This window comes from Empidonax traillii, unplaced genomic scaffold (assembly GCF_003031625.1).
Source record: "Empidonax traillii isolate 1590-97213 ecotype Southwest subspecies unplaced genomic scaffold, ASM303162v1 scaffold192:size804837, whole genome shotgun sequence".
Lineage (NCBI taxonomy): Eukaryota > Metazoa > Chordata > Aves > Passeriformes > Tyrannidae > Empidonax > Empidonax traillii.
In genome coordinates, this window is record NW_020955385.1 from 569,271 (window position 1) to 712,524 (window position 143,254).

The following is a 143,254-nucleotide window of genomic DNA, read 5'->3' on the forward strand; positions in this document are numbered from 1 at the left end:
TCTTGTCTGACTAAGCAGGCATAATTTACACCCATCAGTTGCAAATGGCTTCTCCCACCAATCCTAAAGATAGAGGGCTTTTTTTTAAAAGGGGAAAAAAAAAAAAAAAGAGAAAACACATGATTTCCTACCACTGCAGAAAGAGGATGAAAAACACATGCAAAGGCTGTCTGACACAGATATATATTTTTCACTCAGCCTAGTTCAAAGAGATCATCTTGTAGCCCAGAAACAGGAGACCTCGGTGGAGCCAAATGGCCAAAACAGCTTCTCCTGTCAGGGATGAACAGAAGAGGTGATAAAGATAATAATTTTAACTGGTCTTACTTAGTCATTTGCTCCCTGTTGCCCTTTTCAGCCCACATGACACGTTGCAATTGTACAAATGTGGCTGTTGTACGAGGCTGACGAGCAGCAGGAGCTCTCGGGGCTCTGCTCCACATGCCCTGCAGAATCTGCCACTCCCTGGGATGCTGTCACCCACCCTCCAGGTGCCAGGCTCTATCCCTGGTCACCGCCACCACGTCACATCCTAAAAGGCCTCGCAGGTCTCCACGTTCTCCCAAGTTCCTGCTGCCTGGGGTGACTCTGCTGGTTTGGAAAGGGGGCAGAGGAAGAAATCGGTGATGCAAATCTCACCGGGGGAAGGAAGAGCCAATTCCCATCTCCTGCCCGCCTGGGGACATTGGGACAAGACCTTGTAGGTGCTCCCAGCGGCTCTGTTGGCAGTGCCCAACCCACAGCAGGACCTGCCCGGTCCCACCCCAGGCGTTCCGCTGCTGCAGGGGGGGCTGCACGGGGTGGGAGATGCCAACAGCTTCAGAGAGCAGTGACGGTGCCTTTTGATCTGCTCAGGCACACGGGCCCCACGCAGGCTCCAACCCGAGCTTCCCTGCAGCCCTGGCTCCCACAGCCAGCCTGGCCACGCAGGGAGAGCAGGATTGGTCCCAGCCCCGTTCCCACTCACATGGGGCATCGCCGGTCTCGCTTTGACAGGAGCTCGTGTTCTCCCCGTGCCTTCACCTGACTTTCACAATAATATATTCAGCAGAACTGGATACATTTCAAACCAGCTATTACACCACAGGATGTTCCAACACAAATATATGCAGTGTAGTGCAGCAACAATTCTTCTGGATCACACAGACCCCACGTCTCCCTGCCCTCCCCACCTGTCCCGGCCAGAGCAGCAGCACCAACAGCAGGAATTACTTAGAGAGAATAAACCCGACAAAAATTTAAGTGGGAAACATCCACACGTTCAAATCACCTGCCTGGCACCAAAACAAACAGGCAGATCCCAGCGCTTTCCTCGGCCCTGGAACCGCCGGTGCCTCCATCGCCACCCACACCCCACCCAGAGCCCCACATCGCCTGCTGCAGCCACAGAAACCTGCCCAGCCTGCAAGGGGAGCACAGGCAAACACAGCACTAACCCCCATCCAGATGGAATGTGAGTAGGAAGTGGAAATTTTTCCTCTTTCTCCCCACAACAAGCAAAATGTAACACAAATTACAGAGAGTTTGCGGGGGCAAATGTGGTTTCTTGCTGTTTGCTTTTGCAGGAGCTGGAGTGCTGGAGTGTGGGTGGCAGTGTCACCTCATCCTGGATGCTGGCACAGAGTTAGTGCCTCTCCCAGAAAAAGGCACTGAGCAGACCCAAGCTCCTTGGGCAAAGCCAACATCTCTCTGCAGCACTGCCATGCCCAGCCCAGCGCAGGCCTCAGCACTCATCAGTGCCATCACAGCTCCCATACGATCATGGCCAAAGGAATCTTCCTTACAGTGCTTCAAACTGCCATTTAAACCAGAAAAATCTGCTGTGGCAGGGCTGCAGGAGGAGCCAGAATCAACCAGAGTGCTGGAGAGGCAGAAGCAAGTGCAGGATCAGACTGGGGAGGAAGGAGAGGAGGGATCCTTCATAATGGATCTGTGAACCACAGGCTTCAGTTTAATTTAGCAACCCGTCAATCAAGCTGTGGGTGTCGCAGCAAAGAGCCGGGGCCGGGACGGTTTCAGTAGAGGGCACTCCAGTCCCAGGAATCTGCATTTCCCAGGTATATTCACTCTGGTATTTTAGGAGACGTGAATCTCGGTAATGCGAGCACTGAGCCTCATAACTCACATTGATTGTGGTTCTGTTACACCTGATGCATATAAATCTAAACAAAACACATGTGGATGGAGCTAATTCCAAATGAACCAGTTTAGACACCATTGAAAAAAAATAGAGAGAAGCCTCTTTTTCTTCATTAGTATTGAAAAATGCCGTAGCTGTAGAAATGCTCACGTTCCTTTCTGCCAGGTTTGTACTTCTGCTGATGCTCTACAGCATCAGTCTGATTTGAAAATGCCTTTTGTCAATCAGCGTTTTCCTCTACCAATTAATAATCTCAAAATTTTTTCAGTTTTTGCAAGTGGCTCCCTCTCATACTCAAACATAAGAATTCTTACATCCCAAGTCTTGAGGACATCCATAAATCTACAGCTTCATTTGCAGATGAGAGGACTGAGATTTTTATGTATATAAAAAAACCTTAAGACGTACACAATTACAAGTCTGACCTGTCTGATACCTGGAGCTCCAAATAGCACTTGTATTCACTGTAAAAAGGCAGCAGTAAAACTAACACATCCAAATACCCTCACAACAAACTCAGAATATCCAACTGACTTCTCCTCACTGGTACACCATGTTCACAAGTTATAAATACAGCAGAGAGCTTGCACTAATTGATACACTCTGAAATGATGAATTACCACATTAAAGCTATTTTCACAGCACTTATGAACTGGGCAAATATCTTGTATTTTTAGCATCACTGTAATACATTGTCCAATGCCAAAACCCTTCCACAACCTTTGATCCTCCTTCAGCAAGGCCCATCTACAGATTCCTGAACGAAGTCCTAAGTGAGCCCAGTAAGAACCCCACTCCTGAGGCCCCCACGCTCAGCCCAGCAGCCCCCCAGAGCAGGGTGGGCAGCACTCACCGTGCAGCAGCGCTGAGCCACAGCTCTGGCAGCTTCCCAGCCACGTTCTGCTCCTGCCCAGCCACGTTGTCTGTGCTGTAATTACCAATAACGACCTGGCTCTGGCTCCAGAGGGGAGTCTGGGCTGGTGGCTGAAGGTCATTGCTCACAGATGTGGGCCTGGAGCTGTGTCCATGAGCAAACAGGTAAAGTCAAATAGTCTTTGTGTGAGGAGGAGATACCTAAGGCATTATGGAGTAGTTTCAAAACTGCCCTCTTTGCAGTCCCACCACAGAACAGCCTTGGGATCCCCAGGATGCTGCTGGGAGAGAGAGAGGAACATCAGCATCACACATGAGGGACAGGCTGGGTGACAGTGTGGGGACTTTGGAACACAAAGGAAGGGAGACACAGCCACGATGGGCTGTTCTGCTGGATGCCCTCGGATTGCTTTGGGAAGGAAAGGCTGAGTGAGGGGATGTGCAGCCACAGAGTGCTCCTTTGCCAACTGCTTTGGGAACTCCTGGGGCAGGACTGCTCCTGTCCCACTCTCTCTGACCTACATGCACAAGATTAGGGTTATCCATGACCTCCATACACCCATCAGACATTAATCAAATAAGATAATACAGAATAAATAATGCTGGATCCTGCAGCAGGATCCAGTGGCTGAAGTACAGACTGGAGCCTTACCAGTGCCTGGTGCCAGCAGAAAGGTTAGTAGCAGCATCCAAAGTAACAGAATATTTCATCCCAGCTACAGTTCAGTTTAAACACTCCACAGAATCAAACCTTTTCTCTGTGTGCTGGAGTCTGCAAAGAACAGCCACAGGTGAAACAGCCCTTTCTATCTGCTCCCTACCCATAGGTTTGTGGGACTTTTTTTATCTCCAGGTGCACAGCCTCACCAGGTTGTGACATTTACATTTGTAACAAATTCACAGAAACAGCTGTCCTTTGCCTAAGCAGTAAGTAAAGAAATTTTTCTTCTATGCCCTTTGTTAAATCTTATCCATTTTGGTGTTAGGAGGGATAAAAATACCCCTTAACACAAGCCATCCTTTTCTGTATCCATCTTTGGCACTGGCAGGAAGGTTCCTGCTGGGGGCTGGGGTTCAGCCCTGCCCTCAGTCAACACCAACAACCATTTCTGAGACCGAGCTTGTGCCTGGTGCTGGAGGAGGCTGAGCAGCGCCTCTGGCTCGATGCTTAGGTAGGACTAAGAAGTCCCCTCCACCGTGACACAGTGCTGAGCCCCCAGGCCACCCTCAGAGGCACCTTCCCATCGCCTCAGGTGAGGCACCAGCTACACCACGGCAGCATCTGCGGGCGGGGCTGGTCCTGCCCTGGGCGTGCAGATCCCCCAGAGACTCTTCCCGCTTTTCCTTACGGTTCCGTGTTGGTGAAGCTGTGGGACCCCCTGGCCAATCCCCCACTGTACAAACAGCCAGAGCAGACAGCACGCAGCGCTGCGATGGATGGGCACGCAGGGGATCCCCCGTCTGCCTCGCTGCAGCAGGCACTGTGCGCGCTGCCTGCTGGCAGAGGCAACACCCAGGAACTTCTCTTTGAGTTTCAGACCAATAATGATTTGCAGTCCCCTCCTCCGGTCCGAGCACCCGGGCTAGCGGAGCTCGCTCCGCGATGGGTTTCTGGAGCGGAGCGCAGGACGGCGACTGGCGTCTCTGCCAGCACGGAGCGCGCCGAGCTTGCTGCTGGGGAAAGCGATGGGCAGGGAAAATTAAAATGATGAGCCGACACAGAATAATATAGTATGTTTGTAAGAAAATTAAAGATTTGCTCTTCAGCTGTTCCAGGCTGGAGTTAGCAGACAGCTGGCAAATGGGAGCGATTGGAAATGATGGAATAGATCAAATTATTTAAATCAGAAAAAAAGAAATTCGCCCTAGCCTAGCACGTTGACGGAGCAGCTCCCGGTCCGCGGCATGAGCAGCCCTTTGTCTCTGTCACTGAGGTCATTAAACTCCCAGCTGCGGAGCCCGGCCCGGCGCCCGCCGCGGTCCCGCCGCTCCATCGCCCCGGCCCCGCCCGGCCCCGGGGCGCCGGGCCCGGCCCCAGCCTCGCTGCCCCGCCTCGCCCCGCGCCCGCCGGCGGAGACACCCGGGGTCAGCAGGGACCCCCGAGAGCTCGGGGGACACCGGGCACCCCGCCATCTGCGGGACAGGGGCCCGTCGGGGGCAGAGGAAACCGAACACCCTGGGCTGCCGGGATCCCCGGGACTCCTGCGCCACCTCCCCGTGGTCCCTGCTGAGGGTCCCCGCCGAGGGTCCCCGCCGAGGGTCCCCGCCGCCTCCCGCCCCGCGCCCGCCGCCGGCGCTGCCCTCGCCCCGGGGGAGCGGGCGGGTGCCGGTGCGTGTCGGTGCCGGGCTGTGTGTCGGGGTGTCAGTGGAGTGTCAGCGTGTCGGGGGTGTGTGTGTCAGGGGGTGTGAGTGTGTCGGTGTGTGCACGCTCCACTCCGGGGCTTTGCGCGAGCCGCGCATCAGCGGTAGGAGGGGACAGAGCCGCTCCTGGGGCGCACCGGCAGCCCCGGCTCCGCAGGTGCCGCCCGACCGGCACCGGCAGCGGCACCGGCACCGCACGGCTCGGCTCGGCCCGGCCCGGAGCGGAAGGGAACGGCCGGAGCCGAGGGCTCGGCGCGGGACGGGCCGGCGCGGCCGCTCTAAGATGTGCCATGAGCCCCCCGGCCCCCGCGCCGAGCGGCCGCTCCGCCTGAGCCCCGGGCAGCAGCAGCAGCAGCCGCCCGAGTCCCCGCTGCCCCTGGGGCCGTAGGGCCGCGCCGGCCCGCGCCCTCCCCAACGATGCCCCATCTCTGGCCGGCGCTCCGCCGCGTCCTCTGGGAATACTGGGCAGCGCTCCTGGTCGGCGGCTTCTGGGGACAGAGCTCGCACGGGATGCCGCATGTCATCCGGATCGGTAAGCGCCGGCGGCAGAACTTCGGGGCGCGGCGGGGGCTGCGGGGTGCGGTACCCGGGGCTGCGGGATGCGCTGCCCGGGGCCGGGGCGGACGGGGCCGGGGCGGACGATGCCGGGGCGGACGATGCCGGGGCGGACGATGCCGGGGCGGACGATGCCGGGGCGGACGGTGCCGGCGGCGCGGCGAGGCCGGGGCTGTGTCCCGGCACGGAGCGGGCGGCGCGCCCGGTGCGAGCGGCCGCCCTGGGCACGGTGCGATGGGGGTGCTGGGCACCGTGTGAAGAGGAGAGGGGGATGCGGTGCCCCCGGAGAGGGAGGCACTGATTCCCCGCAGAAGGGGAATGCTTTGCCCCTGAAGAGGGGGGATGCTGAGCCTCGGCGAGGAGGCTGCAGTAGCCGGTGCGAGGAGGGGTGTTGAGCCTGCTGCAATAGGGGTGCTGTGCAGAGGGGATTTGACCCCGGGCTGGATGTGCCCACAGCAAGGGACAGCCAGCGCGGGGGTCCCGCGGCACCGAGTTGCACTGCCTGGAGGATGCCAGTGGGCTGGTTACACCGCAGCTGCTGCCGAGGACCAGGCGTGTTTCATTAAATTGCTGAGGTTCTGGGGAAAATTAATTTTTAATAATGTTACATAAAGTAATCGCACAGATAACAGCCTGGGAACGAGTCTGCGATCTTTCTTTTTCTAATTAAACGAGATACTTGTTTTAAGCATGTCATGTAAGGAACGGTGCTGATTTTCTGTTACATCCCATACCCTCTGCCATCGGTACATATTCCCAGGGATTTGCTGTGTGCCCAGTAAAAATTACAAGGACAGGTTTACCTGCCTTTTCAGGGTTCAAATTCTAACCCAGAGAAACCAGTGAAAATTGAGTAGATTTGTGAAAATTTTGAAGTGGAAAAAAATGGGTCTTACTTATCCCAGTGCAACTGCACAGCAGCAATGTGAAAGCCAGAAAGAGAAAAATGCTGGTCCTGAGGGACAGGTGCTTTCTGAAGTGAAACACTGTCACCTCCAGCATGGTTTGGAGCCACTGCATGGCCCAGATCATCTCATGGACAAGGGCTTCATACCTGCAGGGTGAACATCTGCTCTGCCCTCGAGTTTTGTGAACGGGGTGCTCCAGGCAGATGTGGTCCTGTGCACATTATAGTGCCAGAAATACTGAGGTAACAGATCTGCCTCTGGGGCCTGGGCCCTGGTGGCTGATGAACTTTCACTAGAGCCAAGCTGCCTGCTATGCTCAGCCTCCGCCTGGAACAGCTGGAAATGTTTTGTGCCATACAAACCCACTCCCAGGAAGGCTCTGCTGCTGCTGCCAGGGCACGCTGGGCTTTGCCAGCCCCAGCGCAGGAGTGGGGAGGAGGTGTCCTGCTGTGTGAGCCCCCCCTCGCCTGTCCCCAGCCTGTCCCCCCCGGGAGCACCGCAGTGCCACGCTGGAGTTCCCCTGCCCGGCGGGTCCCAGGGCACAGATCCCGTGGGCACCCTGGGCCGTGTGCCGGGGGGGCTGTCACAGCTGGGCTCTGGGCTGGCAGCTCCTCCTGCTTTCGGCTTGGCAGCGCTGGACCTGATTCTTGGTGGCCAGAGCCGATGCTGCCAGGCTGACGCTCCGAGGAGGGCGAGGGGCAGCTGTGGCAGGTGCTCGAGGGGAATGGGCTGAGGCTGCCAGGGCACACGGGAGCTGAGACTCCCGGGAATGCCAGCGTGGCTCAGGGGGGATGCTCAGCCCCGGGAGTATCCCTGGGGCTCTGGGGAGATGTTTAATCTCAGGTCTCAGTGCCTCAGTTGTCCTGAAAATGGGTTTTCTAGCCAAGGCTCAAAGCAACTGCACAAAAGGACAGAGGAGCTTTCAACGCAGAGACTGCTGCCAGCCCTCCACGAAAGCACCTGGGTCTGCTGCAGCTCTGCTCCCCTGCACTGGGCAGGGAGGCAGGCAGGGATGGAGGGAGCTGGGCAGGGAGGCAGGCAGGTGGGCAGGGAGGAAGGCAGGGATGCAGACAGGCAGGAGGGCAGGCAGGGATGGAGGCAGGCAGGCAGGGATGGAGCAGGGAGGCAGGCAGGGCTGCCTGGTGCAGGAGTACCACTGTGCCACTGCCAGCACCACTGTGCCTTCCACAGGAACAGCCTGGCTTTACCTGCTGAGAAATGCCCCAACAGCCAGCCCCTCATCGAGACACCTTCTTGATCAGTAAAATAAGAAACCCAAAAGATCAGAAAAAGGCTTTAATCGGGGCTGCAGGGAGATCAGTGTTTACCTTCTCTCTCAGCTAAAACTGGCATCATTTTGACCTCTTTTTCAGCCCACTGGAAAACTGCAGTTTCTTCCCCTGCATTAATTTGTGCAAAGCTACTCTGGCTTTCAAGTAATTATTTTAATTATTAGGTTATGCCAAGAAGTGGAGAACACTTAAGTAACTATTGTTTTAGCACTGAAAATCAAACCAGGGAGAAAGCAGGTAACTTCTCAAAGCTCTCTTTTTTTCCCTGTGAAGCTGAGTATTAAAATAAATACAGGGAGAGATATCTAAGAAAGGGAAGGAAAAGCCAAAAGCGCTCTTTCTCTCATGAGTAAAATATAAATATTTAATATACACATCTAAACATAATCTATACATGTACCCCTACAAAGAAAATCTGTGCCTCCTTGCTGGATGGCTTCTTTTTAAGCAGGAGTTTGTGTCTGAAGCTTATTCAACAGCTGCTCGGTTATTACGCAATCTGCTAAATATTTGAGAACGCCGTATCAGAAAACACCAGCCTGAGCTACTCCAAGTGCTCAATTCAGCTCAGAGTATCTCTGGAGCAGAGATGGATGACTGTAGTGGTGTGAGAGGGGTGCTTACACCCCGGGAGGGAGCCCTGCCCTGGCCTGCAGGGCTGCAGGAGCAGCCGAGGCTGTGCAGGACCGTTCCCTCGGACGTACAAGCAGAGACTGCGAGGTGATTCAGGTGCCGTAGTGAGCCCATTTATCTAGTCTTTCCCTTGGACTAAAAAGCAGTGGTAACACCCTCCACCGCGACAGACGAGAGCCTGGTGCCATTTTGTACAGCTGATGGCACCGTCCCTAACAAAGCAGGGCGGCAGAGCTGGAATCGGTGGCGCAGGTGGAGCCGGAAGGACCCATTCCAGCCACCTGCCCTGCTGAAGCATCGTCAGAAATTACTGAGGGTGATTATTCTGATGGATGGTGTGTCAGCGAGGCACAGGGCGCGGATCAGGTGCCAGCGGACAGAGACGGGTAAATTGCAAAGAGCAAACCCCGGCTCCGGCAGGACAGCGGCAGCGCTGGATTTGGGGACTCGTGGGAGGGCTTGTGCTCAGGGGCTGCTGAGGAGGCGACCTCAAAGCCACACTGCCCTTGGCCACCCTGCTCCTGCAGGGAGTGCAGCTGGTGTGGCACCTGCCACCCCTCTGTGGGCAGCGGGACAGGCCAGGTCCCAGCCCACCCTGCCCTTGGGTCATCCCAGCCCGCCCTGCCCTTGGGTCATCCCAGCCCTGTCTGTGGGCTCTCCTTGCCCTTCTGCAGGAGGACTGTGCTGGGCCAGGCTTCATTTGTCCTTCTGCATTTTAAAAGGAATCACCTTCACCTCCGGGTCCGTGCTTTTGTGCCGGGTTTTTTACTATTTCTGCTGATATTTGTGGCAATAATCCCACCTCAAGCATGTCTGCCAGTCCCACACTTGTCGCTGAAGGAGCTGTAAGCATGATCAGTCTCCAGCAAAGCTTTTAAACAAACAGCCCTGCATGAGGAATTTATCGGATTTTATTTCTTGTAGTGTCTTTCTAAGCTCTGCTTGCATAGAGAAGGGGTCAGGGCATTGATTGTTTGTATGATTTGCAAGTAACACAGAAAATACAATCAAATTGGTGTCTGTGTGGGAAAAATAGCATTGATTATTTTATATAAATACATAGAAAACAAATCCTCTGGATAATTATCCTGCTCTGAGTGATTGGTTTTTCTGAGGCTTATTATGCCTGTCAGGAATTTTATTTTGAAACCACCTTCCCACACTCTGCAAACGAAGTTGTATTTTTAAAAATAAAGGCAAAAGCAGGCTTTTCCAGGATGAAAAGGCAGTGCCCGAGGGCTGGGAGCTGCATGGCCATGGGAGATGTGGATACTGAAGTGGTAATCCTTGGAAAGGCAGCTTGAGGACTTTTCTGCTCAGCTTGTACCTGGTGATCAGAGTGAGGGGAGGGTGGCAGGATAGCCCAGGGTTGGACAGCACCAGAGTGTTTTTAAATCACTCTACTGCCTTTGTAGCTTCTCCTGCACTCCCATGGGCATTTCTGTGGCCACACATTCACTGCTTAAGCATTTAATGGTTGATAAAGTTATTTCAGGTCATGAAATACTTTGTGTGTCAGATACATTCTGGTGATTTCAGCAGGATAGGAGGGCGCAGTGTAAATTGTTTGGTGGTAAATTAATTCTGAATACATTTGAATAACAATGTTAACTCTTTATCGCAGAATAGTCCAATTATTTGATCTTGGCATCCTCTTGAGAACTTCATACAGGAAATTAAGATCAAACCACAAACCAGAGAAGAATAGACTCTCATTCATCAATCACAGGAGAGACGCCAAACCAGACAGATCTGCTCAGTGCTGGGCTGCTGTCAGGGTGGGCACAACCCCAGAGACTGCCCAGCACACGGACAGCCCCTGTGCTGGAGTGTGCACAGCTCGAGGGGGAAGGAGCCTTGTGAGGGCTTCACGTGCATGGAGAGAGGTGGATGCACATGTGCTGATACCAGGACACACTGGCACACACCAGGACACACACTGGCACACACCAGGACATGCTGGCACACTCTGGGACACACTGACACACACCAGGACACAGTGACACACTCTGGGACACACCGACACAAACACGTGCCTTTGGTGTGGGAGCTGTCTCTTGTGCTGCTGTGCCACGTCTGGTTTTATCACCAGCATGTGGAAATCGACCTCTGTCAAGTTAATTTCTCCAGCTCTGGGTGTTTTTATTGAGGAAACCGAGCAGAGGTTGGTGTTATGAAAAGGTTGCTGCAAAGCCAGGCACAGAGCGACACTCATTCAGTCTCCAGCAAAGCTGGCTCCCTCCTGCCCTTGGCTACAGAGCGGCAGTTTCCCTGAATTAGCATTCCTAAGCGAAGTGCAGCCCTGCTGCTGTCGCCTGTCGCGATATGCGGTGGCGCAGGGCTGGCGCCCGGCAGGGCCCCGCATCGGCAGAGGGCACTGCCCGGCCGCGGCTCCCGCCGCCCTCCCCGCACCAGCAGCGTTATCCTCACGGATTTCCCGGCGCTTGCTCGGGGTCGCTGTGCCAGGAGGGCTGCGATGCTGGAGCGTGTCGTGGAGACACGATACCGAATAACCCGGCACAGCCCGGTGTTTGTGGCCAGCGTGAGCCCTCCTGATCCAGCGCACTGCGCGTCTCCACCAGCTTCGCTGTGCCAGCTCCTTCCCCTCCTTTTGGCTGCAGCTTTACCGCGGTGCTGCCGAGACGGCTTTTCCCTCTGCACATCGGAAGATGGGCGGTGGAAGTCTCTGGGAAAGGCAGATAGCGAGTTGAAAGCACCGGAACCATGGGCGAGGGGGGAGAGAGGCAAATGTTGAGAGGAGCTGAAGGTGAGGATAAGAACTGCCATACACCGCTGCTACCAGGGGGAATAGATGTGGAACAGGAGTGCTGTGCCCCTTAGAGCCTCCAGCTTGCTTTGCCAGGCAGGGCTTGTTGTGGTTTGGGCTCACGCAGAGGGGATTCAGATGGGATGGGAATTCGTGCAATGATCTTGGTATTCATTAACAGTGAAAACAGGGATAATGTGCCGGTATTTAACACTCCTAATGAAGACTAAAATAGAGGCGGGTCCTTAGCACGAGTAAGAGCTCTTAAAGCAGAGGGCTCAGCTCAATGCTTTGTTTTTGCTCCTGCACCAGCTTTTCTCGTAGCTGCCTCTGTTAACCCCTTGTGCCTCCTCCTGCCCCCCTGGCTGTGCTGCCCCAGGGAACCCACAGCTTCACTGCTCAGGTTTGCACCACGAGACTTTCGCCATGCCGAGTGTTACCTGGGTCCTTGGGCTTTAAATCTGCAGCGAGATCTTGTGCAGGAATACAGAAATACGGATGTGACTGCTCCGTTATTGCTGGGAGGGAAGATCGTCAGGAAAACGTTCAGTGCAAAGGCGGCTGAGGAGAGCGTGGGGTACCCCTGCGTCAGAGGCAACCCCAGGCTGCTCGGAGCTTCCCCCACACTGCTCAGCCTCTGCAGCGCTGGCAGGAGGGGAGGGAAGCAAACACGGGCCATCAGCGAGAGAGGTCACCCCGCTGGATCTGTATTATTTAATACTTTAGCCCAGGCACCCAAAACCCAGACTTCGGGTTTTGTTGCTGTGCCCCAGCCAACAACCAGCACCCTTCTGCGTGGGGACAGATTCACAGAATCAAAATCAGAATTGGGAAGTAGTAAGGGAGGAACTGCCACGTTCCTATCAGCCCAGGACATTCAGGACAGCAGAGTGACCTGGAAAGCAGCAGGAAGGACTGGGATTCAAACACCCACACTGTGTGGGTGCCTTCAGGGAGGACTTTAGCAGACACATAAACCAGCTAATATAAAAGACACAAAGACTCTAAATTACACAAGTGTTCAGCTGAATTCCTGAGTTTGGGCCTGGCACATTGCTCTGGAAACTGGGCACAGTGGTTCCCATGTCCAGTAAGGAGTGGGATGAGGCCACCGACTCCTCTGGCAGAGGCTGCTGGACACTCCTTAGCTGCTCATGACATCTGATTGCTGCAGCATATCCTTTCAGACTGGGGACTTGGAGGTGAACAGAGCAGCTCTCTGAACTCACAGCCCCCAGGTGAGTAGGAATGTACGTCACTGTTACAATAACAAAGCTGGTGCTGCAAAATCCAACCTCGATTAGAGACGTGGAAGTGTGCGGTGAGAGCACCGGCGTCACTGTGGGCGGCTTCCCCCACTCTAATGAATAGACGGCTGTCAGCTCGTACTTTTCTCTCAGGATGAAACAGTAAATAAAATCTGGTATAACCCACAAATTTAGCTGAGTTACGGCTGTCTATTGGGACTGAAGTGTTAGACTTGTTGGTTAGTTTTGCAGTAAATTCAGAGCACTCAGAGGGAAGTCACAGCAGTGATTTGAAATTCCACCCCCTGTGAGAGACTGTGCCTGCCTGGGCACACGGTCTGAGGGGGCTTTTCCCTGGCTGCAGCAGAAGGTGTGTGTTAGGAACAGGGTGGATTTTGTTTTGAGTGGAGCAAACAGCCACAGCACCTGCTCAGCAGAGGAAACGAGACTGGATGTCATAGAAACCCCGAATGGTTCAAGTTGGAAGGGACATTAAAGCTCATTTTGTTCCACCCCCTGCCATGAGCAAGGACACCTTCCACTAGGCCAGGGTGCTCCAAGACCCATCCAACCTGGCCTTGAAACCTTGCAGGGATGGGGCTCTGCCAGGTCACCCTGCCTGCTGCCAGCACCCCACACTCCACAGGGACAGCCCCACGGCCACGCCAGGGGCGTTCCCTTCCTGGGGACCTTTGGGAAGGACACCGGGCCCTTAGAACCGCGGGACTCTGGGACGATGTTCTTCCATCTCATGTGCAGCAAGAGGTATATCATGATTAACCTTAAAAGCCTAAGCTTTTTCCTTGCCTGTACGAAACAGTTTTATAATATTTTCTCTTTTTTTTTTGTTTTTGAACACTGGATTCTTAGTGCCGACAGTGATATATTGAATAATCAATTTCCTTATCTACGTAATACATTCAAGTGATCCATCAATGCCAGATAATCAATCCAGCTCGGGATTTTAAGTGTATGTATGTGCACTTGTATATATATTTTCCTCCTGTACCGTCGTCAGGCCAAATAACATCTCCCTTTCTGCGCTCCTTCTGCAGTCCCTTTTGTTTATGGTGTGTAAGAGAAACCCCCGCCGTTCTATTACACCTTGTAAGTTTTACGGTACTTGAGAGGTTTATGTGCGACGAGTGGAAAGGGCAATGCAATAACGCAAAGGGCACCGAGACATTTTTAAGCGCGGGAGGAAATACGCGGAGCTGAGGAGATAAATCTGGGCGCGTAATCGTCCCACTGTGTCTCTCCTATTTATGAGAAAGACATTCACTGCAAATCATGCTCCAGGTCACTTGTGCCCCGGTCCCTGCTCCGCGTTATGGGCTGATTTAACTGCTCTTAATCTGCTCTGGGATCTCTGCCCCGGCACGGAGCTGTGCCTGGGCCTGGCAGAGGGGGCTCAGCCCAGGTGTGGAGCAATTCCCCCTCCCTTGAGTGGTACATTGGTCTTGAGCAGCTCAAGGACCCGGGTAAGTGGAAGATAGTGTGTGTGTCCTGTGTGAGCAGGGAAAGGGCTGAGTAAGAATGCACCGTGGCAGGAAGGCAGAGGAAGCACGGCTGTCCAGCCTGAGGCTTAGGGATGGTTTAGCTGAGGAAGAGGAGCCTGGGTTCAGCTCCCACAGTCTGGGTGTTTGCTGCCTCTCTTTGGGCTGGGCAGGAAACTGCTCCAAGAACAGGTCTGGGAACTTCAGCAAACACTGTCCCTACAAGGAGAGGAACTTCACGGCACCTTGCTCTTGTCAGACTTCTGAAACAGTCAAACCACGAGTCCTTCTCAACTGTGAATATTCAGAATTCAGCATTTGCAATTAGCAGTAGAATTGGAGACAAATGCCATTACTTTCTGAGGTCAAGATAAGTTGTATCCAGAGGTCACTGTTCCATGTGCTTCATTCAGAATCCAGTTTGTTTAGCGGGCTTACGATGGCAGGAGCACTGATGATTTTGCCACTGCCACGTGTTTGGGACTTTCTGTGCAGGAAAAGATTTTCCCTTAATTACTCACAGTTTTAACAGTCTGGCAGAGGGACAGGATTTTCCTGATTTGAACCCTCTCATAAAAAGTTCAGAGCTTAACTGGAGACTGAAATCCAGCGATGTGGCAGAGCCCCAGAGAGTTCTCAGGAGCCGATGGCCAGGGTCCTCCTTCCCATCAGGATGGCACTTCATGCCTGCACCCACAGCTCCCTGGGGAGCCCAGGGACAGGGCACAACGTCCTGGCTGGGAGGAGGGCAGAGGAAACTGCAGGAGCATCCTGGAAATCCACATCCCCCTCATCTCGAGATGCAGAACCGGCACCTCCTGCAGCTCCAGGAGCCATCACTGTGTCATTTGTTTTTGCAGTAACACCATTACCATTTTAAGCTGAAACAGGGACCTGTAAAAAGGAGGCTCTTGGTTTAAATCTCTGGTCTATAAAATCTTAAAGATCTGCTCTTCCTTTATAGGGAAAGAAAACCCTTTTCTCCCTCATTTTATGCACTTTTCTTCTTACAAATTTTTATTTCTGCAAACTCAGGTTTTGTCATCTTTGCTGAAACGAAATTCAGAACGAGTCCTTGGATGTTTTGCTTCGTGGTGGCTTCTCAGCTTGGCTCATAATATTTGATTGGAAATAGGACCTGTAGTTTCCTTTCCCATTCATCTACATCACGGGGAAAGGGTTGTCCAGAAATGATGTTGCGAAATCTTAGGGCTTGTCCCTGCACAAATTACCAAATTCACTCGATATTAAAGTCTCAAATCCTAGGATTGAACTGGGCAGGTGTAACTGAGTCCAGCCTAAACAGCAGGCCCAGGCCCCTGGCAGAGCCACCCCCTCCTGTGAAGCTCCTCTGGGATGCTGAACTCCCCTCTGCACGCTCAGGGCTCCCGAGTGGAGGGACGGGATGAACCCAGCTGAAATCTGAACAAGCTGCACTTCCTGCTGTTCTAAGAAAAAGCTGCATTCAGAGATTTCCTCAGCAGCTGGGTGGGACTTGTGCTGATTGGCAGTGCTTGGAAACAAACCCCTCAGGATGGTCCTGGTTTCCCAAAGATCCTGTGAAGTGCCAGCAGCCCAGGTGACAGCGGGGCACGCAGCTGACACCACCACACCACTGGTTCCACACAGATCACTTTAGTGGGAGTTTGCCCTGAGCCCGGTGCCCACTGATATTTACTGCTGGCCCAGGCACCTGACTCTGCTTTTTGACTGCTTTATTAAGGTCACTCATTGTGGTTACACGACTCCTGGTGCTTTGTGAGTATTCGTGGGGAAACCAATTTCCATATGAATTATGGAAGTTGATACCAACACGGCTGTAATTTGTAAATTGTTCTGACAGCAACATTTTGTAAGAGAACACAGAGAAACCAGGGTAATAAAACTTGCCATTAAGGGAGTGGACTTGTGAGTCCTGGAAAGAATTCTTGTCCAAGGATTATTTATGATCATTGCACACCAAAATGTGTTTTTGCATTTTTATTGCTGGCAAATTACTTGTAAACCCACCAGGGAGCTAATGATTTTTCCTCTGAGGCCATGTGGCTTCATTTGGGTTTATATATATCTCCATTTCTGTGTCTGGTTAAGCCGTCGCTTTTGATTTATAATAACAATGATTATTTCAAAATAGCCTGGGTGTTAAAGGGTTAACTGTCCTGACAAAGGACATGGGACAGTGATGGATTCCAGGGCAGAATGGCTGATGGTGCCTGGGCAGGTTTTCCCTGGATGCCTGTAATGGTGCTAACTACCTCTAATGGGGAGCACGGATTATTTATGTTCTTCTGCAGCTTCTCATTAATTTTGCAGAGCACTTGGTTGAAGAGTTCCGACTTCTTGGCTTCTTCATTAGTGTTACCTGTTCAGCAGTGCGGACCACTGGAGGGGCCTCAGCTCAGAAAGGAGCAGTTTAGTTCAGGATGTTTTCCAGGAGGAGAACAGGAGGTGAAGCTCTGGGCGAGAAGGTGGGAGCAGGGGCAAGATTTTAGCGATGTTTTAGTCTCCCTGCTGGGGCTGGCACAGGTCCAGGGGCTCAGCACATCCCATGTGCCTGTGTGCTCCGTCACTCAGGGCTGGTTGCTGGTGCTGAGCTGTGCTGGACACAGTCCAGGGCAGTACCAGCTGTCCCAGCCCCGCTGGCTTGTTCAGCCCTGCATCCTCTGTACCAGAGCCCCCAGTGCAGCCGTCACTGCTCCTGCTCTCAGCAGCACTACCAGGCTCAGCTCGGCAGTGCCACCTCTTTTGTCCTGTCCCCCAAATGCCAGGGGTGCCACCCCCTCTGTTCCCTGCCCCCCAAATGCCAGGGGTGCCACCCCCTCTGTTCCCTGTCCCCCAAATGCCAGGGGTGCCACCCCCTCTGTTCCCTGTCCCCCAAATGCCAGGGGTGCCACCCCCTCTGTTCCCTGTCCCCCAAATGCCAGGGGTGCCTCTGTGCCCCTTTTCAGAAGGGCAGTTTTTACCCGGCTGCTGCTCGGGGTGCTCCGATCATTCCCTGCAGGAACACCTGGCTGCAGGGAGCTGCAGGGAGCTCCAGATCGACCTTACAGAGGTGAGGGGAGCCCCAGACTGATCCCTGCCAGGGTCCCCAGGGTGATGACACCTCTTGTTTCTCATGTGCTGTCTCAGACAGACCCCCCCAAGGGTCACAGCTCCGTGGTGCCCACCCGCTCTGTCCCTCCCACACCCAGCTGGCACTCCCTGGGCTAAAGGAGCCAAGGGATGGAGATGGGGGTTAGGTGGGACACTCCTACATTCATTACCAAAGTCAGTCAGGACTAATTGCATTTTTGATCGTAACAGAACAGTTTGTTAGAGCTGCATTTCCTTTATGGATTTTCAAAGCCCTGTTTTTAGAGAAGCATTTTTTGATCTGTCGCTGCTTCCTGTTCTGCTCCGTTACAGACTCCCTGCATGGCTTTGAACAAATGACTTTGCTCTTCTGTGCCTTAATTCTGTACTTGTAAAATGGGGCTGAGCACACTCCCAGCTCCTCTGGGCTGTGGGAATGGGGAGGGTTTAAAGCTTCTGGATGTCAGGAGCTGAGCTTGCTGCACCACGGCAGGGTCTTTGAGGCAGAGCAAATAGATATGAGCGAGCACAGCCCTATTACCAGCGAAATACTGAGACTACAACCCGGGGCTCTCTGACTGGAGCAGTTCTGGGGGAAGAAAGAGTATCCTAAATACACTTAACTGCTTGTTTAATGTATATTTTAGAAGTTATTTATCGAAATTTAACAACTGTTTACTCAATCCAGGACTGTAAAGCCTTTAAAACACGCTCCTAATAATCCCTCCCTATTTAACTGATGTACAACGCGTGCTATTACATCCCAATTACATCCTATTGGAGACACTTAATTAAAGGGAGGCTGCAATAAGCTGCTGGTGGTTTGGCTGCTCAGCCAGACCCACTCGGGAGGGTTCTGTGCATCAGCACATCCCAGAGCGGCGGCTCCGTGTCACGGGGGGCTCCGTGGAAGAGCCCTCAGACATCCATCTGCAGCCAGCAGCCCCCAAAGTGACTGCTCTGCCTCTCTCAAATAAAAAACAATACTCTAAGCTCCCTTTAACTCAAGCCTTTTTTAAATCAGAAGTGACAACAGCTTTGTGCTTGCTCCACGGCGGGATGTAAAGTTAATTTTTATAAGTGATTTTTTTTGCTTTTAATTATCAGCCTGGGATTCAAAACTGAGGAACGTGGGGACCCCACGAGGCATCTTGTCTCTTTCAGGAGTAGAGTTTGTTTATTCAAGTGATTAAATATAGCTCTTAATTGTGTGGCTGATCCTGCAGTACAGTGCAACAAAAAGGGCAGAATAAGAGATGATTTTGCTCCCCAGGGTCACTGTCCAGGCCCTCACTGTGGCACCTGGTGCAGCCACTCAGGGGTGGGGAACCCCAGAGCACACCAAACACTTCTAGAGAGAGCTGACACCCTTGGTTCCTTTGGTAGATGGATAAAACAAGTGCACAGGGATCTGTGTGCAGGAGCTCTTTGGGTTTTGCAGGGGATTTCGAGGCAAGCCCGTGTTTATGAGCTGCCCATGAACCCAGGGCACAGTGTCTCATAAAAATCCCATTTTCCCCTCTCAGCTATGCAGTTGTATTTTGTTTTCAGTCTAATAAGCGGATCAGCAGAGGTTTTGGCAGGGAAATGTGCTGGTCCTGGGAGTGGTGGCTGATGCAGCCACATCCTGTGGGAGGGAAATCCGGGATAACGGCCCTTTCCTGCCCGGCAGGGGCTGGAGGAGGCTGTTACCTGGGACCTCGGTTAGGAGAGGAAGGATGCTTAAGTGAAAAGGAAACAGGAGCCTCCTGCTTGTTTTTGCTGTTCCAGCTCCTTTAAAATGATGTTTGGATGTCATGTATCGGTAATTACACACACTCGGGCGGTGTTTAACGCCAGCCACTGATGGATGCTCTATAATCCTGTATAAGAGAGAGCACATTTGTTTTCTGAGGCCAACTGCACACAATCTGTTATTGTGTGATGCTGAATACTTTGAGGGTTGGTGCCTTTCAGTGTGGAGCATAAAAGCCAGGCCTCCCTGACAATAACCTGCATTAATCAGGCTTCCCCAGCCTGCAAGGCTTGGGGACCACCATGTCCCTGCACGTCAAAGCCTGCCAGGATTCCACAGTGAAAAACCTCCCACCGATCTCCCGCTCTTTCATTTACTTCTTTATTTGGTTTAAACGGGGAAATATCCTCCCAGCACAGCTCCCACGGCTTGAGCTGCATCTCCATACGTTTTAAACTAACCAGCAGCTTATGGGGGAGAAAAAAAGCAGCTGCAACTTGCTGGGAGCAGGGAACTTCACTTCCAGAGGATTCAGCTCCTTTTGTTTTCCACAAGAGCTGTTGAGTGCTCAGAGCTTTAAAAAATATGGCCACTTATTCAGGCTCCTGGAACATGGATTTAGGGGAGAGGTGTTCTGCAGGCTCCCCAGAGAGCTGCGAGCAGCAGGAAGGTGTCCCAGAGCCCTGCTGGCTGCTGTGCTTGGCCGCCCTTCCACAGGCTCCTGCAGCAACTGGAATTTTGGTGCTTCAGCTCAAGTTTTTGTCACTGCTGGAGTTCCCAGCTGTGCTGCTTGATGCATCCCAAGCTCCCTGACTCCTCTGAGCAGATGGGAATGACAAGATGCAGGATCACTCCAAAGTGAGCCTGCTTTTATTTAAACATTCTGGGGCTTTCAGAGCCGCATCCCAAGAGGAATCCCAGCAGTGGCAGGGCAGGGCGAGGCCGAGCAGGGTACCAGCTGTGCTGAAGGGCAAGAGGGAGTGTAACCACGGGGCTGGGGAAGGAGGTGTTTGAGAAATGGGATTTGAGGAGAGCAGACTGTCCCAGGGACACAGCCCCTGTCCTTGGGCAGCTCTGGCATCCAGGCCTGGCCTGGCAGCACAGCCGTGGTCAGCCAGCTGGCCAGAGTCCCTCGGGGCAGGGAGGCCAAGTGTTCCCTGGGGAGAAGGGCCCTCCACATGATTTAAAGCACTTTGGGAAAAGCCAAAGCAAACAAGAAAAGCCAACCAAACTTGGAATGCAGAGGGCACTTTGGCCTTGAGCAGTGTGTAACCTTGACCCCATCCAAGCTGTATTTTCCTCCTGAAGTCAGTCCCTGTCTGTCCTTGAGAGGCAGTTTCTCAGTGGAGAAAGTGTTCCCCTGAGCTGCCAGCCAAAATAAACCAAACTGTCGGATTGTATCTGAGCAACTCTCAAAGTTGCCAGTAAAAGCTATCCCAAGTCATCACAATCAATATAATTTTAGCCTTAATTGCTAAATATTGCTGTAGAAAGACCAGTTGTCTTCCTGCTCTGCGTCCTCACAGTTGCTCTCCCGGGTTTCAAGATGCAGCGAAAGTTTTTGGGTTGGTGGGTGTTTTTTTTGCACACTACGTTTCAAATGCTTCATTGTCAAACCAGTTAAAAGCCCTTATTTATAAAACGTGTGCGTCTCTTTCAGCTTAACTGAAAAGGCATTAAAATAACTGCAGCTGTGGAAAGAATAATTACAGCGAGATTTTGTCAAGGACTCTCTTGTCTGATGTTGCCATCTGTGACATGGTGAATGCAAAGATCATTTTAAACATGGACGGTTAATGTAGAGAATAATTTCAGAGTTTTCTATATTTATGGTAAATTATTTAACTTTATTGTTTGGTTTTATGGCCTCATTATTCCTGTGTGGTAAGGATCTCTGCTTTTTGTGTTGTTCTGCACCTCGATTTTCACTTTGTGACGGAAAAGTACCCTGCAGTAAAAGTAACACTTCACACGTTTCAGAAATGTTTCAAGGAGACATCATACTAATCAGATTATTTTCACGCTCCTCAATATCATCCTTGATGCCTTTTAAAAAAATCCGTAGAGAAGGATCATCTTATTGACCAGGTGTTAATAGTCAGTCCTTCAGGCATGGGCAGTGACAGGGGCTGGTAAACACCACGCTGCTGCATTAATTTTCTCCAGCCTCTTAGAATATTGTTTCTGAGACTCCCTCTGAGAGGACATTGCTGCATCATTTCCTTCAACAACCCCTGAACGGCTGAATTAGGAGCAGACTGTGGCACTGGAGATGAGGAATTGGCTGCCAGAGACACGGCAAAGGGGCCTTGGCTCCCGAGCGGGGCTGCTCTGGACTCGGGGCTTGAGCTGCAGCCACGTCCTCGGTGGCTCCTTCCTGGGAACTCCCCACAGCTTCAATGGGCAGCCCAGGGGATGGTGCTGCTCACAGAGGATGAGCTTTGCTCCTTCTGGGGAACTTGATGTGGCTCCATCTGAAAAGCATCTGCCAGCACTTCCCTCAGAGGCACTGCCCAGCATGTCCTTCACAGCACCACCAAGAGCAGCAAGTGCCTCCACCAACCTTCCCTGCTCCTGCAGCGCTTCCACAAGCCCCAGGATACCTGAGACAGCCCAGCAAAGTATTTTGTCAGGTGTGAACTTTCCAGTGGAAATGGGATCATCTTTCTGCCAGCTGAGTCCTGGGCAGGAAAACACAGAGCAGAGCTCGGCAGGGACCAGGAGCTGCCCGCCTGTCCCTGCACAGTCTCTTCCCACCAGCCTGCCCTGCGCCAGCTGTGTGTGCCCTCTGCAGCTGCTCAGCATCTGGATCTCTGTCTGGCTCTGTCCGTGCTAAGGAGGAGGTGGCACCGCAGCCTGAATGGCTCCACCTTCTCCATGGACTGCCCCGAAGGGGAACCACTCCAGTGGGAAGAGGCCCAGCTGCTCCAGCCAGGAGCACTGCCCTGCAGATCCAGTTTGTACCTGAGGGAGCTGAAATGCTGCCAGAGGTGGGAGGGGAGGGGCAGGAGCTCGGGGTGCACAGACATGCTGCAGCTGGTGGGCAGCGGTGGGTGCAGTGCAGAGGTGACAGATCCACTCACTGTGGCCTTACTGCAAGGGGAACTAAACTGTGACCAAATGTGTGGGTCAGATCAGGGAACACTGATTTATGTATCTGCAATCCAGCCCGAGGCAATTCCCTGTTTGCCCTCAGCCACCCAGGGGACACGGGAGCCCCTCGGGAGGTTCTGCCGAGCCTCAATTCCCACCGCAGGCTGTGCAGGAGACTTTGTCACATCTGGCTGAATCTTTCCCATTTCAGTACCTAAAATTAGACACTGAGCTCTATCCCTGCACTCCTGGAGTTCCCAGCCCCAGGGAGACCGATGTGCAAACGTCTGCAGGCACCTGAAGAAATACTGAGAGAACAGCATTTGCAGACCCTTGAAAGCCAGACACTGTCAGGTGTTCCTCTGTTTACAGGAGAAGTGAGTTTGTGTACACAGGTGGTTTACACTATTTAGTAAATTTGGGTAATTTGTCTATCCCTGGTAACTTTCATTGCAAAACAACACAGCTCATTTTGGAACCAACTGAAGCAAATGGATTCAGGAGAACTGTGCAGCTGATGAAACAAGGGGAAATGGGATAGGATGGTGGGCTCAGACAGCTCTCAAACAGGCACTGAAATATCACCAAAGTGAAACTCTACACCAGATACATCTGCCACAGGTCAGTGGGAACAAAGAGGTGCAGGAGAACGTTTGTGCCACTCATGGGCTCACACTCTGCCCATGGACATTTACAGCAGGAGCAACACTTCACGTGGACACAACACATGGACACGGGGCTGTCAAAGCCTGTGCCACCTCTCTCCCCCCTCACATCTTCTGCACAGCTTCCCCCCCAGACACACAATTCCCAACACTGCACCAAAGTCATGGAATCCACTCCAGCCAAAACTGGGGCTCCTGGCCCAGTTACTACCAAAAACGGGCAGGAAAAGACCCTGACCTCACTCAGCAGCAGTCCTCATGCTTTTTGGTTTCTTTTCCTCTGGCTCTCATCCTTGTTAAGTCAAATTAACATTCATAATGCAGAATCTGTTGGAACATGCCTTCCAGACTCACAGACATTCCTGCTATGGTCAGGATTAATCACAAGGGATAATTAGAGAATTAAATGAAATAATTATAACATTATGACTCTAATAACCAAATTCATGGATATTAGCTTCTGAGAAAAGACAAACAGAGGAACCAGAGAAGTTTTGATGGGTGCCTCTAGCTGCATTTTTTTGCTTTGCATTTTTGATTTAGATTTCCCAACCATCTGCCACACTGAGACAATTCCCCTTCATCTGAAAGGGTGAGGAGGGGTAGGAGCCACGGGGCTGATGGCGAGAGGGGCCCTGCAGAACATCCCTGACTGCTGGGTGCTGCAGGGAGGATGAGGGTCTGGCTGCACCCTGATCATCCCTGGAGCAGGGACCGGAGGGGAGGCAGGGCTGCTGGAATGCTGGAGCTGGTACCCACAGACAGGTTTGCTTCTGTGGCAGTGCCAGTGCCCCTGCTCTGCTCCATGCCCACCTCCTGCCAGCTGGGAATGCTTGGCAGGTCCGGCTGGGGGCCAGCTCCGTGCTCAGCCAGCTCTGCTCCACGGGACACCAGGCTCTGGCAGCATTTCCTGGCCCCAGGCGGTACCTCCTGGAGAAAATGGAGATCTCCTCTGCCTCGAGGATGTGATTATCATCTCTGACAGAGCCCTGAGTGCAGCCAGGCTTGGCCTGTCCTCCAGGGATCCAGAGCCTGCTGGGCAGGGCCCCTCGGAGCCCAGACGGTTCTGCAGCCCCCATGTCTGCACAGTCCCCACAACCCTGTCGTGCTACAGAGGAATAAATGAATTCATTACACTATTATGCAATTGCAAAGGTTTAAAAATACCAAGTATGTACATTTCTGGGAGCCTACACAGCACAGCCCTGCGAGGGGCTGGGTGGGGACTGGCACATGTTCTCAGAGAAGGGAACAGAAAGTGCTGCTGGGAAGGCAAACTTGGGTGCTCGCTGCTCTGCTCACGCTCAGCACAGGCAGGGCACTAAAAATGCAATGAAATCTAAAACACACAGACTAAGCAATTTCATCTTTCCAACAAGAGATAGTAATTCCAGATAATAAATTGGGATTTTTATCATATCATCCCTGGGTGATTTAGAGGGCAGCCAAATTTATATTAATATTGAATATTTCCTCTATCAGGCAACAAAAGAGAGTTCCTTTCAGTACCTGGAAGCAGCTCCCATAGTCTTGGGAAGGAATCATCTCAGTGTGAACTACTAATATGCCAAACTCAGGACACAACCCGGTATCTCCATCCAGTCTACATATGCAAGGGGAAGTTTTAGGATCACTCAGCACCAAAAAGAGTGAGACTTGAGGAGCAGTTCCACATCAGAGCATGCTGCACCTCTGGGCTCCCACGGCCCCCACACCCTGTGCCACACACCTCGTGTCCCTGCTCAGAGCACACCCCTGACACGGCTCTCTCTGTGCTGATGGGCCATTCTTCAGCCCCCTGCCTGGAGAATACATTACACCACTTCAATTCCAGAATTTCTTCATAATATTAAATGATAAGAATTTTTTTGCAGAGTTCTGACAAAGCAGTCAAAATCCAGTTGCAAATGCTCTGCTGTTTATTGATAGCTGCATAATACAGGCGAGGTAGGATGCCAGACAGCTGCATTTCCTGGCATTTAAAAAGAATTCACTGTAATGTATTGTAATGCATTAGCATAATAATTGGTAAGCATTCGCAGATGAATAGTTTACTGACTGATAGATTTTGTACAGAAACTGTGAAGGTTACGTGGAGGGTGAAAACATTTCACTGTGTCAATGAACATACTTAATTTTTCTGGAAGTGCTATTTAAATTGTGCGGCGCTGGGACATTTGCATAACAAAGACACGGCGGGCCGTGCGGTGATGGGGACCCTGCCCCGCCGGGCTCCGGCAGGTGACCCGTGCAGGATGGGGCCCCCACGGGCAGGGCAGAGCGGGCTGGCTGGTGAGGAGGGGGCTCAGGAGCCGGGGGGGAGCGGCTGGGGGGGCCGGGGGGCTCTGCCCGCTCTGTCCGGGCTGCTCCTGCCGGGGCACGGGGACCTGCTGATGGACAAACCTCATCTGGGACCGGCACATCGTGACAGGCTTGCACCCGCTCCCGAGTTTTCTCGGGGTCTTCTGAGGTCTCGGGCACGAACAGACATCACCTGGCTCCCCTGGAGAAATGCACATCTCTGAATAATTCACTTCCTTTGGCTGCTGCCTCAGTCTCCTCCCTGTTGTACCACAGATTGTCACACTGACAACTCTGCAATTAACTCTGACAAAACCAAAAAGCTAATTGGAAGGGACAGAGCAGAGTCTTTTCGACAGGAAGTTTATGGAAAGCATTTTAAATCAGATTTTCACTTGCCATTATATATGTTAATCCCATTGTCATTTGGAATAAACTGGGGAAAACAGATGTGAGCAGGAACGAGCTATTCCAGCATGGGAGAAGACAAAGCTTTCATCTCCACTGGCACCAAGTGGTGGGAGATCAGACACGCACACAGACCTCGCCTGCCGAGGGATCCCGAACGGTTCCACCACACAGTTACTGCTCATCCCCGCAGCACGAGGATGGGCCTTTCCAAAAATCAAAGGAGCTTTTTGCCCAGGTGGCAAAATACCTTTTGCAGCACAACCATCTGACCTGCAGTTTCTATCAGAAACAAACAGATTTTAAGTGTTTCAAGATTTCCTCTGAAAGCCTCACGGACAGCAAACTATGGTACAGTTCAATACATTTTTCCAGGAATGATGGGAGGATGAATCAAACAGCATTTACGGGGATCTTTTAATCTTAACATTTGTGGCTCTTGCTTTTCCCCCTCGGAAAGTTCCTATGGCATAAAGAGGGAAGCTGCAAACAGAATTCGTAGCTGACTTCAACATTTGTCATCAACAAGATTTTTGAACCCACTCTAAGGCATGAAAAACGTGAGATATAAATTATGAACTAAGAACATTTTCCTAAAGGTGAGAATATTTAACTGCTGGAAGAGGTTCCCTGTTAAGGAACAGGGATATTTAGGATTTGGGGGGAAAGAAAGCCACTGCTGAGGAACCCACAGACAGACAGACACCTCCATCCCAACCAGACCTTTCCCACTTGCCATGCCTTCCCTCGAGAAAGGCAGAATAAACAATCAAACAGCTCTTCCTCTTGGTATTTTAACTTCTTAACAAGCCACACACAAACACGACCCGTTCAGCTCCCTGAGTCTGATCGGAAACAGGGAAATAGAAACACAGTTTATTGTAACAGATTTCTTACGACTTTACAGCTGCAACGTGTTTCATTAACACTTCTGCAGCAATTTGCACTATTAGGGACACATTTGCTTCCAGCAGGAAGAGAGAAAATGTACCAGTGTGGAGTGTCAGGATGGGGTGTGTGGGATGAAGGTCTCCCATCAGAGATGTCATTACCACAGCCCCTGGGAATCACCAAGCAGGGCAGGGACCCCACGGACCAGAGGAGCAGGTTTGATGTGCCCAGGATTGGTGTGGGTCCCACGGGCACGGTCCCTGCACAGGGTGATTTCAGCTGTGAAATGGTGTTTGTTTGGGGGCTCTGGGAAAGCACGGAGGTGGTCTGTGGTCCCTGGCTGCAGACAGACCCCCTGGATGGCACCACCCTGTTCCCAATTCAGTTGGCAAGCCTGCCCAGTGCACGCCAGTGCCACACACCAGTGCTACACACCAGTGCCACACACCAGTGCCACCTGCTAGCTGGGGATGAGTTGGTGCCCTCAGCTCTGAGAACGTCCTAGAAAGGCATCGTGGACGCTGGGAAGTCGTGTCCATGTCGGATGCTCCACACAACACACTTGGCTGCCCCCCCATATATTGGGTAATAAATGCCCCACTGGTAGGAGGGGACGGTATTTCACTGCAAAAGTAAAAAATAATAACGAGGGAAAGTGCTATCTCAGCTTGCTGCATAAACAGCTCAAATAAGCAATATGCAGGCATATCATTTGGAACCCAGATTAATAATTTCTGCTCTGAGTGGTGGTAGCTGGCCTGATTTATTGCGGTGATGGTGTTACGGCGTCAGACTTTATTGTCCTTTAAATTATACTGCAGTCTATACAGGAGGCAGACAGGGATCTAAATCAAGTGTTATTGCCTGTAAATTTGGAAACAAATAGTAGTTTTCCCCCCTTTAAATCACTGAGTTTGTGTGTTTTATAAGGTGAATGTTACGACTTTTTATGGGACCGAGGTTTTTGTTTCCCTGCCTTTCCCAGCACTGGAGCCCATCCCCACTCCCCGGCCCCGGGGGTTTTGCAGCTGCTGAGGATCTGCAGAATCTCCACTTCCCTGCACTGCCAGAGGGGCTGAGTTCTGCTCCTTTGGGATTTCTGCATAAGGAGGTGCTTTTTATCCAGCTCAAAGCCACACAGGGTGCTCAGTGCAGCTCCCTCCTGCACGCACAAGACCAACCTCAGCACCCATTAATATTCATATTAACGTTAGTATTGATTTGGCATCAAGCAGATGCAACCTCCTGGAAGAGAAACAACTGCTCCTTCAACATGTAAAGTTCCTGAGCCTTCTCCTAGCACTCACTACTCCTCCCATTCTTTGGGGAGATCAGCAGCTTCTCCCCGGGCTGTGCTTTAGCCAAGGGCAGCCCCCTGAGCTGAACAGTCCCCTGAACTGAGCAACCCCCTGAGCTGAGCAGCCCCCCCTGAGCTGAGCAGCCCCCTGAGCTGAGCAACCCCCCTGAACTGAGCAGCCCCCTGAGCTGAGCAGCCCCAGCCAGCTGAGCCACACGCAGAGGCAGCACAGGCAGTCAGGCTGCTGTTCCCTGAGCGCTGATGAGATCTGTACTTAAGAGATGCAGAAAGGGTGCAAGATGCTGCCTTTCCAAGGTATAAGTGTCCTTTGCTGTCTTTGCACAGGTAAAAACAACATTAAGAGGCCCCAGGCCTTGGATGAGGCTGCTTGTGCCTCACCTCCCTCGTCTGCCTCTTTGTTCAGGCTCTCAGAGCAATGACACAGACACTAGAAAGGCTGAACTTCAGATGACTGAGCTGAGTTTTGAGGCCCTGCTTTTTGAGTGGGTTCATAAATTCAGCATCACATGATTTAGTTTTTCTTTTGAGATCTATAAAAAGCAGCGTGCACCGTGCCCCAGCGGGGCTTCGGCACCAGAATGGTGCCATTGTGAGAGCAATCTCCCCTGGCTCCTATTTTTAAACAATCTCCTGGAGTCCCTCTGCCCACGTTCTGGTGAAAGCACTCCACAGCTTAACAGGTTTGACATTCTCATTTCTGTTTTCCTTGAAATCCTTAACATCATCTGATTGAGCATTACAGCTTGTTTGTGTCCTGTTGCCTGCGAATATCTATCACAAGCCCTCACGCTGGAAGCACGAGGCAGTGAGGCTGTGAGAGACGTCCTGATGAAGTGAATGATGGCAGATGAGCTGCTGCTCCCTCCTCTCTGAGCTGTGCTCTCCTCACAGATGGTTCTGTAGATCACTTGCTCTCTGGCTAATGGCTCCTGGCATGTAGCACAAGAGCCTGTTTTTATTTCATGAGCGCGGCCGAGGCTGATGCCTGGACTCCTGGGCTCTGTTCTGCCAGGAACACAACTTTGCACTTCCTTTGCATCAGCTGCTGCTGCAAGTGCATTACAGGCCCTGTGCTGTTCTGTGTTACCCCTCAGCATCCCACTCAGGGGCACCCATCGAGTCAGCACTGCAGTGTCAGGAGACAGAGCTCATCCCAGGCAGCCTCGCTGCTGGGAGCTCCTGACTAAAGAGCTGCTGTTGGAGCACTGTTCTGTTATTAATACCCCACACATATACATATTCAGACATTAGCAACCTGCTCCTCACAGCTCTTCTCACATCTCGTCCCACAAGTCTGAAACATCCTCTTCCACCACCCTGAGTCTGCGGGGGGAGGCAGAGTGGCAGGGCGGGAGCTCAGCTGCCTCGTGCCACTGGAGACCCACAGGGCAGCCACAGCACTGCTCCTGAGCCCTCCTGACCCAACCCCTGTCCAAAGGGGCTGCCAGAACCAGGGGGAGAATCAGCCTTCAGAGTTGCACCTCACATGCCAGCCCTCATCTCCTCCATAAAGCCTGGTCTGCTCCCCCTCCGCCCTCGGCTCCGGCAAATCCATCCCAGACAAAGCCAGTGCTGCAGAGTCGCCCCCAAGCAGGAGCTTTTCCAAGGCCCATTATGTGTTCAAAGGCACTGGACATCAGAGGACTGCGTGTCCCCTTCACTGCATAGCAACTAAGCCAGCTGAAATGATGATGAGCACTGCCATCCTTTCAGAGCTGTGGGTCTGTCCCCTGGAGCAGCAGCACAGCAGAGGAGCAAACAGACCGTGGGGTGTCACCAGGGACGTGTCGGTGTCCCCTTCACGGGATGTCTGCTCTGTGTGCCGGCACTTCTGAGGGATCCAGTCACCTCTGATCTCTTTTTTAACTTCTCCCTTTGTGAGCAGGGATTCAAATCTGGGTGTTGTGCCAGCCTTTGCCTTGGTGACGCGCTGTGCCCTCGGCGTGGGGTTTGTACGTGGGCAGCCCCAGCAGGGATGGGACTTCTATGGCTGTGCTCCCTTTTCCTTTCCTTTTCCTGAGGGTCCAAAGCATGGCAGGGTTCAAAGAACCCCCAGTGCTATCATCTGGGAGTGTGATTACAGCTAGTACTGAAAATTGCACAAAATACCTCCCCAATGATGAAGATTGCAGGGAGGCTGGAAAATTACCTTTTTCATTATGTCTTAAAAACACTGCAATCTCAGCCTGTGTCTGAGATTCCAGGAACTGGCGTGTTGTTCAGAACAGCACTGCTGGAGTGGGCTTGCAGAGAGCAAAGCAAATGGAGCCTGTTCTCAGCCAGGTACGCCAGGACCCCGCGCCCGCTGCCTTTAAATCCCGACACTGAATTTACCGTGGCTGTTGAAAGCTTTCTGCAGCTCCCACTAAGAAATGCTGGAGGCATCCTGGAGGAGGTTTAAAAGAGGAGAAATTGGACCACAACAGATGCTTTTGCAGGCTCTCAGAGCTGCTTTGCTGCCCTCCACTAACGCTGGGGCTGGAGGGGCCCTGGGAGACAGGACTGCCCTGGAGAAAGCACAGGGAAGAGTCTCTGCCAGTAGCTCCTCGCTGGGTCCGTGTCCCCTCCAGGGTGTGGAGTGGTGGGACTGTGGAGCAGTTCCACCAGCAGCACAGATGAAAGCACTGATAATTGCCATCAGCAAAAACAGGCCTGTGCCAAGTGGCAGGAGGGCACACGCTGGGGTGGGAGCGCCAGGGATGGTCTGTGCACCACCCCCTGAGCCAGGAGCTGGCAGCAGCTCTGCCAGCTGCCTCCTCCCCTCCACAGGGCTGCCTGCTGCCTTGGCACACGGCAAACACTCTGGGGGCTTCAGCCAGGCACAGGCAGAGCGTGGACAGGGCTGGTCACACACCCACAGGGGACTAAAGGGGCAGTTTGGCATTTCTTGCTTTCTTGTCTAAGTTTAGAGAAAAAAGAGATCACTGTAAGAATAACTGTGAGGCCTTCCTAGAAATGACATAACCTGGGAGGGTTCTGTGGTATGAGTGGAGAGTTCACACAGTTCTGAGAGCGAGGGATGTCTCTGGTTTTTACAGTGGAAAGAAAGTGTCAGAACCCCCATGGGTCTGGACACCAACATGAGAAATGGGATTCTGGAACAAAAGGGACTCAAGGGCTATTTCTTCTCTGCTCTATTTGGTTTAATCACTCTTGTCCCCTCCCCAGCCCTTCCCATCACTGGGAACTAGCACGTCCTCCGTGTTCCTGCACCAAGAGCTCCAAACAATGCCCATCTTTAGCTGCCTGGGAACAAAAAAGAGCAGCACATTTGTGGAGCAGTTACTGCTGCTGCTATAAAAAGAAGTTCCCATGAAGTGTGCTAGTGTGGCACAGCTGCTCGGGTCACCACTGGTGCCCCAGACACACTTCCTCTGCCTGAATCAATTTTTGGTGTCATTTTTAGCATCCAGTGAATCTTATTTCTTGCAGCAGTATAATAGTAGGGCACTAAATAATTGCATTAGGGGAGGTGAGAACAGATGCATCTTGTTTTTGAAAACATTATTTCCAATTGAATCAGCCCAGTGAATTCACTCTGGGATATTCTGTGCTATAGGGACACTTAATAAGAAAAGGTACTCTTTACTTGCTTTTCTAGGACACAAATCTAATACATGACTATCAAACTCTGGTCACTATTGAATTTGCACTGACTTTTTTCCTGGCTATCAAAACAACTAAAGTGGCCCAGCTTGGGTGATCTGTGGCTCTTGGGAGAGGCTGGAGTTCCCCTCTCAACCAGACACTAAAGGAACACCAGCCATGCAGATCTGCACATCATTTAGAAGACTTCAATTTGATTTAGAGAAGTCAAAGTCTTTCAGGCCAAGGGAAATAACCAAGTAGATGGTTGCTGCCTGACCTTCCAAGGGCTGAGGGAATGATCAGACAGCAGCTGCTGCTTGACTTCTGCTGCCTGGGACCAGTCCCAGCCCCTGCAGGGCAAAGAGGTTTCTTCTTCCCTCACAACTAACCAGACACTGTCCCCTGGTGACTGCACAGCTGGAAGGTCCATCACAGACTAAGGTGCACACAAAGGCGTTTTTAGCCAGTTTTCTGAAGGCACAGCTATTTGCAGGCAGCGTCTCTGAGCAGCCCCGTGGCAGTCAGGCACCTGTGATCACGTGCTCTCATTAGAGCTCGTGTTAATTGGAAATGCTCTTGAAAGCCAGGCAGTGTTGTTGTGCCAGAGCCTCGGTGACCTCAGCGAGGTCTGAAGAAAAGGAGCTTTCTCCTTTGAAGCACCCAGGGAAGAGAAGTCTGGCACCAAGATCTTTAGAAAAGTTGTTGTGTTATAATTTTGGAAGCAGAACAAACCTAGATTTGGCAGCAGCAGCACAGAGCTGTCCTGGGTCGGTGTTCCTTGCCTGGGCTCTTTCCATTCCCACAGGCTCCTGCACAGGCATCTCCTGGCCAAACGGGGGGAGCTGCAGGGATCTGGAGAGGCACCACAGCCACCTCAGCTCAGGACAAGCTCTGACTGCAGCTGAGAGGAGCTCAGGAAGGACGTGTCCTCCATCTCCTCTGGCTGGAGAGCTGGACTGAGCCAACCTCGCCAAGAGTGATTCAAAGCTGGATTTTGCCCCTGCATTTCCTTCCTATTTAGTGGGATCCATCCAAAAAGTACTCAACAAAGACACGGGGTTTGATGCAGAAATCAAATAGAAGCTATCATACAATTTCACTCTGATGGGAGGCAAATACAGAGTCATTTGTGCTAAATTTTCCTTCAAGTTTCTTTGGAAATGAAACCTGAAATGACAAGGAACATCAGGGAAATTGCTGCTCTGTATCCCTGGGAGCTGCAATTGCTGAGTGCTGCAGAACTTCACCAAATCCCCTTATTCAGGACACACTCCTGCAGTATTGGTAGATGGGACAGGGCTGAGCTTTGAGAATGTCACAAGCAGCATGATGAGCAGACAGGGACTCTGTTCTGTCTCCTGTGTGCACAACAACCCTGGCAGGCACAACATTTCCAAATATTCCCTATGTAAAACTCACTGTTGTGATGAATCTGCTTGCCATGCACATGCAGTGGCTGCAGACAGACGAGGGACAGAATGTTTGACACAAGTTAATTCTGTCATTGTGTGAACTGCAGTCACAGAAACCTGCAGCTGAGCAAATGCACACAGGCACGATCCACACTGGTCATTAAAAGGGCAGAGAACACGCACTGGTTCAGCCTTCTGTAGGTTGTGAGATGACACAGCCAGGGATCACTGACCATCCCTGCAGCCATTTCCACACTGGCTGGCAGAAAACTGCCAGACTCTGGGTCAGCACAGCAAAGTTTGCCCTTCCTTGAGAAGAACCCCTGAGCACCAGGTGGGAAGGCCGTGACAGACACCGACACGCTTTGCCTCCATCGAGGTCGAGGGTTGGGAAACAAAGCTCTTCTGGCACTGCCTGGGGAGAGGGTGACGGTAACAGAGCACACACTGGGCATTTTAAAGGGTGCACTTTAAAAAGGAAAACACAAGAGTGCCTGTAAATCTAAAATACCCGTACCCCATACGTGTCAGTGGAGTTAGAGAACAGGCTCAATAAATAATGGAGCATCTGTTTGCAAAAAGCAGACAAAGGGAACAATCAGGCCTGTGCTTATTTTTATATCATAATTCACTGCTGGAATTCACTGTGAGTGTCTGTGGCTGGACTCCTGATAAGCAGCAGACAGGCAGGAGGTGGTGACCAGCTGGTGCTGCTGGCAAGGCCACTTGCACTGCAGCAGGGCTGGAGCTGGGCAGGACAGAGCAGGACAGGAGGGACAATGACAGCACTGTCCCTCACACTGGGTACCCCACACTGGGATGGGCTGCAGGGCTCTGCCCTGAGCTGTGCACGGCCCCTCCACACCGAGGGCTGGTGGGGAAGGACGTGAGAAACTCAAGAGCCTGAAAAACAAAGTCCTGGCAGAGAGAAGAAAAACGACCCAAATATAAGTGACAAGTGGTGTTTGAATAGGAAACAGTGTCTCGCTGAACTCTGCACATAAAATGAGTGGAGAGAGTGGAAAATGTCTGAAGCAATTTGCAGGAGTTTATTGAATCCCCACAGGGAGCTCCAGATGGTTTGTGTGGCCACTGTGGCTTTCGCTGCTCATGCAAAAGCTGTGCTGAGTTTCCAGGAGTGTTTGTGATGGTAACAGTGTTTGCTTCCCTCTCTCCCTCCCTGCATGGACATGGGGATTCTGTCCCCTCTGAAGGTCTGCCAGGACCCCTGTGTGCTCCCCAGTGCCAACACAGCCCTGCAGGAGAGGGACGTGCCCTCCCTGGGCAGCATTGATGCTTCTCCCCCTTTTCCGTGTTCTTGGGTTTTTTAGAGGTTCATCCTCAGATCTGCACTTCTGCTTTTTATGATGCATGAAGATGTCTTCATGGGCTCTATAATGAGACAATCTGTTGTCACTGGGCTGTTCTGTTGGATTTGTAGCCACATAAATGCTGTGGCACAGCATTTCCTTACGAGAGCATCAGGGCTGCTCCTGACCCTGTTACAGCCTCCTGTGCTGGCACCCCTACAGCTGCAATCCCCTAGCCTGTCCCCAGGCTCCCCTGGCATCTCCCAATGGTTTTAAAGCATCAGGTTTACACCCCCAAGATTCCCCCCCTGTCCTGTCACGTCATAGAGGCGTCCCCTGCACACCTGAGCCCAGCACAGGCCAGCCCATCTCCTCCTGGGCTCCATCTCCTCGCTCGAGGCCAAAGTCTGTGACTTTGCAAACCTTCTCAGAGGCACCCAGCAGTCCTGAATTGCTTCTGCATTCAGCCTGTTCTGTTCCTGCTGTCTCCAATAGTCCCCTGCCCCTGCCATATGCTGTGTTCTCACTGCATTCTACCTAAATCAGAAAAAAAGTATCTGAGGTTTGGGTTTTTTTCAGTCGTGCATTTTTAATTGGACTATAAATTCCACTTTGTTGTGTTCTAGAATGTTATTTTTATTTTCCAATAGAACTGTCTCTTCTTTGATGAGGGCAGAGATTTATTACCCAATTTCCAGCTTTATGTCTCCCTTTTGGTCTGTTGTTTTAGCTCTTTCCTAGTTATAGGGACAATCCCTTTTCCCCGTCTTTTTATGGTTGAATTTCCTCAAGTCCTTATTTCTGTGCTACTCATTAATACCCACTTCTTTTACCCAGTCTCCTCAGGATTCATCCTGGATCCATCCCCAGACCTACATTTCCACTTTATCTCTTCTGCAGGGTGTCTCTGAGCTTTCCATAATTAGACAACATGTTGTCACTGAGCTGTGTGATGTTATGATGCTTTTATGGCCACGTTTATGCTCTGCCCCCCTGCCCAAAGCCTGCCCAGAAGCACTGAGTGGACACTGGAAGTGTTTATTTTTCCAGACCCATGGAGGATGTCCCAGCAGCCCGTGGTGTTTGCAGGTGCAGCCACAGCCTCTCACCCACGGCCTGTCGGGGCTGCACCCTCACCTGCAGCTTTAACCGAGCTTGCGTCAGGGCAGGGACACGGAGCCAAAGTTAATTTAAGCCCAAATACCTTGTAACCTGCTAATTAAAGCAGGTCCCTGGTGCTCTGCCCTAAAATGCCTCCTCATTAAGTGGCACAGGCAGCACGTGGCACAGGGGACACAAGTAGGACACAGCTGTGCCACGGCTGAGGGGGGGCCTGGCTTGGACAATCCCACCCAGTGCAGGGTGGGCGTGTGGGGACACCTGGAGAACCTGCCCCACTCACCTGGAGAGCTGAGCTCAGTCCCAAAGAGCTGGGCTGAGACCCACCCTGAGGGCAAAGCCCAGGAGATGGGGGGTGCTGGCCTGGCCAGCTGGGCTGGGGGCTCTGAGAGGTCAGTTCAGGTTTAATTCCAACCCCTGCTCTGCCTCCAGAGCTCACTTTCTGACCTTTCTGCACGTGCTTGCTGTGTTTGTCTAAGCAAAGCCTTTTTTGCTTCTAAACTAAAGAACCAACCCTCATCCTTCACTATTATTTTAGTCTGTTTATACAAAGTGTAGCTCAGTGCAGACTGGAAAGGTCACAGGAAAACCTGGGGAGTGAATTGGCCCCCTTGGTTTTAATACTGCTTTGACATTGGAGGACTCCTTGTTATTAAGCCAGGAAAAGGCACAGTTATTAGTATCTGATTCCACTTTAAAAATGAAAATTTGCAGAAAGATTCAGAACAGTGAAAAGCCTCCTCCCCTCCTTCCAGAAAAGCGTTTCCAGTGGGAGTGGGTGAGCAGCAAGAGGAGAAGTTCAGAAAGGCCTTTGTGTTTATCCCTTTAGCTCCACAGACAACCCTCATGTTCTCCCTGTGACCTTTCACTTTCGTTCCTCCTGCAGAGCCAGACCTTTGTGTACCTTTGTTTCAGCACTTCAAAGCAAGGATTATTTGAAGAACTCTCAAGGAAAAAATAAGTTTCTTATATTCATGCCATTTACTCTGTAAGAATATGTTTCAGGTTTGCCAGCAAGATGTACTTGAGATCAGCAATCCCTTCTTGGATGAGTTCTGGGAGGGGAAGCTAAAAATAGCGTTATTAGCAGCAAAATCTGTTGAGAAGACAAAGCAACACCTGAGCACACACATGGCTGCACACACTGCTGTGGGACTGCCCACCCCTCTGAGCGGGACCCCCAGGCACGGGGACACGGCCTGGGGAAGGACACGGATTGGGGAAGGACACGGCCTGGGGAAGGACACGGCCTGGGGAAGGACACGGACTGGGGAAAGACATGGACTGAGGAAGGACACGGCCTGGGGAAGGACACGGATTGGGGAAGGACATGGTTTGGGGAAGGACATGGACTGGGGAAGGACATGGACTGAGGAAGGACACGGATTGGGGAAGGACATGGTTTGGGGAAGGACATGGACTGGGGAAGGACATGGACTGAGGAAGGACATGGATTGGGGAAGGACATGGACTGGGGAAGGACATGGACTGAGGAAGGACATGGATTGGGGAAGGACACGGCCTGGGGAAGGACACGGATTGGGGAAGGACACGGATTGGGGAAGGACACGGCCTGGTGGAACTCCTCTCCCAGACCATTCACTTGCTGTAACAGCACGGTCATGAATGAAGTCAGAGCAGCTCCTGCAGCAGAAAGCCCAGCTGCAGTAAACAGTTCCACGTGCTAATCCAGTCAGGGTTTGCCTTCATCTCCAGGGGGACTGTGGGATCATTTACTGCATTAAGGCTCAGCTACACCAAGCAGGAGGAGCAAAGGTTGAAGCTGTGGGATTTTTGGCTTCATCAAGCCTGACAGCTCTGAGATAACACATCATTTTCATCTCCATTTGAAAGCATTAATAAAAATTTGTTAGTTCAACATGAATGCTTCCAGAAGACTCCCAAATCCACAGAACTGAACACAGAGCTCGAATGCACCCAAATTAACTCCTGTTTACCAGGGAAGAAGCATTTTATTACTGCAAGATGGGAAAGGATCATGCCTGGACCTCTAGCTAGCATCTCCTTCCCACCTGCCAGGAGGGAGAGGATCCCTGCTGAGCCAGGGCACCCAGGACCCAAACTCAGTGCTGATCTTGAGTAAAGAACCATCTTCCTAAAGGGTCTTAATCCTTCTGCCTGCAAGCTCTAACAGTCCCATCCCTTCTCCCTTCCTAGCTGGTGTCTGCTTTTTCTCTCTACATTATAAAGCTGTAGGATTCTCTTTCTACTACAAAGGCAAGTGGTTGGGTTATCCCAACTGCTTGTCTGGTGAGGCGTGACTTAGGTCAGGCCTTGAGGTATTTCCATAAACAGTATTTAAGAAGTAAAATAATTCACACTGCATTTCTTGCAAGTATTTGCCCAGGAGAGACCTGAGCAAAGCCTGGAGATCCATCCCCACTGCTCCCTGCTCTGGAGAAGGCAAGGTCACCTCCACAGCTGGGACACCCCAGCAGCTGCCACTCTCCTGCCCCAAAGGCTCTGCTGGGGCAGCAGTGAGGGGGCAAGGTCAGACCCCATCTCACTTTGCTTTAGTTCCAGATCTTTTCTGCACTCGTCCTACATTTCAGCAGCAAGGATCACAGCAGGAGCAGAAACACTGCCATTGATTTCTGTGCTGCCTCGTGTATCCTCATTACAGCCAGTGCTTACCAGTTGATTGGAATTAAGGGAACACCCCAAAGCCTGCACACACTCCCCCTGGCACAACAGCCCAGCTCAGTGCCAGCTGTAGGAGAGCACAGCTCAGGGCAGGACCTGCAGTGCTGGACTCCAGTGCCCCCAGTCCAGCCCCCTTGCTGGGATGTTACTGGGACTGACGTGTTTGCATTTTCAGTTTGGCAGTGACCCGACTTTGGCTCATCAGATTCTCGTGCTGCTGCCCAGCACAGTCCCACCTACTGCTGGGCCAGAAGATGCCAGAAGCACTTTTTCCAAACAGCCTTTCAATATCTTACATGTCTCAGCCCCCTGGACACCAGTGGCTCGGGCTGCAGGGGTGTCTGCAGATCCTCTCCCTGTTTGCATTCACATGGACTGTTCTACTTATTAACCTCAGTTTCTCTCCCTTAACTCTGACACTGAAGACATTACTCAGGTTCTGCACCAGGTACGTGTCAGTGAGAGGATAGATCAGGGGCTGATCCCTGGCAGTGGCCCCTGGGGCTCTCCCCAGCTGCTCGTCCCGAGCGCGGGAGGAAGAGGAGGAGGATTGTTTTGCCCAACTTATGTGGTTTCCCCCCAGACAATCTGCTTACTGTAGAGCCCTTGTGAGAGGAGGATGCCAGCTCGTGTTCACTGGTTTATAAATAGAGTGGGAAATAGGAACCCTTCATTCCTCAGATTTCCTGTCAGAAATCTCTTCCTTCAATATGCTTTTTAATTAAAATCAAATTCAGCTCAGCTCCATGTTAAGCTCCTTTTGCATCTCCCGCTCACCAGTATTCCTTTTTCCCAAGGTTCTTCAAACTATTTTTCCATTGAATTTATACTACTCTCAGTTTATACCACACCACCATTGCACAGGAGATACCAACACACCCAAAATGTAAGGAATGGCAGAAAAAGCCCTATTGCAGAAAAAATAAAGAAGTTTCACTTCAGTCAGTAGATCCTCCCCCATTAACCCTTGCCCAGACCTGCCTGCTCCTGGAGCAGTTTGCTGCTCGGTGCTAACGAGGCATGAGTTATTGCTCATGTTTATGATAGGGTGATGTATCCCATTAATTAGCTCTGCATGAATCAATGGGAGCCACTGAACACATAATCCTTGGTAATTCATAACACTGGAGGAGAGGAAACAGTGTCCTCAGTGTTAAATAAACAGTGATCATGATGATGAATCTCCAAATTACCAAAAGCCATCAGAGCAGTGTGAGCAGTTCTGGGGTCAGGTCAGTGCCAAGCCAACAGCAGCACAGTGACATCCACCGTCCCAGGTGACAGAGGTGTGTGTGGAGTCACTGCACAGTGACTAACAGGCAGTTTTAATGGAATTTGGATCTACTATTAAAGTTTTCCTCTTCCACCTCCTCTGGAATTGGAACGGTTTTCAAATTCCCGCTTTTCTGAGCTACCAATTAATAATTTCCCCACTTTAATTTGTGACTGACTGTGTACAGTCATAATAATGAATACTCAGCTTCATTAGCACACACTTGATTCAGTTCCTGCCCAGACACTGAGCTCTGTCAGCGTGGCAGTGGATCCTTCTGCCTGGGGGATCCCCCTGGCAGTGGGGTCAGCCTTGGCAGTGGGGGAGGCAGAGAGGGGAATAATAACCATTCATAAAAAATATTGAACATGCCCCCCCCAGGCAGACCTTCCCCACCACAAAAGACTGCAGTTGAGGTAGATTGTGAAGGAATTTCTAAAAAATCCTGAGTTTTTTCCCCTCACAGGTCCCAGTGCAGCCCCCCCATGCTCCCCCTCACCTCCTGTGCCCAGCAGGCACCACATCCTGGCAAAGTCTGGTTTTCCCTCTGCTTAACAACATTAAAATAAGAAGATAACAGGCTAAAAAGCATCTCTGGATCTCCCAATTGCACCTTGGGTTGCCCTGGGTGCCAGCAGCACAGGCAGGTCAGTCCCTTGCTCCCGATGCTCCCTCTGCATCCCACAGCTCTGGAGACCTGTTGAAATCTATCACAGACCTTTGATCTCTTCCTACAAAAAGGTTTTTCTGTAGAGAGTGGATGGGATTATGCAGAAACAATTTTCCCAGAGTGCTCTGTGGGCTTTTCCCCCCTCTCTGCTTTCTTTTAATCAGAGGATGCCAACAGCAAAGACCCTGACAAGGCTTTGGGACTCTCAGCTTCTGAACAGAAGCCATCCCATCAGTCAAATTCAAATTTATCAGGACCAAATACTCAGCATGTGGCACCAAAACCTTGTAAAACTGAACTGTTAAATATTTAGGGCAGATGACAAACAATATGTCATAATATTTGCAGAACTGTGTTTGCCATTCAATGCATCATCTTAATCAAGGCCCTGGTTTTTGGAGGCATCAATGCAAGAGTGAGAAACAAGTGGCTGACTGCTGGTGTTTGGTTACACTGTGGATGGAGAATGAGATTTAATGTAGATTTCTTAAGTCTAATATTATATGCTACATGCCAGGTGGGCATTAACATTTATTAGCTGGGGCTTGGCAGTGAATATTTGAGAAGAATTTAACTAACATGCAATAATTGGCATTTGAATTCAGTTTGGTGGGTTTGTGCACGGCCAGTGGGCTCTCCCAGTGCAGAGCTCAGAGATTTACAAATTCCACTTGAACTGGGAAGGTAATTTTTTTTCCCCAAGGAAGTGGCTTTGGTTTCCAACACTCAGCAGCACCAGCCCAGAGCTCCACCATAAAAATGGCTCATCCTACCCCTGGGGATTCCAGGACACACCTGCTGAGTTTAGACTGTCTCAGGGAGGTTTTGGGAGCAGGAGGGCAGGGCTGGCATCGAGGTGACCAGTGCCAGTGGCACCGTCCAGCCCAGCTGCCCCTCCCTGGCACTGAATCAGTTCCTGGTTTAATCCTGTGCCCACACACCAATCTGAACAGGCAGTTCATCCCAGGGAGCCCAGGGGAGGGGGCCCAGAGTGAGACGAGTCAAGCTGCCAGATCTGCCTTTGGCAGAGAAATAAACCACTCTGAGCCTGTGGAAGCCTTTCCCAGCACTGAGGGGATGGTGGGACTGGTGTCACTGGGAGATCAGCCCCTCAGGGAGTTCTCAGGCTGCAAGTCCCAGGTCACTTGGGGAGATTTGCATTTACTGTGTAGCTTTGTGGCATTTTCCTTGCCTTTATCGTGATGGGGATCTGTTCCTATGAGATTATGATGCTGCTTTCTCTTTTTTTTTTTTTTAATTAATTGAGCCAGCTTAAAAAAAAAAAAAAAAAAAAAAAAGCCCATTTCATTTTAATCATGTATTATGCAAATTACAAATTTAAATATCATTAAGAAATCTGTTGCTAACTTAATTTATTTCTGCTGTAGCACCACTGAAGGCTTTTGATCTCAGATTAGCGCTTTGATCCGCTCCCTTGGTCGGGGTTACGCTCTGCCGCTGCGCTAAACGCTCCCCCTCAGATGTCAAACGGGCAACACCACAACAGCTTGTTCGAGGCATGGCAGGGGAAACGCTGCCAATTAGGCCACACGAGGAGGGTTTGCAGCGAGGAGAAGTTTGTCTCCAGAAGCCACAGCCCGCTCTGCCGTGCCCTGGCCCCCCGGGGCCGAGCGGTGCCGCGGCCGAGGATGCAGAGGGTCACCCTTGAGAGCAGTGACAAACCCTTCCAGACCCAAGAGGGTCACCCCTGTGAGCAGTGACAAACCCTTCCAGACCCAAGAGGGTCACCCCTGAGAGCAGTGACAAACCCTTCCAGACCATCCTATCTGCTGTTCATTAAAAACACAGCCCGCCATGTTCCATTAATTCCTCATTTAGTGCCAGTAAAGTGCTGATATGTACATTTTAGCTCCAGTGTTTTTAATCAGTTAATTTAACCAGAAGCTTTAATAATGTATTTCTTTGCCACTTGACTACTCATCTGTTAAGCAGCTTACACACAGGAGAAGAATGTCACCCCCTGTGACATGAAGTGCCTAATTCAGAGCAAAGGAAATAGGATTTTGCATATTCAATAACAAAACGAGGAAAGAGGGAGACACCGTCTCCTGGGAATGGCTCGACCTGCTGGGCTGGGATTTCTGTCCTGGCAGGCAGGAAATCCCTCCCTGTGGGACACGCTCACGCTTTGCGCATCTGATTTTCTGGTTGAATTCATTTTCTTGGCATTACTCAGCAAGTACCTGGCTCTTCCTCCTGCTGCACCATGTGGTGGAATCAGAGGCCCCGGGAATGTGGCTCAGTCCATTGGCTCCTCCACCAGCCACTGGGGGGTCCCCAGGACACCCCCAGAGTGAACAGGGTGGGGCTGTGGGCAGGGAGGCGACAGCAGGACCATCCCCACTCATGTTGAACCCTGTGCTGCAGGTTCAGCTGGGATTGAAATGCTCCTGTTCATCTTTGGGGTGTTGGGGGGACAGAGAACTCCCGACCACCTCAGGGACAGGTCACCCCCTGCGCCTGGCCCTCCTCTGAGCTCAGGGGGGATTCAAGCAGGGCGAGAGCTGCCCTGCCCCTCATCCTGCCTCTTCCAAAGGGTGCTGGGGGTGAATCCAGTCAGGTACCCCAGGGAGTTCAGGAGCCTCCAGAGCCTGAGCCCAGAAGGGCTGCACTGGGTGCCCACTCGGCTCCATCACGGACGTGGGGGAAGCTCCTGGGTGGGCTTTGTCAGCCCGTGGGGGCAGCATGAAAAACCATCTCCAAATGCCTTGGAGCCGAGAGCCAGGGAAGCTGCCAGGGTGGGAGCAGGATCTGAGCGCTCAGGGCCAGGCCAGTGCCCCTCCAGTTCACACACCAGAGCCGTGCAGTGAGCACGGGCAGTGTCTGAGCACGAGCGATCCGGACACACCGGCTCCAGGTTAATCCTCTCCCTGCATCCAGGCACATCCTGCTCCTGGGTTTTTAGCAATCAGCATCCAGAGCAAGCAGCCCCCGTGGGCAGGGCCAGCTCGTCCCCCGGGCCCCACGCAGGGGCTCTCTTGCGTGATGCGTGTTGATGAAGCCTGAAATTGCTTTGGATCCGTGGCTGTGCTGCATCACATTAAGCAGTGCCACGCTGAAGTGACAGGGCCAGTGCACGATCAGCAGCACTTGAAGGGGACAGGGACTCAAATCCTACCACTCTGTCAAAACCAGGAACGCGCTGACAGACCTCAGGAATTATTTTCAGCTCCTTCCCAGAAGGTTTGTTTCAATCAGTTTGCAAGTTGTGCTCGCTGCCTTGGCAGGGAGCAGCTCCGTGGTCCTGCCACAGGGCACGTCCCAGACTGCTGCCATCTGACACCAACAGCTCCGTGAAGCCTGTGGAGGGCCAGGATGGGGGATCTGCTGTGCCTCTTCGGCTGCAAGGGCTCCCCACGAGTGACAAGGGCTCCCCACGAGTGACAAGGGCTCCGGAAGGGTGGGAGCACCCACCTTCCTGGCACTGCAGCCTTCTCTCATCAGTTTAGAGGATGGTTTTGTTTCTGTTTGGGAAGCACCAGCTGACACCAGACCTGGGGGCTCCCCTCCCCACTGAGCACAGGACCAGCTCCAGCTCCAGCTCCAGCAGCTCATGGAGCATTTCCCAGCAGCAGCTCCTTGGGGGAAGGTGCAGGGGAGATTTTGTGTGAATAAATCTGTCATTGCTCTCCCCCTTTCTTCTGTGATATTTATTGCCTTCTGGGTTTTGCTGCTCTCAGTGCATCCTTATTATTGCACCTGAGACTGCCCCAGTCCCACAGGACAGCCAGGCCCTGTGCAGCCCCAATCACAGCCTCCTGCTCCAGGGAACCTTCCTTCCCTTCCCTTCCCTTCCCATCAGAGTTCTCTTTATTGGCATTAACACCAGCCCTGGGGGGAGCTGGGCCAGGACACTGAGATTGTCCTCACTGGCCTGGCCAGCCAAGCAGCAGTGTCAGCTCTCCAAGCCCTCCTGGGGAGGCAGGTCTGTGAGGAAGGACTCTCCATCCTCTGCTCAGGGACCTGCCAAGTGGCATCCTGCAGGAACAGGCTCTAAATTCTGTGTACCTGTCCTGATGGCCCATTTGCTGATACTGTCCCCAAAACAGAGCAATTTGTCCTCAGAAGGTGACAAATCCATGGCCCAACTGGCAACCCCTGATGCTCAACAGGAAAAACATTTTATAATCTCAGAGAAAAAAAGAAAAACCCGCCCCAAAATACATCTCTGGGCACAGGAGGGCTGTGAGGGGGAGCAGGGGTGTCCCAGAGGAGCTCTGCTGGCTCCATCCTCGGCAGGAGCTGTCTCAAACCAGGTAATTCTTCCCGGATGTCACAAGGAAAGAGGCTGTCAGAGCTGTCTAAATGTGTGAACAACACTGTCAGCGGGGGAGAGAAAAGTGTTATCAGAAATAGTTGTTCTTCAAAGCTAAATGACTCCGTGATTTTATAAGGAGTAGAAGATAAGAGATCACACCACACGCTGAGGGCTGTTGGAATTTTCTTTCTGAGAATGAAGCTGTTTGTTTTGGTAAAAAGGGGAAGAGGGAGAAAGTGAAAACCTAAAATACTTTGACTTTCTTGACTTAGCTCTTGACAAAGCTAAAAATAACTGCGCTGGCACTCAGCCACAGCCCAGGATTAGCTGGAGTAGTGGGAAAGGGTTCCCAGCCCTCCTTCTGGCTCCCTCCTGGGGCTTTTCCCAAGGTGTTCCAGCCCCATCCCTGGGGATGGAGGAGCGTGGTGAGCTCTGCTGGGTGCAGGCAGACTTGGGTTTATCCTGATTGGCATCAGTGGGATTTTGGGTGTTCCCTGGGATCCAGTTCTACCCTGAAGAGAGGCTCAAGCTCTGGCACTCTGAGTGAGACCCTCTGTGCTTTGTGACCAAACCTGTCCTCACACCAGGCCAGGCTCCTTCCCCAGCCCAGCCCTGCTATTGCTCTCTGCTCTAGACCCAAAGGGGAGCTTCAGGCATTTGCTCTGGAATCTCATTTTGAGCTCTGAAAACTCCCCACCTCAGAAGCAACATTGGGGTCATCAAATAAAATAACATCAAATAGTCTGACATCAGTTGATTCTAATTAGTGTGTTTTCTGTTTTCCCATACGCTGGCTGACATTCTCTGGAGAGCAATTAGTCTGCTTTAAGACTAAAAGACAACTGAATAATTATTTAACCTGCCTGGGATTGATTTTAAAATCCAAGAAGTCAGATATAATAATGGATGACTCCATCAAAAAGTATATAAAAGTAAGTGATAAGGGTCGAAAGCCTTTGAGCCTGTCATCAGCAGCTTGTGTGAGGCATCTCCTACGAGACTGATTTCCAGTCTCAGATGCCTCTGCACCAAATGCCCTACAAACAAGGCATGAAAAGAGGGTTTCCAGGGAAAAACATCTATGCAAACAAATTCAACCTGAATTCTGAAACCTCAGCATGTGCTGAACACCACATGGCGCTGCAGTGGGGAGTCCATGGGCTGCACTGCCTGGTCAAGGAACAGCACGGCCCCTTCCTGGATCAATCAGGCAGCAAATCCTCTCATGAACCTCAGGGAATGTCACCAAGCGTGACAGACCTCGTCACGGCCGCCTTCATCTGCCTGCCAAGCCACAGGAGGGAAGGAAAGAAGGACTGGGGAGCTGGGACCTGCCCAGCCAGGTAGTGCTGGGAAAGGCCATCAGCACCAGGGAGCACCATCCAGGCATCTCCAGGACACTGGAATCAGCTTCCAAAACAGGGCAGAGGCAGAAACGGTTTAGAGAGAGACAACATCAGTAAAGGGCCTTTAGTTTTACTCTCTTGGGTGGAATTTGTTGTTAGGTAGTGTGTAAAAGTTTTGTTGTGGACTTTCTACACCCACTGACTCGTCCGTGAGTGAAGCCGGGTGAGGCTCCTGCCCAGGGCCTGCCTGGCATCACTCCCTGAGGAGTTGCCCACGGCTGTGTCCAGCCCTAAGCAGCAAATTGCCCAGCCCTGCAGGGCTCCATCTCTGCTGCTGAGGGTTGCAGAGGACCCCTGGGGTCCCCTTGCCCAGCCCTCAGCCAGCTGATGTCACACCCCTCGTGCTCTCAATGGCACGAGCCGATAGGCTCCATTTTGCTCAAATGGAAGAACTGCAACAATTATTTTCATAATTAGCTGGCTTTGCAAATTAATGCCAGTAATGCTGTGTAATCATGATGAAGATTATGCATTAATCAGCTGTTTCAAGGCAGTTATTAGGCTCTTTAAATAACGATGGGAAGGAATGTCTCTGAAGGAGCGGCGCAGCCAGGAGGGACGGCAGGGTGGGATCTGGGGATCCAACGGGACCAGGGTCTGACAACAACACTCCTGGTGTCCCCCCAGGTCCTGAGCAAAGAGCAGGCTGTGCCACATGGGGCCTGTGCTCAGCACCTCAGGAACTGAGAAACTTAAGGAACTTAAACTGAGCTTCCAGCACGTCCAGACTTTGCTGTAGATGAATAATTCTCTTTGCATGAGTGAAAACTCCAATGTTTTGTCATGATCCAGTGAGACTGAGGTGTGTGGACAATTTTGCTATGCTCTTGCCTACACTGCTTGGCATTCTAGATGAAAACCTGGTCAGGAGTGATGGGCTGAAAATCACATGGGACTGAATGAGTCTCCAGAATGAACACTCAGCCTCTTTTTCTTTATTCTTTCCCCCATTACCAAAATTAGCACAGAGTTCAGTATTTTTTTCTAGCAGACACATGCAGGGAACAGCTCAAACTTTTCTGGACGTTTATGAATGTAAATTAATTCCCACACTCACTTCACACCTGGGGACAGGGACACACAAAGTCTGCAGAGGAAGAGGAGAGAAGGGACCTGTCACAATCAAGGGGAGCAGAAAGTCAGAGGCCTTTTGCAACTCTTCTGCTCCCTGGCTGTGAAATCTGCAGTCACTGCTCTGGGGCTCCAGGAGGACGCCCAGGGCACGGCTGTCAGCAGAGGTGTCAGCCTGGCTCTGGCCAAACTGGCACTCCTGGCCAACACCAAACTGCCACAGAACCACAGAGAACATGCTCCAGCTCCTGAAGAAGGATTAGTGCTGTTGCCTGAAAGCCAGGAGGGCTGAGCAGACATCTGTTGTCTACCACAAAACATTTGAGGACTACCTTAAATTGAAGAGGAAGATTTTCCTTCTGCTAATGAACCCCGAGACCATCTGTTACCAATTGTACTTGCTTATCTCGCTCAGCCATTACATACTTTGGTTTACTTTCAGTAAGGCAGAACAAGGTTTGTGTCCTCCCGAGGTTTTGAGGGGGTGCAGGATGGATCCTGTCTCAGTGACAGGGACACGCCGTTACACGACCCACGCCCGCACCCCGTCACTCCAGTTAGAGTGGCTGTCAGTGGGAACAAGGACGAGACTCACAGACACAGAGCCAAGAGAGCCAGCCATGCTGTGACATGAGCTTGCTGCCCTTGGGGAGGTGTAATGGCATTACCAACCTCTGAGCACGGGGAAGCCGTGGCTGAGACGAGCGGCACTGAGCGCAGGGGCCGTGGGGCAGCACAGCCAGGAGTCTCTGCTGCTCAGAATCAGGAGCCTGGAGAACTAAACACGCGAAGCAATAAAAGAGGAGAAGGGCACTGAAAACAGCACAAAAATGCCCCCCAGCAGCACTGCCCTGCCTGCCTCCCGCACGAGGATGAGAGGTGGGTGAGGAGGCAGGAGGAGCCCAAGGGGAGGGCAGTGCCAGCTTCATACCCAGGCACTCCTCACAGCACAGACCTGCAGCTGGGCAGCCAGCCTGCCTGCACCTCCCAAAGTCTGCTCCTAAAGCTCTGTGGGAAGCCACTCACCTGCCTCACAAAGATATTCCAAGAGTTTAAAGGGCCTCCTGTTGCCCCACAAAGCTGCCACCCTGAGCACTGTCCCAGAGCAGCACATAACAAACCCTGGTGTTTCCATGGCTCCAGTCCAGTCCAGGGCAGGACGTGGAGCGAGCCCTGCTCCGCCTGCAAACCTTCCAAGAGTATTCTCGCCCTTGCTGCTTAAGATAATGAACCAAACGTTGTGTGGCTCAAATGGGGTTTTTGTCTTGCAGGAGGAATCTTTGAGTACGCAGATGGCCCCAACACCCAGGTGATGAGTGCTGAGGAACAAGCCTTCCGATTCTCCGCCAACATTATTAACAGGAACAGAACTTTGTTGCCTAACACAACCCTCACCTATGACATCCAGAGGATACACTTCCACGACAGCTTTGAAGCAACTAAGAAAGGTAAGAGCAGAGCAAACTTCTGAGCAGCTTTGTGGCCATTTATTCAGCACAATAAAGGTCTGGTTTCACTGGAGACCCAGCAGTTCATTCTGCCTTGCTCTCACCAGTGATCTGGACGAGAACTCCTCCCGGAGCTGACCTTCCACAGGCCTTTTAATACAAGGGGAACAAGTCCTTTTTCTTCCCTCTGCAAACCTCACAAAACTCCTTTCACAGTGTTTGCTCTAATCCTGAGCGAAGGTCTGGAGGCCATGCCTGTGTTTGTGTCACTGTGTCCCTGCCAGTGAGCACATCCAGCACCTGGATATTCTGTTCTCTTACTAATGGTCAGTTTTGACTACTGGCTAAAACCAGCCCAACTGAATTACTGAATTACTGAGGGGGAGGGAAGAAATGGTACTGCACAGCAAAGGCTGGGGGGCCTGTGACCTGAGGCTTCATGGAGTTTGATTCTGGTTTGGGAGAAAAGAAACCTGCTGCCTGAGCCTGAGGCTATCAGAGGGACATCACTGGGATGCTCCCAGCCACCCCAGTGACCCCTTTTCAGATGGATTTGTGGTGGGTGTTCCCTCAGAGCTGTGCCTGGCACTGCTCTGTGACTCCATCCACCAGTCCAGACCCCACCTGCCATAACCCTCCTCTCTCTGACTCATCACTGCTGTGATTATCCAATGTCAGAGCTGTGTTAGAGCCCAGAAGTGCCTGTTCACGCTGTCCCCCGGCCCAGGGCAGGCACAGCTGTCTGTGCCCAGTGCTGCCCATGCCCTGACACCATCCCTCCCTTCCTCTGCCAGCCTGTGACCAGCTCGCTCTGGGGGTCGTCGCAATATTCGGGCCCTCCCAAGGCTCCTGCACCAACGCCGTCCAGTCCATCTGCAATGCCCTGGAAGTGCCCCACATACAGCTCCGATGGAAGCACCACCCTCTGGATAACAAGGACACTTTCTATGTTAACCTGTACCCCGACTATGCCTCCCTGAGCCACGCCATTCTGGACCTCGTGCAGTACCTGAAGTGGAGGTCAGCCACGGTGGTGTATGACGACAGCACAGGTAGGGAAAGGAGGGGCTGAGGGGACGAATCCTGGAGAGTTTCTGTCGTGGACCTCTTTGGGAACCTTTCCAATGAGCCTTTCCAGGAGCCAAATGACCCCCCGTGCAGTGACGGGCTCCCAGGAGGTCAGGCTGGCGTTGTGGGAGGCCCTGGGATCTTTCTGAGCATTGAATTCACAAAGCTCTCATGAGTGGGGGACTCCCAGCCCCACGAGCTGCCAGAGGGCTGTGGGGGGGTCACTGGCACTGGGGTGCCCAGCTCAGCCCGGCTCTTTGGGCACCACAGTTCCCCCCTGCACCCCCGTCCATGGCTGCCACGGAGGATGCAGTTCCCAGCTAAAGCAAAAGCAGGTCTGGAAAGTTTTTTTGTTTTCTGGCTAGTTCTGTACACAGAGCTGACAAAGTTTTTTCATGTAAGGAAAGCTGTTGATGGTTAAACAAAGCCAAGTGCTGCCCAGCGCCGCAGATAGACTCCCAAAAACAAAAGCCACATTGGATAGCCTGTCCAACCTAATTCCACTAAACCAAATGGTTTCTTTAGGGGAGGGCTGATGAGAACACAGTTTGACATTCCTGTTTTGCAAATGTGGGTCACAGTATGTTCCCTTCGTGGCATATTCTAATGTGTTTCTTGTGCGATGCAGAGGGACACGCTGCTCTCTTCCCCCTTGCAATAGGCATCTGCTGAAATTCTCCTTGCAACACCAGATTCCAACAATTCCTGCTCAGCTCATGCATCCAGCATGCCTTTGTGCCTTGTGCAGGAAGCAGCAATGGATTCTGAGGGCAGTAGGAAGTTACGAGTTGTGATTAAGTGACCGTTGCGATCTACACGACTCATAAATCCAAGCCCATGCCTGTTTCCCCCTTTTGCTGCTGTGCATGGTAAATATGCAGATTTTAATTTGTTGTGTAGCTGATTATCACATCCTGTCCTTTCTCAAGGGCACATTTGCTTGAGACAATTTGTCATGATCCCAGAGGTGTCAAAGGTCAGGACTGACCTGCTACTCTCTTCCTACCTAATGCAGGGACCCCGTCCAGCCCTGCTGGCTGCAGGGCAGCAGGGAACCACCAGAAAAAGCCATTCTGCCGTAGAACAGCTGCTCTGGAGATGTCTGGGGGTCAAGGACTGGCACCCTGGCTTTGACAGCCTCTATCAACAGCCACTGAGGGGGGCAGGGAGGGAGCGCCGAGGGCAGGGAAGCGGGAGCTGCTGTGGCCCAGCCTGAGGCAGGGCAGGCCTGTAACGCTGTGGGTTTGTCTCTGTGGTGCCAAAGGCCTCATCCGGCTGCAGGAGCTCATCATGGCCCCGTCCCGCTACAACATCCGCCTGAAGATCCGGCAGCTGCCGCTGGACAGCGACGACGCGCGGCCGCTGCTCAAGGAGATGAAGCGGGGCCGGGAATTCCGCATCATCTTCGACTGCAGCCACCTCATGGCAGCACAGATCCTCAAGCAGGTGAGGGGGCCACGGGCAGAAGCAGAAGGGGCCACGGGGGAGCCCATGGGTGTGGGGTGGTGGCACTGCAGGGTGACCCACCCCGGGCTGCAGCTTTCCCCAGGCACAGCCACACTGAAGCGTTGTGTGTCCATCCTGCAAGGATACTGTCGGGTGTCTACAGAACACGGAGTTCCCACTGACTTAAGTGGAAGTACCAAAAGTGACTGTGGATAAGAATGAACAAACGCTGCAGGAGGAGAAAGGGCTGTGCTGACCACAGTGCTGAGCCCAGGCTGGTGCCAGACAATTTTGTGACTCCCTCTGCAGCTGCACAGCCCCAGCCCCAGCCCTCTGCCTCCTCCATCCAGAGCAGCACTCGTGGCTCTCCCAGCTTGGAGGGACAGAATCCTCTGTCCCTTCCCCCTGACTTTAAGCCAGATGTCTGATTTTCCATTCCTTTGGGCTCTCTCCTTTCTTTCTCCATGAGATCCTCCACTGGCATTCTTGCTGCTCACCTCAGCTCCTCTTCATTCCCAAGGGCCCTTGGATTTTGGGGTCAATATGAGGCAAAGACTCTCACAAAGATACTAAAAACCAGCCACTGGAAGTGTTGCTCCTCTCAGCCCAGCACGACACCACCACACAGATTAAATAAACCCCCTGAAGGGCTGAGAAAGAGAGCACAAGGCAAGTGCCTTCTCCTGCAGCCTGGCTGATGCAAAATGAAGGGAAGTGCTCAGAGGACTCGGAAAGCCTGGGAGGGATTATTACAGAAAGCAATAGAAGGGGTTCATTGTCTACTGCCTGTTATTTTCCCGTGCTGGCTGTGTTTGGTGCTGCTCACTTGTTATGCAGTTTATTATAGTTTATTGTGCCATCTGCTCTGCTCATCACTGTGAGTGCAGAGTGAGGAAGATGGAGGAGAGGGGGGACGAGGGGGAGACGAGTCTCTCTAAGTCCTTCTGGCTGGCTTTGTGTGTGTGTTGGGTTTTTGTCAGGACCCGAAGCCATGCATTTCAGCTTAACAACATTATACAGTGTTATTTTTACTGGGGGAAATACTGTGAAGTGTTTTCGGAGCCTGGGAATGTGCTCAGACCCAAACCACAGCCTGACCAGTCTCTGCTGCTCTGCTCTGGTGTGCAGCACCAGGCAGGCTCACAGCAGTGCACCATGATCTGCAGGTCACTCACATCTGCTGAAGATTAGAAAGATTATAAACCTCATATTTTCCTCACTTTCCTACCTGTATCAAGAAATGCACATCCAGAGGTGCCACATTCACTCGTGAAACAGCACTTTTACACCGAAAGTACAGACTGGGCAAAGACAAAGCCATCTATCTCCTGGAGAGTGAGTCCTTCCCATCCTACCCCAGGTTCTCCAGCCTCCCTTGGTTCTGGTCCCTTGTTATCGCTCCACATCCACTGTGAGGCTTCCCCACAGCCCTGCTGTCCCCTCTCTGTGCTGAGCAGCCCCCATGCTCCACAGGGCACTCCAGAGGAGCTGCTGCTCCCAGCCTGCCACTGCCTCTGGCTTATCCACCAGCACGATCATTTATTCATTTCCCCACAAACCCAGGTGCATCCTGCCCTGGGCTGACAGTGCTGGGAAGCCAGAGCTGCTCTGGGCTCCTCGCCTATGCCCAAAATGATGCAAAACGGACCTGAACTGGAACTTCATGCTTCTTTTCCATCCTGATTGCTTTCCCATCACTAACTGATGCTTCCCATACTGAGGTCCCATTCCCTGCTCCAGCTCTTTGCAGCAGGGAGTACAGCAAGGAGGGAGCTACAATGCAGCTCACCAGATGCACCAACCAGGCAGGGATGGGGGGAACAGGACAGGACAGTGCGTGGCCACACAGCAACAGCCTCCAGACTTTCTAAAAGCTAGTCCCCGAGCAGAAACCTGGGTGAAATCACACTGTGGAGTCACGATATGTAGGCTCACAATCCGGATCCTTTCCTTTTCCCCTGTTTTTTGATGTCTCACTTCTTCTCAGACTGTCACTTCCTTCCTCGGAGCTAAATTCCGCCCTAGTAATTTTAGCAAAATCCAAGGGAAGCAAACGTTACCGGGGGAGACTTGAAGTTGCTTTCCCATGAGTGGGATTTTAAAGTGCTCTTGCATGTGTTTTCTCCAGAAAACATGCTCACAGAGTCACATCCCAGGCAAAGCCATGGGAATCTCTTCCCAGTCACCAGCCACCAGCTTCAAGGTGACCTTTTTCATAGACTCAACATGCTCGCCCTGTGCTGTGCAGGGGCCCCCTCAGCCCACGATTGTCCTCTGGCAGAGCTCACAGGACAGCCTGTTCTCTCCAGTGCTCAGCTATGCAAATCCCAGCAATCTGCAGGAGCCATCCTCTGTGGCAGGGCTGGCCAGGAACCTGGAGCTGGGCTGGCCAGGGGCCCTCGGGTCTGGACCACGATTTCAGAGGGCTGAGGGATGGGGGATGTTCCCACTGCTCATCCCTGTGCCTGCACCTTCCCAGACCCACTTCTAAAGCAGGCACTGTAGGATCTGACTGTCCTGCACATGAGGGAGGGACAGGCAGACTCATCACTCATTCCTTTACTGAAGGAAGGGATGCAGCCCCTGGGATTCTGTGTCTGTCTCCTGCCCCAGTTACTGATCAGCTCAGAGGTTGATGTTGCATGGCTGTGGTTAAATTCTTGTTTCTCCTTTACTAACCTCCTTTCCCTGCTCTCCTCAAGGCCATGGCAATGGGAATGATGACAGAATACTACCACTTCATCTTCACCACTCTGGTAAAGTACCTGTCTGTGCACAGCCCTTGCACGCTCACTGCTGGGGGTGGTGGAGGGGAGGGAGGGTGGGGTGGGTGCCCAATCCAGGTGGGACCCTGTTTCGGCAGGAGCTGAGGATCAGCACTGGGTGCCCATCCAGGTCTCCCTGCAGAGCCCTGCTGTGGTGCAGAGTTCATTCCTGCAGGTTTATTTTGCAGAGGATGAACTCAGCCTGACATTAGCTCCCCTCTGTTAAACACGGGCCAGTTCCTCTCTGGCTCCAGGAGGCATTTGGCTTTCCTAGCAGGGCCACTTGTGTCTCCATTTAAGATGCTATTGTCTAGTCTACTGTTGAATTTTGTGTGATTTTGAAAATCCAATTTATCTTTTTGCCTTTAGGAAAGAAACAGACTAAACTAACCCTTAAAAACTGCAAAATTTATTTTTCAAATGCAAAAGACATTTTAATTACCCCTGCTGCCATTATCTATTCCAGGCAGCTTTAAGCATTTCCCAGATAACCTCCTATTAATCAGCCCCAGCTGAGCCTGGAGTACATTTCATGTGTAGGTACAGCCTGGAGGTGGGAAAAGAGGAATTATAATAAATTAATAGATAAGCAATCACAATTAATGCCACTTTCCTGAAATAACAGTTATATCATGGGAAAGATATTTTAATCTGTCATTCCTTAAGGCAATGTTTTCCTAGCTTGCAATGCCTGTGCTTCAGCTTCCCCAGTACGAGACCCATGGGGTGCTAATGAATTAGTCTATTATGTTATACTGAATGTTTCTAAAAGGTCCCCAGTCAATACTGAGCACAGTGTATCAACACTTGGCATGAAATGCTTCAACACTTTGCTCGGCAGCACGACTACAGTTCACTGACTCCGGCGTGAGGAGCCCCATCAGCCTCTTCCACCGGAGGGGGAGGAGAGGGAGGAGAGGGAGGAGGCACTGGGAGTGCTGAGCCCTCATCTCCAGCACACGTAGCTGTGACATCCAAGGCCCTGCAGGGAGAACCCCTGAGCTCCAGAATTCTGGCAAAGCTGTGCCTGCCCAGGGCTCCCAACGAGCCGTGGGGGAACCTCACCCGTGGGGGAACCTCACCCGTGGGGGAACCTCACCCGTGGGCTCCACACTGGGATGCCCTTCCCGGACACCCCTATTTCCACTGCTGGCTGTGGGTGCAGGATGTGGTGGGGATCAGTCCCCAGCACTGCCACCACCACCGAGAGCCCCAACTGGGGAGGGGGAGAGCATCCCAGGAACACCGAGAATGAAAGGGTGGAGGGGAGAATTAATCTGCAGTACAGAAAATAATGAGTGAAAGGGAATGTAGATGAGGTGGAAAATAGAACCAGATGTTTCAATTTGTGGCTGTGCAGGAGCAGAAAATCCAGAAGAAACTGATGTGGTGATTCTCCTCCACACCTCCCCACATCCTGACACTCAGGTGGTGTTCTGAATTATCCTGATTCCAGGAGTGATAAATCAGGCTGCAGCTGGGACTTGAACCCAGAAGTGATCTGATGGGAGCTTGGTTTCTACAGGAACTTGGTGAAAGGAAGGGTCAGTGGGGAGCAGCAGGGCAGGGAGAGCACCCAAAATACTGGCAGAATCTAAGAGATGGCCAGAGCTGGTGCTGTGACAGCTGGGTGAGGGAGACCACGGCATCTGGAGCTTGGGGGATCAGATTTGTCACATACAATCACGTTCTGAGAGGGAAATGATGGGCTTTCACAACAGAAAATTATTTCCCCAGAACAGTTTCCAGAATACAAACTGAAGTGTCTGTTAGAAGCTATGAACCTTGAAAGAACAGGGCTATTCCAGTGGGTCAGGCACAGGAATGTTGCCCTCCCTCACAGCCAGCTGACATGAGCACCTGTCTGAGGTCAAATCCCTGTATTTGCCCTTAGCTACCCTAAGTCATTTAAAAGTCACCATCATGGCCTGGATTCCACAGTGCCCTTTAACAGAACGTGCAGGTTTGAACTGCAATTTTTCAAGGGTGAAAAAAACCACAAACACCCAGCCCTGACCTCTGTTGTGGGGTGATTAATGACTCGGTCCCCGCTGCACCTGCAGACTCAGGCACTGCATCCATCAGCAGCGAGGCCGGGCCAGGCTCACGGAGAAGATCAAACCCCCAAAGCTTATTAAAGCAAAACAGCCCTAAGAACCCTCGCTCCCCCGCAGAGAATGAACTCCCACCTGCTGCCAAGGGCTGCTGCTGTTCTGCTTTGCTCAGGGCAGTGTGTGGGGGACTTCTCCAGCCCCCGTGGGCACAGCAGAGCTCCCTGCTGATGGATGATCCCCCAGCGTGGCTGTGTCCACCAGCACAGCCCAGCACAGGAACAGCCCAGCACTCGCTCAGCCCCTCGGGTGAGCTGCCTGGGTTTGGGGAGCAGAGCAGCTGTACGTGCTCCTGCCACACTGTCCAACCCCAGGCTACTCGGACTAGTTCCTGAGCACTGCAGTTAATCCCTGAACTGAAGCTGATACTCAGAAGTGTGGAGAGCCCAGAGCTGCACCGGAGCGGTGTCCCCTCAGTGTCCCCTCAGTGTCCCCTCAGTGTCCCCTCGGTGTCCCCTTGGTGTCCCCTCGGTGTCCCCTCAGTGTCCCCTCGGTGTCCCCTCAGTGCCCCCTCAGTGTCCCCTCAGTGTCCCCCCAGTGTCCCCCAGTGCCCCCCCAGTGCCCCTCACTGCCTGCCAAGCGATGCTGGTGGGCCAGCAGCCAGCAGAGCCGAGCACTGCCTGGCTCTGGGCTTTTTACCTCGTATAAAGGGCACCCTCATTCATCTGCAGACTGTGTAGGCTGGTCGGAATGTCAAGAAATGCGTCTTAGTTCCTCTTTGATAGTCTGCAAATTGGTATTCTGCATTCAGAGTGACTCTGTCATCCGCAGCACCCCGTGGGCTTCAGCACTCCCAGCAAATCCTTCGAGGAAAGGCCCCTGGGAGCTTCAGATACAGGAGCTCTGCCTTGTCCTCCCTCCCTGGGTCGCAAGTCTCTTTTTTCAGGGTCACAGGCAGTGATTCTGGTTTTCTCCCCACAGTTTATTTGCCTCTTTGATGCAGAGAGTGAGTTCTTTGGCTCTTGGGTAGGAGTTCCCTTACACTGTGTGTGTGGGAACCTGCACATACGGCACCCAAATCCCAGCAACACCTCCAAGCCTCTGCAGGCAGAGACTGATGGCAACAGACGGCACAATCCTCTGAATTCCTGAGGGATATGTCCTCCCTCCCACCTTCTGAGGGCTCTGCTGTCTCGCTCCAAACACAGACACGAACCAAGACAAAGCTAAACAAAATGTTTAAACCAGTTTCTCTCTTTTAAGGATCTTTATGCATTAGACCTAGAACCATATCGCTACTCTGGGGTGAATCTGACCGGCTTCCGGATCCTCAACGTGGAGAACCCTCACGTGTCCTCCATCATCGAGAAGTGGTCCATGGAGCGGCTGCAGTCGGCGCCCAAGGCGGAGCTGGGGCTGCTCGATGGAGTGATGATGGTACGGGAAGTTCCAACAGGGCACGGGGGGCCGGGTGGCAGGAAAGGCAGGGACAGTTGTTATGACCTAAATGTTCCTTTTATTGGCTCTTGTACCAGGACGACCCATCCCAGGTATCTGCCCCGAGGTAGTTTGTTGCCTGCTGTAATAACTGTCCCTCAAAGCAGCGAGTTTGGCAGTGAAGCCCAAACCCCACTGCTGTGTTAACGCTCCTGCTCAGCCCCAGCTGCCAACAGATCTGCCACTGGAAGAGGCAGGTAGCCAGGGCCTGTCCCAGGAGCTCCAGCTGCCATCCCCTCCCCACGGCCCTGCGGTGGGAGCACAGCACACGGCTGGGCTGGGCCAGGCAGCTCGTCCAGCTTGATGCAGGGCCAAAGCGCCAAAGCAGTGCCCAGAGATGGGCTGTGCTGCAGCTTTGATGACTCCTTTTAGGGTCTGATGGCAGCTCTGCTCCGCTGAGTTACTGCTCGCAAGGTACAGCACCTGCTCGCCCATCTGTCTTCCCTGCCAGGCCATCTCCGACCCCGGAACTGCTGACTGGCTCCCTCCTTCCCTCTCTAGATCTGCCAGAGCCAGCCCTGCAAGTGGCAAAGCCTCCCAGATTTCACCTTGAAATGGCTCCTCGGATCCCTCCTGTTCCTTTTGCTGTTAGAGGAGAGTCCCCCGTTCTGCCACAGCTCCTGCCTCCCATGCCCACAGCTGAGCCCCCCCTGCCAGCTTTGTGTCCTCAGAGGAGCCTGCCTGTCATTTGTGTTTACCAGGGGTCCAGCCGGTGGGGGCTCGGACTCAGCTGGGCATTACAGTTTGTAATTCACCATGAAATTGCCTGGACGTGTCCTTGCCCCGCTCTTCCCCAGCCCCAAATTCACCAAACCTGTGCCTGCTGTGGCCCACACCCCCCCACAGGGGCAGGGCAGGCTCCTGCTCTTCATGCTCGGCTGCTGAGGGAGGGGAAGGTCACAGGGATGGCTGCCAGTGCTGGAGGATTTTCTCCATGGCTACGTCCTGTTAGATGTTTGCCAGTTCTTTGCTATATTATTTTGTTTATTGTGGTTTATTACGATGCTGCTACACTGGCATCTGTTTTGTGGCTCTGTGAAGCCAGCAAATAATGCCTTTTCACTGGGAGGCCTTACCACACTGGAGTGAAAAATAAATCCAATTCTCTTGATCAGTGTTTGGAGGTGAGATGGGGCATCTCAAATTGAATCTAAAACCATCATATTATATAGAAGAAAAAAAAAATTTCTCCCTAGTTCAAATCACTGAAATGCTGAAATATGTTACAAATTCACAAGGTCCTGATTTTGGTGACAGTTTGGGTCATTTCTGAAAAATTCTGTGCCCATGAACAAGCCATTTAACATCCCTGTTTCTTACTTTCCCATGTAGAAAATAGTGTGGAAAATACTTTCTCATGTAGGTTTTTTTTTTTTGCACTCAGACAAAACAGACTCAATAGGAAAACTCTGTTACTATCTCCTACATTTAGAAATCGCTGCCTCCCTGTTTGACACCACAGCAGGAAATGTGCAAGAAACAACCAGAATAGCTGCTCACAGACAAATGACACTTCTGAAATCACTGATTTTAGACAGAACTACAGGTTTTTGGTCTAAAGAGCCACGGGATGGTCGGTGGGACACGGACAGAGAGACCCTGGGGTGTGTGGGTGTTGGCAGGAGGTACCTCAGGGAGGGTTCCACCTCCTCCTGCGATGGCTCACGGGCCCCCCAGTGCCCCCTGGCCCGGGGGCCACTATGGCCACCCATACTGTTCCCTTCCTTTAGACAGACGCTGCCCTGCTGTACGACGCGGTGCACGTGGTGTCCGTGTGCTACCAGCGCGCCCCGCAGATGACCGTCAACTCCCTGCAGTGCCACCGCCACAAGGCGTGGAGGTTCGGCGGCCGCTTCATGAACTTCATAAAGGAGGTGAGAGCGTCACTGCTGAGCGTGGCTCTTCCCACCCAGGCAGAGCCTCCCCAGCAGCAGGGGCATGGCTGGGCACAGGTGCTGGAGGCTCGGCGGGTCCGGGGTCAGGACACATCCCCTGCCCGGGCAGGGACAGCTGGATGGAAGCACAGACACACCAGGCTGCCGAGTGCACCCCAAAAGGAAACATCTTTGCCTTCAAAATAGCACCCATGCAGCCACACCGAAACATCCCCCAGGAGCTGAAACCTGCCACGTGTCACTGGGACTGGCCCTGGCACCCACAGCTGGGGGCACACTCTGTCTGCAAAAACAAGCACTCACCTAAGGAAAAACAAAGGCAGAAGCTGCAGGGAGACACTGCAAGCCTTGGAGAGCCTCTTTGTGACAAACCCCTTATCTACCCCAAGTGCTTTTCAAACTTCTGTGCCTCTCTCCATGGTGAGTCAAGGGACTGGCTGCTGTCAGGTGTGTGACTGGGCCATGTTTATAGGCTGGGTGTAAAACCCTCTGAAGTTTTCAAACAGAAGAGCAGAGGACATTGTTAGTCATTGCTGTGGTCTGTGCTGCTGTGTCACCTTCCGACCCCAGCAGAGCCATCGGTGCCATGAGGCTGTGCCCACCCCAGCACTGCCAGAGCTGTACAGGAGAACAGGAGAACAATTCCCATTGCAGACAGAATGAACTTTTAATAGGCAGTGAGGATGGAATCTCTCCTCTCTCTGCCTCTCTCTCCTTTTCCATGTTTTGTTCCCTCTGCAGAGCATCACTCCAGCTGGCTGCCAGAACAGAGTGTAAATAATTTGTTTGGTTGGCTCCTTTTGCAAATCACCCTGCGCCTCACACTCCGGTGCCTGCCTGTTGTTTTCCTCTCTGGCACCGTGTCAGCCCGTTGCAGGGATCAGCTTCCTCCCCGGTGCAGCCCAAACACTCCGGACTGGCTCTGCCCGAGCTCCTGCGCAGCCCCGCGGAGGTTCCACAGCCCCGCGGAGGTTCCACAGCCCCGCGGGAGCTGCAGGGCTCAGCAGGCAGCTGCGTGCGCTCCAGCGGGGCACGTCAGACATTCCGTGTTTTCCCTGGCTCCCGGGGGGCTCCAGGCTGCTCGTCCCACAGGCAAACCACCTGCACGCCCAAGTGAGCAAACACGAGCCTTCCCAGGGCTGCAGGGTGGCTGCGAGCGGGCTGTCACTGCTCCTCAGGAATTAATGAGCCACAGGACACATGCCAGTCATTCCCCCGAGAACGCGTGGTGCCACCTGGATCACACGGGGGTATTTCAAGCTCCCCCACCCATAAAGGGAACACGTTTCCCAGCCAGGAGAGCACCCAGAGCTGCTCAGCTGGGGATGAGGCTGCAGAGCAGCAAGCTGTGGCAGCAGCCTGGCATTCCTGCGGGAACATCCTCCTCAGGATGGTGCTGCAGCACATCCAGCAGCGTCCCGGGCAGCACAGGCACTGGACACCTCGCTGTCCCTCGGCTCCTGCCCTGCTGACACAGAGCACCTGCTACGGGGCTCTCTCACCTCCTGAATCAGAGAGGTGAATTCTGGGGGTGCTGCAAAGTCTATAGTGGGAAAGAAACAATCCCAGAATAATTTTGTGTAAACCCAATTTAGGCATCTCAACCCCAAGGTCCTGCTCAGAGCAGGACGAGCTCCCCAGTCAGGCAGGATGTGCAGGAACAGGATGTCTCCAGCCCCACTGGGCACCTGCCTCGTCCTTGTGCTGCCAAAAACTGAACCAGGGACTCTGGCAGCACCCGCCCCCAGACTCCTGTGCCTGTTTCCAACCCACAGAGCCTGCCTGCACGGACAAGCTCCCGGCCTCTTCTGCTCCACTTTCCATCTGGAAGGACAGAGGGAAGTGTTCAGGCCATTGGAGCTTCCACAGCCCTTGGAAGCAGCAGTAGGCTCGTGCACAAAGGGATGGTTTCTGAACTCACTGAGTTCTGAACTCCCTGCAGCCGGCGTTTATCAGCACCACAAGGATAAACACAGCTACAAGGATGCCCTGATAAACGCAAGTGGTTTTCTACTGAGTCATCACATCCTGCAACAGCTGGTGAACACAAAAGGTGCGAACAGAAATTGTAGCAAGGACTGCAAGAGAGTTAAGAAAATCTCAGCTCCGTCTGCAGTCTGAGCAGTGACGGGGGGATTATTAATTAATCAGGCTCTTTAGGGAGAAAGATCCAGCATAAGGACTAATTAAAAGAACATACAGTGGAGGGCAAAAGATTATTTATGATACCAAGTAACAGCCCTGCTACTTTTTCTCCCCTCCACAGGCCCAGTGGGAAGGATTAACGGGACGAATCGTCTTTAATAAAACCAGTGGTTTACGGACAGATTTTGATTTGGATATCATCAGCCTCAAAGAAGACGGACTCGAAAAGGTAGGCAGGGCTTGTCTTATCTGCATGTGGCTGAGGCTAAACCCTGGTGCTCAAGCGACAGAGAAATGGTTGGTGCTGTATTGATTCCAGGTTTCTGGGGTTTATATAAAGGATATTCACTTTGTGGGATTTCTCAGATCCTTTTCCACGCCTCAACCATGACTCACTCGCCCTGAAGCCAGAGCGTGGGATTACAGATTGCAGAAGTGCTTGTGGCACTTTCCTGGGATAATGGAGGCAGAAGAAAGTTTCTGAGCATCCAGTAACCCTTCCCTGCCCAGGCCAGCAGCAGCAGCTCCTGTCCCATCCTCTCCCGCTGGCCTGGCTCACAAACCCTCGGTTCCTGCCTGAGGAGGCCACAGCTCTGGGGAGCATCATCTGCTGTGATTTCCCACCATGAAACTGCCCGAGGCTGATTGCAGCCTGGATTTCACAGCAGCATGCAGTGGGTATTTCAGTTTATTACCGAAGGGACAAGAAGGAAAACAGCAAAGTGTGGTTTTGCCCGGCTGCCTGGGGGGGTCACGAGGGCCGAGGGCACAAAGGCTGCAGCCTTGGATCCTCCAAATCAGTGCAAATCTCCTCTGGGCTCAGAAATACAATGTGCAAATCTGATCCCAGGTGTTCCTGAGGATTTAATTTCCTTTTCTTCAATTACTTAAAAAAAAAAAAAAAAGAAAAAAGAAAAGAAAAGGGAAAAAGGCAACATGCAAAGCCTTAAAGCCCTTAAAATGTGGGTTTCAAGGTGAGGTCAGCTGGTTGCAGACAGAGAGAGCAGTGAGTGGCCAGGACTGTGATTTCCAAGGAATCCTCTGGTTCTGACCCCTCTGTGAGTGACTCTGTGTCCCCGTTCTGCCACAGGTGTCTTGCACCTGGACAGGAGGAAGTTGGCAGGGCAGCAAGGCCCCTTCCAGAGCAGAGTCTGCTTTCCAACAGGTACCAGGTGCCTCTGGCAGCCGGGGCCGGTGCTGGGCTTGTCACCTGTGGGCAGTGACAGGTTCTGTGTCCACGGGACAAGCGGCTGGAGCAGGGAGGGATTTCAATTAACTGTGCAGCACGTGGGCCATGAGCACAGGTGACTTTTCCAGGGAATTAATCACTCTGCACAGGGAGGCAGCCCCGGGGCTGGAGGCAGCCGTGGATCAACCCTGCATTTGGAGGGGACGGACCCTGCACCACGAGGCTCCCGGGGACCGCCAGCCTGTGCCCAACCCCTTCCTGCTGTTTGTTTTCCTGGCTTTGACAGGAATGGCTGCCACCCTTTCCCACCACACAGCAGCTCCCTGCCTCACCTCACACGCTCAAGGGCACCACAGCCCTCTCCGGGTGGGGAGGTTTTGGTGTCAAATGCAGAACAAAGAAAACATTTCAAATCAACCCAGTGACCTTCAGTTCACTGCAACCAAGGAAGGAGGAGGGGAAGACTCCCTGTCTCACAGGAGCTGATCTCTGTGGCCTTGTTGCAGGAGTCTAAACCAAAAATAAACCATGCCTTTCCAAAGTCCAGCACACTGGAGAGCTCTGTTGGTCGAGGAATAGAAAACGTGCCAGTGTTTGATATGATGTGAGTCCAGAGCCGCAAAATCACCTGTCACACCCCCAGCCCTCTGACTGCCGGGGCCCAGCTGGCACCAGCTGGACTGATGGCACTCCTGTGTCACATCCAGCCCACTGGAAGCCGCCAAACCTCGGCACGGCCCCTGCACACCCCGTCAGCTTCTGTCTCCAATAATTCAGAGATTTCACAGGTCCCACTATTGTTTCTCTGAAAGCCTCCTGTCAGCTCCAGAGGGGCTTTAAAGTATCGATGTCAAATCTCTGTGGAAGCTGGGATTCCGTCAGTAGTTAATCTGAACTAACAAAACACCGAACCACAAACAAATCCCCCCCGGATTGTGCATTATGTATCACAGCTTATGTTTGTTGAGCTTTAGGATTGAACCCCTGATTCTCATACCTCCTGGATGTTCCAGGGATTACAGGAGTATTAACAAAACCTAATTACGTGTAGTTTGACTATCTGACTCGCACAGTTCTCTTAATGCACTTTTTTCCTTTTTCTTCCCTTTTTTAATATTTTAAACTGATTAATTCAGTCTTAAGTGCCACGTATTTAATTTTCTTAAAGAAAACATAGCAAGGCAGAGGTGACTGGAGCTGCAGTGCAGCAGTCTGGGGCCTCTTGGACTTGCTTCTCCTTTCCTATTCACAATAATAATAATTTTTTGACATTGCAGCTGTTGTGTGATCCAAGGCAGAGATGGGGGATTGCTTCAGTTTTACCTGAAATATTTAAAACCTTTCACAAAGTTCATGGAAACTCTTCCAGAATTTATGACACTTTTTTTTGCCAGGCAGCATTGCTCATTACAAAGTCTCTTTCTGGGGATGCAGTAAAACCAAGTTCTCCCCTTGGACTGCTGAAGAGGCTGAAGAATCTTAAAAACAGCAATAAATAAAAGATGGGAAGCTGCTGGCTCCCTGGTGGTTTGAGCTGGCTGCCTTTGGCTTCCCTCCGAGTCCCACCTCGCAGTTTGACCCTACAGATGGATCGTTCTGTTCCCATTTCCAGGTGGGGTTTGGTTTTTCCTCGCTGTCAGTTCGGCTCCGTGGCCACCCTGCTCTGTTTGCTGGCAGCAATCCCACATCTCTGCAGCTCTCCTGACATTTTATCTCCCCGTCACAGTCCTTTAGCCACTCCTGCCTTCAAAGTTTGTCCCAAAGCCTCCCCTGCACTGCAGAGATCAGGTTAACAGGCTTAGCATTGCCCAGATCACTTCTGGTAAATAGAGACACGTTTTGCCATTTCTGGATCAATAGACTCCTTCAAAGTCTAATAATTTATTAAATTTGACAGGAAGTGAGGAGGGGGTTCCTGCATTGGTTTGTGTTGTTCCAGGTCGGAGCATGGAGCCCTTCTGATGGTTTGAACATCACAGAAATCTCCAGAGGACGAGGGCCCAACGTCACAGACTCGCTGAGCAACAGATCTCTAATTGTCACCACAGTCCTGGTAGGAGATGGCACACCTGTCCTTGTCCTGCCCCCTCAGGGACACCCAACACCTTTGGGACCTCACAGCACCCCAGCACAGACTGGGGAGAGGCCCCGCACAGGGCTGGGCTCAGCGGGGTACCAGTGACCTGTCCCTGTTCCAGAGTGACCTGTCCCTGCTCCAGGGTGACCTGTCCCTGTTCCAGAGTGTCCTGTCCCTGCTCCAGAGTGACCTGTCCCTGCTCCAGGGTGCCCTGTCCCTGTTCCAGAGTGTCCTGTCCCTGCTCCAGGGTGCCCTGTCCCTGTTCCAGAGTGTCCTGTCCCTGCTCCAGAGTGCCCTGTCCCTGCTCCAGGGTGCCCTGTCCCTGCTCCAGGGTGCCCTGTCCCTGCTCCAGGGTGCCCTGTCCCTGCTCCAGAGTGTCCTGTCCCTGTTCCAGAGTGTCCTGTCCCTGCTCCAGGGTGCCCTGTCCCTGCTCCAGAGTGCCCTGTCCCTGCTCCAGGGTGCCCTGTCCCTGTTCCAGGGTGACCTGTCCCTGCTCCAGGGTGACCTGTCCCTGTTCCAGGGTGACCTGTCCCTGCTCCAGGGTGACTGCTGCTCCTGAGCAGGTTCCCAGCCCACACGTGGCCAGCAGGGCCAGCACAGGCCAGCAGGAACCACAGGTGCTGGTCCTGGCCAAGCTCCTCTATTTCAGATGCCCACCCATGTCCCCCATCCCCTGGGTGCTCCCCGAGCCCAGGAAGCTGCTGCTTGTCTCAGCTGAGCTCCTCCACTTCCACTGCCTGGCCAGGTGCCCGTCCCACCCGTGTCCCTGCAGGGCAGAGGGTGCTGAGCCCCAGGACAGCCCCGTGTTCCTGTGTGCAGCCCCGGGCAGGCAGGGGCACAGCAGTGGGTACAGCAGTGGGCACAGCAGTGGGTACAGCAGCAGGCACAGCAGTGGGCACAGCAGCCAGCAGTGCCCACCTCAGGCAGGACGTTTAGGAGTGATCTTGGGACACAAAACAGCAAAGCCAGCAGAGCCCTGGCTCAGCCTGTCCCCCCCTGAGCACGCAGGGAGCAGGGAGCAGGGATACCCAGCTCAGCAGCCGTCACATGCACTTTGTTCTCCCCCTCACTATCGGATCTGACAGCAGGCAGCAGATCACAATGAGGTTTTATTGACTAGCTAATGAATTATGACTGGTGGCAGTGGTTCCTGCACGGCTCGTGCTCTGTCACTGGGAAGCACCAAAACACATCAGCCCTTGGCCAACCTGCCCAGAACTGGGGCTGGGTTACAGGCTTGCCTTGGGAAATGTTCTTTTATGTTCCTCCTAACGAACTTCCCATCCACCACATGGCATTTGTTGCAGTGAAACATTTCCCTGGCTGTGGAAATGTCTGGGCCTGGGCTGTGGTACTCGCTCCCCTCAAAGGCCAGGACACGATGCACATGGCTGGAGCCAGGAGGGGCCTGTCAGCCATCTGCCTTTGATGTGCTTTTTTCGGGCAGCATTTCCATCCCGTGCTCTGTGAGCATGTACAAATTACACAAGGCACAGGGTGGTATCAGTTCCCATTAACTGTGCACTCGGTGGGCCTGGGCGTGTGCCATGGGGCATCCATGGAGCCCCAGCCATCCTGTGAGCCCTGTGCCTGCAGGAGGAGGGAACGTGCCCAGACCCGAGTTCTGCAGTGACTGCACTTCGTATACTGGAGTTTAAATATGAAGTACAACCCTAAATGTTATTTGCATTTGCAACACCCCTTTGTGCTTCTGCACCGCTCTAAGTGACGGGAGAGAAGCCAGAGGAGGAGCCTTTAAAAGGAAAAGCATGAAAGGTTATTTTTTCCCCTTTTGTTCATATTGCAGTGACTTGTTGGAAGAGAAATATTACCCCAGCAGCCAGCACTGCTCTCCCCAAGCAATATGGGAACTGTGAAGTTATGAAATTGAGGGCACCTTCACTGAGAAATCGATTAGCAAACCGAGAGAGCTTGTGAATTGGATGTCTGGCCATTTTCAGTAATAAATTGTGAAATAGTCCGTGAATAAGTGGTTCACAGAGTTCAGAATTACCCCCTAGGAAATGTTTGAGACCTGGAGATACATTACTGAAGCGAGTGGCGTCCTAATGTTCAGTGCTTCGGCTGTTAAATATGTATGTAATCCCTACAGCGCTTCCCAAAATTAATCGTGCTTTATGGCAGCTCTGGAGCCGGTGTATTTATATCAGGATCCATAGATTCAGCTGATTCCCAAACAAAGCACTAATTCCAGAGCAGAGAGCCGAGGAGGCGGCGGGGGAGAGCGGGGCTGAGCCGAGCGGCGCGTGCCAAGCTGAACTCCACGGGCGTGATGAGATCAGTTGGGCTCTAGAACTCTGCAAATGGGGCTCCACGTGCTCCCACATCCCCTCCTGACCCTGCTGCGAGGCCAGACAGGCCCCCCTGTCCCCTCCAGGGGCACACAGGTCCCAGGGCAGCTGACCAGAACCAGCAGCCTCCAGGCTGGCACAGTCCCACTCTGGGTCCTGAGCCCCCCGGTTGGAACACCCCCTGGGCAGGATGCCCATGCCCCACCAAACCCAGTCTAACCAGGGCTCCAGACCTCCCCTCCCACCTCTCCAGGCCCCCCATCCCCGAGCCACACCACAGGGGCCGGTCAGCAGAGCAGAGCATGAGCCCTCCCCTCGCTGGCCACCCCCCAGCAAGGACAGGAGCCTGCAGACACCCCTGAGTTCAGCCAGACTCGCTGCTGTAGATGCCTCACCCTGCACTTGCCTTCCAGCCCTTGCCTGCTGCCCACCACCTTTTCCCATTTCCATCTGTCCTCCACACGATTTTCCCTCGGGCTCCCCCGTGTCCCTCGTCCTCAGTGGCTGCCCAAGCCTGAGAGTCACCAAAGGGCTCTGGACCCACTGTGTGACTTCACGTGCCCCTGCTAGAGGGGAGAGGCCCCTGGGTCACTGCATTTCTTCTGTCTCCCCTGAGCTGGTGCTCAGCTCTGCTGTGGTTCAGGCACCCCCAGCCCTCCCAGGGCAGCTGTAGCTGCAGCAGAGGGCACAAAGTTTCCCTGGGCAGCAGCAGGGCCCCATGTCCATCAGGAAGTACCGGCACAGAGGAACACGAGCTGAATGGGGGATGTTTTGGGGTGGCCCCATCCATGCACAGCTCCCTCACCCCCAATTTCACGCACCAGCCCCCTGTTCACTGCAGCTCCTGAGTGCAGGACTCAGGGGTGAGTTTGTCCTCCCCCTCTTTTACTGTTTCTAACACCTCATTTTCAGAGCATGAAATGGTTATTTTTCTCCCTGAAATCCTACCAAATGGAAAACAGTTGGCTGCTCAGAGAGACAAAATTAAATTTTGTGGGGTAAACAAGGTTGCTAATTAGCTGATATGCTGTGCAAAGTTAATTTATTCCCAACATGTCACGGTGCCAGCCCTGCCTGGAGAGCCGGTGCCTGGTGTGGCTCGGGCTGACCCTCAGGGACGGCCCTGCCTCCAGCTGCCCCTTCCCTCGTGCAGGAGGAGCCCTTTGTCATGTTCCGTAAGTCCGACACGGCCCTGTTCGGGAACGACCGCTTCGAGGGCTACTGCATCGACCTCCTGAAGGAGCTGGCCATCATCCTGGGCTTCTCCTACGAGATCCGGCTGGTGGAGGACGGCAAGTACGGGGCGCAGGATGAGAAGGGGCAGTGGAACGGCATGATCAAGGAGCTCATCGACCACGTGAGTGGGGCCCGGGGGCAGCACGAGGGGTGGCTGTGCCCGGGACTGTCCCAGGGCTGGCTGGGGTGGGACAGAGACCACTGGCTCGCTGGCTCGGGATACCCGCAGCGAGCTCCTGGTTCCTGTGACATCAGCTGTCAGGAAAGCATCTTTGTGTCTGGCTCTTCCAAACATTCCCTTGGAATTCCTGGAAATAGCCATTCTCACAGCACAGAAACGGGCCAGAGCACAGCACTGAGGAGGCTTGGGGCCCCCAGGCATGTCCTAGGCACAGCCCAGCCCAGTCCAGACTGCAGGAGCAGGTGGGCACTGGACAGTTTAATTTTTTATTTTCTATAAAAACAACTTATTTTCGAAAGTCTCCTGGGACACAAAGCTCCCTCTGCCACACAGCAGCTGTGCTTCTCCTGCAGCCACCTCCAAAACCCCATTAAACACCAGGAACCTGCAGGGGCAGCTTTGCTCCCGCAGCCGCCAAAACGTCACCGAGGCTGAAACCGCCACTCGCGGCCAGAGGTTGCTCAGTCCCCTAATTAGGTATCTTGCCTCCAGCACATCCTGTGATCCCAGGAGTCCAGTTAGGGAGGTGAGGAAAGCTGGTGTTTTTATGAATATCTGATTCCCAGAGAAGGTCTCTGGAAGAAAAGCTGAGGCCAGAATTCCTCTCTACTCTCCCCCGTACAGGCAGCAGCACAGGCAGGGCAAGAGCTGTCCCACCATGCTCTCCTCCTCAATGCCAATATTCTGCTCAGGTGGGGCAGCCCTTGGACCACCTCTCCAGTCCTGGCTACATTCTGAGCCCAGGGCCCAGGCAGCAAAGACACCAAAATAATCCCCCATCCATAGCAGCTGTGATGCTCTTACAGTTCACGGGGGAGGAAAGTGTTTGCTGGGTGAGTCACTGCGTGGAGAGCCGAGCGCTGGCTGGGGCTGGCTCAGGAGCTGGGATGGGCTTCAGATCTGCCTCATCTGCCCTAAATGACATTGGACAAGTTGCTTCTGTGCAATGCTTCCTCCATCTGTAAAATGCAGCTGATAGTGATTATGTCCCTTATAGGGACAAAGTGACGCTTAATCAGTTTGCAGCGGGCAGGGCAGCGCTCGGCCCGGGGAGCAGGAGCAGCAAGGGCATGCAAGGACAGCCCTGGGGAGCAGGGCACACAGGGGAACACACCACAGGCTGTGCAACCTGCCCTGGGGGGTTTGCTTCTGGAAAGCTCCGTGCAGCTGAAAACACAGATTTTATAGCTCTTACACAACAGCCTTGCCGAGTCAGACGAGCGACGCTGTCCCCGTGGAGGGGCTGGTGCTCTCCTGCTCCGAGTGCCGTGTGTGACACAGATCCGAACCCACGCCGAGCGCTGGCCGTGCCCCCCAGCACAGCCCCTGGGGACACGGCTCCTGCCACCCCACACTCACACCGGCAGCAGGGCCTGCAGTGCGGGGCTTGGAAGGAGCAAAGTGCTCCAAAGCAGGAAATGAGAGAGAGGGAATAGCAGCCAGACGGTCATTCAGCCCAAACTGTGTCACTTCCACTGTCCTGCAAGATGCCACAGGGCCCTAGCGGGGCTGCAGCCATTCCCAGAGCTGTGGTCAGCTAAATAAAGCAGACAGGAAGAACGTTTGGGGAACAACCTTGTTAACTAACACAAAATTCACGGTCAACCTGCACTGAGATGTTCCTTGGATAACTATTTAAAAAGCAAATTAACACACAGCAGCCGGAAAGAACCAAATCCCCTCTTCTTGTAAGCTGTCCTCTGCCACTGAGGTGTCCCAGGAGGTGAATCACAGCCGTGCCAGGACAGGTGTTTACACAGGGAGCGCTCACGGCTGATGCAGTCACGCACCCCCCTCCCCTCTCCTCTCTGATCCAGACATGCCTGGCCACAGGCAGGGATGCCTTGGGCTATGATCCTTTGTAAAATCCCTGCGTTTCTAGTCTGGCCTTAAGCATAAACAGGAAAAGCAACAGCAATCAGAGCAGGCACAGCACGACCCTGTCTGCCAGGTGCCTCGTGTAGCTGAATGCAACAGCCCTGCCCCGCTGCCTTTCATCTGCTGCTCGTCCTCAGCATACAAAAAATTCCTGTTTTGAGGGAGTTCAGCCCATTCCCTGGAGAACTAACCTCTCTCCTCACCAGTCTGCTGCTTACTGTCGCCTCTCTGGCCATTCCTGCAGAGAAGCCCTCATCAGAAGGGCCGTGAGAGCTGGACTCGGGTATTCAGGGAGGTCTGGGGCACCCAGGTGATGCAGAGCAGCTCCTGAGCCCTTTATCCATAACTAACAGGGAACGTGATGACTGCCAAACCTCCTCCTTTCAGCAGCAGTGAACTGCTATTGATGTTTATTCATAGAAATTATTACTGATACAAGCACAGCTCCACCGCGCACCGTGGCCCATCCGTTCTGATTTATAAATTCCAGTTGTCTGGCAAAGCAACGCCTGCAAATCTTCCCTATTGTTTGTTGGCAGGATCCCATAAAACCAGCAGAATGAGTTGTTCTGGACATTTTGCACAAACTTGTTCACAAATAAAACTTGTCTTCTGCTGAAGCAGTGCACATCAAATTGCCATTCAATCTGGAACTTCAGGTGGGAATAAAACAGGTATGGAAAATACTGGGGTTTCTAATGGAAATCCCTGCCAATGGGAACTGTGGAGGAGATGTAATATCCGTCCTCTAGGGACGATTCCTGATGGTTGATTTAACACTTTCACAAGAAGTGGACGTTTACTGACAGCAGATTCTGGCAGAAATGCACATTGCACCGCACTGCCAGCTCCCCATTAACGCTCCTGGGGGGACAGGGAGCAGGAGTAGGGTATGGCAGCCAAGCAAGCAGAGCAGGCAGGGGACAGAGATGGAACCCAGTACAGAAGCCCCAGCAGCGGCAGTGGCAAGAGAGACCAAGAGAGGATGGTGTCGATGCTGCCAGACACCGGGATAACAATTAAATCAGTAAAACACACACTATTTCTGTCTCTCAGGCAACACACACATGATTAGTTTATGTAAATACCTAACGCAGATTGGCAAAATAAGCACAGAGGCAGCTTATTTTCTTGAATAAATATTTGTCTTGGTGCTTCTGCTGTTGGGCTCTGCCATGACCAGCCACCACCCACGGCTTGGCTCCGGCCGAGGTCGGGCACTGCAGGACTCCCTCAGTGACCCTGGCTGTGCAAGAGCTCTTCTGACCCACAGGCCACATCCCCCTGATAACCGAGAGCTTGGAGATAAGACGTGGCATTTTCTGATAAAAGCCAAATATCTCTGCAGCCAACACGACCGTCCCTGTGCTGACCGCCCGGTGAACCCGCAGCCGTTCCAGCCAAGTGAAAATGCTCTAACTGGGTGAATGAGGAGATCCAAACCCTTTGAGGTGTGCTGGAGAAGTGTCTGCATTTGGTGTGTAGCTGCCTTGGCAAAATTCATCTTTTTGGCCTCAGTTCAGCAGAACACTTAAGAACACACAAGCCTGGAAGGCGTGTGAGCTCCAGTGAAACAGAGGCACGGGCTTAAGTGGTTTTGCTGGACAAGGGCCTTTAAGCCACTGGCACGTGCTCTAATTCCTCATTTTCAATGAAATCCACCTGACTGTGCAACAGCACAGGAGTCAGGGCTGAGTGAAGGAAGCAGCCAGAGTCCGGTAATTGACTGCCCGGTTTGGAATGTCAGAGCACGACAAATCAAAGCTTCATCCTTGGCGGGTTTGATTTAGATCCTCTCCATCAGCAAACCTTTAATTAGAGGCCACCTTCAGAAAGATCTGCATTGATAAAGAGGATGTGGAACTGCAGCCCTGCACTGCCTCTAATTGCTCAGGACACACCCCATCCCGGGCCCCCAAATCCGTGCTCCGTCCTGCCTGCGTGTGACATTCCCTGCAAGGGTACGGGCTGGGAGCAGATCCCAGCAGCTGATGGAATGACACGGTAACATTTTCTTTCTGCACTAAAAGCAGCTGGATCCCTGGCTGTCCATGCAGATTTTTCTCTCTTCCTTTTCCATGGCAAAGCACAAACTGGGCTGCTCTTTCGCTCTCTGTATCATTGTGATGAATTTGGCTGAGGATCCTTCAGCCCCTCCCTCGGCCAGTGCGCTCTGACCACAGAACTGCTCGTTTGTTCCCTCCTTCAGAGCAACCCGGAGCCAAATCCTTCAACATCTCCTTCGCTCTTCCCTGGTGAGTCAGGACACCCACACAGCAGTGATGGAGGAGGGAAAATGCTGCATTTCTTTTGCACTTCTGCCTTGTGACTGTGGGGAGCACTGAGCCAAAATTCCCAGGTGTGCTGTGAGGCTGGGGGAGCAGCCGAGCTCCAAACCTGCCAGGACGGTCCCAACGATGCAGAACGTTCCCACCTCAGGCTGAGCAGCCACCACTGCCTGTCCACTTGCAAACCCCTGTCCTTCAGCTTCCATCCCCGTCACCACAACCACAGGTGGCACAGCAGGTCACTGGGAAAATACTGTTCCCACTGTCCCCAAGTTTTGCCAAGTGCCAGTGACTGGAATGGGCTGTGTCTGCACCAAGCTGGTTTAAAAACATATTTCCATTTGGAAAGTGAGAAGGACGCAGCTGGAGAACCACGTTAGAACAAAATACATCCCTTTTACCCTTGTTCCAGAATTCCTGAAGCTCTGCTGTTCAGGACCTCTGAGGCTGCACTTGTTGGAGAGGGGATCCCTTTCTCACACACACACACACGTAATGGACAAAAGCTCTTGGAGAGACTCTTCTTAGAGTAAAAGGCCCAGATTCCTCTATTTAAAAACATTCCACTGACTTTCATCACAGATTTGCAAGGTCAAACGAGACCATTAACCTGACCTTCCCCCCCAGCACGGCCCAGGGATCTGCTCCAGTTCCTACAGTGAACCCCTGGTTCCTGCTGGAGCAAAGCGTGTTCCAGCTAATGTTGATTTAAAGTTTGCAAGTAATGACAAATCCACTACATCTCTAGGTAATTATCACTCATGGGTAATGTGGAATTTTAATTTTCAGAACCAGATGTTAAATAAATCTCGCACGAGCTGCTGGCACGGGGGGAGGTTCTGCTCACCTTCAGAGCTATAATTTATGTGCCTGCATTTCGTCGCAAGTCCACAACCCCAAAGAGTGATTTGCAAAGCCCAAGCAGGGCGGGTGACATTGAGGAAGCCTTGGATGTATTTTCTTGTGGCTTTTTTAAGAACCTGGGTGAATATTTAGGGAGAGGCATGAACACAGCTCTTAACCAATGGGGTGTTTGGGGTCACCCGCTGAATTAGCACAGAAATTAGTACAGCACGGAAATAATGGAAGGAAACAAAATTCATACAAGGGGTCAGGAGGAAGAATATGGTCCGTGGAGTTCAGGATGATGGGCTGGGGAGTCCATTGTGAAGCAGCATTTGTCTGGAGGGGCTCACAGCCAGGAGGGAGGGAGGAAGGGGACCGTGTCAGGCTGCATTTCACAGTGAACATGTCCCCCACGTGCAACAGGAGGGGGGACCCCAAGGCTGCACTTCGGGCTCTCTTTGTCCCATTCCTGCTGCGTGAGGGCTGTAGGTGTCTCTCAGGAGATGGGAACACCTCAGTTTCTAACTCCTCCTTTCTTTCTCGCGCTGTCCCCTCCCTCTGTGCCCCTCACAGAAAGCTGACCTGGCTGTGGCTCCTCTCACCATCACCCACGTCCGGGAGAAAGCCATCGACTTCTCCAAGCCCTTCATGACCCTGGGGGTCAGCATCCTGTACCGGAAGCCCAACGGGACCAACCCCAGCGTGTTCTCCTTCCTCAACCCCCTCTCTCCCGACATCTGGATGTACATCCTCCTGGCCTACCTGGGGGTCAGCTGTGTGCTCTTTGTCATAGCCAGGTAAGGGCACGCAGGTCCCTTGGTCCCACAGCACCAGACCCGTGTCAGCACCGAGCTCCCCTCGGGGGCTGCTTGCTCCCACACACTGCCAGCAGGAGAGAATTCTAAAATGCACCATCTTTCATGATTTTGGAAATTTCGCTGCCTTGCCATCTCGTCGGCACCTCCCCGGTATGTGAAGGGTAATTTTCCTGCTCTGCGTGGTTCTCCATTCACCCCCTGTGCCATCACTCCTCCCCAGCCCCCTCTGTGTCCTGGACACACAGCTCCCATCTCCCGTTTGCCGCTCCTGTCCCTGATCCCTCCACCAGCAAAGCTCCCGCAAACCCTCCCCATATCAAAGGAGTGGAGCAGCCACAGATCTGACAATCTGTCTGTTTACAGCATTAATATGCACCTAATTAGCATGTTTAAATCCTCTATATTTAAAATCAGAATTTGCATATATTTGCATGTGTTGTTAATGCCACAGAGCCTTTGATGAGGCCCAGTCCAGGGACGTTCTCGAGCCATGAGCCCACCTTTTCAAACCAAAAGCAGCCACTGTTCTCGCCTGGGAAAAGAGACCCCTGGTGATTAGGAGGAGGAGAAGTGCTGGGATGAGCGGTGGAAAGCCCTTGGCTGCCTGTCCCTGTGCAGGACACAGCTGGGTGGGCTCTGCTCCCACAGCACTACTGGTTTAACGCCACCAAGCACCAGGCTGCTTGTGCAGCCTGCAGTGGCAATTCAAACACAATTTTATATTTATGAGCTTGTTTTCCCCAACTCATAATGGCCAGATCCAGCCCAAATTGTCCAGACCCCACTGTCAAAGCATGTGAAATGTGCAGATTGTATCTGCACATAAAATACTGCAGCAAATGCTGAGGAAAGGCTGAAGGAAATGCTGGGGCAGGCCCTGATGAGACACCACTTTGCACAAACAGGGGCATCCAGATGCTCTGTCCAAGCACAGTGGCTCTGCCCAGCCTTGGCTCTCTGCCGATGTGCAGGGGTGAAAACCTGGAGAACTATATTTTTTCCTCTGGTTTTGTTCTGAAATGAGCTTCAGCATCTCCCTGCATCACATCAATTGCCATATAATACTACAATTTTTCTCTATCAGGCCATTTTTGGCTGAAGTTCAACACATAAAATATTGCAATTACTGTTTATTTTTTACATGTTTTGTTCCTGACGTTTCCTCTGTCATCCCATTCTTTCAAAGAACACCAAGTATTCAGGGTAATTAAGGTTCTGCAGGAATAATCTTTTAACACACAGAGATGGAAAGTGAGAGATTTCACAGGGAAAATATTTACTGCCTTCAGAAGTAATGGAAACAATATCTGCTTTTGACCCCAGCAAGGCCTCTGGAATTCAATTCTCAGAAGAAAACCTCAGTCAAAATAGCAAAGCCTTAATTCAAAGCCATGAGTCTCCTGAACCAGGCACCAGAGTCCTCTGCTCGTGCCACAGCCATCGGTCAGTGCCACTTGAACTGATTCGGGGCCTATTCAGAGGCAGGCAAAGGATGCATTTGATCCAGTTCTCCTTTTAATCAGTCCTTCAATCCCTTATTGATGGAGCCCTTGCTCCTTACCCCCAGCCCCCAAGACCATCAGCACTCCCAAGGCTGGGGAGGGTGGTGTGTCTGGTGACTCTGAGTGGGCTGTGCCCTGTGGGCTCACACAGCCCTTGAATGACACCAACCCCTCTGGGTGCAGAGCAGGGTGGGTGGGTTTATTGTCCATCCTGATCACACCGAGGGCTGGGTCACCCGTGGGAAATTTCTCTGGAGATGCAATTTAGACTCAGAAGTATTTTGCATTAGAACCTTTAAAACTTCTTTGAAAGGCTTCCATTTCCCTGCCAAAAAAGGCCAAAAGAGGCAGGGGACTGATCCCAGTTTTGGATGGAATGTGTCTCTGAGCCATCTGTGGAGCATCCTGAGCTCCCCCCGGTTGTGGCTCTGGCTGCACGGGGTCAATGAGCTCCTCTCCCTCCTGCCTTCGTTACCTCTTGCTTCCACTAATGGTTTCACTGCTCAGGCACCGCAGACTGTCGCTGCTTTGCAGATTTCTGAATATTTCCCTGTCATTTGAGCAGCACTGGTAGGTTTTTGCTCAGAGACCTTGAAGTTCTCCAGCATGTGATCCTGCCAGGCTCATTGATCTTACCCATTCCCTTTCTGTTTCATAGTGTTTCATTGGCAGCCCGAGGAAGTTTTAATCTAATTCCTGACCTCGGCTTTATCCGACAGAAGGGGTTGAGGTGCCATCCTTTATCCACCTCTGGCGTGATTTATAGCCAGTTACAAGGAACAGGCAGCATGTAAAGCTGGGTCTGAGTTCAGCCTGTTTCCTGGCTGGTTTCCTCTGCTTTACAAAGCAGAGGTGGGTGGGCAGCAAGGACAGCCCAGCCATTGCCTGACAGAACGAGCAGGACTGTCTGGGTGAGCAAAACCTCTGGTTCCACAACCCCCAGCCAGCGCAGGGAACGGCCTTGCTCAGGGAGGTGACACAACCAGAGAGGAAAGGGGAGGCTGCTGAACTGCACATTGCACGTGGAAAACAGAGGCAAAAAGTGGGAGAGCTGAGCCCAGGGTGAACCTTTCCAAAGGCACAAGCAGAGCCTGGTCCATCCCCTGGGATGGTCCATCCCACGGACCCCTCCTGTGCTTGGCCCTGCTCCGGTTACATGAGGGGACAGCAGCTCCACATTCACGTGTGCCAGGGGCAGGTTTTAGTGCCAGCAGGGACCTGGCAGAGAGCTGGGGCCCTTCTCTCCAAACACATCCAACTGTCTGAGCGAGGCCACCCCTGGAATTGAGCCACAAGCTGTCTCCTTGGGTGGTGGCGCATCTGGCAGAGAATTACAGAGGGAAACATCTCCTGATCCAGGCTGTGGGCTGGGCTCTGAGAAGGGGCTGTTGTGAATCTCCAGGGATTCCAGAAGGAAGCGGAGATGATAATTAATGCCTGGTTCAAAAGCAATTATACCAATTATGTTTTTAATTTAATCTCTGCAAAATTTGGGACTCTCAGAAAATGTAAATAAACAGCTCTAAAAATATTAACGTCTCTCCTGTTGAGCATCCTCCCCAGATCCTGGCTAAACAAGCTCATTCCCAGCAGTGCTTTCCTGCCAATCCTGGGCAGGATTTGCAGAGATGTTCATAGGAAATGATCTCGTTTTCGCTCAAGAGCTGCAGGGCCATCCATGGAAATACGTCCCTGCAGGGAATAAGTTTCTCTCACCACCTGCCCCAAATTCCACTGTTGAGCTGGTGCCCTGACTGGGCAGAATTCCTGCCTGTTAGGACAGTGGACAGTTCTGCTTCTCCCTAACTTGAATCCCACTCCAGTTCCCATATGCAGTGCTGGGAGGATCCCTGGAGCACCATGGTTTGTCCCAGACACCACTGCAGAACCAGCATCTCTCACGGGCCTCCTGCCAGGGGGGCACAGCCCCTGCAGGGCAGCAGCAGAGGCAGCACAGCCCCTTCTCTCCTGACCTGTTGGATCCTGTCCCATCCCGACTGACGCTCTCCCTGTGCCACGGCAGGTTCAGCCCCTACGAGTGGTACGACGCTCACCCCTGTAACCCGGGATCAGACATCGTGGAGAACAACTTCACCCTCCTGAACAGCTTCTGGTTTGGGATGGGAGCGCTGATGCAACAAGGTAGGGCAGCCCCCACCTGCTGTTGGAGCTTTTTTAGTTTGAGAGTTGTTTTGTTTGCACCCCCCCTGCCTTCGTGTCCCCCAGCTGCTGCATCCACCCAGCTCAGCCACACCCCACAGATTCTGTAAGTCCCCCCTGCTGTTCATTCAGACCGTTTGATCAGCTGCAGGAGCTCTGCCCTGGCTCGCTCTGCTCTAAATCACCTTTCCCAGCAGAAGGGCTGTCTTACCCTCTACTCTGTCCCCATTTTTCCCTCCCCTGGTGGCTCTGAGCAGTGGGCAATGGCCTGAAGCTCCTGGTGAGGAGCTCCCTGGGAGCCCCTGCCCGGCAGCCACTGCGTGAGGGGCTGTTTTCAGTGTCACTGGGGTGAGACACCACAGCAGGGCCTTGGAAACGGGCTGTGGATGGGATTACATTCATGTGCACGCACGGACCAGAGCAAACCGAATACAGAGAGCTGGAATGAATAGAGTAAATCTGTTCAGAAGGCAGCGGGGGGGGAGCTGGGGAGCAGCTCTGAATAAGGAACAAAATTCAGCTGTGATCTAATTGCAGAAAATCCAGGAATAGAAATAAGTGGAAATGTCAAACATTTGTCACACTTTAATTTACCGTGTACCAGGAGTTACACCCAGAGAGCAAAAGCAGCTCAGCACCCGCTCGGTGGCAGGCACAGAGCTCCTGCCTGTAATAGAGATTCCTCCTGGATCTCGGCTGCCCTCATGGACTGTGACAGTTCCCAGCAAGATGGTTCAGCAGGATGAATCATCCTCTTATCAGATGCTGATAAATGAAAAGAGCTGTATTCTTTTTAACTCAATTCTGCATCTAAGAAGAAAAATATTTCAAAGCCAGACTGATGTCACAGCATCCAATGCATCAAAGGGCAGGAGATGGAAGAGGGAAGAAGCAGGATCTTGAGGAGAACCAAAGCATCCTCAATACCCAGGGCTCCTCCTCTTCCTGGTGCCTCCTTGCTGCACTCAGATGGGAGCAAAGCTACACCCCAAGCTCTGCTTTGATGCCACACTGCCTAAAATTGCTTTGCAAAGCCCAATCTTTGTTGCACATTCCAGGCTGATAAATCCTCTGAGTGCAGCTGTTTCAAACCCAAAGCTCTTGCCTGGCTTTAAAAGGTGTTTTGGGCGATTACAAAAATAGCACAACCCATTTAGCCCTTCATGTCTGCTCAATAAAAGTCATTCCAGACCCACTACACCTTTTATGCTGTAACATCTCCTGCTTTTCCCACTTCTAACTGGCATTCAAAGCCCTGGACCCTGATAGTTCCTTTCTCTGGCTGTTTGATTTTTTTTCTAAACCTTGTGTATTTGAACACACTCCCCAGAGTGAGCCCTTTGAAAATAATCCATATAAAAGCAAAGCACTTTTTTAAATGGCAGAACAAAACACTCATAAAAGTTCATAAATAGCTTGCTATTTAAATCTCATAAAAGCAGCCCAGTTAATTACTTCAGTTTGGATGTTTCCTGTAAATTGGGCACTGTACCCAAGGTCAGCAATCAAGGGAGAGGGTTTTTCTGCAAATGCTACAACAACCCCACTGATGTCCTCGCATGCAAGATGTCTGGATAATCTGCCTCAAAACCAGTTGGCTTTAATTGCATAGCTGTTACAGTTTTGACAGTGAAACTCAATCCTACATATATATATATATATATATACATATATCTATGTATGTGTATGATGCACATATGTACACAAAATGGGTCCTTTCCCTATCTTTCCTCCCCCCTTCCCCTCTCCCACCCTAGGCTCAGAGCTGATGCCCAAAGCACTGTCTACACGGATCATTGGTGGCATATGGTGGTTCTTCACCCTCATTATCATCTCGTCCTACACGGCCAACCTCGCCGCCTTCCTGACGGTGGAGAGGATGGAGTCCCCCATCGACTCGGCAGATGACTTGGCAAAGCAGACAAAAATAGAGTACGGAGCAGTGAAGGATGGAGCTACCATGACCTTCTTCAAGGTGAGACCAGGCAGAGGCTTTCTACCTTCCAGGCAGAGCTGCAACACGCTGAGGCCAACGGCAGTGAGAGCAAAGCTCCAAAGACAAAAAGCCTCCCACGCCGCCACTGCTGCTCCTTGCACGCAGGTTCCTTCAGTGGAGACGGACAGTGGAGCCTCCCTGAGTCCCAGCAAGGCTAAACCCTCCCTCCCCATCGCTCACTGAAGTCCCAGATAGAAACAACACTGATTTTACAGCTCTGGAGGCTGTGTCCAAGATTGGCTCAGACACCCCAGAACGAAGCAGTACCAGGCACAACGGGACAAGTGTAGTTTGTGTTAAAGCCCTGCATTCCCTAAAGCATCTCCCCAGTTTCCACACCTGATGCATCCAGCTCCTTCCCTGCCCTCCCAGCCCCAGGGAGCCCCGAGGCTGATCCAGCAGCCTCCAGGGACAGAGGAGCACAAACCAACTGCAGCTGGACAGATGCTGCAGAGTGCCCTCCCTCAACAGTGTTTTTTACAACTGAAATATCTTTCTTGTCCTTCAGTTATTCCTATCAATGCAGTCCAGTTTTATTAACCTCTGAGATCCAGGGCAAGGTAACACCACCAGTGCATCACCATCAAATTGCATTAACTTCTTCTATTTAAAGCCTAATTAAATTCAGAAGTCAGTCAGATTCCACTGTTGCCTCAAAAATGGAAAGAAACTGAGAGATGTAAAAAGACCTTTAAAACCACTGCTGGCCTGTAAAAAGCCACTTTAAAACAAGAGAGAGAATAAAGGGATAGAAACGAGGGGTGATTAAGGAATTATCACCCTGGCAAGGCAAGAGGAGCATGGGCAGATTCCAGCCCTTGGCTCAGGAATGAGACTGGCTCTGCCACACCTCCACTGGGAAACACTCCTCTCCCTCCATCACCCTGATGCAGAAGGAAATACATGTGACACCCCCAGCTCAGGCTGAACCTGGTGCTGCAATATTTGAGCAGGCACAGGGTGCTGCAGCTGGAGGAGGCCTCAGCAGTTTCATTGCCAAGGCTCATTAGCCAATGTGCTGGGTTTAATAACAAAGAACCTCGTTCTCCCACAACTTCTCTTGGCTCTGACCCGGCTGAGGAGCCACTGCCCTTCCTGGATCTCCATCCTTGCTTTGACAGGCAGCAGCAGAGGTTGGTGAAGAACCAGGGGGAGTTTGGTTTGACCTTTAATGAATTCTGGGAATGCCCAGTTGCTCCTGTGGGCCCATCTGCCCCCTGCCATGGAGCTGGTCCGTGGGTTCTGCCTGTGGCACGGGCCAGATGCCCAGTGGTGCCTTCCAGAGCCATATAAACCTGGAACAGTCAGCAGGGAAAGACAGGCTGGAACTGTGAGCTTTAACTGCGCTTTCCAAGATGAGTTGTATATGGGAATAAAAGGAAACTGTCTCTTTTAACAATCATCAGGACATAGTCTATTTATTGCTTCATATCATTATCCATCAGAATCGTACTTCAGGCTTCTAACGGCTCTGGCAGGGTTTATTGATGCAGTGTGTTATCCTTTTCCTGTTTTATTATCATTGTTGTATGGAGATGAATTCTCAGGGATGTCCCCACCCGTGGGGGATGCTCTGCTCACTGGTCCTTCCTGTGCAGAGGGGCACAGGAGAGCCAGGGTTTCTCCCACCCCCAGGACGGTCTCTGTCAGTGCTTGGGTGATTCCCACGGCCATTTCAGTCCAGCTCTGGCAGTGCCACCTCCTCGGGACAGCTGTCACACAGCACAGAGCTCCGGGGGACGAGCACCAGGCTGTGGGATTGGACTGAGGCTCCACGTTCCCTCGGCTGGGTGGCACTGGAGGAACAGCAGAGGGCACGTGGCTTCCCTCCCCTTCCTCTGCTGAGGGGGGGCAGCAGCAGACACAGCCCCCGCTGGCTCCTGGGGAGCCCCTGGAGAGCTGGGGCCTGCACTCTGCAGCTCTGGGCACACTGTGGCTGCTGGGACAGAAGGCTGATGGCAGCACGAGAACAAGGATCTCACCTGCTCTGGATTATCCCTGGGACTGGGCACAGATCACTGCCTGGCTCCTTCCATGGCTGTTCCCCAAAGTCGTTCCCCTCCCAGCAGGAACTGGCTCCTCCACTGCTCGTGTTACAGCAGCTGCAGCCTCACACCCAGCCCTGCCATGCCCACCACGCTGACTGAGCCAGCACTGGCTGCAGCAGGACAGCACCGTCCTGGTGAGGATGGGGAAGGCAGAACCTCGCACGCTGCTCCCCGAGGGATTCCCAAAGCACTGAGCAGTTCTGTGTCTGTGCAGGCTGCCTGAGGATTTGTGCAGAGCTCACGGCAAGAGGTCCTGATGGAACAGAGCCAAGAGACACCTCTGGGGCATCTCCATGGTGAGGGATCCTGCTCCTGCTCCCACAAAGGTTCTCCCTGTGCAGCCGAGCTCCCTGGCCACGGCAAACGGGAAGCACAAGTTTTACCGACCACATTGGTAGATCTGGGCTTCATGAAAAGAACTTTTGAGAAGCTATTTATTCCCTGGCAATGCAGACTGAGTTACAGGAATAAACACAGATCAATTAATTTCGGAACAGCATCTAGAGTTCATTATAACTCGTGCCAGAAATCCTTCCCATCCTGCAGAGGATGCTGCCGCTCCGAACCATCGGCGGGTCTCACGTGCAGTTTGGAATCCGGGTGTGTGAGTGTGTGTACACAGACACTCACTTGTACACGCTAAATCCTCAAGAGTGAGAGTATCTTCAGTTGGTGAAAATCAATTTATTTCTTCATACGGGCTGGAATTGAAAATCTTAAGCCTGATAGTTCCTTTCTTGCCAATTTGGCTGATAAAAAAGCGTATATGTCTTGGCAAGATGCCTGGCAGGGGCTCCTCTAAACGATTCCATTAATTGATTTGGGTGGCTGGCCCTGCAGCACTGGTTATTAAAGGCGGCTCCTGAGCTGTGACTCTGAAGAATGAAGTCGGAGGCGTTGCCGGTGTCGCTGTGATCGCTGCGTTCGCAGGGGCTGGCACTCGGCGCTCACACACACATCTCATTTAGCACCAACACCGCCTGATTAAGATGCAGAGCACAGCAGACCAGATTCTGGTGTTATTTAACCCAAACAAATCGAGGAGCAGCTCCACTCGCACAGGGGGAGGTGTGAGCAGCACTGAGACACAACCAGGCCTGTGTCAGGATGTCTGTCCCGGCTGCTCAGCAGGCAGGAGGGAGCAGAGACAGCAGCTCCATCCTCGTGGCCAGGGGAGCCCCAGCTGCAGGGGTTCTGGGGTGCTCAGAGCTGGACTCCAAGTAGCTGGACTCTTCCTGGGCTCTTGCTGGCATTCCCAAAGTCCTTTCAAGCTGCTCAGGAGCGGTGATGGAGGAGGAGAGAAGTGGTTTTTCTCTTCCACATAATTTCAGTTGCCTGAAGAGCTCCAGTGCCTCATGCAAGTCCCATTTGCTTCTCTAAATGCAGCCTATTGATTTTTTGCCAGTTTATTTTGCTCTATGCTCTAAACTGGGAGAACACTGATGTTAAGAGCTCTGTGTCAACACCTCAGGAGCATTAAAGGCAGGAAGAGAAGGTGGGAAAGGGAGAGCCAGGAAACCCAGAGGCCTCTGATTTGAACTATATAAATGTTAAACAAGTCCTTATCGGCCAACCGAGCACGAGATTCATTTCAATTGCCCATTGTAATGCACAGATATTTAATAATCCTTTTGGAGGCTACATTTCTTGCTGCTCTTTGAGGTTTGATAGATGCCACAAATCTACCTTACAGGCACCAGTCCAGATTTTCAAGTGGGGGAGATTATCCTGCCTCTCGAATGAAGTTTGCTCTGATGCATCCTCTGCTGCACATTCATCAAGTGGATTATAACGAGCATGAGCTTTAATGGAGGAGAAATGAGCCCGTGGGCATTTTGGTGAGGAGAAAGGGCCCAGGGGGTTAAAGGCAGAGGAACAGCCTTTGTTTGAACTGCATTGCACTACCCAGCTTTGGGGTGCTGAGCTTTTGTTTACCTTTCGCTAAACTTGCTGGAAAAAAGGAAGTGGATGGGCAAAGCATTTGGAACACGAAGCACTACGAGGGACTTTTAGATAATTCACTGTGAATTACAGTGGTTTTATCAGAAGAACCTATGCTGGCACATTTTGGGTGATACTGAAGAAATGAGGGGGAGCTGTGGCAGCAGCAGTTGGGCTGGACTGGGGCTCCATCTCCTGCTTCCTCACGGAAGGACAGAGCCCTGCAGGGAGAGAAGTGACAGCTGAAGTCGCTGTGGCTGCTGAGCAGCCACCCTTGTTCAAGGCAAAGCACGGGCTCTTTCCAGCCCTCCAACTCCTCAGCCAGCTCCAGCCTCCACCAGGAGCGTGGGGGGAGCAGCTCTGCTGAGCTGCCTCTGAGGAAAGAAGGCGGCAAAAAGAGGTCTAGGAAAACCATGGAACTGGGCAGAAAAGCAGAAGGGTGCACAGAGGAGGAGGCAGCAGTGGGAACACAAGGCTGGATATCCAGGGGCTGTTCCTGGAGGAACAGAGTGGGTCTGAGGGAGCTGCCCTGGCCCACGGGAGCTCCCGGAGCAGCAAAGGGGCACAGCAGGAGGGCACTGCTCCGCCCGTCCAGGGAATCTTCCAAAACTAAACACCAGCAACCTGGGCTAGTGGAAGGTGTCCCTGCCCATGGGGGTGCAACTGGATGAGTTTCTCCCGACCCAAACCGTTCTGGGATTCTGTGACCTCTGTGATAAATGGCAGAGACAACTCAGAAGGTGCTCACACATAAATGGTACATTTCAAATGTTATGGCAAGATGTAAAATAACCATATTTCTTCTCACCCAACACATTTTCTAGAAGAAGAAAAAACCATTCACACGAATAGCAAGCTGGAAAACATATTCCCCCCTTTGCAACAGAATGTCTGCTGATAGTGAAAGAATATCCATGTTTATTTTTAGCCGTAAGACAATCTTGAGTATCTCTATGCCTCTGTTTACGTGGATACATTAAATCTGTTTGGCAGTTGCACATATCTCAGAGGAGACATATTTCCTTGCCATGCTTGAGGAAAGACAGAAATATCGTAGGATTTGTGTGGCAGAGAAAACCATGTCCTCTGAAACCCCCTCTGTTCTCTCAGTGTGCAGAAACAGTAAAGGGTAAACAAATCCTATTTAGGAAACTGATACATTTTAAGCAGATCTGCTGCTGGCCTGGGACACGAGGAGGGGCTGCAGGGTCCTGCTGGACCTGGCTGAAGCCAGGGGAGGGTTCAGTTCCACCCAAGGACCTGAAGCACCTGCACAGCAGGACATGTGCTGGGACCTTTGTCTCTTGTTATAACAACAAGAAACCAAGCCAGGTTGGGCAGTAAAAGTACAGAGGTGTTTAAGATAAGGTCAAATTGGTGATAGTTTTGCTCTTAACTGCTATTATTACTATTACTATTATTATTATTATTATTTACTGAAAAGATACCAGGTTTCAGCAAATTGAAGATTCATTCTTATTTTGGGGGGGGGGGATATCATTTTTCCAGAAATCCAAAATTTCCACGTTTGAAAAAATGTGGGCTTTCATGAGCAGCAAACCCACGGCACTGGTGAAAAACAACGAGGAGGGGATTCAGAGAACCCTCACGGCCGACTACGCCCTGCTGATGGAGTCCACCACCATCGAGTACATCACCCAGAGGAACTGCAACCTCACCCAGATCGGGGGGCTCATCGACACCAAGGGCTACGGCATTGGGACACCCATGGGTAAGTGCAGGTACCCCGAGGGCTGGTTCCCACAATCACAACAGAGGTCATTAATACAATCCACTCCCCACAGCAAAGCTTACACTGTATGCCTGCTGAAGAGAGGTCTGAGCTGCCCTGCTTAACACAGACAGCCTCCCTAGCTGGTGGGATTTTTGTCCCAGCTTCCCCCTGTGTGTAATGGTGTTCCCCTCCCCAGGGTCGCCGTACAGGGACAAGATCACCATCGCCATCCTCCAGCTCCAGGAGGAGGACAAGCTCCACGTCATGAAGGAGAAGTGGTGGCGGGGGAACGGTTGCCCTGAGGATGAGAACAAGGAGGCCAGTGCTCTGGGCATCCAGAACATCGGGGGCATCTTCATCGTGCTGGCAGCGGGCCTGGTGCTGTCCGTCTTCGTGGCCATGGTGGAGTTCATCTACAAGCTGCGCAAAACGGCGGAGCGAGAGCAGGTACCGACTGCTCCCCTCCTCAGGGAGGGATTAACACTCTGAGCCCAGAGACAGGCAGGGAGGGGACAGAGATCCAGCACTGCCACCATCCCCTGAGGCTCGCTGATCTGTCCCCACAACAGCCTCTGCACAGGGGGGCAGTCAACAATCAGTGAAACAACAGAATTGCTTTTATGTCCTTCCCTCTTCCTTGGGTGCAGCAAGTGGAACGTGCATTTGTGTGCACGACCGGAAACCAAAGTGAGCAGCCCTTGTGATGCACGAGGCAGAGGAGGGAAAGCTGCCCATGACAGGCCCAGCAGGATCTGATGGCCCCCCGACCCCCAGCACAGAGGGAGTCAGCCCCTCACCAGCCCTGCAGGGATCACACGGCGCTGGCACTGCAGCAGCCGCCTCCAGCTCTGCCTTTGGGCAGGATTTAATGTACCAGAGGTGCAGTCCTTGCCAAGGCAGAGGGGTCAGCCAGGTGCCCTCACACCCCTGCAGCCCTGCCCAGCACGGCCCGTGCCCTGAGCCAGCCCAGCCCCACGCCGGCCCCTCTGCAGGGGGAGCAGAGCCCTCGGCACTAACGGCGTGTTTGTCCCCGCTGTCCCCAGCGCTCCTTCTGCAGCGCCGTGGCCGACGAGATCCGGCTGTCCCTCACCTGCCAGCGCCGGGTCAAGCACAAGCCCCAGCCCCCCGTGATGGTGAAGACGGACGCGGTGATCAACATGCACACCTTCAACGACCGCCGGCTGCCCGGCAAGGACAACATGACCTGCAACACCGGATTGGCGCCTGTGTTCCCCTAGGGAACGGGAACGGGGAGGGGGAGGGGGCGGGAGGGATGGAATTGTGGCAGACAAGGCTGGATGCACTCTTAACTAGGGAAGATAGGATTAAAAATCGAGGAAAAAAAAAAAAAAAAAAAAAAAAAGAAAAAAAAAGCCTGGTTTGTTCATTTCAAGAACAAGGCCTTTGCAACCCAGCTGCATCCATCACCACCGAGGAGCCACAACTTCCAAGCACGGACAGTAACGCAGGTCTTGGGGTTTTTTGGTTTTGGTTTTGTTACTTTTTATTTCTGTTTTTTTTTTAACGCTTTGATCCTCCAGGCCTCATGGAATCCAACCACCACCCAGGAGTCTGATGTTTACACACTGAAAACACGTGGAGGTGAAGCAGAATTGAGCCAACCTGCCCCTGAGCGGGTGAGGAGGAGCCCCGAGCACAGCTCCCTCAGCACGGCAATAAATAGGAACACTTGGGCAGGTGTGAGAGCCTCTTCCACACCGACACTCACAGCACATTTTGGATACACTGTCTGGGAAAGGGAGAGGCACCTGGGAAGCACTGGGATGGTCAAGGCTGTGCCTGCTCTTGAAGCAGCTCATAATGGCCCCTCACCTCTCGGCTGTGCTGGCTGTGGCCATCCAGAGCTCGATGGACACGTGGTGGGAGAAGGCAGCACACCCAGCAGGTCCAGGACAGCTGACTGGAAGGAGTGACTGAGCCTGGACAGAGCCGAATTGCTGGCCAGGGAACACTGCATCTTTGAGTGACACCACCCACAGCCCCGTGGAAGCTCCAGGTCGAGCCCAGGGTGACATGGTGATCTGCAGCTCCTCTCCCACAAAGCGCGGTCTCTCCCCCAGAGGAGCGCAGGAGGCAGCTGAGCCCTCAGCTCTGGCAGCAGTGGCAGCAGAGCTGCTTCAAGAGCTGACAGTACCGATTTGCAAGAAATCCAGCGGCACTGAGCCACAGCTCCAGATCAGGAGGGGCCTGTGGGGCTGGTTTAGGACTAAACGCTCTCCATGGCATCCCGGACCTGAAAGAGGAGTCCCAACCTGCGGAACCAGCGCTGGCCTGGGCTGAGCAGCGATGCCAGTGCCAAGCCTGGTGTCCCTCCTGCTCCGACCACAAACCGCTGCCCCTCGGGCAGCCTCTCCATGGGATTTAAGCAAACACACACTAAAATGTTTTTAGAAAATCTTCCATGAACTGTCTTCTTATTTTCAGGTTGTTCAACCCAGAAGGTTGGTCCTGCAGATGAACTGAGGCAGAATTACCAAAGACCCCTCTGCTGACCTAAAGTAACGCTCAAGTAAACATCCCTCAGCTCCCGGGGACCTGTGGGGGCCAGCAGGACACTCAGGATTCACTCACAAAGTTGAACAAACGGAAATGCCTCTGCCCATGGTAACCCAGAGCATCACACAGTGATGCAAAGGTGCTTAAAAGCTCTGCTTTGAACCCTGGTGGTGGAGAAAACATCAACCTCCTTCCCCTGCACAGGCAAGGGGCACAGTGACCTGCAGGACCCCACCTGTGTGGAGGGCAGGCTGGGCAGGAGTGGAGCAGCCAGTGCCCAGCTCTGAGCCACGGCCACGAACTGACCCCGTCTGCCCTCCCCGAGCCGCACGGCGGGTCTGCCAGGGTTTATCCTCGCCCAAAGGAACAAACCTGTTTGGAGCTGATTGCGGATTTTTGCCCACCTGTTCCTCTCCACACTCAGCTGGGAAGGTTGTCTCGAGCGGAGCAGAATTAGCAAATTAGCAAATTAGCTGGAGGGGGAAGAGCTGCTACCCCACCCCAGCACAGAACACAGTTTGTCCTTGGTTTGCTTTTTCCAGGATGTAAAGAAGCAACAGTGACCCCAAACAAAACCAGGTGATTTGTCATACTTTGACTCAAGTAAAGATATGCAAAGAATTCAACGTTCATTTTCACCTTTTCACGAAAACCATGAAGAATTGGGGGTGAAAGCTGCCAAGGCAGTGAGCATCAGATTCGTAATAGTTTGCTGACCAATTACCCAGAGCAGAGGGCAGACTGAAGTGTGAGGCAGCTTCCCAGAGCTAATGACATACTTTCTGCATCCCTTTGCGAATCCCTAGGCTTGTCAGAGGAGTAGGTTTCATGTTTTCCTTGCAGATTCCTAAGCTCTTAGAAAGAGATTTTTTACAGTTAAAGGAGAGATTAAAACAAAGCCTGAAACTGGTTTAAATGTCCAGAGAGTAAAATTCCACAGTACACAGCATTCATTTTGCTTCTTGGCAAATTTTTTAAAGAATAAATAAATACTGCTAATACCACAAACCCCATTTACTCCTCTTTGACACCAGCCTGATTTGATTTGACTCACAAACGTCCCAGTGACAGGTGAGCATATGAAATTACTGGTGTCACTGCTAGCCAGAACAAACCCTGCAGATTAACCTTTTCCTTCCCTCCCTACACCCCTAAATCAGCGGCCAACGGCAGCCAAATTCCTGCATCTCCACCACAGTTTTATGTTGAAATTTTGATCACTAAAGCATTTGACATCCCCCACCAAGGGACGTTCTGCACCGCCCAAAACAAGGCAGGGCAGCTGCCAGGCCCCCAGCCCCTCCCTGGCCCCGCTCACTGTGACCTGAGGGGACGTGGGTGGCCTCAGCCCTCAGCCTTCCCACGGGACCCACTCACCCAGGGGGGTTCACGCCGAGCCTGGAGCCTCTCCTGGTCCCGGGAGCCCAAAGCCATGTGTGTTCATCCCAGAGGAGAAGCAGCGAGTCCAGCGCCTCACAGCCTTGTGTTGGGACACTTGGGAAGGGACAGACCCAAGGACAAAGCCCCAGAGCCTTCTGCTGCTCTGTGGCCTGGCTGGGACTAGAGATGACTCGTGTCTTACAAACCATCTGAGTGCCACCGCTGTTTAACTTGGTTCCTCTCTGCACTTGGGCAGAGGGACTGGAAAAATGAGAAGGAAATACAGAGAAATACAGAAAAAGCAGGTTTGGGCTACTGAACTGTATCTCAGCTGTTGTCACCTTGGCTCACCGTCCCCTTATCACCTGCTTTTCCCCTCCAGCTCTCCCGTGGCACAGAGCAGGGACAGCCAGCAGCTTTCCTGGGGTGGATTTTCTGCTGGAGTCAACCAGCAGCGTGTTTGGGTCCGATGCCGAGGGGACAGGCCCACAGAGAGACGGGATATGCAAAGGGGCAGCCCTGCTCCCCCTCAGTGGGGCTGCTGGCAGCAGGATTCAGCCGGGTGCCAGCACGGGGGACTCTCGAGAGGCCACAGCAAAGGGGCCCTGTGACGTCAGTGGCTGTCACCCAGTGCTCACCCCAGAGTCCCCAGCACCTTCTGTGGGACATGCAGGCCCTGGGGGAGCTCGGGGTGGGCAGGGCAGGAGCGTTCCCAGGCATCGGCACCTGCTCTGTACCTGACTTTGACATGTTTCTCAAAAAAAGACAAAAAAATAAATACAAAAAAAAAAAAAAAAAAAAAAAAAAAAAAAAAAAAAAAAAAAAAAAAAAAAAAAAAAAAAAAAAAAAAAAAAAAAAAAAAAAAAAAAAAAAAAAAAGAGTGGGAAAAAGGAAAAATGGTCTCCGTGACATTCAGGGGATTTTTCCTTTGTGGACATGCAGAATTTCTATGAATATAGTTTTTTGTAAACATTTTGTAACAATTTTGGTTTCATAGTAACTGTGTTACTTGCTGATCATTCTAGGCTGATGTAAATACAATTTCCAAAAAATAAAAAAAAAATAAAAAGAAAAAATTCTGATTATTTTCCTTTTTAAGACACTGTGATATATCAAAGTGCACAGTTTGCTGTATGAAGTAATATGGTTTTAAATTTTAAATAAATAATTTCTAGAAAACAATGAAGCTTATGCCTGTTTATACTCAACACCTCCCTTCCTTCTTGTTCAAATTTTATCCCTAAACTCGGTGTTTAATGACACCCCCAATTTTATCAGCCACAAAAGCCAGCGATGATAAAACCCATTCCCAACTGAAGCCAAACACCTGGGACTTGCTGCTGGTGCTGCTCAGCGAGAGGGCTGGGGCAGGACCCGTGGTGAGGGAAGGAAGAGATGATGCTCAGAGGGCACAGCCCTCCCTGCCCTCGCACCCCTGCAGCAGTGTGGTATCAGACGGGTAATGAAGCCCAGATATTCCATAAGGAACCATCCCCAGGAACTCCCTGGTGTGCCTGGAGGCTGCCTGAGCGTTCCATCACCGCGCGGTGCCGGAGCCAGGCCCTGCCGAGGATGCCGGGTCCATCAAAGCTCTGTTTACCTCCTCCCACCCGTGTGAGTCAAAAATCTTATCAGCCTGATAAAAGCTGAGGGCACCCCAAAGGCCAGCGTTTATTAGTCTGAAATCTTTCTGACTCTGCTTTCTGTGTGAGGAGTGGAGGAACAGGGGTGGTTTGTGGGCTGGGAGCGCTGCCAGAGCTGTGCCCTTCCAGCTTGGGCACAACAAACCCCCGAGCAGGGCACGGCCCCGGGGTGGCTCTGGGCTTCAGCCACACAGCCCACCCTGCACACCGAGATGGAAAGACAATTCCTTCCCATCTTAATTATTTCAAGGGTCACCCTCAAAAATCTTTCTCATCTCTATTCGCTTGAGCCCCCACAAAAGCGCAGCTTCCCGAGGGGGGAGCAGCAAAGCCGAGCCCAGGCTCGCTCTGTGTCTGAACCCTGATCAATATGCAGGGAACACGGCGAAAGAAGAAGGGAAAAAGGGAAAAGCAACGGATGCCTTTGCAAGGCTTCTTCTGCATCACTTATCGTGAGACCTGCTCTGGGAACAAAGTCCCTTCCCACGTGCCAAGGGAACGGCTGCTCCCCGCTGCTGAGGACGGCAGGGGCAGGACGGGGCAGCACCAGCTGACCCTGCGTGACAAACCCCCGGCTGCGCCAGGAATACCAGGAATTGTCAACATAAATCGTTATCAGCAGTAACGCGAGGCAGCAATTAACCTTGTCAGTCAGCAGCTCACCCTTTACTGACTGTGACCCACCGCCTCGGAGCTGCCAATCACCTGCAAATGAATAATTAATGAGACAACAGATTTCACTCATAAAACAGCACTTCCATTCCCTTTGAGCATCAATTAATCCCTCTGGGCTAAAGAGGGAGAAAATCAGGAAGCAGCGAGAGGCGTCTGCCCATTCTCCCACCTCCTGGTTCCATCCAGGCACTTTCAGACATTTTAGATTTCCAGCTCAGCAGAGAACAATTTTTAACCTGGATTTCATCCAGCCAAATCCCATTTCAAAGCAGTAATTGTAGCTCTGTGAGCAGGTGTTTCCCTGACCTGGGATGTCAGATGCAGGGACACACGAAGCACCACGACCCCTCTGGGCACTGCTGCTCTCCACGAGTGCCAGCTCCTTCCTCTCCCCACACCACACCAAATCTCTGTGTGATTTCTGCATCTGACATTTTCTGCCAGAAACTGAAGTCTCCAACCAGCTGTGGGACTGGAGTTGTACACCAAAGTTATGTTTCTAACTAGAAGAAGCAGGGCTTGTGGCTTGGAGAGCTGAAAACTGAAAGCCATTGTCCTGAGCAGATGGGAAGGGAGAGGGAGGAGAGCAGGAGCCTGATCCATCAGCAGAAGGGTCACAGCAGCACCAGCACAGCACAGGACTGCACTGGGAACACCCTGGGGATGTGACTGCACAGCTGGTTGTGTGGTCCTGGCTTCCCTCACCATTTCCAGATACGAAGAAAATTTAAAAAATTAAAAGTGCATTATCCTGCCTCAAACTAGAACCCCCTCCCGTTGCACCCTCCATGGTGCCTGAGAATTGCTCAGAGGGAGACAGGGAGCATACAAGGAGGTTCTTTGGAACACAGCAGATGGGCAAGGACCAGAGCAGGATCAGGCCCCAGCACCGGAGAGAGCTGGAGGTGTCACAGGGACATTCCAGAGCTGAGAGTGCCAAGCAATTTGCAGGGGCAGACAGGGTGCTGACACCTTTTATTTTAAGTAGTATGGATGGTGCTATTTAGCACACTTTGAGCGCCACTGAAAGCATCAGTTTAGTAAACAAGAACTCTTCTGGCAGCGGTGAAATAACATATGGGCCCTGGGTATAATGTGCCTTGAAATGGCTGTCATAAATTAGCAAAGGGACTGTGACACAGGTAACGCCTCCCAGCCCAGGGACTGCTCACGCTGGGAGGAGAAGCAGCACTGAGAGGCATCTCTTGACGGGTATGAAAGGGGGGTGGGAGGAACCAGAGCACCATCCCCAGCAGAAGGGAAAAGGGCACCATTAGAGGAGGAAAGGGGGCACATGGCAGAGCCCAGAGTGAGAGAATCACTGCAGAATAGAACAAAAATGTGCTGCAGAAAGATTTCAGGCACAGACCATCCCACCCTCTCAGGTGTTTTACCCTTCAGCACTAGCTGGCTTATTTTCATCCTGCCCTGCTGCCCAGAATCTCTCTCCCTGTTTTCCATACATGCTGTGTACTCCCATAATGGCTTTTTTCCCATTAATGTGTTTATCTTGCTCCCCGTGCTTTGCTGGACCCACCATTCGCTGTTTCTTTATAGCAAAGTGTCTCCCCAGCAAGTTTGCTCGGGGAAATCGAGGCTGGTGCTGGCCCTGTGTCACTGTGGGTGTTGTTACCCGTGGAAATCAGCACCAATTTTTTATAATTCCCATAGGACTGCCCAAGGAGTAGAAGTTCCCAGGGCCCCAGAGCCTGCAGCCCACCCCACCCCAGCTCTGGGGGGGTGACTCCCTGGGAATACTCACCTGTCCGCTCTCAGGACCCAAACCAGGCATTCCCTGAGCCAGCAAAAAGCCAAATGCTTTCATTTGAGCCAAAGAGAACAGTTTGGGGTTGGAGACGGTGCGGAAAGGGAATGAGGTTTATTACAAGTATTTCAGAAATACTGCTCTCCCTTTCTGTGGCCTTGCTAAAACAGCTCAGAGAGACATAACTAAAGTGTTAAAGAAGCATCTGTCATTATTAAAACAAAGTTGCTTTGCAATTTTACTATTTCACTGCAGTTTCATTATCTCATGCAAATGAGCTGCTCTTCCCCTCTGCGGCAGGGCTGGAGGGAAGGAGCCCCAGAGAGGGAATTTATTACCAGTTCTCACTCTTGAGATTATCAATTGCAAATAAAGGAGCAAATAAATACATCTTCTTTAGCTGCTTATGCCACATTAAGGAAGGTGCTCCAAGCTAATGGCTTTGCCACTTTTGTCTGCTCAGACAGGAGCAGAGCAGGGGGACACACACGCAGCTCCCCCAGTTCACAGAGCTCAGAGAGGCCGGAGCAGCTGGGGTCACACTGGAGGTTGTTACTCCCAATCCGTGCTGCAGATCACGCAGCTACCAGAAGCGATACAATCGGGATAGTTTGTCTTTCAGCAGGAATTCTGGTGCCCTGATGATCCCCAACACAACCGCCCCCCCCGCCACGGGGGGCTGGCCAGGCTGCCCGGGGACCGTGGGCTCTAACGGGGTGCCAGGGTGTCCTGGCACCGCTGTGGGGGCCCCTCCTGGTGCACAGATCCCACCAACACTGGAGTTCCATTTCCTCAGAGCGTTTCTAGCAGAGAGAAACGGTGGCTGATCCCGTGCAATCCAGAGCTGGCAGCCTGCACACAGCCATCCATCAGGAGTGGGTAATTGATGCTATCGAGGGCCAGTTTATTCCAATCAATGCAGCACTCGCACATCGGCATTCACCACAGGCTGCTCCCCTGCCAGAGGGGAGAAAATGTTATTATCTACACAAACCCCTAATTCCAACAAATTCGATTACCCAGGCAAATGAAAATAACACAAACAAAACTGTCTGAGATTCCGAGGGCTGAGTCACGAGTCGGGTGCACTTGTTTATCTCCAAGACCATTTTTAATGCACACCGGGGGTGCTTTGGGTTTAGAGGCTGTTTGGACAGAGCAGCCTCTGGCACCTGCTCAAACACACACAACTCCATGATTATCCCAAAGACTGTGCTCCAAATGCTCCTTGGAGGGCCCGGCCCTTCCAGACCAGCTGCACGAGGCTCTTCTCTCCCTCTCATCTCCTCCAGGCTCAGCTGCAAAGACAGGGCTGTTCAGCGGGTCCCAGCGCTCCAAATGAGACTTAAAGGACTATTTAAACGACCACGAATGTTAAATACCAGACTGGGAAACCTTTTGAGTTTGTTCCTACTCCCTTGAGGCTTTTAGAAAGGCCTGTAAACAAATCTGCAATCCTGAATGTTTGCTATCGCAGTGGGATTGAGGAGGATGCTGCAGAGCAGTCTCAGAAAATAAAGCTGGAATTTTTATTCCCCTGAAAATCGAGGCCTGATGAGACAGTCTGGGCCAGCTCACTGATGGACGAAGTCCAGGTGACTTCTGTAGACAAGGACAAGAACCGAAATTTCAATTTTCACACCCAAGCAAGCTGTCAGGGCACTCCTGTGAAATGAGCTCCCGAGCAAGGATGATGGATGAAGTAAACAACAGAGCTGGGTGGAAAGGGCAATGTTCCTGCTTTGGGGGAAATCATTTTCATTACAAAGCCTCCAAAGAAAATTCAACAACAACCTCAAATTGTTTAGATTTCCTCCATATGTAGCGGTGAGAGAAACACCACTTTCCCTGGGGGGGCTGCGGGGCCCCTCCGACCCACAGCTCAGCCTCTCCACACAATCCCCGGCCCAGAAAGGCACAGATCCCACAGCAATCCTGGAGCAGCATTCCTGCCAGCCAGCCAGGGCTCAGCACACTGCCCTGCCACTGCCAGACCTGCCCTCTGGCTTTCCTGGCCCCTGGTTCCATCTCCCCAGCCTGCACTCCTGCAATCCCAGCCCCCCTGGCCTCAAGCAGGATCATCTGAAATGGCCAGCCCGTGTTACACGCTGGGGTATGTACAAAGTCCCTCCTGGGCTGGTGGCACAGCTCTAATGAGCCCATCAATAAACCAGAGCAGCTGCTCCAAAAGAATTCAGCTGTTCCAAGATGGAAAAGTCCATTAAGTTTATTGCATAAAATGCTGGACGTGGTTTAGACAGAGGATCGCTGCCAGATTATATAAATTATCAAAGAGCTGCCAAATGAAGGAAGTGGAGGCAGGACAGGGCATTTCAAACTGTCATTACCACCAGAGGGAAGATCCATTTATCTTGTGTTGCTACCGAGAAGCAACAAGTTTGATGATATTTGTGGAGCCAGTGCTGCTGCTCCATGGCTGGGTTAGAAGAACAGAGCTCTGGGGGGAGAAGGGCTGGGCTAAAGACTTCTTAAAAGATCACCCCTGTGGGCAGAGAGACCTCAGAGAGCAGCCTCACAGGGACCACAGCTCTCAAAATGGGCAAAGAAAAATATGGAAATTGGAGTTAATATGGAAATTGGAGTTAATATGGAGTAAAGCAGGACTAGAAAACCAATATACAGTTACCACAGGGATATCAGGTAATTTCTGAGGCCTTTGGTAAGTTTGAAATGTGATGATGTAACAAGCCACACAATGTTCAGTGTTCCCAGGGAGGGAAAGTTCTACTTCATCTGCTCGTAAACATGAGAACCCATACAAAGGATTAATTAGCAGCAATTAGCAATTAGTGAATTTCTCTGTTAATGCTTCAGGAAAGGAAGGCATGTATTGAAAGGATCTGAGCCCACAGCTGGGTTGGAGTGGAACAGCCCAAACTGCTATTCCAGAAATGATTCCCACGATCTGCACCAGTGCTTCAATCCTTCAGGAACCCAGTGAGCAGGAGACACGCCGAGAGACGCCTGGTAAATAAAAACTGGTGGGGAACTCAGCAGACAGGCTGCTGCACCCTCCAGGCCGGAGGCAGAGCCCAGCAGGGAGCTGAGCAGGGCGGTGGGAGCAGCCAGACCCCCCCAGCGTGGATCTGGCCTGGAGCAGGGACCCAGTGTCCCTGACCATGGCTGCTCACGCTGCCAGGCTCCTGCACACCACCTGCTCCTCGAATTCAGGGCTCACAGCCCTGGGAGGAGGAGGAGGAGGAGGTTGTTGCAGCTCCTGGGACACGTCCTTCACCTGCAGGAACAGCCAAGGAGGGGCTGCCAGGACGCTGGGATGAGCAGGAGGGGCAGCAGGGATCTGCAGGCAGGCACCAGCAGTGGGAAGGCAGCTGCAGGGAGGTACCAGCACAGCACTCGGCTGCCCCAGCGGCTGCTGGGCGATGGCACAAAGGCAGGAATAAAGGAAAAGACTTGAAACACCTCAAAGAAGTGCTATTTTTAGGACAAGCAGCCCCTGGAAGTGCCTGCCTGGCGATGCTGGTGGGCTGCACTCAGAGCAGCGCTGTTTGTGCAGACGTGTGTGTGGCTGCAGCTCCAGAACAGCCGCCTGTGCCAGGGAAACGGCCCCACAGCAGCTCCAGCTCAGCACTGCTGCACGAAGGAGGCTGCAGTAAGTCCTGTTTGTAACCAGCAAGATTAATCCACGGGGTAAAGATTCCCATCAAAACTAATAAATAAAAATCAAGCCTACATCTTATAAAAAAAAAAAAAAAATCCTTTTCTTTCCACTCTGGGGGCCTTAAAATCCCACAAAGCCAAGAAAAGAGAGAGCAATTTTTAAATGCTGCTTTGGCAATAAAACTCCTGATCTCTCACAAATGGAATTCGGAACATACAACGTGGGGCTGTACATTATCCTGCCCAAAAACTCCCTCAGGGGAAATGAGGTTATCAAAACCCTGGAGAACCCAATGCAAGTGCTGATCCTGCTCCAGTGCAAATGAACAGCACGAGAGGTGTTGAAATGCTGCAGAGAGGGTGGCTGCAATTTGAACTTGCTCAAATAGCCCCATCACCTCTGATTTGTCAGTCCTGCTGCAGGGGCTCCCCAACATCCAGTATTTATTTATGGAAAGGTTTTTCCCATTTTCCCACTATAATAAAGGTTACTGCACAGGTCATGGGCAAGGTTCACAGAAACACTCAAATTTTAAAATAATTCATAATACTGTGGGGAACTGGGGGGGAGGATGATCCAAAACTTGCAGAATTACAAACTGGAATTCCCTCTCAAGCTGGGGGGCTGTTTTCAGGGGCAGGGGGATGCCGTGTATCCTGGCACCACAGTGCCAGGCTGTTCTCAAGAGCCACCTCCAGTCCAGCCAACACTACAAAATAACAACTTCATTTGCATGGATTTGCATGGAACTGCTCAGAACCCCCCTGTGACACCTGCCTTGTCTGAGGGGAGACACCCAGCAATCTGAAGTGCTTATCCACCAATAATTGTCAGGGAAGTCATCAATTATGAGACACTCAAATGATTTTCCTTTTTCCATTGAAATATACTGAGGGAAAAGCTGAGCATGTTGGAAACACCAGAGAAATGAGAAAGAATGAAAAACACTTATCAACACTTATTAAATCACTGTGTTCTGCAGCAAAAGAAGAGCCAACAATTGTCTGGTTTAGGACTGATACAACATTTCTAGACTGAAATATTATCAGGATGGTTCCCAGGTTCAAAGACTGATTTCAGCATTAAGGCTCTCTGGATTTAATCAGAGCAAACTCAGAAACCCCTACAAACAGAGGTTCCCTGGAAGCAAAGGGGTTCAGTAACTCCTCCACCCCCAGGAATGACTTATTTTGCAGACTGGCTTGACAACAGTTTGTAACTCAACAAAAAACCTGAAGAGTATTTATATGGTTCCCTTTCCCCAGAACCTCATGAAAGAGATTTTATAGATGTACTAAATATCTGCTTTAAATTATTATGAAGTGCAGTAAAGAGCCATAAAGCCATCAGTCACTGGTGGAAAATGAACTAAATTAAAGCTGGTTGTGATTTACACTCCAAGCTCTCGTCCAGCTGTTTAGGGTTTGCTGTATCCCAAAATCAACTGTGGAGGAGAGCCACATTTCAGATATAGAAGCTGCAATATCAGTAGCACCAATTTCTTGAGCAGCAGAAACAGCAAAGGTGGGTTCACATGGCAGTGCCAGGGCAAAAAAAAATGCAGATGAAGGAGGTTTTTAAGAAACCTGGTTAAAATGCCAACCAGTCCATTCCTAAACCTTTCTTTAATTAGTTTTAGCCAGGGAATGTAGCAGATTTTTTTTTAGAAGCCCTGTGAAAATACTTGCCAAAATCTGTTTTCCAGTAGAAATTTATAGCAAATTACATTTGTCAGGTTTTACTTCTTCTTGTTCACAATTAATAAGGCCTCATGTTCTCCCTAAAATGTGGAATGATTTCTTTTGAGATCCCATGGGACATATGAGACTTTTGGAATATCAATCCAACTCATGCCTTCCCGAGACTTTAAATTAATCACACTGATTACAGCTTTATTTACTCACCAAGGCCTGCTTAGTCCCTCCTTTGTTGCTGTAAAAAGCCTGTTACTCTCTTTAATTGAGCTGCTTTAGCGAACCACGTGCATTCACACTAATTATTTTCCTTGATGAGAGTGGAGTTCCTAATTACTAAAGCTCCCCGAAATCTGTCATCTGACAAGGAACATTACAGTGCACGAGGGACAGTTCTGGGGTAGGAGGGACAGGGAGCAGATGGTGGGGAAGGGACAAGGTTCCTTCTGTCCCGCCAGGAACTGGCACAAGAACTCCACCAAGCCCTGAACTTCCAGAATGCACAACTATGAATGTCACTGTATGTACAGTCTTTAAATGAAAGATTAATTTGATAAAGTGTTTCATGTACATCAAAATTATTCAATCGCTCACTCTGCTTTGTTGAAGACATTTGCCTTTTAAATTTAATTTTAGAGCCAAAACTTTTTCAATTAAGGTTTTTTATTTCAACAACATGCTCTTAAGTTAATTTCCCTCAATGCAATTCTGCTGCAGCATTGGGAGAAAAATCAGAAACGTTTGTATCACCGAACAGAAATGAAAGTACTGTTTGGTCAAAAAGTCTGGGTTGTCATTTGAGCCAGAAATCAGAGGTTTTGGTGGAACGTTCCCAGTGGATTTGTGTGGGTTTGAAGTTCAGCCAATAAAACTCCCTGGTGAGAGACCTCAGCCCAAAGTTTGGGAGCTGCTGTTGGGATCAGGAATGAGCAGGCTGAGCTGCCAGCTGGGCTATGGAAGCTGCTGGACATCAAGGATGGATCAGCTCAGGAAGGGAGGAGCACCAGGGATCACTCCTGGCTTTCTCAGCCAGGTACAGGCTCAGCCCAGTGTTGCTTCACTCAGGAGAACAGTGGAGTTTCCCAGTTTGCAGCGGCCCCAGCGCACTGTCAGGAGCTGTGAATGTGCTGTTCATGTTTGTTCCCATTATTTGTGTGGTTATCCTCCTTCCTGGCAGTTACACGGGCTCCAGGTCAGTCAGAGTGCTGTAATACCTTGTGAATGGGATAAAACAGCTTCTGTGTTAGTCAAAGGCATAAAATACCAATATCTCATCTTTAGCTGAACACATTACCCAGGTCTCTTGCAGAATGGATCTGCTAACCAGATTAGATGCCATTTGAAATCTCTGGAGAGCACTCCTAAATAGATTACGAGATTTGCATAACAACAGCCCGTTAAAGAAGCACAGAGAAGGAACAGATGATGATCCACAAAACAAATCTGCATGGCTGAAAATTCCCTGCTCTGGTATCCATCCTGCTCAGCACCATCCACATCCCAGCAAGCCAACACCATCCTCTGACTTCAGCCCAGTGGTGCAACAACAGCCTTAAATAACGTCCCTTACAGATCAGCCAGCAGGGATGGGAGCCCACGGCTCCTCCCCACAGCCCAGGCTGGACCATGAGCACGTGGCAGTGTTTGGTGATGCACAAGGAAGGGTTTCAGCTCAGGGCTGGCTATTTTGGGCAGAGCCAGAGCAGTCCCTGGCGTGTTGAGAGAGGACTGTGGTGATGGACAACTCTAAGGAAGCCTCAGCTGCAGAGCTATTTACACAAATGTTCCACCAGTACAGAGGGCTCTGCATCAGGACCTTCTGATGGACCCAGGCCCAATTATCTGCCAAATGTTCTTCAGCTTTCCTCTCTGACCAGCACTAATGGACCCACTTACAGCTACACAAAAATGGGCAGCTTTAAACTGGAAAAAATCTTTCTCGGTGTATTCATGGAGGGGGGGCAGGGGGCAAGGGCAGGGTTGGGCTGAAACAGCAGAAGGACAAAAGGAGCAGCAGGACTAGGCTGGATTGGCAGAGCATAAAGGAATGAAATGTGAGAACACTGCAAAAGCCCCACTTGAAGTGACTATCAAATCGTGTTTACCAGGAAAACTGTGCAAGGGCTCTGGAACGCCCTTCTCTGACGAGCACCCACGCAGCGCTGCGGGCGAACAAAGAGAGACAGAAAACAGATGGAGAAATCTGCAATGAAAGGGAACGTTTCCATCTCCCCTCCCAGTCTGAAAAGGCACGTACAGGGACACGGTTCTTTGTGCCAAACAGCCCAAGCCAAAGCTAACGCCTGCGAGTGCTCTCTGTGGTTCTTCTGACGCTGCCTCGGGCTAGAACAGCGAGGAGTTGTTGGCTGACGTGGGCTGCATTCACAGCCCTCTGCGGGGAGGCTCCTGCTGGCAGCTTGGATCTCATTGCTCACAGGTACTCACACTCATTTCCAGGGCTGGCATGGGAAACGCCACATCTGCCCACACATCCCAGTCCACAGCGCAGGCCCCTCTCTGAATCTTTCTTTTCCTTTGTCTGAGTTTTGTTGGGGATCTTCTTTGTGGGTATTTGTTCAGTTCTGATCTTACATAAACTTGTTCATTCTGTTCCTCCCTCACTCAGACACGGGCTGTGCCAATCCCTCACTGCTGCTTCCAGCTCTTTGCTCTTGCCCAATCTTCTGAGGTTTCAGACTCCCGTTTGCTCCCCATCCACACCACTGGAACACTTCCAGCACAGGAGGTCAAACTCCACCAAACCAGCAGGATTTTGTGCCTGTTGTTTCTCTAGTGCCAGGCCTAGAGGGGCTGAGCCTGTACCAGCCCCAGCAGGAGCTGTAATGGTGAGGAAAGAGGCTGCTAAAGAGAAAGTACTTGTTCTGACAGTGCTTTAGACAACTGCCTCCTGCCAAATAATCCCACGTTGTTTTCCTGAAGTGCTTTTAAATCTGAAATAGCATTGAGTTAGAAAGCTCACAAATGGTATTTGAGACGTAAGGGGATGGAAATTAGCAGCTGATATGAATTTCCTGTGAGTGGTTCACAGAATCAGGTTTGACAGAACTTTTAATTCACGAGATAAGTGTGTTCATGAACATTTCAGCTGTCAGGTCAGGTCACAGCAGAGAAATGGGAATGCAGCAAGGTTTGAAAGGAGCCAACTTTTGTTCCGGAGTCGGGGCAATTGCACTAAGCAGCCAGAGCTGAGTGAATAATGAATCATTCGCTCAGGAACTGTCAGCTCTCTTGCTTCTCCAAGTTGTCCCGGCTTCCTGCAGTTTATTCTTAACCCGAATAATGTGTGTGATGAAGTATCAGCTGTAATTCACTGGAGAGCAGCGCCCTGACATCACAAACAGCTGCAGCTAAGTCCAGAGGCCACAAGATCCATCCTGTCTGTGGCTGAAGGAATACAACCAATGGCCCTTGGTGCCAAGCCCAGCTCTGCTCTGGGTGGGACCCCTCAACACAGACCTCCAGAGCCCAATCCCAGGGGGCAGAGGGGCTCAGTGACTCACCCCTCACAGAGCCAAGTCACCACTGCTCTCCCATTCACAGAGATCACAGAATCACTAAAGCTGGAAAAGCCCTCCCAGCCCATGGATCCCCCTGTGCCCCATCCCCACCCTGTCCCCAGCCCAGAGCACTGAGTGCCACGGCCAGGCCTGCCTTGGGCACCTCCAGGGCTGGGCACTCCAAACCTCCCTGGGCAGCCCCTGCCAGGGCCTGACCACCCTTTCCAGGCAGAAATGCTGGTGGGACAGGGAGCCAAGCTTGATGGAACTGATGGATCAGAAACAGTCCCACTTGAGCACTCAACCACAGCTGAGAGCCCCCAGGAGCTGACCCAGCATTAACAGACAAAGCTTTTTAGCTGCTTCTCACCACCCCTGATGTACCTGAGGTGTTGTCTGATCTGATCACTTTATTATCTCTGGGTGCCCTACGAATGCAATGTTGAGTTCCACCCCATGTATTTATAGCTGGTTAATCACAGCTTCATTACCAAGGCTCAGCAGGCTCTTGGATGAGCATCGAGTCACAGGCAGTTTCACCAGGAAACTTTTTATGAGATAAGCAGAAGCATCAAATTACTCAAGATGTGTGAGAAAAACCTATTTAGTGTTAATTGGGACAATTACCTTTTTTCCTAATTTGCATGTGTCATGAATATTAAAACCATAATAAAAAAGAAACCCCTGTCACTGGCTGAACTGTTCCCCAAGAGAGGGGTGGGGAGGAGAGGACAGCTCTGGGCTTGAGTGGAGGACAGAGGGGAAGTGATGCCCTTCCTGTAGCTATCAGCAGCCTCGGGGCACCCCCGTGGCCCCTCAGCCCAGAACCCTTCCCCCAGAAGCAGGCAGCTCCTGCCCTGGAAGGTCTCTGCTGCCAGTGGGCAGATATGAAGTTTGTTCAGCCAAACATCAGCTGCACTGACCCCACGTTCAGTATTGACGGAGGCGATCCGAGCTCTCCCGCCGGCTGAGCAGCACCTCAGGGAAAACTCTTTATCAGCTTCTGGAGAGCTCAGCCGCCCAGTCTGCTCGTGTGATTGGACTGAGCAATGCCTGCCTGACCTTCAAGGAGCGAGGCAGAGCAGGATTCCCTAATTCCTCCTGACTTTCAAGCAAGGCATCCTGGAATACTGGTTTTTTTCCTTGCCCATAGCAATTACTGTTGCAGGTGGAAACCCAGCTGGGTTCCCCCAGTCACCCAACCCAGACCTTAGGGCTTTCCAGAATCGTAGGGAAATGCCACTGCTTTCCAAAGTACCTGAATACATTCTAGAAAGAACTCTTCCTGGAGATAATTGCATTCAGTGACATGGAAACAATCCATTAAAAATGATAGGTATTTAAACTGGTTTAAAAGCCTCATTTATAAGCCTCAATGGTGTTTCTAAAAACATACCTTATGAAAGGAGAAAGGGAGAAGAAACGTGTGAGGCCCTGGCACAGGTTGCCCAGGAAAGCTGTGGGTGCCCCATCCCTGTTCAGGGGCAGGTTAGACAGGGCTGGAAGCAACACAAGGACGATGGAAGGTGTCCCTGGCCGTGGCAGGGGGGTGGAACAGGATGAGCTGTTGAGGTCCCTCCCTACCCAGACCATTCTGGGATTCTGTCATTCTGTGAAACTCCTTCCCAGGGCTGTGCTGTTCCCTAGGAAAGGGAAAACCCTGTGAAGCAGCTGGTGTGGAGGGTCACCCGTGGGGTGAGAGCAGGTTGTGGGTGAGGGCAAACCCATGAACTGAGATGTCCCAGAGTCCCAGAATGGTTTGGGTTGGCAGGGATCTGGCTCCGCTGCAAACCATCCCACTGCCCCCTGTGCTGCCATAATTCACTGCTACTAAAGAATACAGAGCTATTTACAGCAGCCACTAAATGAGGCAATATTTCAGCATTGATTTTGTGTCCTTCCCACTAGTGCACACAGCTTTTGATAACTCAAACCTTATGGATTTTTCTATAAACAAAAAGTTAATCCCTGCAGCAGGCGGGAGCGCTGGGTGTGACAGCAGGGACAGCCCCGGCCCCACAGCTGGATGGGCCAGGAGACACAAATCCTGCACTTGTGGCTTCTCTGCAGGTTAACAAGGAGCCAGAAAAGGATGTTTGAGGAGCAGCAACGATTCAGTGTGATCTCTACCGACCCTTCAACTGCCCATGAAACACTCTCTATTTTATTTATTTCTGTTAATTTTTTTTACAAGAGCAGTTAGTGCCAGGACGAGGGGGAACAGCTCCAAACTGACAGAGAGCAGGTTGAGATTGGGTATTAGGGAAACATTCCTCCCTGTGAGGGTGGGGAGGCACAGGGCCACAGTTTTGTGGTGCATTGTACTGAGAACACACAGGAGAAAATGCCCTTTTCTGTGCCGTGCTGGAGCCTGCCCGTTTTAATCACCTGAGCTCCTGAACAGCATCATTGCCTTCGGGGGGGGGCAGAAAGCAGCTCCCAGTCCATGGGCACTGGTGCAGGAAATTAAGACGAATTCAGTGGCTGCACACAGGGAGCAGGAAGAAAATTATGCAGCTTGGTCTCATCCCATGTGTCTGTGGAATATAAAAAAATAAGTAAATCTGAGCTCTGCCACCCCCACCCCAGCCAGAAACGTTAGAGAGACACTCAACGCACAGAGCCAGGGGAGGACCACCAGGAGGGTCAGCACTTCTGCTCTGCAGACAGTGGGATCCTTCCCTGCTCTTCCCAAAGGCAGAATTCCCTAACCACCTCCTCATGGCACCCTTAATGCACCACTCACAGTAAATCAGGGCCTCTGAGGGGCAACTCAGCCCTGCAGGACCCCCAGCAGCACCCAGAGACCTCCCCCTCTGCTGGGATACAGCACTGAGCTCTGGCTTGTCAATGCCCCGTTAAGGTGTTTGCAAACAGGTTTGGGGTTTTGGCTGGCTCGGATCACAAATCCCTGACAGTGACAGGAACGACTGCTGCAAGAACAATGATATAAAAACAATAGTAAATTATAAAGCAGCCTTGCCAGGTGACTTTATAAAGACAGGGGTCAGGGAAGCGATTGTGCTGGTCATGGTAAGTTTTTCTGTGTGATTACGTTTGTGTACTGAATGTATTCCAAAACAAATATTACCTTTTTTTTTAGCAAAAGAAACCAGCTTATGGGATCAGTCACTGAACAAACAGCCCTTTAAACTAACTCAAACTTCCCATCCCTTAACAAGGCCAAGCAGGGGCAATGCAGGCTCCCACAGCACCCCAAATTCTGTGCCCCTTTGTCTGATCCTTTGCTATTCCGTATCAGTTCGGTTCCATTGGGAGTTCCAGGAAAAGCAGATAAAGGTATCCAACAAAATCTAAGGGAGGAACCAGCATCCCCTCCATAGGCAAGTGCTGTGACAGGCAGTGATGGATTTCATACCTGACTCATGTGCAGCTTGTATCAGAGAACTGAGTGATAACAGTTCATCAACACTGATGGCAGATAATGGCCCCCAGCAGAGCCAGGCTGTGTCTGGTGCTGCTCCTCAGGCACAGCACCTGTCAGCCCTTCCAGGCCATCCTCTCCTGCCCTGATCCTGTCTGCAGCCTCAGGCAGCAGTCCCACTGCTGCTCTAGCACACCCCCTTTTACTGCTCCACACACAGCTTTAATCAGCTGTAGCCAGCTGTAATCCCCGTCCCAGGAGACTGCAGGACTCAGCTGCAACATCTCCCTGTTTGGAAGGATAGTTGCATATCAGCTCTCTCCCAGGAGACCTCTCCAAGAGCAGCAAAAGTCACTCCCAATTGATCCAAATAATACAAACTTCCTTATGAACATGGCTAGGGATCTGGGAAGCTGCTGAGAGCCCTGTGAGCCCAGTGCAGCACTTGGATTAGCAGTTCATGCCTTTGTGAAAGGATTAGCAGGATTGCACTGAGCTGAGGGCTAATTTGAAAATAAATCTGCATCTCTAAAGATGCATAATGCAAAGTGCCTGATGCACATCCCGCAGCTCCCCAGCTCCCCCAGTCAGACCGTGCTGCAAACACTGCGAAACACGGGGGATTACACTCCATCAGGGCCTTCTTCAACAATACACAGCTCTCAGAATTCCAGATTTCAATCTTCCAGCACTGTGGCCTTCAGGAAACAAAGGGATCCAGCCCAGACAGCACCAGCTGGAGAAGCTCTCTCCTGCTCTCTCTCCGTGGAGCCCCACCTTTGGCTGCCGTGACCATCCACAGCAATAACCCCCCAGACTGCCCTGCCCCGAGCAGCAGCAGTGACACGTGTGACACGGTGCCATCCCTCCTGCTCACACCCATATGCAAACCCAGCAAAGTGTATAAATAAATAGCCAGTGTCACACGATTTATCTCCATTTGTCTGGAGTGACAGGATAACTCACTCGTGACTCCCCTGCTCCATCCTCTCCTCGCTCATGAAGATTGATGCTCTCACAGATATTCCCCATCATGGATGTTTACAGCCTGCAGGATGCACGAGTGCCATGCTTGCCAGGGCTCTGGGAGTCAGTGGGGACCCAGGGCAGTGACAGGAGCTGCATCTGCAGGGCATCCCTGTGGCTCCAGAGCACTCCCCACCTGCACCTCCCAGGGTTTGGTTTCTTTTCCCTCTGAAAGGCAGCAGTTTGCAGAGCTCTGCTGCAGCCCCCCTTGCTCAGGATCAGCCTGTTCTCCATCACCCTGCACAGCCCCCGTCCCTGGGCTGGGGCAGCAGTGCCAGGGGTGCTGAGGGCAGGGCAGGTTCCCCCAGAGCCCCCCTCTGCTGCCCCCAGGCAGAGGCACAAACAGCCCCCAGTTACACACACACACACAGGCCCAAAGGGACCCAAGTTCCCAACACATTCCTGGAGCTGTCCCAGCTCCGCAGGCTCCGGGCTCTGCCCTGGGGCTGCCTGCTCCAGCGGGTTTGGAAATGACTCCCAGAAGCTCCTGATTTCAAACACAGCCAGGGGTAAGGCAGCGCATTGCAAGACCCTCTTATGGGCTGACCTTGTCCCCAGGGGCTGCCCGGGCTCGGGATTCCCTGGGATAGAAGGGAAGGAGGTTGTGATTCCCTGGGATAGAATGGAAGGAGCTTGTGATTCCCTGGGATAGAAGGGAATGAGGTTGTGATTCCCTGGGATAGAAGGGAAGGAGGTTGTGATTCCCTGGGATAGAAGGGAAGGAGGTTGTGATTCCCTGGGATAGAAGGGAATGAGGTTGTGATTCCCTGGGATGGAACGGAAGGAGGTTGTGATTCCCTGGGATAGAAGGGAATGAGGTTGTGATTCCCTGGGATGGAACGGAAGGAGGTTGTGATTCCCTGGGATAGAAGGGAAGGAGGTTGTGATTCCCTGGGATGGAACGGAAGGAGGTTGTGATTCCCTGGGATAGAAGGGAAGGAGCACACACTCTGATCTAACACACCTGTGGAACACCATGGTAGGTGCCAGGGCACAGCACCCTCCTGGGCTCTAAAGGACACCCTGCACTCCTGTGCCCCCCAGGGCTCTGTGCCAGCTGGGAACACGGAATTCCAGCCTGGCTGCCCGGCAAGGAACAGGGGGAACTCCCCAGAGAACAGAATGATCCTGAGGCTGGCATAAAGGATAATGACAAGATTACAACTCACACAGTGAAAATAATAATGAATTAAGGTGATGGTATTTCTCAATCTTATTTCCAGCCTGAATGAATTGAATTGGTGCCAATTTTTTTCCCTGCTGCTGGGTTGGTAGATGGATTGTGCTAGGGATGGAGAGTGCTGCCTGCAGCTCTGAAACGGGACAAGATGGCAATATTTATATCACTAATCTGGCTACAGGATCCTCAGAATTATAAATAAACAAAGAGTTCAAGTGTCAACTTTGTAAATGCCACCAGGAAATTCACTTAAATATTGATTTATTAATTCAATTTAAGAAAAAAAAAAACAAACAACTTTCTCTCGTGAAAATTTTCTGCAGGCTTCAAAACATTACATCATCTTTTATTGTGCTATTTTTTTAAGGAAATAGATATTTTTAATGCCACATAATTAGGACTTGGCATAGTCACCTGGCTCTTGCCAGGGCTGGTTCATGAGCTGCTCCCACTGCTTAACATGGAATTTTACCCACACTCTGCTTCACTCTTACCCCCCTACTCAAAATTTCTGATTTAGATTTTCTCTACTCCAAGTTCTGAATAGACAGCACACTCACTCTTTTTTGGATGGATTTGGATGATAATTGTGGGCACAGCATGACACCCTCCAAGGGAGAAGCAGAAGTCAGAGGAAAGCTTTGGGAAAAATCCCATTTGCAGTAAGATTCCTGCACCTGACCCAGCTGATGAACCCCCTGACTGCAAACACGGGGTGTTGGTTTGGCAGTGAGGACTGATGGGCACTGCACCCAGCATGAAGAAGGTGCTGGGAGCACCTGGAGCTGACACACCCTCAGGCTTCACGCTCCTTCCTGCCAACCTGTGCTGCTGGCAAGATGTATTAAAGATATTTTTATTTTAAGACCACTGTGGACAGTTCAGAATTAATCCTCAACTCATGTAAAAAACCACATAATAACAACTGATTTCTCTTTAGTGTAAACCAGGAGATCCTTATTTCAACCCAGGAAAATACCTCAGCCCAGGGCACGGGCTCGTGTGTGAGTTCAGTGTGAACATGCTGGTGACAGGACGAGCCCTTGGCTCTGTCCTCAGAGCCACAGAAGCGACTCAAACTCCCCAATTATCCCCCCACCTCCTGGGCCAGGGATTCAATGGGATGTCAAACAGGACTCGCTGCTCCCCTGAGCCCCCCACGCAGCCTGCTCACTGTGATTCCTCTGCAAATTCCCTAATTCTCCCAACAACCGTGGAATAACATTGTTCTTTATTGCTAACAGCCACCCACAAATGGAAAAGACCTTGAGCTGTGAGAGGTGGGAGGCAGCCAGAGCTCCCTCCTAAAGAAAATAAGGCATTTACCTTATAAATATAAAATGATCAAATAAAGCAATTAGTGCAGAATTGCACATATAGAGAGTGATTCACCTCTAATTGGGTTGTTCTCAAAGCAAATTAACTTTGAAATGAGGAATGTTAAAAAGATTTCAGAAACACATGGAATCCTGCTTTCTGCAGAGGAAGGAGCTGGGCCAGGTCGAGCCCAAGCCCAGCACAAAGTGCAGGGAAACCACGACACGAGGCCAGCACTTCACTGCTTCACTGGGACAAGCAAGATGATCAATCAGAGGGCTGGAGCTCCCCTGCTGTGGGGAAAGGCTCAGAGTGGGGACTGTCCAGGGCCAGGCTGGACGGGGCTTGGGGCACCCTGGGCTGGTGGGAGGTGTCCCTGCCCATGGCAGGGGTGGCACTGGATGGGGTTTTATGTCCCTGGCACGGGTGACCCAGGGCAGCCCCTCAGCAGGTCCAGAGTGGGCACAGGGGTGGGGGCACAGCTGAGCCCCCCTGGCACCACGGGGTGCAAGGGTCCCAAACCCCTCCTGACCTCCAGAGCAGCCCGAGCCACACATCCATTCCACGTTCCCCAGCACCAGTGCCAGGGATTGCATTCACTCCACTCTGCTCCGGAGTGTTCTGCTTGCAGTTCATACAGCTGCTCACAGCTGAAATTACGTTGCCCACGGCCCTTTATTGATAGACTGGCGAGGTAATTAAAAAGGAGGCTTTTCAGAAAAATCCTGTCTAAACACTGGGAGAAAAATCCATATGAATACTCTTTCAACTCAGAGAAGGACAGAGGAGAACATCCTCACAGCTACAATGATGTTCTAAAAAAATCTATTAGACCTGATGGTGCCACATATCTGATGTATTATGAATGTATTAATAGGGAATCGTTTTTTATAAATATTAATAAGAGCTCACGTCTAAAGAAGGAGCCTGGAACTTACATTCTTAATTAATCCAAAATTCATATCACCTCTAAAAATACATATGCATTTCGTTATTTTAGACCAATGCCTAGGAGCAGACAGCTGTAGAAACACCCACCAGCAGTGAGAGCCCTCCCAGCCAAGTCCCTGTCTTAGCCTTTGCCATGGTCCAAAAAAGCATCAGCTCCAAGGGGAGATCCAGGCAGGTCTGGCTCTCCAAGGAACAAATCTCAGACAAGAAGAGGACAATTACTCTGCTTTTGTTTAAAATGTTGTCCCTATTCCTGTTTCATTCCTTCAGGTACCTCAACCACTAAGGAAGCTTGGGGAGGGTTCAGATCTCTCTTTTCAAAGATTTTCCAGACATAAAACGTTTTCCTGCCAGTTGAATTCTGGCCATTGTCTAAAATGTGTGCTCATTTCTCAAGGATGCTTTCAAAAACCTCAGTGCAGAAGCCCAAGCACAATGGCAAAAATTCCACCTTTAGTCACCGGCTGCAATTTAGAATCCTCCAGCTTGGAAGAGCTGTTCCCATTAAATCTGGGCATGGCTTCACGTGGATGTTTCATGTTCTCCCTAAGAGGGGATGATGTCGGCTTAGCTCAGCTCAGCTCAGCTGGGACCAAAAAATAACAAGAGACACCGTTGTGTGAGTGTAAGCAGAGCATCCTGCACTCTGTGCACTCCGGTCTGGAACAGTTTGGGAACAGTTCACCCCAGCAAAGGGCTCACATGGGCAGGAGCTTCCCCTCCCCACCTGTGGCTTCAGTCCAAGGTGCTGGTTCAGACCCTGCTAACCAGCAGATAGAACAACTACAAATATCACCACTGAAAAAAATTTGCTCTGTGAAAAAAGTTACAGGCACGAAAATGGAGAGATATTTTCCACTAACACAAAAGTGCAGCAGATAAAAGAACACAGTGAGGCTAAATATTACATATTTGTGACTTCTCAGCATTATTAAACCCTCTGAGCCTTGGCTGCTCACAGCTCAGCTGCTCAGCTCAGGGACTCCAGAAGTGCAGCCCATCCAGACAGATCCATAAGGAATTTCCCTCTCATTAACATAAATCCAGCGTGGACATCTTAGAAGAAATAATAACTTCTTTGTGTCATTATTAAAAGAATTACAGAGACACTGTTATTGCACAGTGTTTAACTGCTAAATGATTTTAAGACCTGCCTTATAGATCTCTCTCCATTAATCAATAAGATAAAATACTAATTACAACCACAGGAAGGCTTTAGCTGGGGATTCCAGCGAACACGAAGATGCTCTTGGAGAAACAGCAACATGTTGGAACACGGGCTGTTCGCAGAGAGCAAATGTGCTGGGGAAGCCGTGATGTGAATTGTCACTTTGCTCACACTCTGTGCAGCCTCTGAGCTCCGTAAAGGACACGCCAGTGGCAGCTGCTGCTTCTGGCGACACGTCAATGGTTTGGTGTCTCGTGCTTTTCACACCCACGCATATATTTTTATATTGCATCTGTGAACAGATGGGACACAAAGGACTTGAGTCTTATCGACTTGCTGTAGCACAGGTGTAAATGATGCACAGCTGTATCCCTGAACCACCTCAGTAACCACCAGCACGGAACAGCTCCTGGTTCATGGGAGCCCCGAGCTGCAGCAACAGCAGCGACACAAAGAATTCACACCTAATCAAGGCTCCAGCGTTAAAAGTTATTAAAACGTTATATAAGTGAATGTAATAAAAAGTGCCAACAGTAGAATGAAACATAAATAGAATATTTTTCTCTTATTTGGCCAGCTGCTGAATTTCTATATAAATTTTATTTCAAGCGAGTGCAGGATTTGGTGTTTAAAAATTAAATTCTCCCTCTCTGCGTGAGTCACTGCCTCGTTAACGGGTGACCTACTTCGCTGGCAGCTCCGCATTGTTTCGCTCTCTGTCCCCATTGATCACATTTTTGCTGCAAGCACAATCTTCAAGACCTTCCTCCTGGGTTCACATTTAACTCATCTCCTGCATTTTCACGGGTTATTCTAAGAGGCACTTTCACACTCTCACCCCGCACAGAAACTGATGCCTTTTAGATGCCAATTGAAACATTCTCCCTGTGCTGTCCCTGTCCTATTATGCCTAATCCAGTCCCTTGTCAGAAGTGCATTCAAAGCCATTTATGAGGCAGGAATACATAAAGATCAGTTCATCAAAACGGATGCTTGGAATATACAGACACTTAAACATTGTACTTTCTATCAAAACCTGTCACATAATTAAACATGCACATCAGAAGGTGGAACGAGCTCCATGGCAGCACTTTAATTCGTTATCTCCAGAGATCCTGGCACTTCCTGAGTGCTTGAAGGTGCATTTGTCTTCATACCAGATCTGCCCACATCAAACAGGGTAACGAGGAGAGCTGGAGGAACTGAGGAAAAATCCTCTTAACAAGCTTTCCTCCCAGCCAGTCAGAACATCAGCACCAGGGAATAACCCCACAGGGGAATATTCCTCCCTGGACAGAGAGCCTGGACTCTGGGGGTGTGGGTGGGTGTTCATGTGAAAATACTGATTTAATAAAAAAACAAACAACAACAAACTAAGTTTCTTGAACACCTGTTTGGCTTCCTTCCAAAAAGTTCAAGTTATGTTATTCTGGAAGCAAACAAACCAGAGCCAGGAACCATCAAATCTCCCATCCTCTGAGGATTGCCCCATCCCTGTGAGTGCCCAAGGCCAGGCTGGACAGGGCTGGAGCAGCGTGGTCTGGTGGAAGGTGGCCCTGCCCACGTGTGTGGGGTTGGAACTGGATGATCCCTGAGGTTTCCTCCAACCCAGGCTGTTCCATGATTTCCCTGCAGGAAATGTCCAGCTGTTCACTCCTTCAGCAGGGTCGGGGGTCCCTGGGGGACGTGGAGTCCCCCCGACACAACCCCCAGTCCAGCTGGGAGACACAACCTGGGGGTGTTTGCAGTGCCTATTGTAACCTCAAGGAATCAGTTCCTCCCCTCATCCTGCAGTACAGAGGGATGTGTTGCACTCTGGTTTACTCCATCAGCAGCCCCTTGGAAAAGTCTGTTGACAAATGGGACTGGTAACATTTCTCTGATTCCTCTGAAAGCCATTCCCGGTGATCTTTCCGAAACACAATTAGTGTGAAGGCCGGCCCTGCATCCTTACACTTGCTAAATGCCACTTTCTTAAATTTTTCTAATGACCTTTTATGTCTTTCTACCTTTCTCTCCTTGGTATTTCAACAAGATGCCCAGAGTCTCTTGGGAGAAAAGAGAACTGAATACTTATTCTGTGGCACTTCAGAGGAGTGGTCTCCAAAAACCCTCACCTCTGCCCCCCCTGCAGACAAAGCTAAATGTCACCAAGGAACTCCTCATCTCTTGAGGCAAATTAAACAGAGGATGGTCCCAGCTGCACGTTTGACAGCTGTCATTTGAACTTCCAAGGGATCTTTTCTTCAGATCTTCATCTGCAGAGTTCCCCCCAGGCCGATGCCACCCTCTGTTGTGCCACCAAAGGCTTAGGGAGCAAAGGTCCCCAGTCCTGAGGGATTGGGGAATCCCAATCCCTGGGACCGGGCTCTGCATTGGCAGGACTGAGGGGAGGACACCCTGGGCATGCTGCTCCCCAGAAATTCGGGAAACTCAGCCCCTCACCCCCCCTGGCCAGAGGGATGACACGGTGGGGTTTCCCCTGCTCTACTTTGCCCAAGAGAACACTTTGCAGCTCCTCCAGCAAAGCCTTAAGAGAGCAGCTTCTCCTGCCCACTGTGCTCTGGAAGGAACAGAAGCTACACTTAGCACCTGATTGGCACTAATTGACAGGGCCTTGCTGTCCTGCCCACTGTCCTTAGGAATTGTCACTGTCCTGAATAAAAGGATTCAATCTGCCATGCTCTGTCCCACCTCTGCAATGTATCTTCATCTTTGCATTCGTTTTCAAAAATTAATTCAAGGAAAAATTATGAAACAGCTCATCCCACATTCCTCATATCCTTCCTGTGTGCCCCAACAGATCTGCTGAACTAATATTAGCAGAGGTTTTTAACCAGCTGGTTGGTGGCAACTCTGAGAAGTCAATGCTCACTGCAGAAGAGATGTTAAGTGGTGTGACTGAGGCTGCAGCAGCATTTTCTCTGTGCTTGTCCTTGAAAACAACTTCTGTAAGGGACACTCTGTGCCTCTTAGTATACAAACCAAATTTATATATTTGCAAATGATGCAAAGGTTTCTTCTGGTGATTACTCCATCCTAGGAGTGTCCTTGGCAATCTCCCCTTGCAGAATATATAGCTCAGGCTGCAAGTGCCAGGGTGACAAAGCTGGAGCTCACACTAATGTGGCAGATCAATCACCTGACTGGAAGATACACAGACACAGAAAAGGTGGTTTATATCTGTCATATTCAAGGGTAAACTCCCAGCACTTGAGAAGGCTGCTCAGATAACTCTGCACGGCAGACACTCGTGCTGGCCTCGGTGTCTAATCAAAAGAAAAATATGTTGTGTGTTTAACAATACCAACAGTTTGGAGACTCCTCGGAGCAGTTAACCCATGGGCAGCGATCAAAGGCATCTCGAGCTGAGCTGAGAACGAACTGCGATGATTGAAACCCCACGATGTAAATTTTAGTCATTGAAAAGTCAAGCTGAGCCATCAAACAAAAAATAGTGTCTCTATCCTGACATATCAGGGAATAGACATTGTAGTGCTCAGGTGATAAACATCTGCAGAGCACAACCTTCCAGCAGGACAAACCTGCAGGCTTTCTCCTGCCTCACAGCACTGGGAGAGCTCAGACAAACTCTGGTTTAGGGTGCTCACAGCTGAAGGTCATCCTGCCCATCACCAGGATGACAAATTCTTATTTCTCCTTGAAAGTCCCCGAATAACACCTTGTGACTGATGCTGCAATTGTCCACCCTAGAATAAATACAACACCCAGTGTGAAATGGCTGATGAGATCTGAGCACCCACCCCTGTCAGGAAGGACTAAGGACCTGTTGAACAGAAATCAGATGAAATGGCTCCATCAGCACCTTTGCTTCAAACAAAAGAGGGTTGAAATAGTAGCATTAATGCAAATTCTCTGTTTAGGGATATTTCCATTTTTTTCCCCCCAATTCAGGTCACTTGCAGTGTCAGCAGCAGAGACCTGTGAGCACTGTGTGTCTGAAGAACCCCATGTTACAGTTCTGGCACTCAATTCTATCAAATGCTCCTCACCCTCCAGAACTTTGAGGGGCTCCACAGAGATTAGCAGGATGAGAAGTGCCAGCTTAGAGCTCCCATTTCTGACCAGTGGGAAAGGCTTCAAACTGGGAAGGCACAGCAGGTGAGTACTGTTGTAGCTGACAGGAAAAGACTAAAGGACCAAGATCTTGCAGGATCAAGAACTTTCCACTCAGAAATTAATTAATTGATCAGATTTCACACATGCACGTGCTGCAGTACAGAAAATAACTTCGAGAGCAAATGGCCAAACAAACCCCTTCAAACCACTTCCAGTATCTGTATTTTTCTTTGTTAGAGTGACCTCCAGAGGTACCAGGTAACAACTGAACTTTCCAAGTCAGAAAGAGCAGAGTTCACTCCCCCAAGATCATCGCTGCAGCTCGGGGCTGCCTGAGATAACGGGCTTTGTGTGGAAGAGTAAGGTGGGAATTCCACTGGGGAGGGGGCAGAAGGAACCATCTGGTTTGGCTTTAATCAGTACCTGGGGGTTCCTCACTGGGGGCACACGGAGCATTTCTTATCCTGCCCACGGACCCAGCGCTGCCCTTTGCCTGTGCCCCTCTGCTCCCCCGCCAGCAGCAGCTGCAGCGGTGCCTTCTGAGCCAGAAATCCCTGCCATGTCACCACATTTCCCTCCAGCCCAAACCCTCACCAGCTCCCCTGCCGGGCACTGCAGGCTGCCAGCAGCTCACAGTTAACGATGCCCCGCTGGGGTGGGCACACAACAAACCAGCTCCTGTCCCTGCGTCCCCCTCAGGGCCACAGACCCATCCTCTGCTGACCACCCTGCACAAGGTGCAGAGTTCAGGACAAACTCTCCAGACACCAGAAGGGACAGGATTAGCCACCAGGATTCCCCAGGAGCCCCTGTGAGCCCGTGCTGGGTGTGAGCCGGTGCCTGCCCACCCGTCCCAGCCCCACCAGCCACGGGAGTGACGCTCCAGCTGGTGCAGAACAGGATAACAAACTCCAGGGATCCCCACTCCAGCTCCTCCCAGATTAACCAGATGGCATTAGCTCGATTTACAGCCACTGCAGGCAGGAGGGGCTGCCAGCCTGGATTCAGGGGCATTTACTAACTAATAGTTTTATTTCATTTTACTATTTCCCATCCAGGATGGTGTTTACACAACAACCTATTAAATTCTCCGTAACTGCATTACTTTATTTCAGTTTAAATTGCAGACATAGCCTCTTTTTATGCAAACAAATACTTTCTGAGCAACTTTTAGCTCCCATGTACACTAATTAAATCTGTCACATGCACAGTGGAACCTTAAATTATATTTGCTCAATCCTTCAGCAGTAAATGGTGCCTTGAACTGAGTACATGATGAATGAAATCACATTTCTTGGCCTGTTTGGGGGAAAGGAAGTGGGAATTCCTCCGAAGGATCTTGAATTTAATTCTCTGCTGTTTTCTGTTGAATCAAAGTCAGTGTGTTGGACAAGCACCAGCCAGGCTCAGGTATTTCAGAGCACGTTGGGAACAGACAGAGGCTGGAGAGGGCAGAAATCGTGCAGGACACGCTGGGTTCTGCTGCAGAAGGTGGGCAGAGGATCTGTGCAGGTATTCCTGCAGCAATCCCACCACTCCTGTTTCTGAGATGGAAATCCACCCATTTCAGCTGGCTGAAAGTCCACATCGTGCTGAGTTTTGTCTCAGAGGCTACAAAATTGCAGAACCACAGGATCATTTAGGTTGGAAAAGACCTCCACGATCAGCAAGTCCAAATTCTGCTGGCCTTTGTTTGCCATGGACAAAAGAGGAGAGGCAGAACAGAGGCAGAGAGCAGTGATGCAGCCCCCAGGCTCACCCCATCTGTGCTGCTCCAAACTGCAGGAATGGCCAGCAAGCAGCCTTTCCCTGTGAGCAGAGGCTCCCTCCTTCTAAACACTTGGTTCATGTTTGGGGAACACAAAGCACTGGGGTTAAAGTGGTGGCTGACTGGGAAAACACTGCACATTTGGTAGTTTGAAACAGTCCCTGGGACGGTGTTTAGCTCTGTTACAGCACCGTGCACTGTGTTTACCGTGGGCACAGACTGTTCTGATTACCCCGTGTTTCTGGGAGGCCAGCATGCATTATTGATGAGGAGACTGAGTTAGGACACAAATATCCCTTCAGTTTAGCACTCAGCTGCAAAAGACTTTTCCCTCCTGGTGCTTGTGCTGCTCTTTAAACCCCTCCCACGCTCTGGTGTGTGTTCTCTGCAAAGCACTTGGCACGTTTTGCACAAAATAAATAATAAATAGCAGCACTTATGTTGGACAGGACCTGCCTCCTCCTCCTCCTCCCCACTGCACGTTCATCTCCTCCTGGCAGGAACAGCCAAGGCCACGCTCAGACCTTCCCCCTCCTCCTCCCCAGCACAAGAGCCCATCCTGAGACGAGGAGCACTGGGGATGTGCAACAGCTCTGCTCAGTTTGCTTCCCAAGCCCTCAGAAAGGGTACAACAGGCACAGCCGGGCCTTAACTTTAATTTCTTTGGTATTTCCTTCCTCAGAATCCCATTCCTGCACTCCCTGGGACCACAGCTCAGCACTGCTCAGCCCCCCCTGCCCCAGGGGGGGTCTGGGGTACCCACAGCCCCCCGAGCAGCCCTTGCTGCTGGAGAGGGCAGGGCTGGAGCCGCCTTACCAGGCAGGGATCCCAAGGAACTGTCGATGCTCCAACACAGCTTCCCCCTCCAGGCCTTACAACTTCGCCTTCCCATATCCAAATAATCCTTTCAGCTCACACCATATTTTTAGACATCCCATTAATATTTAACGAGACAGCCCACAGCAAGTTAGATAGCACAGCAATTAATTTTTAAATGCTGACATTTATTACAGCATGTAAGCACTACCTAACTTGCTGTGGGCTATCTGGATAAATGTCAGTTAAATATCTAATAATTCCTTACAATTTAATATGAACATTAAAAAAAAGAAAAAAACCCTGTAATTATCCATTATTTGTAAAATTTGATTGAGATTTTAATTTTGGCATTTAGGTTTCTCTCTCAGCCATCCCTGCTTCAGCCTCTGAGGCGAAGTCATTTTTGGTAATTAATTTATACATCGATTAATTTAGTTTCATCTAATGTTTAAATCCATGTTTGGAAGGCCCAAGATACAGCAGAAAAAAAACCTGATTAATGTTGCAACAGGCTGGCAGGACACACAGAAGAACGAAAGATGGACCTGGCATTGCCAAAGGGAAGGGACAGGGAGGATCCACCCCCAGCGAGCAGAACAAACTGTGGGAACCACCAGAGCCTGACGACTGACCCTGCCCCACATCACACCAGCTGCCAGGCCAGGGAAACCCCTCACACCTCCATCACACATCATCTCCCCCCTTAATAATCCCTGAGCAGCTGATTCTGCCCCATCCCTGTTCCCAGAGTCTGATCCTGCCCCTTGTCCCCAGCACGGCCCGTGGGGTAAAGAGCTCTTGAGGCTTGGTGGGAAACACTGCTCTGGAAACAGCTCTGCTTGTACTCCATGCATTTGTCTGTCATTTCTATTCCCTGGGTATTTTATTACTGAGGGATATTTGCATGAAAATAGAATCTTTGTTTCATAAGAATTCATCTGCTCCTGTAACGTGGTCCTGGAGGAGCTGACGCTGAATGAACACTCTGCATTCCTCATGTTCTCACATACACACAAAAATTGCCAATTATTTAAATTATTGTATCTTCTGGAGGCTTCATTTTCCTCTATGAATTTCCTGCTCAGTCAATGCCACAGTAATCCTGAGCCCTGAACGGGAGGAAGGTGCCAAGCAGTGGCTGTGAGAACATGACAGGAGGTTTTCCAGAGGACTGTGGGGCTGGGGGAAATCGCTGTGTTTACATCCTGCACTGGAATTGTGACAGGAGGGGTGACAGGAACATCAGGAGCTTCAAGATGGGACAGAAGGACGAGAAATTTGGGGGTTGAGTCTGTTGTTTGTGCCAAAACCACTGGAAACATCCTTCCCCCTCCCGTGAGAGGTTTGTGCCCCCAGGGCAAAGGGTGTAAATGAGCACATTCACGTTTTTCATAAAAATAGATTACTTTTGGGAGGCTGCCTGTAACAGCACACTTCTCACATGCTTCAGTTCTCAGAGCTTTAATCAAAATTTGCTTCGAGATGCTTCTCCAAACCTTCACAGAAATATTGTGTTTTCCAAAGGCTGCAGGACAAATAATTGTAATTGGAAAAAAGCAATACCACCTTTGGAAACGAACCTGGAGAAACTCCCAATTAAAAATTGCTTTAAAAAACAAACAAAGTTTACAGAGAAGAAACCAAACCTCACAGGAAAAAAGGCAGGTTATCAGCAGGGCTTTCTGTGTCACCTTGGGTTGCCATCCCTTCCCTCCTCAAGGACATTGAAGGCTGCAACCAGCACTGGGGGGCCCTCCAGCCATTAATTCTCCCCCCAGGAATCAGAGCAAACAAGTCAGAAACCTCAGTCTGTGATACTTCTGAAAGAGGATTCTGTTCCCTCCTCTTTATTTAATGAGAACAAATGTACCCATTTAAATCTACATATCTTCCCAATTTCCAGTGTCTCCTGCAATTCACACCAGTCTTTTATCACTTGATAAACAATCAGGTTCTTCACTTGCCTAATTCTGCTTTCCTTGCTCCAAGGCACTGGAGCTCCCGAGCCCCCAGCCTGTTCCCCCAGCTAATGCAGCTGGAAAAGCTGTGGGAATGCTCCCTCCCAGTGCAGGCTGTGCAGAGGGAACCTGCAGAATTCCCAGGGCAAGGAGGGCATCGGGCACAGGGTGGACTTGGTGATCCTGAAGGACTTTTCCAACTGTAATGATTCTGTGATACTGCAGGGAAAACCCCCGAAACCACGTACAGCCACTGGCAGGTAAAGAGCATTTGCTGTTGGTTCCCAGCCGGGCAGAGCTGCAATAACTCACCCCCTGGGTGTTGGGAGGGCTGGAGGAGCTGCTGCTTCCAAAGCAAACCTGCAGGAGGGAACTGTGCATCCTTTTCCCCCAGGCTGCTGAGGAGCTGGCACACGGCACGGCAGGGCTCATCCCAACTCCACTCATCCACACTCATCAGCAGAGCTCTCCTCCTGCTTCCCTCTGATTTCCCACCGGCCCCTTCCCTGCTCACAGCGCCGGTGATAAACTGGCAGCAGGGCTTAACCTTTTCCAAAGGGCATTCCCTCATCAGGCACCATTTCCACCACTTCACAGAGCACATCCCAGAGGATTGGGAGATGAGGCTGTGTGAGCAATAACCTTTGAGAGCCTCTGAGTCTGCTGGGCCCACAAATTACTAAATTAATGGCTGGCCTTACCTTTGGAAAAGGCAAACAGAGGAAGCAAGCAACCTGAGCAGCCAATGTGAAGGGAATGGGAGTGATTCCCTACATCCCTCCTGTCGCTGGACTGTTTAAGCAGAGGAGTCACTGAACTCTGCTGAGAGCAGCAGCTGCCTTGGGATTCCTAAGATCGATCTGACACAGGAAAACATGTTTCCTGCCTTAATCTGGATGAATCACCCTGTCTGTGCACCAGATCTCCTCTGAGACTCAGGGACAAAGCCTCCACAGCTCTGCAGCTGCTGTTCCTGGGAGAGCCTCCCCCTCACTCCAGAGGGTGTGCTCACCCACCCCCTTGGGAAACACGGAACACATGGACTGGGACAAGGCTTTGGGAACACAGGAAAAGTCTTCATGGTGGCACAGAGTAAGAGAATAAGCACAGCTCAAAGTATTTCTCACTGTTTACAAGTTGTTCTGCTCTCTTCAGCAATTCTGAAGGCTGCCCACATCACCTGCTTCAGAGGAAACCTGTCCCTCTCCACTGCCTGCACGATAATTTATCATAATGTTTCTCCAAAGGAAACGCAGCACCATGGGAATGGATAAATACATGAACATCTGAAAAACATACAGGGTAGTTCCCCAATAGATTCAGAAAATTGCCAGGAGCTTCTCAGTTCCAGCAGTGCTTCCCCAAGGCTCTTCAATTACATGCAATGAGCTACAACCACTAAAATCCTAAACCTGTGCCTGTGACACGGAAAGGGGCCTGAAGCTGCAGTTTAAAAACTACACATGCACTGCGTGGCCACAGGATGAATTCTGAAGGTGAGGACAGGCCAGAAGCTGTGGCACTGACGGCAGAGCTACGTGGGAGGGACTGTCACATCACCTGGCACTGCAGTGACGGGTACGACCGCCTTCCTCGGGGCTGTGCAGAGCACCGCCAGGAACCCATCACATAAAATATTCACCAGCGTGTTAGAGCCTTCCCAGTCAAAGAGCAGGCACTGGAGAGCCAACACAAACAGCAAAACCAGGGAAAGTGTCTTTAAAGAATGTATTTTAGGAAGTGCTTTGGGACTTTTGGTTTCCCCGTGGGTACAAGCAAACACAGGTACTTGTGAGTAGCTCATGTGACTCACTTGGCCACCCCAGATTCCAAGATCAATGGACCTGGGTTTATATTTGGGATCTCTTTTCCCAGCTTCACTTTATTCTACCCCTGTGCCCTGCCCTGGTCTCGCCTTCCAAGCCAGGGGACAGCCCAGGGGGCTGGGCCAGTTCCTTGTTCCAAGCACAGGGAACATTCTCACAGCACACACAGGAAGGGCTGGGTTTCAAACTAAACTTCCTCTGCCCCAACCCAGTGCCAGCCCTTCTCTGCACCTGATTAATTGCACTGATCACTTCACCTGGTGCTAATCAGACCAGTGAAATGTTCCTCATTGTTAAACCCAGTGATTAATTACCAGCATTGCCAGGGAAGTCTGGCACCAGCAGCATAAATTCACAGAGCATGTTTGGAAGCATTTGCCAGTGGCAGAGCCTGAAGAGTAAAATATTGCCTTGTTATTTATCTTCCCCCATCACATGGCAAGAGCAGCGACCACTGGAGAGGGAGCTCAGGCCTTTTTTGATTTGAATTATTGTGAAACCAGCAGTCTAACACAAGGACTTATTTTTATAGATTTGATTCAGTAGGAACATGCCAAAAGCTGTCCCCAAGGCCACGGGGCCCAAAGCCTGTCACCACCAGTGCCATCCCAGGGACAGCAGCAAGGCTGAGCCCCAACAGTGATGCTCCCAGAAGTAGCAAGGAATCACCAGATGGTATTTCCACCAGGCCACTAAAAACTCCAGTGCAGAGAGGACTAATCCTGCCTGCAAGAGCAGGCTCCCAGTTCCCTGAGAAGAGCCCAGTTCCAGCCCTTTCCCTGGGGGGACAATGTCCAGCCAACACGTTGAGCGTGCTGTGAGCCAACGGCTGTGCCTCGCCCGGCTGTCAGCACAGCTCAAGCGATGCACTGCTGCTGCACACCCCAAGGAACACTGCTCATCCATCACCTGCCTGTCCCCACCGGGGCTGGGGTGCCTAAAAACAGCCAGCAGGCTCTGGGAGCTTCTTGGGGGAATGACAGGTCCCACAGGCTGGGAAAAACCAGCCAAGGTTGTTTTGCTGCCTGTGTCAGGAAAATTATGGAAAGCACTGCAGTGTGAGCAGCTGGAGCCCAGCAGAGCTGCCAAGCATCCAGCTAGGTAGGAATAACGGGTTTATTAAAATCCAGGCAGAAAAGCTGAAGTCCAGAGACTGAGTGAAACCTTCAGAAACTTCCTGGGACGCTGCCAGAAAGGCATCTGCAGGACTGGGCTGCAAACAGGAGATGACATCTCGTGTCAGGTTAGTCCTTTGAGAAGTCCTGTGTGCCCAGGGGTGCTGGGGAGAGCGGCTGTGAGTGCCTGGAGCACTGCCCAGCCCCAGAGCCAGGTCAGGATCCATCCTGGTGTCACGGCATGGCAGTGAGCAGAGATCTGCTCTGCTCGAGCCCAGCGCTGCACTGCTGTCCAGGCAGAGCAGGAGGCCCCTCATCTGCCCCAGACTAACTCCCCTGCAAGAAGATTTAGATAATATGTACATCTTTGCTTGTGACAGCAAGATGTGATGCCAAAACAGAATTTCAAGTCACTTAAGTCCACAGAGGAACTGAGGATTAAAAGACAGAAGTTGTCAGCCTGGTGTTTTAAGCTCGTCCTGCCTCCCCTGTTGAGAACCTCCCATGCACAGCCTGAAATGCCTCCAGTGATTGTAAGCACAGAATACACAGCAAAAAATAAACCTGATTACACACTGATAATAGGAATATGCTCGATGTTTAGGTGTCAAATGAAACATAATCTCAAAGAATATTTTTGCCTTTAGAATAATACATCATCTTCCCAAACTGCCACAAGCTCCCCTGTTATTAATGCTCTTCAGAACGACTACAATTGAAATGATAATGTGTTTCTAAATTAATATTGCGTCTTCCCATTTCGGTATCTGATGAGCTGTATCAAAACTTCATTAAATCGCTGCCTGTTTTGCCAGCTCCAGCTCAGGCCTGTGACACACATCTGCCTGCACCCAGCTCGTGCTCTGAGCCCTGTGCTGCCTGAGAACGCCGACACACGAACTGTGTCAGTGGGACAGATCACAGAGCTAATGAGGTGGCTTTTGAGACACGACAAAAGCACTTTAGGCTGCAAAATAAATACTGGATGCAAAATTAGGGGGCTTATCAACAAATGACTTCACGACTAGCTAAGAGTTCTCTCTGGGAACTCTTGGTATTTCCATGGTATTTCCCCAAAAATTTCATGTCACGTGAAATTCAGTCAGTAAAATACGGTAGGTTTAGGAGCATTTCCAATATTCCAGTACATTTACTTTTACACAGACTCCCATTATCCCAGTCACTCCACCCTGCTCCACCACAGACAGAGCCATTCCCAGACCCCATCCAGCCATCTGAGTCAAGGCTGCTCCCAGCCCAGGCCATCTGCCACCTCTCCCTGCAGAAAAGCCAAGTCTTACTCCCCAGAACCAGCCTCCTCTCCCAGCAGCAAGTTCTGCATCCTCACAGACCCACAGAGCAATTCAGTTTGGAAAAGACCTCCAAAATTATCAATTCCAGCCTTTGACTGATCACCAGCCTGAGAACTAGAGCAGAGAACTGAGTGCAGCTTCTCAACTCCCCCTGCACGGCTCAAATTAAATGGGAAATGACAACTCAGCAGAGGGATCAAGCAAACTTCCTTCAGTAAACCATCAGGTCAGGGTAAATTAATTAGAGAGCAATTTCAATACTTGGGAAAAACTTCAAACCCCGGCGCTGCCTCAGCCAGGCTCTGCTCCCCCCTTGCTTTTCTGTTTGTTGTTAGAGGTGACTGTAATTAAGCTGTGTGTGCCAAAGCAGGATTATACCTGGTGCTTAAATTAAACCAGCCCCTTCAGCACCTGCCAAGATGCAGCTCATTCATTTAACTTCTCAGTTCAAGAAAGACATTTCATTTCAAGTTGGAAACATAATTACTTGGTCAGAGCCCAGGAGACCACAGCATCTTCAGGTGAAGTGATTATGACTTCCAAAGTCCCATTTAGGATTCCTGTCCCCAGGATAACCGAGAGGCACCAGGGACATAATCACGACTTGCTAATGTGCACATTTATGCTGTAACACTTCAAGGGAAGGACTGCAGAGAACTCAAACGTGGTCATTACAAATCCTTCATTTCTTTCTGTACAAGTGGATATTAGGGAAAATTTCTTCCCCCAAAGGGTTGCCCAGCCCTGGCCCAAGGCAGAGTGGAGTCTGACTGATCAGGGCTGAGGGGCCCCAGCAGCTCCAAGCAGAAAAAGCCACAAATCAATTTGTAGTAAGGACTAAAAATTGATTTTTTTAAAGTTGCTGTATAGTGTAAGTTCATGTGATGGGACTGAGACTCTGCAAAAATAGATCATCTGTTAATTTGCATTAAAGAGGCTAAACAAGGTTTGTTGGAGAGTGATTAAGGAACTCTGCACCAGTCCCAACCTCCACCAACAGCAGACACACTGTCAGGGGGCTCAGAGGCAGCAGAGCCCCCACACTGCCCCCACCCCACCTCCTGCCTCTCAGAGACATCCCCAGCAATGCAGAGCTGGGTCATTGTGGCTTTCAAAGTCCCTCCCAAAGAGCCACTTTCCAGTGCAGCAGTCCAAAGTGAAACCCATTCATTTCCAATAAACATACTGTGGCAGCTCTTATAGACTTGCAGGGAATGGTGTGCTGAGTGTTTTCCTTTCGACACTGCTCCTTATTGCTCAGGTTCTCAGAGCTGGCCACAAACACTATTTGTTATTTTCCAGGACCAAACTGCACTGCTAAAACCTGAAACAGCAGCACTCTCCTCCAAAGGCAACGAGACATTTCACTTGCCCCTTATTAAGCTGTTCAGGTTGTTGAAACGTGATTTTTCTTTTTTAAATTGAGAGGACAAAAGAATTATTAAAATACGTGAAACCACTGAGTGAAATGCACAATGAGGAAAGATTCGGCAACGTGTGGCTGCAGCAACATTACATAAAAAGGTTTAATGAGCTCTGTGGGAACAACATCAGACAATGTCAGCAGCTCCACTGTAGTGCATGCCAGCTCACTTGCTTATTAAATGAGTTGCTCTGGGACTTTAACTTATTTTGGCAGTAGTTCTGAGTTGTAGCCCTACATTCTCTGGGTTTTTCCCTCTCCATTTCTTAGACGTGCCACAGCTCCAGGGTCAGGGATTTTGGTGGGCAATGAGACCTATTAATGCACGTTATGTCAGAGCATCATGCCAAGAAGTTCCAGGATTACTGGTCTTTAAACATTTTGATCATCACAGCCCTGGTGATACTGCACGTAGGGCCGTGCCTGTCACACCAGAGCTTGGGTTTGGGCAGGAATTCCAAACCAAGTTCCCGAGCAGTAGGACCATAGGAATTTTGAAAGATCACAAGAATTAGGATATGATCTGATAGAGTAACACATCCCTAAAACACAGGCAGAGCTGGGGGGCTCAGCCTGGCATTTGAGAACGTGGGTCAGAGATGGCCTTGGCAATGCTAAGGGGACACTTGGACTCGACCTCAAGGGATTTTCCCACCCAAAGGACCCTCTGACTGTGCTGTGGCTCTCCACTGTGGAGAGGAGCAGACTGAGCCAGAGCTGCTCTGCTGACTGAGCTGTCCTGTGCAGCCAGGTGGAAGGTGCTGCTCATGCAGCCACAAGGAATGGCCTGGAAACCATTTCCCTGGGATTACAGCTCTGGCAAAGCCACCTCCCGAGCTGCAGAGCTCCCACCCAGGAACACTGGCCAGGACTGCTGCACCAGGCAGCCCAGGCCTATGGAGCTGCACAGCCAGGCTTTGTTCAATGATTCATTATCCTGAGCTGCTGAATAATTCAGCGTGCAGGATTAACGGCATATGCCACTGAAACATTCCATATGGAATGCAGCTCCCTCAGGAGCAGCTCTCTCCAAAGGCAGCAGCTCCTCTCCCCACGCACTGAGCCTGTGCTGTGGGCAGGGGCTCCTTGGCACCGGGACAGGTCCCACACTGGGGACTTTCTGGGATCCTTCGCCATCCAGGGCAGAGCAACAGGGCAGGGTCTAGAGCAAGGGAATGCAGAGGGAGAGAGGGAAAGAATTCTCCTCTCCCAGCCCTCCTGCTCAGAACTCCAGAGAGCCCCAGAGGCAGCAAAGCTCCAGCCTCACCATCCCTGAATTCTGAGCAGGGCAGCACACACAGGCTCCCAGAGGACACGGTCACACCAGTCTCCTCCTGACCTAAGTGTTCCACAGCCTTTCAGCGGAGGAACCTTCACTCTTCACTCCCTTCTGGGGCAGATCCCAGCCCACAAACCAGAAGACTCATCCAGACAGAGGCAGCTCCGTCCACACTGTTCTCACAGCTGTCCAAATGCAGTCACACATCAGTAACACCCTCATGTACCACCGCAGGAGAACATCTACGTGGGCAGCTCCTCGGAGAATCTGAGCATTGCATCAGCCCTTCCGTGTCCTGGAGGGACTCTTCCATCAGTGGAGAGGGAAGGACTCTCTCCTGGCAGACAGACACTGAGGATGTCACATGCTCAATGCTCCCAGGCACGCTGAGCAGCCAGGCTGCACTGACCTATCAACTCAGACAGAATCAGTCCTGGCATCCTCCCATATCCCAATCAATAACTAAACAGAAGCTGATACCCAATCCAGAAGATAAAATCTCACTAAATTAAATTAACATGTACAGTGTAATCAACATTCATTAAGCCAATTTAGTCAAGCAATGACCTCAGCAGCTTTCACTTAATCCTACCCTTAAATGTCAAATCTACATGCAGATCCTGTATAAGTCCTTTCAATTACATTTTATTAAAAACCTGACTAAATAAACGTAGCTGGAGTGAGCTGTGTGTTGTGTGCACAGGGACACAGCCCTCACTGTGTCAGTGCCACACTTCAGGCAGTAACACAGGGACAGGACCCAGCTCAGGGATGGCCAGGGAGGCTCGCTCCTCCCTCCACAATCACACAGAGGTGGTTGCACGGATTCCCTGTGACCTGCTGCCAAGCTGACTCTATAACTTTTGCCCATCACACGTCTGCCAGCTCTCCAGTGACACTTGACACTGTGATTGATATTGAACCATCCCATTTCCTTCTGCATTTCTTGTCACTTCACCTGCGACTCTCTCCAACAGGCTGTGAGAACTCATAAACCAGGATTTCTAAGGACATTTTTTCTGAGTAAGAAAGATGGTTTTCAGCTGCGAATCCTCCCTGGGTTCCCCCTGCACAGAGCAATTCCACGCCAAAGCTCTGCCCATGCTCCAGCCCATGCCAAGGGACAGCCACCTTCCTCCAAGGCACGTGCCAGCACACAGAGCAGTGCCTTTATTCCTCCTGTCCCATCATTTCAGGTGGTTACAGGGCTGAGCAGGCTGACAGGTAAACACGAGCACTGTCCCAATGATCTCACACTGGAGATCAGGTGATGGGCTCGGCTGGCACCGAGGGGGCACTGGGGGAAGGGAAACAGGCCCCCAGAAGGCAAAGAGAGAGAAAACTTGCACTGAAGAAAAAGATTTGTAACAATGGCAAGGGAAAGAGGAAAGCCAAAACAGCAGGATCCAAAAAGTCCAGCATGTTCTGTGATGATTTTTAGGAAGATGAGCAGAAATTCACAGATGTCACTAAGCCCTCACACTCTGCTGGGTCTGTGGCTGCCCCAGCGTACCAGCCCTGGTGCCAAGGGTAGCTGTCTGTCCCAGCAGGGAAGGGGCTGGCAGGGGTGCACACCTGCCCAGGTGACAGCACCGCACCAGGACACCCAGGGCAGCGCCAGGGCAAGGTCACATCTGCTCCCTGCACCAGAGCTCACAGCTCTGGCACACCTGGCACCTCCCCTGCCTCCAGGAAGCAGGGGCAGGGCTGCGGAAGCACCGAGGATTCAGAATGAATTGCACCACCACTGCCAGCAGCCTCACAGGTGCTCCTGCTGTCAGCAAGATGCTCCAGACCCCACTTCTATCCCTGGAACCAACACTGGGAACAAATCTTTGCAGTTTCACCCTCTTACATGCTCCCACATCTTCAAGAAGAAATTCCCCGGCCTTTCCCCTGCAGAAAAGTATCTGCAATGTTACGGCTAATTTTATTTGTGGAGCACTCCCTCAAACACAGCGAGCAGATGAAAAAGCCAAATGAGGGTAGTGGGTCAGCAGGCGAGCTGTGCTCTGTACCAGAAACCTCTGTGGTTAATTTATCACATTTCTCATCAAAACCTCCCTCACGTGGGGAGCAAATCTGCTTTAATGTATCACACCTATTGCTAACTCACAGAACTGAAAATCTCATTTCATGGGCCCCAGGTTTACGCGATTACAATTCCACTGCAGAGAGTCCCTTAAAGCAATACAAGCTGGTAATGAAATGCTGCTACAGCAACATTCTCATACCTGCCCCTGGCCATGGGCACAGCGAGGTGACAACCCCCACAGCCCTGCCTGACACAGCAGAGCCCACTGGTGGGGCACACAGACAGACACAGCCACCTTCCCACGGCTCCAACGGGGGAGATTTCCATTCCTGTGCTTATCTAAAGGGAAAAGCATTTCCTTCAACAGTAGCTCTGAATTTATGATCAAGTCGAGATGTCAAGATTGCTGAGACACCCTTTTAAGGCAGCTGTAAATTGTTTAGACAATAGGAAATGACAGCTTCTGCTCCAGCTTACGGGGGAACCCAGGCTGGAGCACAGATTTATGACTTTGCAGGTAGGAGCCCACTGAATGAATATTCTTCACAGGGAAATAAGCATCTCCAAACACATACATTCGGTTATTCTCTGAACTCATACTTCAATTTACCTAAAAGCAGGGATTTAAGTCTCCTCTGCACAGCTCTTGCTTCGGGGCTGCTCAAGGCACTGAGAGCAGAGGTGGTGCTGGAGAGGGACCCAGCACAGCCAAGGAATGCACAGCCCCCTGCCCTCACCCACTGAAAAGAGCCTGGCACCATCCTCTTGCCACCCACCTTGGACATATATTTGTATGGACTGCTGAGATCCCCTCTCCCAGCATCAGCAAGGCTCAGTATTTCTGAAATACAACTGGCTTGTATGAAAACTTCCCCGTGGGATTTTGCTCACAGCCCAGTATTTCTATTTCTGCTCACATGCAAAACCTGAAGTCTCTGGCTTGTCTGTACCCAAACTCACTTTATTTATTCATAGCCAGACAACCAAAACAGAATCAAATTTATCACCCATATCTCATCATGTGGAAAGCAGAGTGATGAAGCCTCAATTGCAATTGACTGAATTTTGAATTAAGCAATCAACTGATTAATTACTTGCCTTTTGTCTAATAAAGCAAAATGTAAATGACACTGGCACAAGAGTCACTGTAGCTCCAGCTTTCCTCTGCTGCATGGCATGGGAATAGGCACTTCATTGGAATTACAGATGACTGAAGAGGTGAGTGAGACTGTCAGAAAATGCCCAGTTATCCCAGCCTGCCATTAGTTTTCCTTGCCATACAATGTGCTGCAAGAGGGAAGAGATGTTTATGTGTACAGGCAAGTATTCTGCATCCCCATGCAATAAATAGCAAGTGCCAGGTTATTCTGTCAGCTCTGGCATCCGCTATCAACAGTTAAGTAGATACAACCCATTGTACCTTTCAGATTGATTTCACACTGATGAATGTGAGATTGTCAGGTTGATCAGTCCTCCCAAATACACTAATCCACTCTGAGGTCATCCTGAGCTCATTTAAAATAGTCTTTTTCTGTCCTCTGATAAATGGCCACTGGAAGACAGAGTCTCCTCCATAGCATGTCACGGCCAAACGTGAAGGCTGTCAGAAAATCAGCATTAAAACCTGCTCAGTGTGCTGTTTCCCCCAACTCCTTTAAATGGCACAGGGTGCTTGCTGACATTAATCACGGGTGACGTTCTGAGCAGGGTGAGTGTGCATGTCAAGAGAAACTTCTCCAGATCCCAGAGCCGTGAATCACCTGGAAAGAACTGTGTTTTTATCTCCAGTGCTCAAACCCGTCACTCCTGTGCCTTTTACTGCCTTGTAGCCCTTCAATCCTTCACTTCCCCCCGCTGACCACCAGCAATCCATTTCCATGGGCCAGGAATGCCCTTCGCCAGGAAATGCCACAAGCAGCCCCTGCCATCACCAGCAGCTACAGCTGGAGGGGAAACACGTTAGAGCATTCCCATAATAAAAAAGGAGTTCTAATTTTAGAAAACGGAAAAATAAATGGCTGCAGGCCTATATAATCTCCACATCAGCACAACAAGATGCTTAGTCAATAAAATAGTTCAACTAAGTGATCTCAGCATGTAATTCCATAAGGATTTTTTTTCAGAGGAAAATGCTATCATTTTCCATTTCAGTTTAATGAATCATGTGAATTATAGTAACATTACAAATGGTTCTCTCTGCAGCCTATTAGTTTGTTTCTGTAGGGTTCTAATGGAAGACATGCTTCATTTCCATCCTAGCTTGCCCCCAAGCCATAACGAACAAATTGTATTATCATAAGCAGTTACCTTTTAAAATGATCTTATCAAAAGAAAGTCTTTTGCATTGTTGAGGAGGGTTATTACCATTTTAGGCAAAATGCTGCAGGCACTTCAGTGTTTTATAAATATAAATAATCACAGCAGAGAGACCAGGGGGCTGGAACTACCTGGGCACGCTCCAGGCACAGGGATGAACATCTCCAGAGCTCTGGTGCTCCCAGCAGCAGCAAATTGAATCACTCACAGGTTCACAGAGTTTAAGGCCATGGAGATGGTTCAGTTATTCACTCTAAACTCCTGCACATCACAGGCTGCTGCAGTTCACCCCCTTGCCCCTCCACTGACACCAGTCCCCAGTGCAGCTGAGTACAGGACAGCCAGGCTGCAGCTGGAGGGGAGCTCCTCAGGGATCATCCCAGCGGGATGCAGATGCATCAGAAGTGGGACTGAGCCCTTCCAGACAGGGCTCACCCCACCCTCACTGCTTTCCAGACTTTTTCTTGACACAGCCCTGAAGCATCACCAGTATTTTTATTTTTACTGACTCCTATCAGAATTTTGCAGGAGGACAGACATTATGACTGTAAATAACTACACATATCCACATAGGAAACAATAACCACCCTCACAGGATAGAATTTCTTCCTAGTCAAGTGGGTCCCTGTCCAAACTTCTCAAAGAGCCCCCAGGAGCAGACACCCTGTGCTTCCCAGGCACAACAATGCTCTGATTCATTGGTGGAAAGCTGTTGCATAAGATCAATTAAACCTCCATTTTTTGCTATTTAACACCATTTCTTCTAGACCAGTCTAGAAGAGACAAGAGAAAGACAGATCTTGCTGTTTCCCAGGGCAGCATCTTTGATTTGAATAACCCATATCAGCACAAGCAGTTCTAACCCAGCCCAACACATCTGCTGAAAACCAGAAAATATAACGATCTGGGCAAGAAATTGGACAATAGAAGAACTGCTTTTAGGTGACAGTGTGAATGCCATGATGGAGTGTTCCACTTCAAGACACTTCATTTTGCCATCTACTCTCCAGGTCACTCACTGCAGGAAGCCTCCATCTATTCAGTATCCTGTAGCAAAAGTTTGTCACATGAATAAATGATACATATTCACAGTCCAGCTGCTGTTTGGACAGTCATAGCCTGACTAGATGAGCAGCAGTGACACCAGGTAGCGTAGGCACTGTGCTTCTTGGCAATAAAAATGCAAATAAAACAGGAAATAAGAATTCTTGCTACTATCAAGAAAAATTAAAGTGCTGTCAATTTAATGCAGTTTTGCTTTTTCAGTAAAATAGCATCTGTTCTCTCACACTGAACAGTAATAACACCCTGCAAGGCATAAGGTCTGAAGCTTCTAATGACACGTTATGAGCCCACTTTGGCTGTGCCCACCTTGGGAATGACATTCTTTTATAAAATGTGAAAGAAAAGAAATACACCTGGGAAAGAAATACATTAATTACAGAGCTTTCTACTGTAGCTCTGACACTGGATGAGGATGACACAATTCACAGTGTTATTTCTCTCCAACGTGCAGAACAGTCACAGAATGATTTAGGTTGGGAAGGACCTCCGAGATCGAGTCCAAGCTTGACAGGACAAGGGGGAAATGAATTCCCACTGACAGAGAACAGGTTTAAGTTGGGGATTAGGGAGAAACCCTTCCCTGGGAGAGGGCCCTGGCACAGGTTTCCCAGAGAAGCTGGGGCTGCCCCATCCCTGGAAGTGTCCCAGTCCAGGTTGGACAGGGTTTGGATCAGCCTGGGACAGTGGAAGGTGAAAAACCATCAGCCTCTGTCCTCAGCTTGCTCAGAGAGGCAGCTCTGCCAGGGACTGACCTGTCCCAGCCTTCTTTCCCCCAGACAAAAACCACTGACAGAAGTGCAAAGAGGACAATGAGATAAATTAAGTGATACTGAATAAACAAAGAGCAACTCACAGTTTGCATTCAGACCACAATCAAGCAAAAAATATTCCTGTGCTTATCTCCACACGCAGCTCCCATCCACTGATGCCGCAGGCACAAGTCTTTCCAGGACCAAACCATGATCAGTTCATAATTGCAAAAATCTCCCAAGCACCAGGCTTTTAATTGTTTCTCTAAGATTTGCCTACGAGCTATTTTCATTCCAAGCAGCTGTCTTAAAGAACAACACGAAAACAACTTAATATGTAGGGACTGACTGGGATGGCTCATTATTGATTGAGAAGACAAGAAACAATTAAGTTGCTAAAAAATACATTTTTGGAATACTTGGAGGAAAGTTTCAGAGACCACATGAAGGACTTGGGGGTTTGTGCATCCTGGCCCAGCAAGGGAATTGTAAAAGCCCTATCCTGGGAGCAGGGACTCTGAGGAAGTTGAGATCTTCCTCTGCAGGGTGATGGAGGGCTGGGCACAGGTACAGAGCTGCAAAGGGTAAATAAATGAGAGCAGCAAGCCAACCTCCTGGTCTACACAGACATCACCCACCACCACAGGACCAACCCCAGGTCCCTGCAGCTCCCTCTGTGCAGCTCTGGCCCTGGTTCCCACACGGGCACAGCCTGGGACCAGCCAACCTCGGTTCAGCGGGCCCACAGGGGTGGGAGCTGTGGTCAGTGCTGCCCACACCAGCCCTGAGTATCAGGGTACGTGGATCTGCTGTCCTTAAACAAAACATTTTCCCCCTCCCTGTAAGATATGTAGAACCTCTCCTACTTTAAGGCACTTTCCATCAATTATCTCAACCCATCTGGCTTGGTCTCCAAGTCGCATTGATTATGAGCATCCTGTGCCCTAGAGATAAACACACCAGCCCCATTTCCCCCCTGTGCCTTCTCCAGATTGGCTCCGAACGTGATGAGCCTGGTGATGAACAGCCTGCTGGGAAATCAATAAGAGCACAGACATGTCACAGCCCCGAGATTAATGGGACTGACTTGGCACAGAAAACTTCCCTGTGTTTGCACAGCCAGCCCACAGTGCTTGTCAGTTCAAGTTTCCTTAACCACGGGCATGGATCTGACTCCGTGCCCATCCTGGAACTGGAGCTCCCCCGTTTCCACAGCTCTGGCTGCAGAGGCACCAGGCAAACAGCCCAGGCCCAGCTCAGTCGAGAGAGAACATTAAAACCGAAAAAAAGTATCTTTATCCTAAGTAGTCGTGAGCAGAACAAAAAACCAGCCAAACAAAGCCCCAAATCCTGTGTGCACAGATTGGTTCTGGCAGGTTACAGCTGCATTTTGTTAATGATAATCATTTTGGGGAAGGCCAATTAACTTTTCTATTAATCCATCAGATGAGCCCCACACCTTGCTTTGGTTTTAAATTTAATATAGCTCAGAATCCCTCTGCCCCAGTGTGATTGCTGCAAATCCCACCTTTGGCACATCCCTCACTTAGCACTACCCTGACACACAGGTCTCCCACTGAGGAAATCCCTCTGCAACCCAGAATGGAAACGTGGGAATGGATTTTCCCACAGTACTGGTGGGTGAGCCCATGAGCAAGTGTTCCAGAAATCAAAAAACAACCAAGCAGAAAGGCAGAGGCAAGAGGGTACTACAGATCTTACAACTTATGGAATCTATAATATGCACCCAAGAGGTAGATAAATTAAAGTGCTTTGATGAGCTATTAGTAGCAAGTAATAGCTGCCATTAACTCCAGCATGGCAAGGTCATGCAAGCTCCCAGGATCTGTTCTGCTCAGGATTTTCAGCTCAGCATTTTCTCCCTGGATGCCGTGAAGCAGTGCAGGCTGAGATTGCATCCCCAATCCCATTTACTTACAGTCAAGTCAAACCCAGCACACACTGATTTCCCAGAGCTCACCCACAGCTCAGGAAAGGACCTCTGGAGACATTTCAGGACCAATAGCCCATGGCAGGCAGAGCTCCATCTTTAACATTGCCAATTACAAAGCACGGGAATTAATTTTCCTTTTCAACCTGGATCTGTGGGGCTGAGAAACCACAGGGTACAAAGCTGCCCCATTGTTTGCAAACTAACAGCAGCTCTAAAAGCCAGCCTGGATCCTGGAACAGCAGGAGAGGGAGAGAAATGAAAGAGCATGTGTGTAAAATACAGATAAGAAAGCAAATCCCAGCTGTCGTCCCTATCAGCCCTTCCTATTTCTCTGGCAAGAACATGTAATTTTGTGCCGTAATAGCAAAGGTTGGAGTGACTGCTGTCACATTTGAATGATACTGCTATAGCTTCCCTCTTTATATGTATCTGAAATGGGAATCTTGGAATCCGTTCGCTGGGTACTGTGGTTTTTTCCAACACTTGTCTTTTCTATAAAATGCCCCCTTCTCAAGCACAGATCAGAAATAAACAACAATATGTGCCCTGCATGTTCAGAGACTTTCCAAAACATCCTGCCTTTTCTCCTTTCACTCAGCTGTAATTTGTGCTCACGCAAACCTGCAAAAAACCAGATTTACTCAAGCTCAGAATGAATCCCTGTTGAAAAAAAAGATCCCTCTGCCCAGAACTGGAATGAGCATTTAATTCCTTCCTTGAGGACAGAACCAAAGAATACATTTCCTTAGAACAAAGGGAACAGCCCAATTTTAGTGCCTCAATGGAAGAAGCAGCTCCAGGTGTGAGTGGTGGGTGGGTGGGAGCAGGAACGTTCAGTTCAGGGAGGCACCAGACTCGGGGCCTCTGCTTAAAACAGCAGCAGAGAGCCAGCCCTCACACTCAGGGGCTGTCACAGCTCCAGCCCACAACTCCCTCTGAAAACTTGGGGAAGAATCTGTTCAACACTTGCACGTTGCAGCCTCGAGCACACACTTCATTCCCATTCAGCTCAAGAATTTCACTTCTCTAACCATAAGTGTTGGCACTATACATAGCAAGTATTACACATGAGCAAATTTATACGAACAAGAAACATGAATTTCTAGGTAATCAACAATTTTGCAACGCAACTGTAAGCAAGAGTTGAATTAATCTTATATTTCAAACCTTAAATCCTGACTTAATGTGTACCTAAGGACAGAGCTTAAATTCTGCATACGCACACTTGTCAGGTTTTTTACTAAATTAATGTGGTAAATGGACGTAGAAAAAAGATCAGGTGAAATAAATTCAGAGAGTCGTGAAATTACAGTTTTTCCTCCCCAGAATTATGGAATGAAACAATAGTTTCCCATTCCAGGCCTCTGGAACACAGCCTTTAGAATTCAGATCCGCTTCCCTTCTTCTACAGGGAGAAACAACAGCACTTTTTTTAATGCACTGATAGTTCATTAAAAGTGGGCCCAAGCCAAGGGCTCCTCTCACCTGCCCTGGCAGTGCTGCCTCCTCAGTTCACGCTCCATTTCCCACCTGAAAAACACCTCCCAGCCCCCTTCCCAAGTGCTGCCACTTTTGAGTGATAGCACAAAATTGAACTGCACTAAGCACACATTAGAAAATCTGATAAATATTGTTTGGAAATATAATTGAGGTTTAACTGGAGCATGAATTTTTCACTTTGAAGCAAAGATTTCTGCACTTATTTATGAGAAAGATTTAGCGTTGCAAACAGCGATGACAGCTGAGATAAATGTTAACCCAAGTTCTGCTTTTCCTCTTGAGCTGCAGAGCCTCTCTCAGCAGTGCTGAGTGTCAGCAGGGCACGCAGCACCCGGCAGAGCTGCAGGAACCCACACACACTCCCAGCCCTGCTCTTTCCAGGCTCAGCACCGGCTGTGAAAGATCAGAAGCATCCAACACATTCGGGGCGCAGAATCCTGAGGAAGGTTTGAGCTTCACGTCAAGACTGAGGCTTGGCTTACCCTTGGATCAGGTTTTGTGTCAACATGACTCTTGACACATCAGTTGATGGCTTGGTCGTGAATATTTATGAGCACAGTGTTCCCCAAAGTTGTTGTAAAACAGGAGAACACTCATCTCCCACTGCAGTTATTCCACGCTCAGTCCCACAACAGGTACCAATTGGTCCAGAGATACCAGACCAATGTGGCCAGTACCGAGGTACCTGGAGGTAACAGCAAGAGGCTATCAGGCTTTAATCTAAAGCTCTGGATTTGAATATCCCAGGGAATCTCTTCCCCTGGTGCTGACAGGCTGGTGATGAGATCGGCAGGAGCTGCTGTTTGTCGGAGCACTCGGCCACAGCCTACGCATTGTGCCAAGCACTGTGCAAACACCAGCACAGACCTTGCACTCCCAAATCCTCCCAGTGCCAGTACATTCAGTACAACATCTCTTGATAGAAGGTGCAAAAGCTAACTCTATTATAATATTACCAGAGTAGTTGATGATATTAAACAATATTCCTCCACTTCCATCCGTATTTTTATAGGTTCAACTCTGAATTCGAATGCAGCAATTGCTCAAACTGCCAAAACGTGCTGCTCTAACCAGAGGTCCACTAACAAGGAGCCACTGATCTCAAACAATGTTCTATTAAATCAAGGATGAGCATTAACAATTCCTGTATAGCATCAGGTCAGAGCCGGTGCTGGACTCGAATGCCAACGTGGAGCTCCCGCTCCATCCTCCCATTAACACTCGTTTTCAACTGTGCAAACAAGATAGTAACAACACTCCAAACGCTCAATTCAGATCCCGGCTCCCTGCCTCATAAATTTTCATCCTGGCATCACTTCTTGTTCTTTTTACAGCATTTTAAAAATGTAGGTTAGCCTTTGCATTTTAAGCAGCCGCGATTGTATCAAATGCCTGGATTTTACAGCAGCCAAGATGTTCCCAAGTTTGATGAACTGATCTCAAGTGAGATAAATTATGTCAGTTGTTGGCTTTGTCAGTAAATCACGAGTTGACATTTCCCTGATTTGTAAAGGTATAATGTAGCAGTGGAGAGAAGGGAGCTCTTGAAAACCCACATGGCAAGGTGAGATTAATAAGCAGTTTAAGGAAAATGTCCCAATGTAATGGGCTTGGAACATCCACACTCAATTCCAGTTCATTTGCTATTTCTCAGGCTTTCTTTTTTAGGAATTCAAAAAATGCTATATGAAACATTTTATGGAATATTCTATCTATGTGCTCCTTTGCTTTACAATAATTGACAACATTTACATATATTTCCATGTCTTATTATGCCATAAATTTGCATAGATCCAGGTGAAATTGCTCAGATTTAGACCTGCTGCTTCAATGAGTTTCAGGAGCTGAAACACAGCTCCAGAGTGAATCCCATTGCTCCCAGAAGTGCCTCCCCTGTACAGCACTGCAGAGCAGAGCCCTGCTTTATCACCCTGACAGTGTCTGAGCTCTGCAGCTGCTCTGGTGTCTGTCTGTCCTACCTCAGGGCAGCCCTTCGAAGCACCCACTGCCGAGATGACACACCTTGTGTGGGTGAACCCCCGAGGAATCCCCCTGCCTTTTCCCTCCCTCCGTTTTCATCTGAAGGGCACGTGGGGATGGGGTGACCCAGCACTGCACAGGATGGCAATCACATCCCACTTGCAGGCAGAACTGAAGAGAGGGATTCTACCAGTTTTCATCCTGAAGCTCGTTTAGCCCAGTTCAGCCCACTCTGTACGTTCACACTGCTTTCTGGAGTTATTTTCATCGCTCTGCAGCCTCGCTTCAAGGCACAGATGGTTCCCGAAATGAACAAAACCAAACCCCACTCCAGCCGGCCTGGGAACAGTTATATTAAAGTGCTACAATTTGGTTAAGAAGTAATTTGGGGCTGTGTTTTGATTTACACTAACTGAAATGCACGGGTTAGCCACAGAGATGCCATGAATTTATATGTGGCATTTGGCACATGTACCAACCATCTGGCCCCTGTAAAGTGCACACGGGGCATCACAGCCTCAGGGGGAATGTCTGAACTACACTTTGATCACCATCAGGAATTTTTTATAGGGCCAGTCCATCAGCAAACCTCATTGAGCAGAAGCTTTTGCATTGGTGGATGAAACATACAGTAAAAAACATGGATAGTAAAGCAACGGGAGGTTACACATGCTATTGCTGATATCCTTCTGAACGCAGCCAAGAGGCTGATGAACCATCACTTGTACGTTCCAGACAAGATATGCTTTCCATATATGCACTTTTTGACCTCATTTAGTTGCTGCTTTTATGGTAGAATTCTTCTGAAAGAAAAACTTCACAGTGGGGAAAAAGAGGATGAGAATAATTACATGAATTCACATATTAAAAGCATGAACTTCAGGATGCTAAAGGCCAACCCCTCACGCAAATACTTCAGCAATGCATAAAAAAAAGAAATTGAGAAATAGTGACAGGGTATCACAGCCTTGCAGGATTAACTGGTGGAAACAAAATGCATCCGAGCTTTCCAGCTGGTGCCAACAGCTCTTTACCTTGATCTTCCTTTGCGTTATTAGCATTTGCATCACAATAGCTCTGAGACTGCATGGAATCCAGCACGCCATCGTGCTCAGCATCCACCGGCAGCAGAGACACAATTCCTGCCCTGAAAACCCGGGAGTTCGGGCTCACAAAAAGAGGAAAGGTAATTAATTGTTCACCAGAGAAACACTTCGGTGTTTTTGGAGAGCGAGCTCAACCCCTCCACCCCCAGCTCAGCGCTGGCCCCAGCCTTCCCCTCCAGCCTGGGAGTTCTCCCCAAACTCCTGCAGTTGGGAGTAGAGGTTCGGCTCTGCATCCCTGGGGAAGGCAGGGGTGGCCCCAAACCAGCCCCACTGTCCGTGGTGTTGCTGCAAACTTGGGCTTTCATTTCAAGCACAGACATCCCACTGGGTGGCCAACACATGGCAGTCACACACCCAGAAATGCCCAGGGAATGAGTGGGGATCCCCTTGGGATCAGCTGCTCCCAAAGTAACAGGGAATGTCACTGCTCTTCTTTTGGACTCTGATACCAAGCTGAACTCTTCTGACTTAATTAGCTAACCATAAATAAACATCATTTACGAGACCTAAACATTTAAAACACCCTGTTAAGCATCTGAAACATAAATGCTTTAATTATAGACAAGCTCAAGACTTCAGTAACACTGGGATAAATGCTATGGAGCAGCTGTCTATGAATATTTTACAATGAGACTGCTCTGTGTTCTCCAGGTCCACAGGGACTATCGGGTCAGGAAGAACACCTTCATTCTCCAGAATGCCTGTCCTCCCTTCCCTGGGGGTGCCACTGCCCCCCAAACACCCCAGCTCTGCCAGTTTGCCAAAAGCTTTGTCCTCAGTTAGGTTACCCCCACCGTGAGCTCAGATATTTGGGGGCTCTCTGCTTCTGTACGAAATTCTGGGGTTTATTTCTGTGGCTCTACTCACTACCCAGCTCAACCACTTGAAGAATTCCCTTGCTTGCTCTGAACCAGACCCCAAAATTACACAAGCATCTTTAAAATCGACAGGGAAAGCCTGGGTTTCATTTTCTCTTTTTCATTGACATAGTGGTACAATGGGACCAACACCCTTGAAAATAAGGCCACAAATGCCCGAGGGAGACAAATTACAAAGACAAGCAAAAGCCCCTGGTATAAAGGATTTATCCATCTGCCTCAGCTCCAGCCCAGCATCACTCTGGTCACTGCAGTTGACCCCAACTGGGACCATCACTGCTGAGCAGATGCAGCCCCGATGTCGGGAATGATCAGCATTTTCCTGGCTGTGTCCAGCCGGCCCCAAGGTTTGCAGCTCGGAGCACTGGGGTTTCTGAGCTGTGTGCAGGTGTTAGTGCAGCTCAGCAAAGCCCCCCCGGAGCACTGACTGCAGCCCCTGCTGTACCAGCACCATCCAAGACATGCATCTTGCTCCAGAGAGATGCAACAGAAAAGCCACTGGTGCTTTGTCCACAGTCCAGACCATTTCCTGAGCTCCAACCTGGTGCTGGATCTCAGACTTGGATGTTGAGAAAACAGCACTGAAGGACTTACAAATTCCTACTGCTGACACTCCATTTCATGAGGAAAATCCAAAATTTCTCTAATCTGAGTCAGTATCATTTACTCTAAAGACAAAAGTACTCAAGGGCTTTTGGTTTAAGTATTAATATGGTGGTCACAGGTCTCTAATTTACTGTAAAATATGAGCAAACAGACAAACTGAATCAGCCCCCGAAGAGCAGAAGGCAGGCAGCCAATTCCACCTTCAGACAAGGAACACTCCATCCCCGGGATCTGTTGAACACCTGCAATACATTGATTGCACTTAAGCAGCCACCATTAGAATGTTAATGCCATCCCTGCCTCCAAAACGCAGCATTTCTCACACACAAAGCACGAGCTGTTCAGCTTTTTTTTTTTTTTTTCCCCTCTCTGAAGTAAATGGTGCAAGTGATTTTTTTTTTGTTTAACCACAGACTGGAAACTCCATTCCTGTTACACTGACAGCGATCTATTAGTTAAGGAAATCAAGTTTTTACTCACTACAGGAGGGAAAGAGATACTTGAGGTTTTATGTCAGTTCATTCTCTATTAATGATAAACATTGGGAGCCTGGCAGGAATAGATCATCTTGCATTTATTGCTGCGAGTACATTAAGAACTAACAGCGGCAGAGGGGTAATTAAACACCAAATGCCTGTGCCCACCCTGCTGCCAGAGCACTTCAGAGCACACCTGGGCTGGGCAGGAGCACGAACCAGGGAGCAATCCAGTGCAAACCAACAGCAGCTCCTGCCAGCCACGTGGGGCAGCCCAGGGGAGATGGGCCCTGCCCCCAGAGCACGCAGGATGATGCCAACAGACAAGCGGGGAACCCTGCTGCTCACCCCTGAGCCCAGTGGGAAGGTCACCAGCATCTCAGGGGATCAGTCTCACTGAAAGAAACCACTTCCCATTGTATTCCTGCCACTGTGCTAGAATGAAACTTGAATTTTTCCACTCTCCCATCACTGCATGTTTCTTCCTTCTGGTTTCTTTTCCTGGTTATTACCTCAGCTTCAGGCTCCCCCATTCCAAACAGTTGATTTATGCAGACTCATTCTGTTTGCACTATGTTTTCTCTTTCCTCCCTTGTTCAAGGCTTGCAGATTTATTAAATACCAATGCCCTAATACATGCCAGCCTTGTTATCCTTTTGGAAAGCCTCAGCACATAATCGGTCTATTCACCATCTTGGAGCAAAGCAAGTAATTTATATTAGTGTAAATAAAACACACAGATTACCTTAATGAGCATCTAAAGCATAATTTGATTCTTTGTGTAATGTATCATCTGAAAACACAAGTTTTCAAAGCCCATATTTCCTACTCAGGTCCAACCATGCCCATGAGTTCCCTTATCATCAAAAATACTTTGAAGTCCACAAAGGATTTTGAGAAAATAGAGTGCATATTTTCATTCTGGTTTTAAGATTACTCTTACCCCCAAAAGAGCTTTTCTAAGCAACTTTTCACAGCTTAAAGTTCTGTTCAGTTTAAATAAGTGTCCACACATTCTGATGCATTCTGATGATTATCTGAAGTTCCTCCATACTGCTTTGGGGAAAAAAAATAAATCAGATTGAGCTGCAGTGTGCATCATGTCTCTCAGAAGACCCAGCTCCCTGGCCCTGGGAGAAAAGCTTAAAAGGAGATTTGCAAAATTCAAATTCTTCTGCCAAAATGCAGCCAACACACTGTGCTTTGATCCCCATTAGTGCCCACCACCCACCTCTGGAGCTCCTGCCTGACTGCTCCCAGCAAGCCAAAACCTCCACAGTTCCAGCCAAAAATTCTACTTAGTCTGATGCCAAAGCCAGTTCAGAATTTTATTTTGTCACACATTTAGGAGGGAGAACTTCAGTGCTTTTTTCCCCACTCTGCTTACAGAGATCAGCTCCTTTCCTTAGGAGCCTCTCCATGGCTGGGCCCTGCAGGAGCCCCTGGGGAAGGTTTGGTTTCAAAGATGAGATAATGATGTTACTGATGCTCCTGCTCTCACAGGACCCCAGGGTGCAGGTCTGGGCCTGATCTTAGAGCCCACGCCTGGGGTGAAGAGGAGCAGAACAGTGTTCATCTGGTTCCCACTCTGAGACAGGTATTCTTGAAAATGCCAGCCTAACCTTCACATTATTTGCTTTATGAAACACTCTGAAAGAAATCAGAACTTTGGAAGGACTTCTATGGAATGTACATATTAGCAGTTTTTGCTGTGACCTATTTCTCAGGCATTCTCATGTCAGAGTATTTATAGCAGTTCTGCAGAAAGGAGTGAAATTAGAAAAACTCCCTGAATAGAGCAGCAGGCACACTGTGGTTCGTTTTGTTATTTAAATGTGTTCCTTTCACTCCAAACAGCAAAATTAAATAAAGAAGGGAAAGAAATATTCTAGCAGTCAGAACACTTGGAGTGACTCGCATTCCTATCGATGTCCACATCTCTATATTCATGCACAGAGGCGATGGCAATGCAGCAGTTCCATCTGCCAAACAGGGCTAATTCTCATCCATAAAACGTGCCATTTGAATTCCAGAAGGGCTAATGAACAGCACAGGAGAAACGGCCACAAGAAAAACCAGA

The 143,254-nt window shown here is 50.9% G+C and overlaps 1 protein-coding gene across 2 annotated transcripts; it reads left to right on the forward strand.

The window, feature by feature from the left end:
* The first annotated feature begins 5,705 nt into the window (after nt 1–5,705).
* GRIK3 (glutamate ionotropic receptor kainate type subunit 3) lies at nt 5,706–86,960 on the forward strand. Of its 2 annotated transcripts, XM_027886695.1 has the most exons (16): nt 5,706–5,906; nt 47,819–47,995; nt 48,790–49,047; nt 50,328–50,509; nt 53,212–53,265; nt 56,589–56,762; nt 58,553–58,696; nt 60,984–61,091; nt 63,991–64,104; nt 67,594–67,797; nt 73,443–73,666; nt 77,213–77,331; nt 79,107–79,324; nt 84,844–85,066; nt 85,266–85,516; nt 86,113–86,960. In XM_027886695.1, exons 1-16 carry the CDS (start codon nt 5,792–5,794, stop codon nt 86,305–86,307), a joined length of 2,760 nt encoding a protein of 919 aa, XP_027742496.1. In that variant the 5' UTR covers nt 5,706–5,791; the 3' UTR covers nt 86,308–86,960. The 2 variants fall into 2 exon arrangements, with proteins under 2 accessions (XP_027742496.1, XP_027742497.1); XM_027886696.1 differs by lacking the exons at nt 5,706–5,906; nt 47,819–47,995; nt 48,790–49,047 and adding an exon at nt 50,076–50,171.
* The last annotated feature ends 56,294 nt before the right edge of the window (nt 86,961–143,254 follow it).

Coding starts and splice junctions, on each gene's coding strand:
- GRIK3 (XM_027886695.1), top strand. CDS start 5,792: ATGCCCCATCTCTGGCCGGCGCTCCGCCGCGTCCTCTGGGAATACTGG. Junction 53,266..56,588: donor ACTTCATCTTCACCACTCTG/GTAAAGTACCTG, acceptor CTCTCTTTTAAG/GATCTTTATGCATTAGACCT. Junction 61,092..63,990: donor AAGAAGACGGACTCGAAAAG/GTAGGCAGGGCT, acceptor GTGTTGTTCCAG/GTCGGAGCATGGAGCCCTTC.